We start from the raw sequence: 121,269 nt of genomic DNA, 5'->3' as shown, positions 1-121,269 counted from the left end.
CACACACACACACACACACACACACACACACACACACACACACACACGAACATTTAGATTTCCTCACTTGAGAGAAAACCTGGATGTAGACATTCCTTTGGAGGGGGTTGAGAGTTTGTTTGTTTTGTTTGTTTGTTTGTTTTGGAGACAGGGCTTCTCTGTGTATCCCTGGCTGTCCTGGAACTCACTCTGTAGACCAGGCTGGCCTGGAACTCACAGAGATCCACCAGCCTCTGCCTCCTGGGCAATGGGATTAAAGGTGTGGGCTACCATGTCCCAGCTGACTAGACATTCTTAAGAGGGCCCCTGCTCTGCAGTTGGTGAAGGCTGTTTAATAAGTCCTTGGGGCAGGCTGGCATGTCCCCTCACCGAAGGGGCATGTGGCCAGTGCCGTGAGCCTCCCAGCAGGCACAGGAAGTCACACCTCTCCACTGTTCTCATTCTTTCCAACCTAGCACAGGTTTGCATCTCATTGGACTATGTTTTTGTTTTCGTTTTGTTTTGTTTCTTTTTTCATGAGGACAGCTAGCTATCAACGTGGCCCAACACAAAATTACAAATGTAGTTCAAACATTACGGGTTTTTGTCTTTGCTTTTACTTTTTTTTTTTTTTTTTTTTTCATTTTATAGTGACTTGATCGTACAGCCCTGAAGAATGGACTTTGTAGATGACACATGTCCCAGTGTCAAAAAAGTTGGAAACAACTGTAATCCTAATGTTTCACACGGGTACATACACGATGGCTGGTAGAGTGCGCTCCTTGTGTGCCTGGGTGAGGGGCTTCAGTTGGTGTGTGTTTGTATGTTGGGGGAGGGGTAATATTCTACATGCAGCACCATACAACTGGGCCTGGCGGTTTACACTTGAAATCTTAGCACCTGGAAGAAGTTCAAGTTCAGGGAAGTTCAAGATCAGCCTTAGCTACCCAGAAAGAGAACAAGAGTGGTGCGAACTATAAAGTAGTCCACAGCAGGCTGTGTCGTTGTCGGCCAACCCCATGGGCCCAAAGCCCTCCGGAGACCCCAGATTTCCATGGATGACTTATCTTTTGGGCTTCCTTTCAGCTGAAACCAAAGCCTGGGTGTCCCTCAGCCCCTTCGTTTATGCTCTCTGAGCCCAGAAGCACAGTCACTGTCCAGGGAGCAGCCAGAGGCTGAGGTGGCGCCAGAAGTCCACGCTCACTTCCCATCAAGACCACCTGTTGGGTAACACATCCACTCGAATGGAACAGAGGCCCAGCGGAAAGCGCCGAGGAACCCATTGCCACATTCCTCCCGAGCCACAAACAGTCCTTTCACTGCAGAGAACAAGCTAAGCTGAGCTTGGGAAGTCTCTGCCGTGACCTTTTCGCATTAAAAACTGAGGAGCGGGTTGTCGCAACTCACGCCTCGAGTCCCAGTACTCAGGAGTTTGAGGCAGGCCATGACTCGGAGGTCAGCCTAGCCATCAGATCTTGTCTCTTAAAAAAAAAAAAAAAAAAAAGGAAAAAAAAAAGCCAAAACCAAGGACCCGGTAGGTAAGAGTACCTGCTGACTAACCATAAGGACCTGAGTTCAAATCCACTTTAAAAGCCTGTCTGAGCCTGCCTGCGCTTGTAACCCCAGCACCGTGGGAGGAAGAACCAGAAGGATGCTGGGACTTTGCTGTGATAAACTCTTTCTTGAGAGACCTCATCTCGAGGTAATAAGCACAGAGTGGGAGAGGAGGACACTAGCACCCTCCTCTGGCCCTCCCACATGCACACAGATGTCTGCATCTGTGTGTGTGAAAATACTACACACAGATGCGAGTGCGCACGCCACAAAAAGGGAGGATACAAGTTTTTTTAGGACACACGAAGGAGAATAGCTTGAGAGGAAAGGGACAGGGAGAGGGGGAGCCCCTGGGGGTGCACAGCCCTGCCCTTGGAGGTCAGCCAGGCTTCCCACTGCTTTTCTTCTGCCTCAGGGCACATCAGCCAGAATAGCCTTGTGAGGCCAGACAGCCACATGACAAGGGTCCAAGGAAGGAAGCTTCTTCGGACAGGGCCTCAGACATACAGATTTAGGAAGAGTTCGTTTCAAATCCTGAGACCCAGAGAGCCACACTAACCCGAGAGAATGCAGCCGTGTGACGTTTTTCTAGACTCAGCCCAGGACAGGTTCCTCAGGTTCTGTCTACTGAGCGGCCTCTGTTCTTCTGAAAGGGACTGACCCCACACCTTGCAAGGTGGGTTTGTCTGCAGTTTTGAGCTGGGTGTGTCACTGCTGTCTCTTTGAATCGGGGGTCACCAAGAGAGAGCAACTTCCAAACGCATCGGGGACAAAGTTCAGACCCCCAGAAGTCACATAAATGCCAGATGGCATGACAGCCAGCCTGTAATTCTGCCCAGAAGGCAGAGACGGGGCCTCCTGGGGCAAGTTGATTAGTTAGACTGGCCACACAGACAAGCTCTGGGCCTGATTGAGAGACCCCGCCTCAGAGGATAAGGTGGAAGGATGAGCCCTGACACCAACCTCAAGCCTCGGCAGGCCTCACAAACACAAACGTACAAGTGAAAAGAAAAAGATAGATGGAGCTTGTGGGAATGACACCAGAGCTTCTCAGGGCTTCGCATTGTGCACACATGTGCAGCTGTGTCCACAGATGCTCACGAGAACCTGTATGCACATGTGTGTAAGTATTCCTGTACACATATACACACACACACACACACACAGAACTACTTCACACAGAAAGGGCTGTATTAAACAGGCAGCTTTTCTGGCCTTTTGCCAGCCCCTGTTCCTCATCCCTGCCTCCTGTCCGAGGCAAAGAGCTGCTGGGGCTGTGTGCAAGCCGGGGGCTTTGAGTGTAGGCCAAGATGGTCACGCAGCAGAGTAGAGCCGAGCACTTGTCTTCTAGGCGTGCTCACGAAGGGCAGGGTGGAAAACCCCGGCGGCAAAGGGGCCTACTTCTGGGGAAGCAGGAACTGCCGTAAATAGCCACCTGCTTCGTTAAAGGACCTAAGTACGTTAGCATGGCACGCCCCTCCCTGTCATACAGCAATGACAAGACAGAGAGCAGACCCTGAGCCGGCCAGAGTACACAGCGCAGATTAGAAGCCAAGCTGCCGCCGGGTGGTCCCGAACCCACAGTGGGCACAGCAGAGCATCAGCTGTCCTGCTGAGCCATTCCTACGGGTGTCTGGGAACATCCCATCTCCAGAGGGCAAAGGGCAAGGGGCCCACCCTACACTCTCATCAGCCCGGTCACCGCAGCTTCCTCTTCGGCACTTTCATCACCCCCAGAAAGGAACTGCTGCATGGCCCGCAACAGCCAGGCTTGGCTCGGCCCTGTAGTCAGGGTGAGCGGACAGGGCCAGTCTCAGAGCAGCAGCTCCAGCTGGGCTGACGGTCAGCCTGGCGAGAGCCCGGGGAGGCCCAGAACAAGTTGGCCCCCCTCAGGCGTGTGCCTGTGCGGGTCTGTGCGCGCCTCCCTTCCCTCAGGTGCTTCTCCTGGAGTGTGCAACTACCCAGCACCCGCTGCAGCCAAGGAGGGGAACGCAGAAACTTCCCGCTCTCAAAGTTCTGTAACTGGAAGTGTTGGGGAGATCCTTCCCTACCTCACTCTCAGCTAGACATGGTCTCCATTGTAAGGGCCTTGTGTGCTCATGCCAGAACATGCTGGTTCCAGGAGGCACTAGACAATGGAAACTCATAGCCTTGTCACTCTTACCATCACCATTGCCTTCCCATGAGAGGACACACACACTCATATATATACATATATGTATATTTTTATATCTTTGGTTGTACAAAAATAGGTCACAAAACAGACACTATTCTGTGACTTCCTTACTCATTTATTTCTCTGTCTTGGGCATTCTCCAATGCCACTAAAGGTGATTCCATCTCCCTTTCATGTTCACTCAGTTTTTAACTTCTTTCTAAGGCTGCTGTTTGCGAGAGTGAAATCATCTAAACTACAGCTGTCCCTGGGAAATGGGTTTGGTATGGAACCAGTCACAACAAAGCGGAAACTATCAGACAGATAGAACCTGGAACCCCAGCACACCGGTGACATGAGGTCTTCATAGGCGACTCTGGGCTCGGGTACTGTGTGAGTAAAACAGAGATTAGGGCCAGAGCATGCGTGGTAGTGCTCAGGAGCACTTGCTGAGCAAGCATAAAGGCCTGAGTTCAGTTACCCCAGTGTCCATCTAAAAAGCTGAACATGTGGGGCTGGAGAGATGGCTCAGAGGCTAAGAGCACTGGCTGCTCTTCCAGAGGACCCAGGTTCAATTCCCAGCACTCACACGGCAGCTCACAACTGTCTGTAACTCCAGGGGTTCTGACACCCTCACTCCAGTGCATTTAAAAAAAAAAAAAAGCTGAGGATGGTAGCGTGTACCTGAGTGCTAGGCGGGGTGGACATAGGCAGACCGCTCTGGCCGACAAGCTAGACTAGACGACTCCATGGCAGGCTCAATGAGAGCCCTGTCATTGAACATCAAATAAGGTGGAAGGGTGACTGAGGAAAATAGCTGACGTCAGCCTCTCACACACACGCACCCCGCCCACTTGTGCGCACGCGCACACACACAAATTCCAAATATCCCCTTTTCTCTCCACAAATTTTTTCGTTAGAATTGGTTATGTAGGGATTCGTGTTTTCGGGAGACACAACGAGAGGCTGAGATTTCCTGAGCTTGCCTACTGTTCTCTCTCACGCCGCTCCCTCCTGACACTTAACATTGTCTGATTGTGTGCTTGTGCTTATTTCTGCAGAGAGCGCACCCCGGATACTCTGCTCCTTAGAGCAGGGATGGCAGAGTCCGCCGTTGGTGTAGCCATAGGACCAGTTAGAAAGCCAGCCTGGAGTCTGAGCTTCCTACACTTTCCCCATGTGGTCAAGGCCAGCTGTGTTCGTGGTCTTCCTGACAGGCTTGCTGCTCTGGGTTGGTATTCTAAACCCAGTTCTGGCATTTTTCTATTGAACAAAATCTTGGTCCAAATCTCTTTTCTCCTAGGTATATGTTCCCATTTAAATGCCCACTAGGGTTCTCATTTTCTGGACTGGACAGCTCTGTCTCTTGTCTTTCCCTCAGAGACATGGTGTCCAGGTAGCTTGGGCTTGAATGATCAATATCCGAATAAATGGGATATGAGACAGCGTCTTCTAAATTCACCTTCATGAATTGCAGCCGGGAACACCCTGCACTTTGACCCAGTTTCAAGCTGTGCTTCCTACACCTTTGAGATGATCATGGCCTGGAAGGACTTCTTTGAGGACCCTGGCAGAATTCTAAGTCAGTTGTCTTTTCTGACTCAGTTGGCATCTGTGTTTTCCAGAGGCTTCTTTGACTTTCCTTTCCATGTGTGTAGGGTGTGTGTGTGTGTGTGTGTGTGTGTGTGTGTGTGTGTGTGTGTATAGCTTTGGCTGCCCTGAAACTTACTCTGCAGACCAGGCTGGCCTCACACTCACAGAGATCCGCCTGCCTCTGCCTCCCTGAGTGCTGGTATTAAAGGTGTGCACCCCCCCACCCCCCCAGCTCATGCTGGCCATTTTATGTGAGTTCTGGGACTCGAACTCGGCTCCTCATGACTGTATTGACAAAGCACCTTACAGACTGAGCTGAGGCCTAGGCCCACCTTCCACTTCTTGGCAACAGCTGACCATCCCACGTCCTCTGAGAATTTGTAAGGTGCCTTCACGCGCTTCCCTGTCCACTTCGCAAACATCTGTGCACTCCAGCTGCGTTCTGTCGAGACGGGCAGCTGGAGCAGCAGTAGGCCACAGTGGGTAGAGTCAGGGCATCTCCCCTAAGGGTCGATGTGTTTGCTGGTGTTCAGTCAAAGCAGTCAGAAGGTTAGAGGTTTCTCCCTCGCCCCCCACCTCACCCCCAACCCCCAAGACAGGGTTTCTCTGTGTAGTCTTGGCCGTCCTGGACTTACTTTGTAGACCAGGCTGGCCTCGAACTCACAGAGCTCCACCTTCCTCTGCTGGGATCACAGGCGTGCACCACCTTAACCAGCTGGTCCGTAGTTTCTAAGAGCTGAAGAATCTTCGTAAATGCGCTCCCCACTACCTCGCCTCAAATGATGGTCCTATCTAACACGAAGGACACCAAGAATGTGGGATAGGAATGTAGCTCAGCAGTAGGGCGCCTATAGCATGCACTATAGGCCTCAGGTTCAATTCCTAGTACCACAAGAAAATAAATGGGGCCTGAGTGTACTCTTAGGTGACACTTGAGATCCATAACCCATTTTTCTTTCGGACTGTTGACCCATTTGCGCTACTTTGAAGGACATGTTGCATTTATAAGATGCTAATGTGTCTATCTGGAGCTAGGCTCCCAAGGCTCCTGTACTTGCCAGGCCAAGCCATTTTGTTTCTAGCAAACTCCCTTCAAATTCTTGTTCACCGTTAAAGGTGACTTCCCGGGCAGGACTTTGGGAAAAACCCCAGACCCATATGTACCTGTTGTGGTTTGAATGTAGTTTGTCTGCCTTAAAATCCTTCCGTAGTTTAACACTGCGAGGCGTGGAGCAGCTTCAGAACAAGGCCGCCAGGTCAGGGCTTTGGGAAGTGATCAGCCTTGAATTAAGGGCGGGCCGGTGATGCCTCACGCATTAAGCGGCTTTGACCGCCCTCTTGTGGTCACATTTGAAACTGCCTTGGCAAACCAGCAATATTTAAGCACTCAGGCTTCGAAGGCAGGGCCGGTGCCCTCTAAGCTTATCGGGGACCCACCCGAGAGCCAAGCGTCCAGGAAGCCATTCTCAGGTGCGTTGTCTAACTCTCTGGCCCTTCCACGTCTTAATTTCTGTGCCATCTTAACAAAGACCTTGTAGGCGCCCTGCTTTCTTGCTAGGCCCCCTAAGATTTTTGGCTGCAGCCTTTGGGCTCCACAGCCTGGTGAAAGAGGAAATGGAGAGACCGTTTGGCCGCTGAAGGAGCCTAGCCTCCTCTTCAGAACCGTGGTCTTTATATGGGTTTGTTCAGGTAGCCTCTGAAAAGGAATGGGGGCAGGGCTGGGGTGTAACTCAGTTGGTAGCGTGGTTTACCTGGCATGCACAAGGCCACGCGTTGGATCCCTGGCTCCAGGGTCTCACGTAGCCGACCTTGAACTCACTGTGCAGCCAAGTACGGCCCTGACCTTCTGAACTTCTGATCCTTCTGCCTCCGCCTCCTGAGGGCTTGGATTACAGACCTAAGCCACCGCTCTTGGTTTTATTCAGAGCTAAGAGCTAAGGATCAAACGCAGGGCTTCACACGCGCTAATCGGGCTTACAGGAGTGTGTGGGGTGGGGTTGGGGGAAGCTGACCACGGTGGCATGTGCTTGGAAGACGGAAACAGGAGAATCCTTGGGGATCGCTGGTCAACTGGCCCCGCCCATTTGATGAGTCTCAGGTCACTGGGAGACCCTGTCTTAAAAAAAGAAAAGAAAGTGAACCGCACCTGAGGAATAGCACTGGAAGCTATTGGCTGGCCTCCATGTGTAGAGTCAGGTATGTGCCTGAGCACCTGCACATATGTGTTCACTCACATACACAAAAATAGTAAGTTATAAATGTCCCCTTGCTTGATGCGCAAGCCTTCAGGAATGTCTGTCACCACTGGGACAGTGCCGTAGAGAAAAGGGAAAGCAACAAAGGAAAAATAGCAATATGGAAAAATTATCCAGTGATGCAGTTTATTTGTGAATAATAAATATATAAATTGAGACTACAGTCTAGATCATACAGGCCAGGACGGTCGCCGGTGTGTCTGGGAAGCCAAAGAAAAGACTAGCTTTACAGTAAAACAGAAGCCTGTGATGCCCAGCTTATGGTGATCAAACCCAAGGCTTCATGCATGAGTGGCAGCCATTCTACCAACTGGCCGCACCCTGTCCCCGGCCCTGTCTCTTTTGATTCTTCTGTCTTCCTTGTCTGCTGCTCATGGTAAACCTGGATGACCCTGACGGAACTGCAGTCCCTACACCCAAGAATATAAAGTCGGTACAAATGGGACTTCAGGGGTAAGTTTTAAGAGAGAAAGGAGAGAGAACAGGAAGTTGGGATGGGGTGGGAATGGATCTGGGAGGAGATAGGGAGGGGAAAGTGGGAAATGAATATGATCAAAATACATTGTATTCGTGAATGAACTTCTTACAGGATTAATAAAAATGTTTTCTTTTAAAAAGAAAGCATAGCCGAATTGTATTAGAATATATCAAGTTTTCGGGAGCAAAGTTCTTACTGCCCATGCTGATTCCAATAACCCAGACCAGGGATGTATGTTACTGTCCCAAGATCAGCCTGCCATGGGGTAAAAGTGTTTGGAAATGGTAGGCTCAGCTGAGGTTGACACTAACTGCAACTCACTAGCCTCTTCCATGCTCTGTGTTCCTAATATTGACCTAAGAATAGGTATATCCACAGGCTCCACACTGCAGGGTCCAAGATAGATCCTGGAGACTTACACCGAGGCCAATTCTGATGGAGGGATGGATTCCTGAAGCTTCTCTTTCTAGTGTCTTCCCTCATGTCCTCCTGATAGAAGCGGGTTTTATGGCCACAAGAAAACACTGTGAACTTTAGTTCTTATATAGGCTGTTTTCTCCAAACAAGTTTCACGGTAAGGTAGGTACTCATTGGTACTGCTAAGGAAACCTTGTCACAGGGACACCTCGGGTATGGACTCCTTGCTCTGGAGCACTGAGCTCTGAGTAACTTAGCCCCACCTGGGCCCCGTTCTTCAGTCCAACTCAGAGACCATTCACAGCCCATTATGGAGACTCTGAGTAGCACCTCCCAGCGGTAGAATGGAGCAAATCAGGTCTCTATTCTCTGGCCCCATTAGGAAAGTGTCCTTCCTCTTTCTGAGGATAAGAAGAGCAGGTCAGCTTAGCTCCAAGATGAAGCAGGAAGCTCTGTTCCCTGCAGCTAGGATGTATTGGTCTAAAATAAGGAAAATGGTGGAGACTGGGAATACAGCTGGGTTGGTTGACTGCCTGCCTATGGTTCTAGAAGCCCTTATAGTCAGTTCGATTCCCAACCTCAGTCGGGTGTGAGATGGTACATGAGTATTCCCAACCCTCAGGAGACAGAGGCAGAAAGATCAGAAGTTCAAAGCCATTCTTAGATACATTGGGAATTAGAGGCTAGTAGGTATGCTATTTGAGTTCTTGTAAAAAAAAAAAAAGGGGGGGGGTGTGAAGGTTAGGAGTGGGGAGAAGATAAACAAGCAAAAAGAAACAAAAATAAAAAAGTAAAAATTCCCATAAGGGTGGTTTAGGGTCTGTGATATAATACATTTCAAAGCCAATTATAATCCATTCTCTTCTATAAACTATGTGGCTAATGGACCACTCCTCAGGTGAAGTCTTGGGTCCCCTAAATGGTATATTTTTCCATCATGAGCTGGCTCCAACATACTGTGGTAGTGTATGCTTTTGAACCCAGTTCTCAAGAAGCTGGGGCAAGAGGATTGAGAGTGTGAGGTCAAATCTGGGCCTCCACACAGCAACGCCCTGCCATGGAACAAAACAATGAAGACAAGACAAAATTTGATTTTATTTTTAACAGGTTTTTTTTTTAATTTTCTGCACTAATACTGGTACAGCTGTAAACTCGAGGAATCATCCACACTTGTATACATTTGCAGAACCATTAATAAAGCACCTTCAGTGGTTTCCACAGTTTGAGAATTTACCATGTAAAACATTTTAGAAGAAATCTAGTAAAATGAATAAAAGTTATAAAAGGTGGATATCATGAGGAACATGACAGAGAGGGCATCATAAAAATGATCCCCCTCCCCAAACACCCCAAAACTGAGGCTACTTTATGAGGTTGCACAGAAGATTCATAGGTTCCCTAAACCTTGCGATTTAAATTCCAATTATTTAAGTAAAGGCTCCCTCCCAATTTAGGTTTCTAGCCCAATCTAAGCAGATTGAAGAGGAGGTAGAAAGAGATGGGGTTGGAGGCTGAGTGTGACGAAGCTAGAAGAAAAGGAGGCAGGGGCCTCTGTTCCCTAAGAAAAGCATCAGGCAGGTACTTTTATGTCTTTAAGGATAATCATTCTTCTGAAAAATGTGTCATTTTTTTCCCTCTGAAGTTATTTAAGGCTTTTAGTCTTAGCTCCCTTTAAGCCCCTCCCCCCATTTCCTCCTGAGGTTTCCATTTCCTGTTCTCCATCCATATCCATTACTTCCTGATAGTTCTCACTGAGTCTTGTCTATGCCCTTAGCCTACAATGTGCTGAATTCTAATTCCTGACTTTCAATCCAAAATTTCTAATGCTTAAGTGTCTAGGAAGCAGTTAAAAAAGAGATAGATAAATAGACAGACAGATAAAACAGTAGCTATGCATATGGTCAGGGGATATTTTTGAAACAAACTCTAGACAGAAATATGAAAGGCAGTAGGTCCCTTGAAACTATACCAATGGCCAAATAAGGGTCTGAACCACTGGTAGAAATGCCCAATTAGATCTTCCTCGATTGGGTCTTCAGATGAGGATCTAGTCAAAAAGGGCCACAGAGGAGAAACAAAGGTACAGTTCTAAAGGTGAGGGACTGTGATGGGCCATTACTCTAAGTCCTACCCCAGCCTGGGCCCCAGACGCCTCTCCATGAGAAGACTTGGGAACTAGTGCTAAGAGTGGAGGTGAAGACTCGCATGGCATCATAGACAGGATGCTAATACAGGTACTTTGGCAAAGAGGAAGAATTTGCTGCAGTTCAAGACACATCAAAATAATAATCCCCTATCCTCAAACATCCTGACTCCACATTTTCAAATTCCTCTCCTAGGACATTTCCTTGACCTACCCACTTGATTAACAGTGGCCACTGTTGAAATACCAGAATTTTTTTTTTTAATCTGGGAGGGGCTTCTTTTTTACCATCCACCAAATGTCATGAATTCCTAGATATGGTTGGGCTTTGATCACATGGCAGAGCATGCATTAAAACCAGAGTCTTAGGCGGGTGTAGAGGTATAGAACAGGAGAGTAGGTAGATAGGAGCACAAAGACAGAGGTTCCAGTACCAAGAGAGAAAATATGACTCATTACCTGGCTAAGCTGGACCTGGATGGGTTGTTGGGAAATTGACTAGATCTGAGGCACCTCAGAGTAACAGCTGAGCTTGTAATGCCTCAGGGAAGTAGCCTGCTTAGGTCTGTGGGGGTCTACTTAACATGGAGGAGTCTAAGATTAGGAAACGGTTCTACAGCTCTAGAATGGACACATGCTTTTCACCCTGAATTTTCTTTCTTTTTTGAAAAAGGGTCTCATGTAATCCAGGCTGTTGAACCCTGCTACATAGACAACATTGGCCTTTAACAACTGATCCTCCTGCCTCTACCTCCCAAGGTTACAGGCATACATCACCACCCTTGGCTTTTTACCCAGAACTTTATAATCTTATCTGCAGACTGGGGTTAGTGTGTGTGTGTGTGTGTGTGTGTGTGTGTGTGGGTGGGTGGTTTGTGTCCTGCCCTCATGTAGAGATTTTTCCACTACTGAGCTAAGAGTGACTGTTTTAGAAGATTGAGGTGAAGTTGTGGGGGTTCAAGCTCGGTACACATGGGCCTATTGGTCACTCCACGGCAGGACAACTTTCTGTCTGAATCGAGTCATTTCAAGTAGGGTGTTGCTGTGAAATACTTGGAGAGGGAGCAAGGCATTCTGGTCATCATTTCCTTTCAATGCAGTCAACTCCCAGGGTGTTATCGGGACACCGGCAGGTCCTGCTTCCTGGCGTGGGCAAGCAGAGGTGCGTACAGCCACCATTGTTCACTGAGCAGTAGTTGTGGCCTGGAAAAGATGGGAATCAGCGTCATAGTCTCCTCCTTGACTTGATACCTGCACCAGCCTCCTCATTTTCCTCCTTGTGGGTTCAAGGGACCACGATGAGCTGTTGTTTGTTTATCATAAATAAGATGGGCAGCTGGAAGCAGTGATGCACGCCTGTAATCCCAGCACGTGGGGAGGCAGAGGCGGGTGGATCTCTATAAGTTCGAGGCCAGCCTGTTCTACAAAGTGAGCCCAGAACAGCCAGGGCTACACAATGAAACAGTCTTGGAAAACTATAAATAAATAAGCATTAGACAGGGCGAGAACATGCATTCCTAATTTGGAGGTGCGTGGTTAATCTTGATTGTGAACTTGGTTAAGATTTAGAATTATGACAAAAACACACCTCTGGGTATGTCTGTTAGGAAGTTCTAGAGTAAGTTAACTGAAGTGGGAAAAGTCTACCCTATTTGTGGGCAGTGGCTATTCCAAGGGCTGGTTTGCTGGAGTGAATAAAAAAATGAGGAGGCAGGCTGAGCACCAGCCTCCTGACTGCAGTGCGAACGGGCCACCGCTTTGACTCTGCCCTGAAACTGGGAGCCACGTAAGCTCTTTCTTCGTTAAGTTGCTTTGGTCAGGTGTGTTGTCACAGCAATGAGAAAAGGAACTAGCCCAGGCGGCTGGGCAGAGTCTATTCCACAGACCACAGGGATGACGCTCCAACTCTAGCACGGAGCAGATATTTTCCATGTAACAGAGCCATGGCCTCACACTGGCTGGGAGCAGGCATGAGAGGATGGCTCAGGAGAGAAGCCTTTGGGCGGAGACCCGGTTCCACCCAGATGTGGGAGCCAGGCCACCTGCAGGACCCACCTGCAGCTCTGCTGCTCCAAGCGCATGAAGTTCACTGTTCGCATTTCCTCATGCATGAAAATGGGAGTAACAGCACCGAGCACATGAGGCAACTTCATGTGTATATGCCTGTGTGTGTTTGCGTGCATACAGACCCATGTGTATGTAAGTATGTTCCAGGGCACACACGCATACAGGCAGAAGTCAGGGGACAGCCAAGTTAGCATATCTCTCTTCTTCTGAGACAGAATGCTCTCATTGGCCTGGTTTCCGGTAGGCTGGGCTGGCTAGCTAGAGAGCCCCAGTGAGTCTTTTGTCTCTGCCTCTCCACTGCTGTCACAAGGTCATGTCACCAGGCCCGGCGTGCTTTCATGTGTGTTCTAGGGATTGAGCTCCAGTCCTTACACCTACAAAGCTTACCCTTTAGTTGCTGAACGTCTTTCTAGATCTTCCATGGGGGCGGGCAGATCTAGACAACGTTTCTCTGTCTTGATTGTCCTAGATTTTGTTCTGTAGCACAGACTGGCCTCGAACTCACAGAGACCCACCTGCCGCTGTCTCCCAAAGTGCTAGGATTAAAGGTGTGGGCCTTTAATGCCATCTGGCTGCCATTTTTCTAATAAGTCACTTTTGCTGTTATTAGGCCAAATGGTCGAACATTTGAAAACATTGGTGATTCAACAGTGAACTCTTTTGGTGCCTGAAGACTGTGTGTACCCTTCAAGACTCAGCCGAAGACTCAAGATGCTTCCTGGCCACACGTATGCCATAACTATGCTTCTCATTTATATCTCTGGTTCCTAATTCAATAATGAAGACCCTTGGTGGAAGTGACCACACCTCACCCACTGTGGCTACTAGTAGCATCATGTAGTCTCTGAGGCAGAGGACGCTCCCATCCCAGACACCAGAGAAAGATGGACTGAAAGGATGGGTATCGAGGACGTGCAGACTGGGCTTCCTACAGGGAGGAGCCTGGCCATGTTTTTAGGCCACCCTGATAAGATTAGGGATTACGAGTGTTGACCCACATTCAGCAGCGTGGATGAATTACCTTGGGGACACTGGGACAGGGCAATGGTGATGCCGTATAGCCGGGTCTGCTTATGGGGGTGGAAGGTATCCATCTCTTTGGATATAGCAAGGTCCATGGCGATCACTGAATTCCTGTAAAGCACCAAAGAGCAGAGTGAACATGGTGGCTTGAACTGTTTTCAGTCTGGTTAGGCAGCCTCTCCTGTGGCTTGGAAGAGAAAAGGACATGGTGGTCTTGCTCTCTGCATATCTCTTCATCTCCCTCCCACCCCAGGCTGGGCCAAGGCGGTAGATCATTGGCTTTTTAAAATAAGGACCAAAATAACCTAGCCCCCCACCCCCCACACTTTGCTCTAAATTCCCGGTGACATATAGGTGCTCCTGGCCAGCTGCCTCCTTGTGGTGACTCTCCCTTTGAGGAAGTTCTTTGTCCAGAAGCAGCTGTGGGAATATTGCAGTTTAAACACTGCGCTGATATAGAAGTATGACAAAAGCTTGGAGCCTAGCGTCCATGTGACCCCGGGCAGCTCCTGGAGAAAGAGCAGGCATGCCCAGGAAGACCCAGGATTGGGAATGATAGACGTTACCACTGCTCCCCTCTGAGATTTGCCAGCCCTCTGCCTCTACCCTCTTCCATAGCTCCTGACAGCCAGGAAGAGGGAAGAAGGGGACATCACTGAGGGTCAAAGCTTAGGCCAAGAGGCCACAAGCAAAGACGCCCACAGACAAAGGGAAGGGCAGAGATCTACCCAGAATACACGCATGACAGCGGCCTACATACGTCTTCCAGTCTGTGTAGTACAAATTCTTCCCATAGCTTGTCACAGCGAAAGGGTACTGGAGGCCTTCGAGAACCTTGCGTCTGCCAGGCTGAGCCGGGTTCAGGCATTCTGCCCTATGGGTGCCTGTGTGTGGCAAACACAAGTTGGTCATTGTTCATGCGAGAAATGAGCCCTTTGTGTCAGAAAACAAGAGTCTAAAAGACAAGGGTGAGCGAGTTCAGTGTTGTAGCTGACATGTCTCAGGGAACATGGAGAGCCGGCTCTTCAGTACTGGCATTCCGTCTCTGCCTCCTGTCTTTTTTTCCCTTTCATCAGCCTATGCCCACCTGAGTTCCCGCACCCACACCTGGCTCTGCTGAGGATATGTGAGCCAGGAAGCCTGTGAGGCCTGTGCCAGCCTTCCCAGATCTTTGTCTCAGGGGGTACCCTGCTCTCTTCAGGCTTTTGTTCAAGGCCCTCCCCCTCTCAGTCTCTCCAGACCCTTTTTTCCCAGAGTCGGGGCACTGAAGAACCGTGACTGATCGGCAGCTGTGACGGGCTCCTACTAACACGTGCGTGATGGTCATCACGGGCTTGTGTGAACATGTAAGTGTTCACATCCCACTCTCTGTCCTAATTAGCTGTGGGACAGAGAAGGTACCCAAGCACAGACCTTCACAGGGAGAGATGAGGGATGCTCTTGCTTGGTAAGCATCCTTCCCACATCTCAAGTCCGAGGGACACCTTGCACAGAGGGAGCAGGGGAACAAGAAGGACTCTATGCAGGGTGCTCTATTATCTCTGGAAATATGGCATACTCAGGGCTCTAAACTCAATCCTCGGTAACCTCCCACAAAAATAGGAGTCAGTTATTATTTTTTTATAGAGCCATCTGGCAATTATTTCAGGTTCTGCATGCCAGAAGACAAAATCAAGTATGATACGAGGCTATACGTTATGACAACACTTAAAATGGTAACACTTAACAATGTAAAAATTATTCTGAGCTTATTCGCTACACAGAAACAGGCAGTGGGTGAGATTTGCCAACTCTAGAGCAAGAAGAATAAGGACATGGAGACTTGTGTGCAGATGATGTCAGGCGTCCCATTACCTGCATCTACCCAGCAGAGCTGAGATGAGAATGCATCAAAGGTCAGGCCGTTGGGCAAGCCCAGGTTGTCCTGCGCCAGAATCCTCCGGTTGGTGCCGTCCATGTAAGAAGTCTCAATTTTGGGATTATCTCTGTTCCAATCTGTCCAGTAGAGGTTCCTGGAAGAGGTAGCAGAGGGGAAAGAAAGAGCAAGACCCCGAAAACACTTTAAAAAGGACCAGGTCGGAAGAGATCAGCAGACAAGAAACTAACACAGCTAAGGGAGATCCTGAGCTGCTAAGATGGATCTTAGGGTTAACTCAGCTCTTTGTTTAATTGGCTGATCTGTTACTAACAGCATCTCTTTTCTTTATAGTCTCTTGAGAAAATTTGGGTGGCTGAGGGGATAGCTCAGTAGCTACAGTGAGGACCCGAGTTCAATCCCCAGCATCGTGTTAAAAATAAAACCAAACCAAACAAAAAGCCAAGTGTGGTAACTCAGGGTTGTGATCTCAGTACTGGGAAGAAGGGGGCAGCCTGTCCTACTTGGAGAGACGGAGAGACACCCTTCTCAAAAAGAGGTGGACAACGCCTGAGGAATGACACACAAGGTCTGTTACCAAATACACACACACACACACACACACACACACACACACACACATAAACTTTGGACCTGATGTAAACAAACAGTAATTTCCCGAGGGACAAACTTACATAAAAGGCCATGGCGAAACACTGTGATTTGACTAAAGCAAGATGCAAACACGAGCAGAGAGAGCAGGGGAAATGTCTGCTGTGTGCGAGGTAGCTGAGTGGCCACAGTCCAAGTGATGTTATCGTCTCCAAGGGAATGTTTCAGAGTGTCTCGGAGATGGGGTCTGGGATGTAAGACTGAGAGCTTGCCATAGGGTGAAAAGAGAAATGGGCAGAAGGGGACTCCAGGATGCTCGAGCCACATCTGGTCCAACAAGGAGTGCCAGGGGCGTGGTGAAGAGCACCCAACACATATTCTCACAGCATTCACACCAAGTTGAGTGTTAGTTCACATTCAGCCTACGTAGAAATTACTCACTTTCTGAGCTATCACCCTACAAAGTCTCTTGACAAAAAAACAAAAGCAAAAACGTGAAACTGGAGCATGGCATGAAGTGTGCATTGTGGTGAGTGTGTCAGCACCTCATCAGCTCAGGAGAGCAACGCTGGCATCATGACCTGAGACCATCAGAAAAAGCCAGAGACTAAAAACAAAACAACAACAACAAAAACAAACAAACAAACAAAAACCCCAGATATGTGTAGGCAAACATACCCTCTTATGGGGTCTGTCACGATGCCTCTGGGATTCACCAACCCGGTGTCAAACAGCACTCGGCGCTGCGTGCCATCCATCTTTGCGACCTCTATTCGATCCAAGTGAGAGTCCGTCCAGAAGATAGTTCGGCCAAGATGGTCAAGGGCAATGCCTTCAGGGCTTCCAAGATCTAGAAGAAAACACCAAGTCATAACCGGACCTAGAGTTCTCTGGTTACTCAGTTATCTTAGATGTGGTGGTCAAACCTTGAGAAACCAAATGGGTATGTGAAACTCTTAGTTTTATAAGATCAGCAGTTTTCCAAGTGACAAATTCAAAAATGCTACCCAACCATCCTCATCCATCTATTGGGTATCACACTGGGAACCAGGAGGGTCACTGTGACAAAGATGCAGCCCTGTCCATCAAGAAGCCCACAGGCAACGGTCATTCAAAGTGAGGTCTAGTTTCTGTGGGCAGATGATACAGGATGAGGCTGAGTTTACCAGGGATGGGTTCTGGGGGAGCGGACATCTGTAAAAGGTAGTTCCTGAAGGACCAATGAAAGCTTATCAGATGAGAATCATGCATAAGTGTTTTCAGGTGTAAAGAAGATGACAAGGGGTTCGGAGTGGGTCGCAATTTTACATGGTCAGAGATCGTAAGAGGGAGGGAGTGGCCCGAGGTGAAATGGAGATGGAGGTGAGGAACTCAGAGCTTATCTCACTGATGAGCAGAAGGCACGGAATCTTTTTTGCTTTGTTTTGTTTTTTTTGTTTCCAGATAGGGTTTCTCTGTGAGGCTCTGGCTGTCCTGGACTCGCTTTGTAGACCAAGCTGGCCTCAAACTCACAGAGATCCACCTGCCTCTGCCTCCCAAGCGCTGGGAATAAAGGTATGTGCCACCATACTCAACAAAGGCAGAGAATCTTAGGTGGGGGTGGCACGGTAGATGTTTATTCCTTAGTCATTACAGGATGGGGATGCATTTCAGGAAATAATATTGCTGTCTACACTGTTAGTACTTGAATACAAGTGTAAAGAATAAAAAGAAGGTGTTTGGTGATTACAAATTATACTTTCCACTTGATTGCAAGCAAGACCCAGGTTAGCACTATGAAACTAAAAATATGAAGTTAAAGATATGAAATGACATTGTAGGATTTATTGGCATCGGGAGCTTCTTCCCCCGCCTCAATTAGAGGACTGAAGGTCGTTTGGCTTGGCTGGAGTGTAAGCAGGAAGGAAAGCAAACTGCACTACCCCAGGCATCCAGCAATGGAGAGAATCACCCCCGCACCCGCTCACCTATGTACAAAAGCAAGTTAACCTCTCATCTCGGCCTTTTCTAGAATGGAACACGCTGTGAAGGATAGTAACATTCCTGACAGGGGCAGAGGAGATGGCTCAGTTGGTAAAGGGTTTGCTGTGCAAGCATGAGGACCTAAGTTCAACTCCTACCACCCACATAAAAGCTAGGCATGGCAAAGTCACTTGTAATACTAGCACTGAGCAGGAAAAGACAAGAGGATCTCTGGGGCTTGTTGTCCTCCAGATGAGCCCAATCAATGAGCTCCAGGTAAGAGACTCTGGCTCAAAAAAAGAGAAAAAAAGGAAAAAAGTCAAGAGTGATTATGACAATCCCCTGATACTGATATGTACATGTGTGTGTACACCCCTGACGCAAACAGACACACAGAAGCCTCTGACAGGGGCTCGACCAGAGAACAGGGATTCAGAACCACAGATCAAATGAACAGATGGTTTATTACTATACCCAAAGAAGAGCTGCATGAAGTGTTAAGCTTTCCCATACCATAAGAGGCCCAGGAACAATGAGACTGTCTCCCAGGGGCTCCCTGTGGCTTTTCGACAGAACGAACGAACACACACACACACACACACACACACACACACACACACGCCACGCCCCAGCAGCCACTCAATCTGGGGAAAACTTGGAATGAGCACATCCTGTGGGATCCCCCAAGCAGCTCCCGCCTACTTCAGGGATGGGAGCCGCCCAGAGCATCTTCACAGGCTTCCAGAGGAAGCCTGTCAGGAGTGCATGTCATACCGTCACCTTCTACACAGCCTGGTCCTGATCTCAAACCCAAGAGCCACTTAGCCCTTTCTCCTCTCAACCAAGAAAATATGTCTCTGTGGGCTACACTTTCCAGAGGAATGAGCAAGCAAACACACACACACACACCCCTCCCTGTGTTGAGAAACAATGAGATCACAAGGGAATAGGTTTTTCCTTAAGGCTGTGCGGAATTTGAGTAGGATAGATACCTAGTGAGATCCCTCAGGAGGAAAAGAACACCACATCTCCAATACCTCCCCAGAAATGTTCTAGAACTCAGTCTCGGTCAAGGTCACATTTTTGGTTGATTCTGTGTGTTTTAAAGTTAGTTAATTTTGGCCTTTCTTCCAGCTCTCACTGTGCTTAAAAGTCCTTTGGCTGATTTCTGGCGCCAAAGGCAACAGGAAATAGCAGACAGTGACCTATTCCTCTCTTCCTCCAAGATTTGAAATAAAATCCCAGATAAGAGCAACAACATTTTCAACACAGAAGCAAAAAGGCATTTCCAAGTTCTCTTCACTAAGCCAGAGTGTGAAAGCTAACCAACATCATTGAAATAGCCCATCAGCTCTCAGAAAAGGCCCCACGAGCCAAGTGCAAAGCCAGGGTTGTCTCAGCCTCAGCTTGGTTCCAGATGTGTTATCTCTAAGAAAGGAAACAAGGAAGAGGGGAAATGGCCACGGGGGTAGATCCTTACAGATTATTAACTGTTGGAGGGATGCTAAATCAGAAGTTAAATATTTTACAGAGGAAGTAGAGCTTCATGCAGCTGATGTCAACATGACAATAGCTTCTGAGCAAAAAGAGTCCCAAATCTATTGAGTCATGGCTGAAGCTACTCAAGTTCTTTAACCATTTCACTACTGGGGAACTTTCACAGATCCTAGAGTTTTTGGTAGAATGGTTAAACATACTTGTGTAGAATGGGTTTTTCTTTTTTCTTTTTTTTTTTTTTTTAAACTGAGAACTGCACCCAGGGTCTCACACATGATAGGCAACTGCCATGTTGTAACTTTTTGAGGCAGGGTGTTATTGTCGCCCAGGCTGACCTAGAGCTTGCTCATCCTGTAGCCCGGTCTAACTTTGAACTTGTGATCCTTTTGCTTCAGCCCCTCAAAGTAGCTGAGATGGCAAGCCTAAAACAGTGGGCCTGGCCATTCTTTATTTATTGAATTGAAGGTTTTAAAATGATGTGTATTTTGCTGGGCATGGTGGAGCACACCTTTGATCCCAGCACTCCTGGAGGCAGAGGCAGGTGGATCTCTTCTCTGAGTGGATATCTGTGAGTTCGAGGCCAGCCTGGTCTACAAAGCAAGTCCAGGGCAGCCAAGGTTACACAGAAGAATCCTGTCTCAAAAAAAAAAAAAAAGTGTATTTCTCTATTCAAGCAGGCATCTAGATGAGGTTAATTGTTGACATTAGGCTGTGTCAATGTAACACACATTTTTTGTCACATTTTTTGACACATATCAGCCAAGACAGAATTCTTTGTGAGAGTTGATCCTCCCCCTAGTTGGACTCCAGGGGAGAGCTAAGGAGAGGAAAGGTATGTTGAGGTAGGCAAAAGAAACTACCCTTATCCCAAGATGCCATATTTAGAAATGACAACTCTTTAACACCAACACAGCCTTGGAAATAGACTCTATTTTCAGAGTTGGGTGTGGTGACATATGCTTGTAACCCAGTATTAGGGAGGAAGAGGCAAGAAAGGCAGGATTTCCAGGCTAGTCAAGGCTGTCAAACATTGGCTTAAAATAAATAAACAGGAGCCAAAATAGCTCAGTTGGGAGAATGTTAGAATGAAGACAGAAATAAAGAAATAAACAAATAAATAATATGACATAAGCAAGCTGAGTGGTGGTGCATGCATACAATCCTAACACTTGGGAGGTAGACGCAAGAAGATCATGAGTTCAAGGTCATCCTCATCTATTTAATGAGTCTGAATATAGTCTGGTTTATATGAGATCCTGTCTCAAAAAAAAATCAAATAATAAATAGTTTTCAACTTCTGAGTATCTGTCAATATTCTTGTAGGTTTCTTGACTGTTCCATCCACCCACTGACTTTGACTAAACCCTCATGGAGCACCCTGTGAGAAGCAATTGTAGGCTCAGAAGCTAGAGGAATAAATGGAATGCTGAGTTTGGTCTCATGACACGCAAAGATGGACTATGTAAGCCCCCAGAGAAGGCACAGGCACATGCCTCGTTTCAGTTTTATTATCCCAAGACAAGCGGGTAACCTCAGCCAGGATGTCCCTGATTTAATGACTCAAGTGATGTGTGGGAAATTTCAGAGCGACTGAAAAGGTCAGAGTGTGGAGGCAGAGGACCTGGCCCCTTGCAAACCAGGCAGCTTACTCTCCATCCCTCACCTCCTGCCAAGAGCAATGTGGGCTGCTAGGAGCAGCAACCAAAGGAACGGCATTTGCTTGCCCACCTTGTCGAATGATGGTGGTTGGCTCTCCTCCGTGTAGGCTGGCTCTCCCAATGGAAGGTTCGCTGATGTCTGTCCAGTAAACCACTTTGTCCACGCAGTCAAAGGCCAGTCCGATGATGACTTTTGCCTGGAAGGGATGCCAGTGTTGAGAGCAGATCACCCACTAGCTAGTTTTGCCTTGAATCATCCCATGTTCCTATATATCCTCAGATAGCATTTTAAATAAAGTAAATATGGTTCGTCCATTCACATGTTTATTGCTGAATTGTAGAAACTATAATTCAGGGGGGGAAAAAAACCTCTTTTCTAGATACATGTGTGTTTGTACTTCTACATTTGTGTATATGTATGTTATGTTATGTATGTATGTATTTGTATGTATGAGCATGTCTCCTATGTTTCTAGCTAGGTTTTCACTTTCTCCAATTTTTTAATTAATGTGTATGTGTTTATGTTTGTGTCTGTATGTGTATCACAAATATTCAAGAGCCCGTGGAAGCCGGAAGAATGCGTTGGATCCCCTAGAGCTGGAGTCCCACGTGTTTGTGACCTGACTAACCTGGGTGCTGGAAACCGAATGGCTCCTCCACAAAAGCAGCAAAAGTGCTTTTAACCTCTGAGCCGTCTTCTGGCCCCAAGAACAAACATTTCAAATGTACAAGGCCCCACAATGAGCACTACAAAGCATTAAAGAGTGAAATTAACACTGACAAAGGGGCACTAGAAAAGTATAGATCAGGTTAATGGATTCTGCAGTTTAATATTGCCAAAACATCAGCTCTCCCTAGTGACAGTTTCAGTGACTCTGTGTCTCCTTTGCTAAAGTTAAACCAAGCCGTTTGGTTTTGCTTTCGTTTGATTGTTATTGGGTCTTACGTGTAACAGTGGCTGGCCTCGAACACCCTGGAGACGCGGCTAGCCTGGACCTCACAGAGGTCTGCCTCCTGGGTGCTGGGAGTAAGGGTATGAGGCACTGCGAATGGCGACTATTTCGGTCATTTGTCTGTTTTTAGTAGGACAAAGGAGTTTATTCCTCCCCCTCTCATGCCTGCTGCTCATGTCTGTAATCTCAGAATCTGGGCGGCAGAGGCCAAGAGTTTGAAGCTGACTTTGACTACAGTAACACGTTCAAGTGTAGCCTGACATATAGGAGAAGACTGTCTTAAAAATAAATAAATAAATGAATGAATAAATGATCTCAGCTAGTTCAAACAGCCTAAGAAAGGAACTCACACCTCCCTGACTTTGAGCTCTCCTATAATGGAAACCGAGTAACACTGGCTGGCATAAGGTTAGCTGGAGGGACCAGCACAGGAGACCAAAGCGCCCAGAAACAGCCTCTCACTCACACCTAAAATGGTATTTTGACAAGGTTACTGAGGTGCCAAGCAAAAAAAATATGGTTTGCTTAGCGAATGGTGCTGGATGATCTGAATAAACACATGGGGAATGGCAGAAACAGCCCTCGGGTTGACCTCAGACCATAGGTAAAAATTAAAGGCTGAGTCTATCGCACTCCTTTTAGAAATCTCGAGAGAACATTGCCACAGCGTTCTGAATAAACTCATTGACAGGCCAAGCTTGCAGAATAGACGTTCCCAGATCACAGACCGTCACTTCTCAGTTTGTTACAGTAGGAATACATTATGCATTTAGACTTTCTTTAGATGTAGACTGTTAGCCAGTCATGGTAGTGCACGCCTTTAGTCCCAGCATGAACCTCTGTGAGTTCGAGGCCAGCCTGGCCTATGAAGCAAGTCCAGGACAGCTAGTGCTTTTATACATAGAAATTCAAAAAACAAAACAAAAGATGTAGATTGCTTATTAAATTATTATTTACAAATGAATATCACAAATATAACTACTATATTATATCATATTACATTACACGTAACTATTAAGTATTTTGGTATTATAGGGTGTTGTGCCATATAATATACTATATTTAGCTATTAACTCCTTGATATTATATTTCTTATATTATACTATCTTGGTATTATGCTATATTATAGTTCTTTTATACATAGTTATTAACAATATAAGCATCGACTTATGTTATAATTCAGTGCTTATGTTAATTATCCTGGAATTACATTCTGCTACTGTATTATATGTAACCATTATTTTGGTAGTCAGGCCCCTAGAGCTGGGACCGTCATCCAAAACTCACAGGGATGTGGAGAAAGGCCTTGGCTTCAGTCTTCTTCATGGTGTTTCTCTCCAGGGGTAGGCGTTCAATCTTCCCAGTCTGGGCAAAGAGTAAGTGTGTCCCTGGGGGCAGGGGGATGACGGCTGTAGGTACTACGGGTCCTTGGTGAATAGGGGGAGCCACTGTACTCAGACCTAGAGGGCAAGAAATGGTCAGTGAATGAGGGCTGTGAACACCAGAACCGTGTTCTCATACTCAAACATGTAGGCACATCTATGCATACATGTGTGAACACACAGGTACATACACATGTGCATATATGTGAACATATGAATACATGTGCATGTGTGTTCATGCAACCATCTTCATACCACCCTAGGTCTTGTCACATTTATTGACTTTAAACAGCACAGCCAGCCTCAATACCCATTTTCTGTCTGTAAACTCCAGAGGCAAAATGCCTTCAGCCATCCAAAGGACAGGGCAGAACCCAAGTGTAGTATTACAGGTCCAGGAGGATAAAGAGCTGGCTTCGTTCCCTCTTATACGATGACTTGGTTATTCATGCGCTGGCTAGATGCTGGACTGGTGTGAGAGCCAAAGTAGTGCTGGGAGCAATAGCCAGGGCACCTCCATTCTTTTACAGTGGATGAACGCGTCAATGAAGGCACCTGTACACTCTGTCCATTGCTGTGGGATGGGGCATCCTCTGACCTCGTGAGCAGAAATAGGTCCACCTAGGCTCTCCAGACCAATAGGCTGGCAAGGCGCTCATCCACGGTCTGATGTGGCCTGGCCTGCTTGACTTGCTGTGTGACCTGTTGACCTTGACCCTGGCTGGTCCCCTGATTCCCTCAGCAAAGGAGTTCCGTGGGCAGAGGGAGGGGAGGGTTGGCACAGCCTGTGCCACAGGCTGGCCAGGTACTGTCTTTTTACTGCGCACACTGGACGTGTGCCTGTCTGAGCTTCTCTTTGGCTGTTTAAAGGGAGAGCTGGCCGGATGTGGAGCATCCTTAATATCCCAGCACTTAGGTGAAGGCAAGATCAGGAATTCAAGTTTATCTTTGGCTAACATGGCTACGCTGTCAATTACAGAACAGTTCCCAACATGAGATCCTGCCTCAGGGATAAAAAAAAAAAAAAAAAAAAAAAAAAAAGACTGAAGCATATTAAGGTCCAAGGGCCTGGCTGCACAGGAACATGTATTAAAAAGATAAAAACAGGTCTCTCCAGTAGAGTGAGTAAGGCTTTTGGGAGGGCCGAGGGCCCACAGCATCCCTGTCCAGTCACAAGACCAGCAGTGCCCTCCCTGGGTCTGCCACAGCCCAACGAGGAATGTTCCAGAGCACTTGTATACCCGGAGATAGAAGAGAAGAGCATAGGTCAGATGCAAGAGGGGACAAGAGGTGACAGGCCAGGAGAATACAAACAGGGAGACCAGGCCACACATCCACTAGCACAGGTTGTTCCGGTACACGAGTCTACCTGACATCCGTCCACTTACACGGGGGTCTCATCCCAGGCGGGGTGCGGGTACCCTCCAGCTCCCGACCGTCGCGGTCCACACACCAGCAGTAGCCAGTGCTGTGGTGGCACTGGGTGGGCGCGTAGTGCCCGTCCTCATCACACTGGGGTACGAACGTTCCCAGCAGCACGGGCCGCTGCGCATCCGCCGCCCCGGCCGCTCCCAGGATGTGCTCGCGTTCCAGCTGACACCGCGTCTTCCCCACCTCTGTCGGTGAGAAGCAGAGCAGAGTGTCAGTCAAGCCAGGCGCGGTGTGGCCCAGTGCCACAGGGGTGACCCAGCAGCACTGGCTTTTTATTCATTTTTTCTTTTCAAATTCAAGACATCGTTTTGAGAGCCGGGGATGTAGCTTGCATAGCATGCAACAAGCCCTGGGCTCAGAAGTTCAAGGTCATCTTCAGCCCTGAGTTCATGATTAGCTCGACCTTCTCTCAAAATAAAACAAAACAAAACCCATAAGGACTTCAAGGCCAGCTGGTCTACATAGTAATATCCTGTCTTTAAAAAAAAAAAAATCATTTATACCTGTAGATTTTCTTTTCTATACAGTTCTTTTAATTTTTTTTAAAAGGCAAAACAGACATAAATAAAATAAAATAAAATGCTTTTAAATGAACAATTCAGTGGTGTTCAGCATTCACAGCAATGTTCAGTTAGTTATGGTTTGTTTGTATCTGAACCATTTCATCACCCTTAAAAGGAAACCTCATGCCTGGAGAGCAGATATTGCCATGTTTCCAAAGTTCCCAATCTCCATCCTCTCTGTGGACTTTCTCATTTTGTGTTGTCTCATACAAATGAAACCACAGGATGTGTGTGGCCCCGCATCTGGCTTCCTTCTCTTAGCAGATCTTCCAGGCCCATCCTCACTGTGATGCCCATTAATCCCCCTTCTCTTCAACAGCTGGATGAACACTCCATCGTAGAGAAAAGCCACACGTTGTCCAACCATACTTCCGCTGATGGACAGCCCTGGGCTTTGTTCAGGGGCATTGTAAGTTTATCCAATTTGGTGATGGCAGAGTGAAAGAATTCTTCTTTTACCCTCCCATGCTCCGTGTGATCTACATCGAATCCAAGCCAAAGAGTTTGGAGACCAAAGACCATGAAACACTCGCCAGCCTCTGTGTGCTTTCCCCCTAGTGAAGGCCCATGTCTGCCCCGGAATCTGGTCTCTAACTTGTACATCTCACATTCCAAAGCAGGGAAATGCTGCAAGAAGCTTAGGAAGTCGGGCTATGGGGTAAGCCTGAAATCTCAGCACTTGCGGATGCTGATGCAGGAGGATTAGAAGTTCAAGAACAATCTGTCTCAAACGAAGCAAAACAAAACTTGACGTAGAATAAACAACTCCTAAATATGCAGAGTTGCAGCTGTCTCACATCCTCTGGAGTCTAGCCACCGTGGGGACCAGTAGAGCGCAGTTCACCTCTGGAGCATGAATCGCATAAAGACATTGAGAAGCATTGCCTGGCCCATCCACCCAGACTGGGATGAAGCCCTGATCTCCCCCAGGAGGACTTCTCACAACCCCTCCCCCAATGCTGGGTCCAATGTTTCAGGTGAGCTCCAAGGCCCTCCAGGTGGTGGGTACCCTAAGACCAGAGACTCTGGGGTCCCATGACCTGAAGGAGTTGTTCTCTGTCTCCCAGCAGACTCAGGGCTCTCAAAGGGTAGAGGTTGGCTCTTTTCTCCCTTTACTGAGAACATGCACTGGGCTGCTGATAAATGCAGAATTCAAGAGTGATTTCAAGAGCAGCTTGAGTGGGGTGTTGGAAGTAAAGGCACTTAGGTTGTTTGAGAGTGAACGGGAGGCCCTGAGGAGGAGGCAGCAGCCTGGCTCTAGAATCTTAGTCACAGAGGGTAACTATAGGGTAAAATCTAAAGCCTCTGGGTGAAACCTCTTGTCTCTACCAGACTGGTCTGTAGGCAATGTCTGTGGGGGGATTTTCTTAATTGCTAATTGTTGTGAGAGTATCCAGCTCAATTTGAGGAGTGGCACCATCCCTAGGCATGTGGGTCTGGGCCGTATAAGAAAGCTTGCTTAAGCAAGCCAGGGGGAGCATAAAGTAAGCAATGCTCACTCATGCTCTCTGCTCCAGGTCCTGCTTGGAGTTTCTTGCCCTGGCTTCCTTTGGTGATATACTGTAACCTGTAAACTGAAATAAACCCTTTCCTCCCCACGCTGCTTTTGGTAAGAATTGTTTCATCACAGCACCAGGAAAACAAACCAGAGCACACTAAAAAGAAACAATGTACCCTGTTAACCTCCAACGCAATCAGGTGAGGTCATGGCACTCAGGGCACCAGTAACAACAGCCAGGCTGGTGTCCAAACCTGAGTGGGAAAAAGCAAAGGGAAGCAACAGGCTTTTGGGAACACATGGACTCCAGCTACTGAAGAGGTACATCCTACCAGGCACAGATTGAAACAAGGGGTGGGGAGGGAGTGGTAGGGTAAGGGGGTTGGGTGAGGGGGACTGTCCCTTACTTGAAGTGCAATCCAACAAACTGGAAGCTCTGGTTCTTAGGAATTCTCAGAAGTGAACACTCTGACTAGAAATTGCCTGAGGACACAATCAAAGTTATACAGAATGGGGACACTGGACAAAGAATGCCCAGGTATAAGGGGACAGAATTTTTTTTTTTTTTTTGGTTCTTTGAGACAGGGTTTCTTTGTCCTGGACATGTTCTGTAAACCAGGCTGGCCTCGAACTCACAGAGATCCGCCTGCCTCTGCCTCCCTGAGTCTGGGGTTACCGGCATGCCCCACCACCCCTGGTTGTTAAATACTTTCAAACACTTTCCCCAAAAGAACACAAGAGAGTTCTGGCCCCCAAACCACCCTTCTAGAAGCTGAGGGAAACTAAAGGTCACACAGAATGAGAATCAGAAGACTGTGGAAGTCAAACTCCTCACAAAACCACTTAAGAATAGGACAGACAAATGGACACAGTGCCAACAGGACATTCAGGAGATATTAAGCTGGAGGCAAACCCACAAAAAGGAGATGAGGCAGGACAGACAGAACAACAATGAATCCTAATTAGGGAGAAGTCCAAAACAAGGCAACGGAACTCAGAGGAGAAATGAAAAGAAAACGTCATTTCAGAAATGAAATCTGAGCCAGGCCTGTGGCCCCAGCTACTTGGGAGGATGAGGCAGGAGGATGACAAATTCAAGGCCTGCCTGGGCTATAGAATGAATTCAACATCAGCCTTGGTATGTTAGCCAGACACTGTCTCAAAAACTAAACACAAAGTCAGTCTGGAGACAATAAGATGCCTCAGTAGGTAAAGGCGCTAGCCACCAAGCCTGAGTTTCATCTGAGTTTGAACCCACATGGTGGAAGAAGAGAACCGACTCCCACGAGTTGTCCTCTGATCTCCACTCCAATGATGTGGTGTGCATACACACACAGACACAGACACACACACAATGAATAAAAATGGCTCTTTTATTTGTCTTGTTTTGTTGTAGAGAGAACTAAAGATACAGCCTAGTGGTAGAGTGCTTGCCTAGCACATTGTGAGGGCCCAGTCTCAGTTCCCAACAGAGAAGAAGAAGAGGATGGCAGAGGAAGAGGAGAAAAAGGCAGGCACTGCAGGGGAGAAGCTTTAGGAGGTAGGGCTGGAGACGGTAGGCTACTGAGGGGGACAATAGAATGCTAGTCCCTTCCTTTTCTTGTTTCTTGGCCACCGTGATCTGACTCATTTCCCCCTACCATGAATTTCCCACCATAAAGCTGGGCATCTCCACAGACTCAAAGACAAACAGTATGCCAGGAGCCAGAATTAAACTTCCTTCCTTAAGTTGCCTCTGTCAAGCATGTTATCGCAGAACAACAAAAGCAAGCAACGCATCCGACAACCCAAGGACATGGAAATAGGCCTTCATCACAGTGAATTTTCCAGCCCACGGACCTTGGATTTTCCAACCTTCAGAACTATGATAAAAGAACTTCTGTTGTTTATAAGCCATGTAGTCCATAGTTGTCTGATATAGCCATCTAAGCAGAATATAACACACCTCCACAGCCAATCCCCTCTCTCGTTACAGAGAGGACTTCTGAGTTTCCATGTATGCGTTCCATTTTTCTTACATACACATGAACATTAGTTTTCACACTGGTTTACATCTTATATAAGCAGGATCTCTCACTCATGTACCATATATATGTAACCTTTTATAATTTATTTCAACAATATCCTTTGAGTCCATTTGTTTTGCCTGCTGCCTATTGCTTCATAGCACAATTTAAACAAAAGTCATGCATCTGCTCTTCTTGTTGCTAGATATTCAGATTGTTTTCTGATTATCAATAATACATAAACATTCTTGTGCGTTTCTAGGACATGTCCTCTTGGGTATATAACCAGATGTTGGACTTCTTCTGAGAACAACATTAAATAAACAAACAATCTTAGCAAATAGCTCCTATTAATGTTATCATTGTCCCATCTTCACGTCCCAGACTACAGGTCTAGATCTGTTTCTGTTTAGTAAACAGAGCCTTAAGGACAGGGCAACGAGTCAGACTTAAAAAAAAAAAATCAAAACAAAAACTCAGACATCTGTTTCTCTTTGAACCGGAGGGGTGAAGCCAACCCACAGAAATAATGAATGCTGGTTGTTTTAACAGCAGCTGGAATGCCTCCCTCGGCCTAAGTGGCTGGGACTGCTTCTCTGTGTGTCCTGCCCTTTAAATCTGTGGGCAGAACTATAGACACAACTCAGAAACAGAAGGTGGTCCCTCTTCTCATTTGGCAGCGTGTGTGTGTGTGTGTGTGTGTGTGTGTGTGTGTGTGTGTGTGTGTGTGAGATTGTACACATATGCACACATGTGAAGGAACGCAGTGGAGGTCAAAGGACAACTTGTAAGAGTCAATTCTCTCTTCCCACCATGTGTCTTCTGGGGATCAAACTTGGGTTGCCAGACTTGGGGCAGCAAGCACCTTTACCACCTCATGGCACCCAGCTCTCTTTCTGCTTCTTAGTTGCTGGTGAGGTACTTTTGCTCCAGGTTCTCCACCATGAGGTTCTGCTTCACCCCATCCCAAAGCAACAGCTTCAACAGACAATGGGCTGAAATCATGACCAGAACAAAATTTCCCTTCTTCAGGTTGATTGTCTTAGGTGTTTGAAAACTGACAAACACCAGCCCTGCGTGTTCCCAGCAGGTTCTGTCCCGCCAGCAGCCAACTACCCTCATTTGTTCACCGGCCTTTGTGGGGAGCCTTACAAGTTCTCCATCTCAGTCCAGGCCTGGCTTGGGGATTCCGGGTGCCTACCTGCCAGCAAGGGTCCACTCAAGTGTCAGGTAAGTGGAAACCCCCAAAGCTGCACATTCAGGTCAGGTAACAGGTGTTGTAGAACAGTCTGAGCTTTAGTCATACCTCCCCACAGCTTGGGCCCTTCACCTCATCTCTCCAGTATACTTTCCATCCCCCAACACTCCGGGCTCCTACTGATTTTATGTCGGTGTGACTGGCCCAGTCACCTATGTATGGATGCCCCAGATCTTGGTCACAACATTCTGGGTGGCTCTGGATGGCACTCTTTAGGTTGACATATTAAGTGCATTTTTCTTCCTAGCGTCATTCAGTCACATAAAGACCTGAGCAGAACATGGAAAAACCTGCTCCTCTTCTGAATGAGAGAGAACTCTTGTTCGGACATGGTGGTGCATGACTTTAATCCCGGCACTCTGGAGACAGAGGTAGAAAGACCTCTGTGAGTTCGAGGTCAACCTAGTTTACATAGTGAATTGCATGCTAGCCAAGGCTACATTGTAAGAACAGAGAGAAAGAGATTCTGTCTAATAGCCTTCAAACCAGAGATCATTTGTCTCCTGTGTTTTTGATCAAACCAAACATAAGACTTTTCCGGGTCAGGACTTACTGTGCCATAAGCTTTCCTGCTTCTGTGACCGTCACAGCTGAACTACACAGGTTATAAAGACATTAGTGGGCCACCAGCTGCTAACACCCCATCTTACCCCCTGGCACACATCGGAAGCCATCCCCCTGATAGCCAGGCTTGCACTGGCATGTGAAGGATCCTGGTGTGTTGTAGCAGACAGCATCAGGGTGACATCGGCTGAGCTGGCATTCATCCACGTCTGCAAGACAGCCACGGGCCCAGAGACCATGAGATTGCTTCCAGAATTTGTGGTTGATACAATAATTTAATCCATGCACTCAACCTGCTTTTAATTAGAGACCAGGGACTTTGAACTCACTAAATATTAATTTTTAAGACACTCACACCCCAGCTTCTATCTAGTACATTTACAAATGTGTTTCATGTGGCAATGTTTTCAGGAAACATCGAACTTGCAAAAGGAAAAGTCTGCACTGTTGGATAACGCCTTCCCCCGCCCCGCATTGCAACCAGGAGGTTCTAGAACTCTTAAGTGTTTAGAGAAAATTATATAGTCAACAATGGAGAGACAGTATATGTGAAATCTTTGCTGAACTTATGTTTAGTATAATGTTGCGTAATTGAACAAATCAAGAGCCCTGAGTTACACTGTTACTGTTACAAGTGCCCCGACAGCCAATTATAGGCTAATCCCAATCCTGGAAAACTTCTGTGATGTCATTTCATCTGACTTCAAAATGGGAACTTTGCTTCTTGTGCAGGCAAGCCCACTGCATACAAAGATGGACATTAAGCTCTATGAAAGCAAAGACCATGTTTGCAAAAAAAAAACAAAAACAAGCAATCCCGGTTCCCATCAGTTATCCAAGTTATCCAATGCTGCCTAAAGAAGCAAGCCTTGGGGTCAGGGGAAGCCAAGTAGGTCCCAAATGAGGACAACTCTCCAAGAAAATGTGCAGTTCCAGGTGCTGGCAAGATAGGAAAGGCCACCTTCTCCCTCACGGGAGGGAAAAGAACATCTTTCTTATATACAGGGTGTGCTGGTGATTAGCGTACAGTAAGTACCACCCAGGCCACCCTTTCAGGGTATACAGGGAAACTGAGAGCCACCACATACCTTGGCAGGCTCTGCCATCCCCAGAGAAGCCAGGCAGGCAGGAACAGGTGTAGGAGGAGCCACCCATATAGATGCACTGGGCCCGCTGGGGGATATCACAGTTGTGGAGACCGGTTTCACAGTAGTTGATGGGCCGCTGATCCACGACAGCTTAAAAGCAAGTACATGAACACATGCCTTTGGAAGAAGGTCTCAGAGCAGGCAGGAACCCCTCCAAGCTCTCTGTGCACCAGTGAATTGGCTCAGTGGGGATCTGAGAAGGGGTCTGTGTCCAGGTGCTCCCTGGGTCCAGACCATCCCATCCCCTAGAGTCATTTTCCGTTCCATTGAACCTAGGGTCTCATGCTCCTGAAGTCCGGCCAATGAGCTGCATCTCTAGCCCAGGCTAGCCTAGAATTTATTCTGTCAGGCCAAGCAAGCCTTGAACTGGGATCCCTACACCCCCATCTTAGCCTCTCAATAATGGGCCTGCATCCCCAGGTTTGGCTTGTTTTTGAGCAATGGAAGCCATTATTCAAACAACTTATACAGAATTTGATCTATAGACAAACAGAAGGCTGGGGACCAGGGGAGAAGACAAAATATTGGCCTGCGACTCCCCATGCCCTCCTAGGGAGCTCCTTGAGACACCTCCAGGGCCTCCACAGGCTGTAAAAAATACTCATGTCTAATTACCTCATTTTGAACATGGAGAGCTAAGGCCTGGGAGGTTAAGCATCTTGCTGAGAACTGTTGTCAAGGAGAAGACATCATCACAGCCCCTGTCCAGCTCTACCCTGCTCTCAAGTAAGTGTGGCCTTGGGGAATGGGCAGACCTAGGCCAACCTGCCTCCTCCACATAGGCCCCAGGTTAGATCTCAGTGAGATCTAATTCTTTCATAGTCGACCACCCATACTTGAGCCAACCAGGGATGTCAATGGTGTTGCATTAAAAGCAAACTTTAGAGCCTCCCCCGGCTCAGAACTCATGGGGAAAAGTCAGGCCAAGAAAACTGACGCTCTCTGTGCTAGGACGGAAAAAAAAAAAAAAAAAAAAGTTCTAACACAGCAAGCTAAAAATCTCAGCTCTGTGCAACAAAGAGGTCTGGATTCCCGGACGCACAGATGTTTGGGTCACACTCAAATTATGAGAACTCTCTGTTCCCTCCCGCCCTGCAGACAGCACCTCATTCAGACCTTGGCTCCTCATCCAAGCTCTGAGATGGAGCAAAGGGGACGGACGCATGCACTAGGCACAGTAAACAGCCAGGGAGCACGCAGGGACAGGACAATGACAGTTTCTGATTTGACTCAGGAGGACACAGATGCCTCACTCAGCATGTTGGCATGTTGGCCTGTAGATCTGGGAAGCTCCACAAATCTTTGAGCTTGGGTTCTTGGAACTTGGACTGGGGATATAGACTAGGGAGCATGCTTGCTGAGCACGCGTGAGGCCACGGGCTCCATTGCCAGTACCGAACAAACCGGCCATGGTAGTGCGTGTCAGCAATTCCAGTGTTCTGGAGGGTGCAAGTGGGAAGACACAAAGTTTAAGGTCATTCTTGACGACACAGCCTATGATAGATGAGACCCTGTCTCAAAAAAAAAAAAAAAAAGGAAAATGTCATGGAAATGATATGCCAATGTGAAGCGGGAGGTAGCATTTCAAAAATTTTGTTCTTTGTGACTGGTCCAGTATCTTCCTTATCAGCATCAATCAAGAACATAATTGGCCTAATGAGCTAATAAAGTCAATGTACTTCAGTAAACCTAAAGAGCTCCAGCTTGTGGTGTATTCAACTAAGACTCTAAATGGAATGGTGCCAAGCGGGATTTCCTTTCTGATGTAACTCGGGTAGAATTCAATCTAAGGCGGCTAAGAGCATACAGGTGCTTAAAGACGGCCCTTCACCGTGAACTCCCTGGCTGCTGATGACACGGGGAATGAAGGCTAACTGCTTCGATAGCCAACGAAATGTGTGAAAGCTCATGGCGAGTGAAAGGACGGATCGCTAGCATGTGCTAGCTTATACATTACAAGAACACACTCACTAGTGGCAGCTGTGACTGGCTAAGCAGGTGGAGAGCAGGGCTTCTTATCCCCGGCCCCTCCCTGTCCCCAGAAACTGGTGTCTGCTCCCCCACCAGGATCAAAACCCGGAACTGTGCCTTTCCCACAGCGCAAGCCACCCCAGGAAAACTTGGTGCAGAACTTACCCACGCACACTCCCCTGTCTGAGAAGTGGTAGCCCTCGACGCACTCACACCGGAAGGTTCCTGGGAGGTTGTTGCAGACTGCGTGGTTCCCGCACCGGGAAGGCTGCTCGGCACATTCATCGATATCTGCAGCAAATTGTTGATAAGAGGACAGACTTTTTAACCTCGTGAAACACCATCAAATAGAAAGCATTTTCCTCAGAGAGGAGATCCCTTTGAAGACACATTCTTCTACATGCCCAAGGTGATATAAAATAGAGATCGTTTTTTGTTTTGTTTTGGTTTGGTTTGGTTTTTTTGCCCTTTACATAACTTAGTGACGTATGTGTGCTTCCTCCTGAGTGAGTTACCAAGGGGACGAGTATCCAAACAAACCACTCATACCAGAATGGCAAGAACACATTGGAATGACACAGAGGACTGCTCTTGCAGAGGATAAAGGTTTGGTTCCCAGAGTAAAAGTAAGTAAATCTTTAAAATAAACTACCTTTAAGGCTGGAAAACTTATGGCCAATTGAGAATCTTTTAATGTTACCTAGGATTTAACGGGCTCAAAGGCAAGTTATTATATCATATAAATGGTGGAATGGTGGCCTTTCATGTGACAGAACTACAGCTATCGTGGGTAATGAGGAGCAAAAACGTATGCCTTGGAGCTGAACCAAACTAGGTTCAAATCCTGCCTCCCTTTGTTATTGACTTGTATGGGTAGGTTAACTACTCCACCTCAGTTTCCCAATTAGTAAATAAATATTATAATATTCATTGTGACATTATTTTGAGAGTTGGAGAAATTCTCCAATTCTAAGGGAACACACAGCACACTTAAGATGTGTAACCATGATTATAATCACCACACACCTATTCTATACCCTAGTGCATTCTGGGAACATAGCTCCCAGACATCTGACACACAAGTCTGGCTTCGGCTTGTCTATGAATACCAGTAGTGTAAGACGGGTTGGTTAGATGAGAAACGGTGCTGACTCTTAATCATGCCATCTGTCCAATGACAATCTAAAATTCGGGTCACAAGGCGCTTCCTCTGCTGGCCCCATATTCAGAGGGTCCTGAGATAGGTGTGTACAAAGGGTTTTATAAAGGCTGGGGCTATTCGACCCTCTCCCCTTTCAAGTTTCCTAATGTGAACCTAATGCAAAGCATCCTAGGTCCACCTTTGATCGATAGCTTATCCAACACCCTTCCTTGTTGGTTTAAAAAAAAAAAAAAAGGCTGCTGACTTCCTGGACAACCCAGCGTAAAAGCATTTTGCAACATTAGCCCCGTTTGTACTGTAGTTTGCTCTATACCTTCACACACCCGATGCTATTCAACATTTTAAAAGTGTGTGGAGGTGGGTGATGTACACACGTGTGCCATGGTTTAAGGTTTAGGATCTCTGTTGGGAACAGCTGGAAGGGTAGAGGACGGCTGGGGCTGGGATTGAGGACAGGTGTCACGGGAGCCCGCTTGCCAGCTGCTGCTCCCCCAGCATGGAGCACGGTCTCTCCCACCTACCACCTGTGCTCCCTGCGGCAACCAGGACCCTCACACCAGGTGGCCGGGCCCCTGTGCTGCCCTCAGACCCAGCAGCAGAGCCCCGGAGCAGAACAGCAGTTTTCCATCTGGAAGCCAGGGCCACGTCGTGGAGGGAGCGTGTCCAAGCCCCTTCATTGCTCGCTGGGAACACTGACAGAGAGGGGAGATGTGTTGTTCAAGAGCTGCAGAGGCCGCAGCCGGCCAACAGGGCCTTGGTGCACTGGGGTCGAGGAGGACTGCTCCCAGCCATCAGGTCTGTAAGGATGAGCCAGGCTGGACACCGCTGGTTTGGACAAAACCCTCCCAATGTACCCACTAAGATCCCATGGTCTTTCTTTACAGTTTGCCTATTTTTCCTCATGTGTGCTTTAAATCTCTTCTGTTAACAGAGTCCAGGTCCTTAACCCTTTCTTTCACGGACATGGCAAGGTGGTAACTATAGCAACTGTCTGCCATAGCACTCCATAACATCTGCTTGAAGAGGACGTTTCAAAAATCTGGTCAACTTCCTTTCGGAAAAAGAGAACCGCTTTTTAGCTGAATAGGAAAACCATGGGTTATTCATTTTTATTAAATAAAAGAAAAAATTTTTTTTAAACCTAGTATCTTCATGTAGCTCAGGCTGGCCTCAAACTCACAGTCCTATGGCTTCCACTACTGGGTGCTGGGACCACAGTTTGTTCCACACACTTGGAATTACTTTTTTAAATTGTTGTTGTGTGGTAGGGGTGGTGGTGTGTGTGTGAGTACGTGTGTGTGTGAATAAGGGTGAACACATGCCCCTGCATGCATGTGGAGGTCAGAGGACAGCCCTGGGGAGCCAGATGAGGCAGGGTCTCTCTGTGATTTCTTCTGTCATGTGCTCCGGCTTAGCTTGCCTTCAAGCTCCCTGGTGCTCCCAGTCTCTGCCTGCCGCCCTGCCGTAGGAATGCTGGGAGTGCAGGGGTACACCCCACATCCAGCTTTCAACAGGGGTCCTAAGGCTTGAACTTGGCCTGTCAGACTCAGGCAGTAGGCCACCTCACCAGTCCTAGAGTGATCCTGTGACTTTTCTCCACAGGGACTAGCTGGGTACGTTTTCAGTGACTCTAAGTCTGCAATTTCTTTCTTTCATGAATGCCTTGCCCTTTGAGGAGATGATCGATGTGTGGAATGTTTTCTAGAAACTCAAAATTTTACCCACTGAGATATTAACTGACACTGCTCCTCTGGACTGCAATTTGAGGGATATGTGGGTGCCTTGTGCCATGAACTTCAGGTGAATTCGTGAATTACTGGCTCTGAGATTCCCCCCAAAATCTCTTCCCAGTGGGAAGCTCACTGGGAGACTGTTAGCTAAAACCACTCTTGCTTTGCCTGTTGTTGTATCCCATAATAGTCAGTTCACTCCAGTTCCCCTCTCAGGAACGACCCCAAGTTAAAAACAACACACAAATCCAGATGCTTGATGCCATTTCCTGTCAAAAGCCTCGTGTCCAGATGCATTAACGCCACGTTAACACCGAGGCTTGTTCTGATAACTCAGAACAATAAGAAGCCTGACTCAGGACATGTCCACATTCCAGCAGGCTAATATCCCAGGACAGTGACTGACCAGGGACAAAAGCGAGAGCATGCATGGCCACCGGTCTTCCTGAATAAGGCTTACCAAGGATTTCCAGGGACAGCGGCCTACATAAGAGATGAGAGGGCGGGTGGGCAGGGGGGTTTAGAGGGTAACTCTGTGTCTCCTAAGAGGAGCGCTCTCTGGGAGAAGCTCAGACACCAAGAGCAGCGTGAGGAGGTCACAATAGGCAACGGCAGACACATCTCCTCCACATGTGATGGATAATATTGACGGTGAGCTAGACAGGACCTTAAATCACCTAGGAGACAAGGCTCTGGGCATGTCTGTGAGGGATTGTCTAGATTGAGTTAACTGAGATGGGAAGGCTTATTCTAACTATGCACAGTATAATTCCATGAGCTGCAGTCCCGGACTGAATAAAAAGGAGAAAGGCTGGATGCGAACCTCTCCCCTTCCTGACGCCAGTGTGGCCAGCCGCCTTGAGCTCCTGCTGCCGTGCCGTGTCATGATACATTGCACCTTCAAACTGTAAGCCAAAAATTAAACTTTTCCTTTCATGGGTTACTTTCTCAGGTGTTTTGTCATGGCAACAAGAAGAACAACTATTCTCCATAAATGTAGGTGGCTGATGGCATTATATACACATTGAGAAGGTATGGAGACCTAAAGGAATCCCTCATCTCTGACATGGTCCTCCAACCATCACCTTCACGGCAGGGTTCCACACACATAAAATAGCATAAAATAGCACCATGCTGCTTGGAACTGTCCTGAGCCAGTGGAGCCATTCATAACAGGAAAGGACTGGCCACTGACAGCCACAAGCAAGTCAGTTCTGGGTTCCCTCTCCCATGCTCTATGCTCAGATAGGCGAGTCCCAGGCAGAATAGTACCAGACACACACACAAAGTCATCAGCAAGCCACCCAAACCATCATCTCTGTAAGCACAAACCCCTGCTTGTCAGCGTTTCAGAGCCCCATGAGCAAGCATCCTACATGGAAGGGGTCACTCCAAAGCACCCCAGCCCTACATCAAGACCTACATACCAGAAGTACCTCTTGCTAACAAGATGGGATCCCAGAGCTCATCCAGCACGAGTCCCAAATCCTAAGCATGCTGGGCTAGCCAGGGCTGGTTCCCTAGTCATAGAAGGATGAAGACAGCAGCAGCCTATTTTGCTGGGTGGATTCTTGGGAATTCATTCCCCTCATTTGCCAGGGAAACCTACACCTAACATGTCTTCTTTTTATTTTATTTTATTTTGTTTTGTTTTGTTTTTGTTTTTCAAGACAGGGTTTCTCTTTGTAGCCTGTAGGCTGTCCTGGACTCACTTTGTAGACCAAGCTGGCCTCAAACTCAGAGATCCACCTGCCTCTGCCTCCCTGAGTGCTGGGATTTATAGGCAAGAATTTCTTTTTATTAGTGAGCACTTCAGTGAAAATTTAAGTGGCACTGGTTAAAGTGTCTGACACTCTTACCCTCAGCAATAGATGGTCCTTTGCTATTTTAATAGATTAAAATTCAGTCACCAACAAATATCAGGCTGTCTACACGAAAGTATTTGAAGTTTTGAACTTTAAATAACAAAATAACTGATACCAGAAGGTGGCACTACAGATGCTCCAGTAAAAGATCTAAGTGAGTCACTTGGCTCACTCCAGTGAGCTCACTTTAATGTCCCTGGCTCACATGAATAAACCTCAGCTCCTGTTAAAGAAGAAGCAAATGCTGACGAAGTTGTAGACAAAATTGGGCTTGGGAGCTAAAGAAGACAGCAAAACATTTGCCATGCAGGCATGAGGACCTGAGTGCCATCCCTAGAACCCTCACAAAAAGCAGGGCATTGAGGCGCATGCTTCCGATCCCAGGTTTGGAGAAGCAGAGCCGGGATCCCTGGGGCTTGTAGTGCAATTGGTAAGCTCTGGGCCAATAAGAGACCCTGTTTCAAAAGAAGTAGACAGAGTTCCTAACCAATGACACCTGAGATGCCCTCTCATGTCTGTATGCATGCAGTAAACCCCATATGTGTATGTGTGTGTGTGTGTGTATACAAAAAAATCATGGAGAAAACTGGGACTCCTGTACACTGTAGGTAGAAACGGAGAATGGTGTAGCTGTTGTAGAAAACAGCGTAAAGGGTCCTCCAAAAACTAAGCATAGAATGAGCCACCAGACTTACTTTGTTTATGCAAAAACAAAGCAAAAACTGAAAGCAGGCGCTTCAACAGAAGCCCTGTTCATCACACCCTTGTCTGCAATATTACAAAGGCAGATGCAATGTGTCCACTCACAAGGGGCTGCCAGCGGGTTCTAGAAAGCATCACTGGCGGAACACTCTGAAGGAAGATGCTCCTTTCATCTGAATGGATGGAGAAGCAAAGAACAAACACGCATCACGCGGTACATCATGCAGTGTGGCATTCAACCTCCAAAGGGAAAAAAACAGCCATTCCGACCCATGCCATGACATGGATAAATCTTGAGATTTGCACACATGATCTTGAATCTTGAGCAAAATAAGCTAGTGGCAAAAGGACAAATGCATACTGGTTCTAGAACCAATAGATTCATAGAGATGCAGCATTGAATGGTGAGAGACAGGAGCTGGGGGTGAAGATGTGCAACAGGGTACTGGGAGCTGTGGTCTAACAAACACAGTTTGTCGTACAAGATGATCCAAGCAAAGGATGATTGTGACGATGGCACCACGGCAGCCTGAGTGTGTTGAACAGCACTAAACTGCACATTTAAAAACGGTTTAAAACAAGGAACTTTGTTCTATTGCTGAGAAACTGATGATTGAAGGGCTGACGATTAAAGGTCAGCAACCCCCACCCCCACCCCAATGTTACCAAGGACACAGCAAGCGGGTAGCATACACAATCCAGGCACGGTACGCCTTTCGTGGTACGTTTTGTATGTCGCACATTCATTCTTGTGACATATACCCAGCTTCCTGGTTTACAGAACCTGGAGGCTCCCTCCCAGCCCGACGGACCAGAACCCCACACATCTGACCCCAAAGCACTACCGTAGCAGGTCCGCCCATCTCCTCGGAAGCCGACAGAGCATTCGCAGGTGAACTGTGTCCCGGAGCCAGGGCGACAAGCCGCGTTGCTGTCGCACCCGTGTGTGCCGATGTAGCATGGGTTCTGGAGGGCGTCAGGGGAGCCATCTGTGAAGGCAGAGACAGAGATCAAGAACCCTCCAGAATCCCTCCTGTCACAGGAAGTAAGCCACAGGGCAGCAGAGTAATGGAGACCAGGGCCTTGTGTGCTGCATTGCAGTGGGAACACCGAGCTCCACCCCTCTGACCCCTTCTTTGTTTCACTGACAAACAAGACTAAGTTGTGAAACTATGGCAGAAATGAGAGGTCTACTGGCTGAGACCAGAGTGTGTGTGTGTGTGTGTGTGTGTGTGTGTGTGTGTGTGTGTGTATTTTTCTTTTTTTTAATGAGAAATGGTCCCCATAGGCTCACGTACTTGAATGCTTGGTTACCAATTGGTGATGCTGTTTGAGGAGGTTGTGGAACCTCTGGGAGGTGAGACCTTGCTGGAGGAAGTTAGTTATGGAGGAAAGACTGAGCGTTTACAGCCTGGTCTGGTTCCGGCCCACTCTCTGCTTCAGGACTGCAGCCGAAGAGGTGATCTCTCACTTCCTGTCCAGCCTCCTGCTGCAGTACCTCCCCCACCCTCCTCTGGAGCCCTAAGGTAAAATTAACCCCTTCTTTCGTATGCTGATTGTGCTCCTGGTATCTTATATCACAGAAAAGCAACTAAAACATATTCACAACTAACACATGCCCACTGTAGAATGCTATTGAGCTGTGGAAAGAAAAGGCATCCTTCGATTCTGTCCACATGGGAGAGTCTGGAAATCATCACACTGAGTGAAAAATCAGTCAGGCACAGAAAGACAAGTACCACCCAGTCTTACATGTGAGAACTAAATATGTTGATTTTACAGAAGGATCAAGAAGAATGGCTACCTGAGGCGGGGAAGGATGGAGGAGCTGGGGAGAAGGCCAGAGGACAGCTAGCAGGTCCAAGGGTGCAGTTGGATGGAAGGAGTAAAGTCTAGTGTTTTATGGGCACAGTGCGGGTAGCTAAGGTTGACATCAAATAATTACACGTCAAAATACAGAAGACTGAATGTTCGCAACATTGACAAATGCTACATGTTTGGGATGGACATGGCCCTAACCACTGCTTCCTGGAGATACCGGTCAAATTGGTTAGCTCATGTAACACACTTTGAACAATTATTAATGTCATTCTTGGTTTTTGTTTTTGTTTTTTTTTTGAGACAGGGTTTCTCTGTGTAGCCTTGGCAGTCCTGGCCTCGCTTTGTAAACCAGGCTGGCCTCGAACTCACAGATATCCACCTGCCTCTGTCTCCCTAAGTGCTGGGATTACGAGTGTGCCCAGCTGAAGATTTATTTATTTTACATATATGAGTGCTCTACCTGCATGTACATCTGCATGCCAGAAGAGGGCATCAGATTCCAGTATAGATGGTTGTGAGCCACCGTGTGGTTGCTGGGAATCAAACTCAGGACCTCTGGAAGAGCAGACAGTGAGTGTTCTTAACCACTGAGCCACCTCTCCAGCTTTTAATGTGATTCTTTACTTTAAATAAGTAAAAATGAGGTTTAAAAAAAAAAGTTCTATAGAGCCAGAAGTAGCCTTTGGCTGGTTGGCTCTGTGAGGGAACTTATCAGGGTAGCATTCTGCCCTGATAGCTCATGAATAAATAGCCCAGATACCACCATGAATAGGCCCTTGGTTGAAAGAACAAAGGCGGGTCTGTCTGCCAAGAGCCACTGATGACCCCATGTATTTCTTTTTTCTCTTTCACAGGATGTCTGACCATCATTTCCTTCTATAGACTGAAAGAGACCAAAATCCCTAATCCAAGAAGCAGAAATTTGATGGGCATAACTACTGAGTCATGTACAGGCGCGCGCGCACACACACACACACACACACACACACACACGCACACAGACACACACACAGGCCCCATACTCCTTACCCCTCACAGGCCCAATGGAGTTGCTGAGGGCATAGCGCAAGATCCTCTCCTCCTGGTTGTACAGGACAAACACGCTGTCCACAGAGAGCTGCTGGGTGCTGGGCAGGGCTGGCCTGGAGTTATCATGGACACACTCCTGGAAGGTGATGGTCTGACGCCACTGGTAAACATGGGTGCGGGAGGGTGCGTCGCCATCCCGATCAGGCTCAGTCACCGTGTATTCCCGGGTGGAGGAGGAGGTGATCACTGAGGTGTGAGAGAAAGAGATTCATTGGAGGCAACAGCAGTGGTTCCTGCTCACGACGAAACGAGATGGCAAGCCTGGTTGCGGCATCTTAAATAAGAGAATGTGTGTGTGCTTGGATGATTCCTGCGCCTTCTCCTCTCCTACAGCGTCAATGGTGGCGCTCACATCAGTCCTTGCTCACTCCTATCCTCTAGAGATGAGTGAGATCCGACAGGAGCAGAAGCTCAGGAGGTGTCCCTAGACTCGTTCTTCCCACCCTGTGGCAGGTGAGGTGGGAACCACCAGCCAGGTACTAGCTCCTTTTGCCCCAGCTTCCCTTTCAGAAGGAGTTGAGGGTGAGAATCTGATGAGATCTCATGTGTGGATTACATGGAATCAGGCGGCATTTGAACTGGTTTCCACAGATTTTCTTACTTAGGAATCAGTCAATTAGTGGTCGCTCCCCAACCATCTTAGACTAAATAGTTGTGTGCCATTAAAAGATACAATATGGGATGTCATGGAGCAGCCAATTTTGGAAGCGCTAACCTCAGCCAAGGAGAGGGGCTCTTCATCAAGAAGAGCATCAGTCTAGGCCAGGCAACAAAGCCCTCCACTTCCCTTTTTGTTTTTTGTTGTTGTTGGTTGTCTTTTTTTTTTTTTTTTTTTTTTAAGTATAAAGGACCCTTTTTATTTCTGAGTTCTGCTGCAGCCTGCTCCACATGAGAACCAGGAAAGCCAGAGGATAAATAAAAGATCAGTGTTTGCTGTCTCCCATCCAGCTCCCATGTGCTGGCTGCCAGCGGGCCATCTGGCTGCATGCAGGCAGTCTGGGGACCTCGGCCTTGTCTCCTCCCTTCCACAGGTTCCCAGGCCCCCAGAAAGAAATGAGACTGAGTTGCAGAGGCCTGGCCAAGGGTACCACCTTCCCAGATGATGCCTTAACAGCACCATTATTAAAAGCCAACTCGTGTTTGACTCAGAGTCTGTCTCTAGGCGTTGAGTTTCCAAAATGGGTCAGAAAGTTAGACCTGATAACGCAGGCCTGTCACCCCAGCTTCTTGGGAAGCTGAGGCAGGAGGTTTGCAAGTTCAAGGCTCCCTTGAGCTACAGAATGTGTTCAAGTTCAGTCTAGGCAACTTAGTGAGATACTTGTTAGGGGTCAAACCTGGGACAAAGGGCTGAGGTGCCTATTTAACACATCAAAGGAGATGCTGGCTGTCCCTGCTCCCCTTGTCCCTACCTGTTACAGGGCTCCCCTGGTTGGCACACCTACTCCCTCTATACCTTTGGGCCTTCTGGCTGACGCACCTGGCCCCCTTCTACCCCCTCGCCCTTCCTCTACCGGCTCTCCTCACGTGGCACAGCTCGGTCTGGTCATACTCACTCTGGACTCTCCCACTGACTATAGCCTCCCACTAGGCTCTCCCACACATCTGTAATAAACTTTCTCCTCCACCATCCCTAGGAGTGGTCATGGCCTCACGTTTCCTTTTTATTTCTTTTTTTTATTAAATACTAATTAAAAAAAAAAAAAAACTAAAACTTTATAAAAACAAAAAGAGGGGCCGAGGGTGTAAGCCAGCGGTAGGTCATTTGGCTAGCATGTACAAGACCCGGGTTTCATTTGCACTATTGCAAGAGACAGAAATTTGGCCAAGAGCTTGGGATGTAGCTCAGCATTACGGTGTTTGCCTAAGGAATCAGTTCAGTCCTCAGCGGCATAAACAAACAAACAACCAGAAATTCGGCCAAGATTCGTGATGCAAGGGGCCATTTCATCTCAGCATGAGGAAGGGGAAGCTAGCATAACCTACATTTCTGACACTAGGAGGACCACCCAGTAGGCTGGGACAGATTCCTTAAAAGGACCTTTCAAAGCTGCTTAATGAAACTAGTAAAAATTCACCATCTAACTGGAAGGTTAAATCGTAACAACACACTACAACTGATTTAAATGAAAACGACATGCCAGAGATGACAAACTGGTTCTTCTATGCTGAATATGCAGAAGCCAGATGTCATGGCTCATACCTGTAAACCCAGTACATGGGAGACAGGGGCAAGAAGATGGCTTTCAGTTGGAGAGAAGTTTGGGCTACAGAGCTTTAATAATCATCCTGACTTTTTAAATGGTTCTGACGGGCCATATAAGAAAATACTTTTGTTCTTAGGAAAGAAATATCTAAAGCACTTAAGTGATGATCTATGAGGACATTACTTTTCAACACTCGTGGAGAAAGGGGTGTGTGTGCGTGTGTGTGTGTGTGTTTTACAATATAGGCGGCAAATGTTAGGAACTAGCCAAGCTAAATAAGTGGCACACAGAGTTCTTGCCAGTCTTTTAAACTGCAAACAGATGTCAAAGGAGAATAAGTGTAAAAACTACAAATATATAAATTATACTAAAATCTTAAATCATAGAATATTTTGGATATATGACATAAGTACAGATGGTAGACACCAGAGAAAAGGTTGCAAAATATATTTAAAAGTCTAAAAATTATATATAGGCTGATTCCCTGAGGTTCCTTTTTGTCATTTTGGTTTGTTTGTTTGTTTGTTTGTTTCTAGCCTTAAACTAGTGTGTACCTGAGGATGACAGTGACTTCTGATCTTCCCAATTCCACTTCAAAAATGCTGAGACTTACAGACATATGCCACCTGACCTGGTTTATGCAATGCTGGGGGTCAAACTTAGAGCTTCATACATTCACTGTATGTGGGTAAGCACTCAACCAACCCAACTCAACTACGCCATTTTCTGGCTGTCGGTTTTCGGTCTTTGAGACAGGGTTTCTCCGTATAGCCCTGGCTGTCCTGGAACTCGATCTGTACAGCAGGCTGGCCTTGGACTCACAGTGATCTGCCTGCCTCTGCCTCCCAAGTGCTGGGATTAAAAGCGAGTGCCACTACCGCCCAGCTTCTGGGTGTTGCTTTTGGTTTTTGCTATGTGGTTCAGGTTGGCCTGGAGCTGTAGCAATCCTTCTAAGTCAGCTTTCCAAGGTCGGGAACGACGGATGTGTCCCAACACATCTTATTTTTGAGGGAAAGGGATTAAAGAACCTTCTGCGTCTCCTGTTGCAGATGCTAGGAAGACTGTCCCAGGTACTCATGGTCATCACAGTGGGTGGGAACATGCAGACCGGCAGGCTGCCCCAGGACTCCCCGTTCTGGACTTACCTGAGCTGGAGTAGTGGTACAGCTCCGTGTAGGGCTCAATGTGCACCGAGGAACCATGGGGGATGTGAGGCACTCGGCCCTCCAGCTCTGTGTTGATGGTTAGGTGGCCATGCTCATCGATCCCACTGAACTGCTGCTTCAGGACCAGCTTGCCTGGGTGCCCCACAAAGCTCACCTCAGCTTGGCGGGTGAACTCACCCCCTGAAAAGCAAGACAGGCCTGTCACCCTGCCGTCTGGCCAGTACACCCTCCTCCCGGCCCTAAGTACATGAAGTGAGAGACAGGCAGAGAACTCTTCTGTCCTGGCTTGTCAACTAAGCCAGACTCAGAGCTAAAAGTACTGTGTGGTATTTATTTCTCCCATGTAGAATCTAGTCTTAAATTTACATGTTCAGTATGATATATTTAAGTATATTATATATTTGTAGAACACACTAAAGGAGAGCCTGAGGGGAAGAAAAGATATAAGGGGGAGGGGGAGGAAAATAAGAGAGGGCAATGGGGTACATATGACATGAAACAGGAAATGGTATTGATTGGGGGGGGAGAGTAAGGGTAGAGGGAGAATGAAGATCTAGTGAGTAGGAGGCAGCCCAAAACAATAGGTACAGGTCCTGGAAATGATGATCATCTCTGCGCTGGCTAGTTTCATTCAACTTGACACAAGCTAGAGTCACTGGAGGGGAAGGAGTCTCAGTTGAGAAAATGCCTCAATAAAATCAGGCTACAGGCAGGCCTATAGGGTATTTTCCTAACTAGTAATCGATGTAAGAGGACCCAGTTCATTGTGGGTGGTGCCATCCCTGGGCAGATGGTCCTGGGTTCTATAAGAAAGCAGGCTGAGCAAGCCAGCAGGAATAAGCCAGGGGTGCTACTGCACCAGCTCCTGCCTCTGGGTTTCTGTCCTGTTTCAGTTCCTGTCCTGACCCCCTGTGATGATGAACAGTGAGGTGGAAGTAAAAGCCAAATAAACCCTTTCCTTTTCAACTTGCTTTTGGTAGTGGTGTTTCATCATAGTAGTGAAAACCCTAACTAAGACAGAGTCAGACTCCTCCGCCCTGGGTTCCATGGAGCACCCACAGGGAGCTGACCTTGGCAGATCATGGGAGGAGACACTATGACGTCAAGCAGGGATCCCTTCAACGATCTGCCCACATACCCACAAAAGACTCAGCCTTCCTTACAGGGCATGGCCCCTGAGAGCCTCCAAAGTTTCCTGCTACCCAAGAGGATGGTGTCGATCAGGTTGGACCTAGCAGCTAGAAGGGGCAGTTCTTTTTCCGGAGCAGATATGGAGATATTAAAGGCCAGTTTCAGATGGGTGAGTACATGAACTGATAAGTTGTTCAACCTTAGGGACTTGTCTATGTCTGTGTGCAGGTCTGTGAAGATGGGGGGGAGGGGAGGCGGGTGTCTGTGTGTTCAGGTTTGTGTGCAGGAGCGCAAATGTGCAAGCACACCTTTGACACGGGTATACTGGTATGGGAAAGGGTGTGTACATGTTTGCGGGTGTTAGCGTACACCCGTGTGTAAGGCTGTGTGTGGTGGCCGGAAGTCAGCCTTGGATGTTTTTTTCTCAAAAGTTACCCACCTTGTTTTTTGAAACAGAGTCTCTCACTGGGACCTGGGGCTCCCCAGTTAGGCTGGCTGGCCAGCGAGCCCCAGGGAGCCTGTCTCTGCTTCCCAAGCACACACTGTGGGTTCCAGGCAATGGGCACAGGTCCTGATGCTTGCCAGGCAAGCACTTTAGTGGCTGTGCTATCTCCTCAGCACCAAATGTGGAAACTTCTAAATCCCCATCAAGAAACCATTCCTCCATCAAAGCACACCTCCACGTGGCCTCCCCTAATTAATATGCTGTCCATGGATTTTTTCTTTGCCCTTATTTCTGAGGCAGAACTAGGGGCCTCTGTCCACAGGAGAAATGCTTCCAGGTGTGTGCAGACTCGGGGTTCCAAACCTGCCCTGTGACTGTTTTAAATGGGGAGATCCATTACCAGTGATGCTAAATCCGTTCTTGAACCCATCCTGCTCCACTGCAAACATCCATCCGATGATGCCTCCGATGGGTGCCAGGGGAAGCAGAGAATAGCCGACGGTTTCGGGGATGGTGCTGATGGCTGTGTAAGAGCGCCCGTGGTTCATCACCACGTAGGAGTGTAGGTCAGTGTTCTCAAACACCACAGGGACCTGGCTGCTCCCCACGAAGATCCTTCCCTTCACCTTGCCGTTGACCCGCTGAGGGGAGCCTGGGCCAGAAACAAGGGGAGAGGGTGAAGACGACTTTCCCCTACCTTCCAAAGAGAAGGATATGTCTACTCATCAGGAAAGCAAAGAGGTAACACTGTGTGGGAAATGGCTATTGGGAACATGAAAATACTTATACCTGTGATTGTGTGCCATAAGCCACAGACATTCCAAGGTTCCTGTCTCTGCTGCACGTGGCTGCCACAGATGGACAGAACTCTAGGTACCCACCTGTGCACCAGGAGCCTCAGGGCTGCCAGCAACTCTCATTTCTCCCACGTGACTGATGACAGAGTAAAATCTACCCACAGTTGTATATGACAGACAGTAAGAGTCCCAGCACCACACAAGCGTAAGGACCTGAGTTCAGACCCCAGGGCCCATACAAAAAGCCCAGCGTGGGAATGCACGCTTGTCACCTCAGCTCTAGGATAGAGAGGGAAGCCAGCAGGATCCTTGAGGCTGGCTGGTCAGCCCGGCCAGCTGGTGAGCTCGAGCCTCCATATGTATGTACACACTAACACCATACGTGCATAGTACACACACACACACACACAGGCACATGAATTATACTGCAAAGTAAGAACGAAAACTGAAGGAAAATATAAGTGAAAGGCCACCTTGCAGAGAGTTAAATTCTTGAAGGTTTTTCCCTTTTCCTTTGGCAGATGAGATTGACCCGGGGCTTTGCCACTGAACCCCACCCCCGGTCCACTCTCAGCCACTGGGGAAATTTCTTATTTATTTTTCTAGCTTGTGAATGATCAGGAACATGGCCTCCACCCCCTCCCAGACACGGGGATATGTTCCTGAGTGTCATCTACGTTCTGAGGAAAGCTGCTAAACGAGGTCACCAATCAGCCAGGACATATCTGACATGAAGTAACTTGGACATCATTGTGTCATTACACTGGGGAATGCTATGGCCCTTGCAGGACAAAGGGGGTAAAAAAAAGCACTCTGAGAACATTACAGAAACAAGGAAGGAAGCCAAGTTAAGAAAGCCAAATAAAGTGCTTCCACTAGGCTCTAAGCTAGCTTTATTTCCCTTGTTTTTTGAGTCAGGGCCTCTCACATTCAGTAGCCCTAGCTGGCCTGGAACTTACAGCCACCCCGAGGCCCCACTGTTAGGATTATAAGAATGAGGCACCACGGCTGTATTAAAAAAAGAAAAGAAAAAAAAAATTAAGTAGCAAGAATCCAACAAATATTCACACCATAAAGCAGTTATAAGCATACATAATGTCAAAATGCATGGCCAAACAGCTTGTCATGCCTGAGCTCAATGCCAAAGTCTGCTCAGCATTTTTAGCTCTGATATTTGGGAGAGGGGAGAGCTAGCGCGGTGGCTCTTTAAGAATATGCTTTTGGGCTGAGGGAATGGCTCAGCTGATATAGAGTGTTGCCTGGAAAACACAAGGTCCTGGGTTCAATACCCAGCACAAGGGAGGGAGGGAGAGAAGAAGGAAGAAAGGGTATGTACTTCCATGTGGATTTTGGAAGCTTTTCCTAGGGTGAAAGGTATAAAAGCCAAGCCTAGCACAAATAGTCAAAAGCACTCCACCCCTGGGGTGACAGGATTTGGAAGAAAATAGAAAATACTTCAAAATTAAAAACATTTTTCCAACCTAATGTGACATCTAAACTGTGTGTCGGTTCATTGCTGAAGATAGATGAAAATAAAACAAACCTCACTTTCCTTAATCATGACCCAGAAGGAAACAATTTGTGTGTGTTTAAATGTGGCAAACTAAAACAACTGATTTCAGGACAGCTATGACAAGGAATCCGGAAAACAGAAAACATATCTCCAATTAGATCTTAATTAGTGAGATTTTACTGATCAACTGAAGTCTTCCATTAAGCACACGTGAAAGTGGCCTGTGACAAACGAGTCGATTATAGTAAGATTCTATCTTTTTTTTTTTCATTCTAATTTATAGCCCCAAAGGTCTCTAATGGCTGTAACAAGAACCCTTAGACTTACACAGAAGATTCCTCTGACTATGTAGGCGAAGGGACTAGCCAGTCCTTTGGGGACAGAAGTCAAAGCTGACCTCAGCTATCATGGAATCCGCTTTGGAGCTAGATGTGCATTGGGTTTGACGAGCCAGGACTGAGGACAACACCCTGTGGGCATGCTCTGACTTTAGGGACTTGAGGAAAGGAGGTGGGGGCAATGGAAAAACTGAGCCCACTACATACCCTGATCTAAGCCAGACAGGGAGGGACAGAGATGTGGGCGGGGAGAAGGAGAAAGGAAAAAAGGGAGGGAGGGAGGGAAGAGAAGGAGAGAGGGAGAAAGAGAGAGAGAAAGGAGAGAGATCTACAAGTAATGAATGTCCTCAGAGCTAGAGACTCAAGTCAAATACTGGATAACACGCTGCAGCCCCAGCACTCTACATGTGGAAAATCTCAAGTCGGAGGTCATCCCGGGCTACACAGCAAGATGCTGTCTCAAAAGCAAACGGCTCACTGAGGACTCCAGAGACAAAGCTATTAGTGAAAAAAATAAAATTTAAAAATGCGGGGAGAACAACTGGTCCTGGATGCATCGTCTCAACACTTGGGTCTTTTCTGTTGCAGTCAGGGGACAGCTATGGAGAGAAAGGCTCCTGACGGTTGTCAGCCCAGAAATGAGGAAAACAAGATAACGTGCCGTATCGAAAATCATTGGACATCCTGGAAGGAATGCCCATCAGAGAAGGTAAGAGAGATGATATCGTTAAAAACTACATGTTCAAAAAAACAAAACAAACAAACCCTACATGTTCCAGAGAGCGGGGCGCCAAGTACCAAGACCCAAAGCCACACCTTCTCCTTCTCCCTGAAGCTGAAAATGCTCACCTTCTGCCACGCACTGCCTGCCGTTGCCCGTGTAGTTGGCCACACACCTGCAGCAGAAGCCAGTAGCATAGTCCCTGCACTCCGCATGCACGGAGCACTGGTGTCGATTGTTGGCACACGTCTGCTGGGAGCCTGTGTTGTAGGTGAATACTGTTCGGAGAGAAAGGAAGCAGGCCTGTGAAAGCTTTGCACGTTCCAGCCTGAGAGGCACTTCCGCACGAGCGCCCTGGAGCCAAATGCACTCAAATCTATCTAAGACCTTCAAGGGGCCAGCCTGACCACAGCAGACTAAAGCCCTTGGCATGAGTGTGGCCATTTGGGTAAAGGTAGGGCTTCATAACTCAGACCACTGACAGAAACAAGTCTAAAAGAAGCTGAGAAATCATTAAATATGAATGCTTAAAAACTGTCACAACGCCGTGTATTCTGTGTCAATCAATATGAGGTTCCCTCACCCAGTGACAATCTTAGGTGGTGGTCATCTAATATGGTCAGAAGGAGCAGCTTCATTTGGCTGCTTTTATCCCCACCACATTTTGTGGGTGTTTTTTTTTTTTTTTTTTTTTTTTTTTTTTTGAGAAGTCAGGGTCTCCTGTATCCCAGGTGGCCCTCAAACTAAGGAACTGAAAATGACCTTGAACTCCTGATCCTCCTATCTCTACCTCCTCAGTACAGGGCTGACGGGCATTTGCCACTCTGCCTGGTTGATGGAGTGCTAGGGGCAGAAGTCAGAGCTTTGTGCATGCTAGAAAAACACCCACCACAGAGCTACACCCCAGCCCCAGTCTTTCTTTCCATAAATAATTTCTTGTGTAATAAAATACATATTAAAATGCCATTTAACCTTCTTTACATAATCTGTGTGTGTGTGTGTGTGTGTGTGTGTGTGTGCACTCTTACCCCTTTCCCTCAGGGGTAATTCAGAAGCTCTGATACTCAAAAGCTGATCACTATAGAAATCACACACACACAGAGATAAAGAGGTCATGAATTTGAAAGAGAGCAAGGCAGGGATGAACATGAGAGGGTTTGGAAGGAGAAAAGAAAAGAAAAGAAAAGAAAAGAAAAGAAAAGAAAAGAAAAGAAAAGAAAAGATAGAAAATGATGTAATTAATCCTCAGGTAGTTCTACTGGCTCCAGCTGCCTGGAATTTCCAGTGTGTATAAAGATGACTGAAGAGACTGAAGCCCAGGACACCCGAGTAAACTTGAGAGCTTTCTGATTACGTGAGATCAGCCGGGAATACCCCACTGGTGGGTCCTGCTGTTTGGTATATCTGAGTGAAACTATTTAAACAGCACCAGAATGTTACTGTAGGCCTCAGACAGCTGATGTTTCCAATAAACAGTGAAATAACTGGGAAAGGGGACAAGAAAAAAAAATAGCCATCTGTCACAGATACATTTTAAGTTCAAGTCCAGGCTTCAGCTACTATCACCACCATTTGTTGTTGGGGAGTAAATAAATGTGACAGTTTCATAAACATAAATTTTAGATATTTAGGAATGGTATTTTTTTTTTTTTTTTTTTGAGACGGTTTCTCTGTGTAGCCTTGGCTGTCCTGGGCTCACTTTGTAGACCAGGCTGGCCTTGAACTCAGAGATCCGCTTGCCTCTGCCTCCCAGAGTGCTGAGAACTAAATGTTTCTAAGAAGTCTTAAAATGACCTCTTACGTAGAAAGAGTACAGAGTCCTATGCGATACATTGAAAAGTTCTATCTCTCCCATTTATTTGAGTTTGATAATTTGCTGCTCTTTAAGGACCCAAGCTTGATTCCTGACACCTGAATGGCAGCTCACAACCATCTGTAATTCTAGTTCCCAGGGAATCTTATGACCTCTTCTGGATTCAGGGTACCAGGCATGCAGGTAAAACACACATACACAGCCAGCCTCAGTGGCGCATGCCTGTGATCCCAGCACTAAGGGAGGTAAAGGCAGGTGGAACTCTGTGAGTTTGAGGCAAGCCTGGTTCTACAAAGTGAGTCCAGGACAGTCAGGGTTCCACAAAAAAACCTATCTTGAAAAACCAAAACAACAACAAAAACACATACACAGAAAATAAAAATAAATAAGTCCTTTAAAAAAAAAAAAAAAAAAAGATCCCTCATGAGTGTCCTAGTTTTCTTGTTGCCATGATTTAAAAGATTCTGACAAATCCTGGGCAGTGCTGGCACACACCTTTAGTCGAAGCACTGAGGAAGAGAGGCAGGTGGAGTTCAAGGCCAGCCTCGTCTACAGAGTAAGTTCCAGGACAGCCAAGGCTATACAAGGAAACCCTGTCTCCATCAGGGAAAAAAAATCTGATGAGAAACACCTTAGGAGAGAAGAGGGTTTTTCTGACTTGCAACTCCCATTGCACAAGGCAGGGATGTGAGGTGGCCAGTCATCCCACAGCCACAATCAAGAGCAGAAGGGAATGAATGCACATATGGCTCTGCTCAGCTAGCTTTCTCTCCGCTTATACAACGCAGCGCCCCAAACCGGGGAAGGATGCCGCTCACTCTCAGGCTGGGGCTGCCTACACCCATCAAGGCGATCAAGACAGCCTGCCACAGACATACCCACAGGTGAACCCGAGGCAGACATCCTTCTTGAACACGCTTTCCAGGTGACTGTTCAAAGTAAACAATTAAAACTAACCGTTATAGGTCAGCCTCAAGGAAAACACAAGCACATTTGGAGAATCCCTTATAATATTTAAGGGATGCTCAAGTGAGCTTTCACAAAATGTAGGAAATACTTGACAAATATGGTTGATTAGAATATACCATACTGTGCAGTGCACTCCTCTAATCCCAGCGAGAGAGAGAGAGAGAGAGAGAGAGAGAGAGAGAGAGAGAGAAAGGTCTTTAGAAAGCAACTCTACAAATGACAAGAGGAAAACTAATCAGCTGCTTGAGTTCCAAAACCAAAAAATGTGAAAGAAAAGCTGCACGAAGAGCCAAAAGGAGCTTCTGGAATGTTTTTTCAGGTGGGTGAATACATCTCAGGAGTCACAAATAAGAAACTTGAGTTTTACAATATTATTCTAAAGTCTTTTCCTCCTTCTCTTTTTGGTTTTTGAGATAGGATCTTACCGTATCCCAGGGCTGGACTGGAACTCGCTATGTAGCTGGAAATTTTGGTTCCCCTGCCTCAGCATCTATAGTGTTGGGCTAACAGCACTCAATAAGGACATTCTTTTAGTTTTGGTTTTGTTTGTTTTTGAGACATGGTTTCTCTTTGTAGACCTTGGCTGTCCTGGAACTCACTTTGTAGACCAGGCTGGCCTCCAACTCACAGAGATCCACCTGCCTCTGCGTCCCAAGTATTGGGATAGGGTTAGTGTGTTTTACCACTGTCCAGCCAACAATGACATTTTTAAAGAAAAAAAAAAGTATTAGCCATATTATGGTAGTGTGTGGTTTTAATTCCAGCACTGGGGAGGCAGAGACAGCAGGATTTCCAAGAGTTTGAGGTCAGCCAAGTTTATATTAAGTTCCAGGCCATTCAGAGCTTCGTAAATGAGACCCTGTCTTGAAAAACAAAACAAAAAAAACCCTACAACTCTATCTATCTATCTATCTATCTATCTATCTATCTATCTATCTATCTAACTATCATCTATTTGTATGTGTATGTCAGAGGACAGTTTGGGGGAATCATTCCTCTCTTTCTACTAGATGGGCTCTGGGATATCAAATTTAGGTCATCAGCTCTTTTACCTGCTGAGCCATCTTTTCCTGGCCCTGACTCTCTTTAAACAGGATCCATTTTGAGGAATCTTGAAATGAGGCATATCCCTACTGTGTCTCGAAGCAAAGCTCTAATCCTAAAAGATCATTGGGTCACTTGGAAGCCACTGGGCCTATGCACCAATTGCTCTTCAGAGAGATAATTCAGTCCCTGCTCCCAAGAAAGCCACCTCATGGGTACATGACCCAACCTGCACTAGCTAGCTCCTGTCTAGAAATCCAAGCAGGCAAAAAAAAAAAAAAAAAAAAAAGTTCCAACCTGTAAAACAGTTATGTCTTACCAACTCCTGTTTCTTCTACTTCATCCACATCAATGACCTGGGGGTGCTGCTGGGGGAACCTCTCCGCTGGCAATTGGAAAGATCTGGTCCTCTCAGTGGGGGCTCCATGGGGTCTCTCTGTAGCCTCATAGCCAGGAGAGAGGACCCTGGGCACATTGTGTGGGTCAGAGTTTCCCCCTCTGGGACTTTGGGTGACTACATCCTCCAGGCCCAGACGAGGGGATGCTAGCTCGTAGTCTTCGTCCTCGTAGTCTCCATCGTCATCCAGGTCCAGGTTCACATCTGCAGGCACCACGCCCTTGGCAGTAGCGGGACTCCCAATCTCAAACACCCATACACCCTGGTGCCCAGCATTGCTGCTCCTAGAGGCAAGGAAGGGATCTTGAGAATAGGCCGAAGCCCACAAGCAGCCCCTATTAACCAAGCAAGCTCGGGAAGAGCTCAGGTAACCTGTATCCATTGGAAACCTGTGGCATGGGTCTACTCTCTGCAAGGGTTAGTGCCCAGGATGGCAGCATGTGCCATGTGCATTCATCGAAGAGCTCATGCAGGCAGGGACTATTTAAAGAGACTGAGTCTAAGTAGACACAGCACCATGAAGAGCTTACCCTCGGCTAGCTCTGTGGTGCACACCTGTAATCCCAGCACTCAGGGAGGCAGAGGCAGGTGGATCTCTATGAGTTCGAGGTCAGCCTGGTCTACAAAGTGAGTCCAAGACAGCCAAAGCTACACAGAGAAACCATGTCTCGAGAAGAAGAAGAAAAAAAGCTTACCCTCTAGTACCATCCCGGGACCCTGAGGACTCTAAATGCCACCAGCTCATGCTAGTCACTGTTTATATGCTCTGTCTCATGAGCCAAAGTGACCAGAGATTTATGTCACTTTTGTCTTTTCATTGCATGGAGTAAAATCTATTTGGTTTGTTTGTTTTTGAGATAGTTTCTGTTTGTATCCTTGACTGTCCTAGAACCTACTCTGTAGACCAGACTGGCCTTAATCCGCCTGCTTCTGCCTCCTGAGTGCTGACATCAAAGGCATGCACCACCATGCATGGCTGATATTTGTATGCACACAGAACATACAATTGGTTTTTATCCCTGGCGCCTGACCCTAGGAGCTCCCTTGACCCTTGGAATTTCCAATGTGATAAAAGTGACCTTTCTATGCTAATGAGATGGCTTTTTGTTATCTATTATTCATCTCATTAGCATAGAAAGGTCACTTTTATTATTAAATCATCTCATTAACTGACTAAACCCATTGGCCAAAAGACCAAACTAGGATAGAAAGTTCTGCTCCTTCCCAGCCCTGTTCCATTCCCGTTTCCAGGGAGGATTCGGGCTTCCAACATAGTCCATCACCTATGGTCAGTGAAGTCAACTGCCCCACATGATGCAACTTCAAAATAAACGCCATTTGCTGGGTAGGTGTGTGAAGGGAGGTGCTGGAAGGCGAAACGAAGAGAGGGTAAGAAACCACAGCAACTCACCCCATTCCTTACCCTCCCTTTCTTTCTTCCTTTGCTGTTACTGCAGTGTGTTCTTTGGTGTATAGATGTGGAAGGGGGGAAGGGGCACTGTGTGCAAGTACACAAGCAAACAGAGGCCAGAGGTCAACCTCCAGCGTCATTCTTCAGGTACCATCCACCTTGGGTTTCTTTTTTTTTTGAGACAGGGTACTTCACTGCCCTGGGGTTCACTAAGTAGACAAGGATGGCTGGCAAAATGGCAGGAGTCCATCCACCTCAACCTCCCGGTGCTAGATTTATAAGCAGACACCACCACACCTGGCTTTTTATGTGGGTTCTGGGAATGGCAGCCAGGTCCTGTGCCAACTGAAATGTTTCTCTAGTGCTGTGGGGTTTTTGTTTTTGTTTTAGGATTTGTTTTATTATTTATTTATGTGTGTGTGTGTGTGTGTGTGTGTGTGTGTGTGTGTGTGTGTGCGCATCTATATGTATATGTGCATGAGCATGCAGATTCCCAAAGTGGCCAAAAGGGGTCATCAGATTCCCCAGGAGCTGGGCTTACAGATGGTTGCGAGCTATTGGACTTGGATGCAGATGACTGGACTAGGATCCTCAGGAAGAGCACCAGGCACTCTTAATTGCTGAGCTATCTCGAGCCCTCTGAAGCGGTTCTTTATACTTCCTTGGGGATAGTAACGTTATGGGCTTTTCTGAGCTATGTGAGCTGTTCTATTAAATTACTGAGCCTGAGAGTAGACAGAGCCGGGAAAACTGCCTTACACTGGTGTGGTCAGAAGCCCAGGTACAATCGTAGGACCTGGGCACCGGCAGCTGAGGTGGGGGCACCTTATGGGACGAGGCTGTAGAGCTGTGGAGTCTGCATGGATTCCAGGTAGCTAATTGGTGCCAGACCTGATCTTAACTACAGGACACTCAGCCAAGCATCCAGAGAATCGAGAATTGGTTGGTGGGAGGGGAACCCCACCCACCCATGTTGGTCAGGGGACCTGTGTATGAAAACAGTACTCGTACTCTGAAAGGCAAATGAGATCCAAAACTCCGAGGCAGTAAACACGCTAAATACAACAGAGTGACCCTAACCTCTAATTTTTGACCCAGCATTTTAATTATTCTTATCTGTGATCAGAAGCATTCCTTTCAGAAATTATATAAAGTGGTCATATTATACACTGGGAAGAGCCAGCTGTTAAGCTTTGGAGAAATATTCCAATCTGTTTAAGAACTGCAGTCACTGGGGGCTGGAGAGATGGCTCCGAGGTTAAGAGCGCTCTGTCTACTCTTCCAGGGGTCCTGAGTTCAATTCCCAGCAACCACATGGTGGTTCACAACCACCTATATTGGGATCCGATGACCTCTTCTGGCATGCAAGTGTACATGCAGATAGAGCACTCATTCATAGAAATAAACCTAAAAAAAAAAGTTAGAAAAAAAAAAAAAACCAAAAAAAAAAAGTAAGAAAAAAAAAAAGAAAGAAAGAAAGAAAGACAGTCACTGTAAGAAAGCTAAATTAAGTGCCAGGAATGTAGCTCAATGGTAAAAATGCATGCCTAGTATACACAAGGCTCTACATTCAGTCCTCAGTACTGATAGGATAGGTACACACACTAAATCATAAGTTTTAAAAGGTGAGAGGTACCCAAAACTCTTCAAACGATACTCATTTTCCAGCACTCATGTCTCTGACATTTTAAGTCATGGCCACAGCAGAAATATTTACACCACAAAACAGGGCATGCACTCCGCCTCAGGGCTCCTCCTACTTCGTAAAGTCAGTGGTTCTGCATTTATCAGCAGCAGTTGGCAAAGATGGGAGAACTTTAGTCTAGACCTGAGCAGACAAAATGGGGGCAGGAGGCTAACTGTTGGGAGACATAAGATTTTCATTCTTAAAATGTGCCTGGGAGCCAGGCACAATGTCTCATCACCTGAGAGGTGGGGATGAAGGATCTGGGGTTCAAGGTCATCCTCACCTATGTAGAAAGTTTGGGGACAGCCTGGGCTATATGAGATCCTGTTTCAAAATACCAAAACAAAGCAGAATCAAATAAAACATTGATCTTGGCTTTCCCTCTCTTCTGTCAAATCTACAATAGCATTACAAGGAGGAGGCTTCACTGAGTGTAAAGAACTGATTTAAAAAAAAAAGTGTGTTACATTAGTGTGACGAAAAATAGCTCGTGGCTTAGGTTCCCGGCAGGACACAGGTTTGAATGACCTTCATTTCTGACTTCAGACTCAGGGAATACTGCAGAAACAATTTTGCATGAGGATGAACTCTGAACAGCAAACCGTTGGGGCTGGAGAGATGGCTCAGAAATGAAGAGTCCTAGAAACTCCTCCAGAAGGTCTGGGTTCAATTTCCAGCACCCATGTAGCGGCTGAGAACCATCTGTGACTTCAGTCCCAGGGGATCCAATGCTCTCTTAGTCTCCACGGGCACTGCATACATGCAGTACACAGACATGTGGTACAAAACTCCCACACATATAGGTAAAAATGTAAAAAACAAAAACAAACAAACAAAAAATACCCACGCTGGGCAGTGGTGGCACATGCCTTTAATCCCAGCACTCAGAGGCAAAGGCAGGTGTATCTCTATGAGTTTGAGGCCAGTCTGATCTGGAGTGAGTTCCAGGACAGCTAGGGCTGCACAGAGAAATCCTGTCTCAAAACCAAAAAGGGGGGAGGGGTGGAGCTAGAGGTGGCTCAGAGGTTAAGAACAATGGCTGCCCTTCCAGAGGTCCTGAGTTCAATTCCCAGCAACCACACACACACACACACACACACACACACACACACACACCTACCTCTTCATGCTGAATATAAAGGTTCATCATTTAAATATCTCTATATAAAATTAAAGTTACAGGCACATTCTTAAGTAACGTAATACCTATTACATTTTGTTGGGTAAAGCAATATACAATAATATTACTAGAGGGAATCTAATGAAGAAGAACACATAAGGAATATGCATACTTGGCCAAATTTTCAACTGATTCCCTGTCGTTGGCAAATATGTTATAGGCTCCATCGCTCGTCCATAGAGTTCCCACTAAACCTTGGCTGAAGCCAACCATGGCTGGCACTTGGCTTTCATCCTTCTTTGAGAATGTTGAAAAGAACTGTAGACCGTCTTCAGGATAAAGGAAAATGGCATAGGAGCTGGAATTCGAGGAGGCCAGAACAGCCTGGAAGGTGTTTCTCTGTGAAGAAGAGTTAAAAGTCAGTTAACCTTTGTGCAATGCAAACACACTCTCAGAGCATGCTGTTCACTGGGCTCCGTAGCCAGGACAGTGGAAAGGCAGCTGCGCTTTGCCTCCTTCTTCTGCCACCGAGAATGTACAGTCTACATGGAGAGATGGCTGTATGGACAAAACAAGGCCTAGCCTGAGGACAGATGCTGTAACAGAGAGGCAGGGTGCTACACTTGGGTCAAATGAGAAAATGTCCTGTGCTGGGCAGAGCCTGGGTTGGGGGAGGTCCTTGCTGGTCAGGGCATCCCAGGAAAACCTGAGCATCCAATCAGGAGGAGGTCATCTCAGGGACAAACCACCTGTGTACAAGATATTGTGGGCTAAAAACATACCAGAACAAAGGAAAAGGCGAACTCAAGGCAAACATAAGAGTTAGGTACAACCACTGGAGAGGGAGGGTTCATGGGGTTTTGGTGGGTTAGTCCCAAGAGGCAGGCAAGATCTCAGTATTGCTGGGTCAGGCAAAGCACTGTGGGATATGCAGACCTCCCCACAGACTTCTCCAAAGTGTGTCCTATGGAATGCTATGTGTCCTGTGCGGGACAGTGATAAAAGGAGATATGGCCAAAGTTTGGGGGATCGTTCCATTAAATATTATTAAGGCAGCTTCTTCACTAAAGGACTTCTCTTCACTCAGGAGCAGGTTGCTAGCAGAACTTTGATATCTATCGTTCCCTATTAATCACTTCTCCATATGATTAGAAGCTATCTTCACACTCCTTCTCAATTAAAGAAGGGATATGCAGGGAATACCATTTCCCAGGCATAGGTTTGCCATGGAGCAATCTCCTCAAATACCTGGCCTTCTCGACCCCGGATAGTCACAGAAGCAGGTTTAGACAGCCCTACAGATAAGCATCTGCGGGTTGCTGACCTGCAACAAGCAACTTCCCGGATTTTTCCCCAGACTTCCCGTCTTGAGCAACAGCACAGGCACAATGTCCACTGCAACAAGCACAGACCAGCAGCCCAAAGACTACAGTCGACGTAGCAGACAACTGCGTCTCCATCTGGGGTGCACTCACCTTGCCTTCCTGGGCGGTGCTCTCACTGGGCCCTCCATAGGGGGCCACAGATTCCCAAGTGACAACCACCACGCTAGTGGGCTGGAAAGAGACCTCTGGGAAGCCTCTCTGGACATACTCCGCTGCCATCTGAATGATGAAGGGGGACAAGTCTTCTCGATAATACACATTCCCCAGGCCATCTGTTGTGTCCAAGTCAGCCAGGAAAGGCGCCACCGAGCCGAAGCTGGGCGGGAAGGTTCCAGGGTGGGATTCCCCGGCTGGGGGTTCGCTCGTGGCGATGATGCCGTTTGTGGTGACCTGTAGGGAACAGAGTGTGTTTAGAGGGAATGCAAAGAGGAACACCTCACCGGGGAATGCTGGGGTTTGATTTTAAAAGAATCCCGACAAATTCTCCAGCTGGTGGCACTGTTTTCAGAGGCTGTGGAACCGAGAGCAACTGGGGCCTGCCTGATGGAAGGAGCTCCTAGCTCCCACCTTGAGGACCGGCATCTGCCACGCATTCCCATCACACAGACGGAGCAGCTTCACGATGCTTTACAGTACCTTCCCCACTCCGATGGAATAAAAGCTCACTAGAACCATGAGCCAAAATAAGTCCTTCCTTCTTCCTTTAGTTGCTGCTGTCAGGTACGGCGGTCACAGCAGAAACGAGCGTAACTAACACAGGAAGCATTCGCTTCCCCAAAGCTTGTAGCTGCCCATGGTACACAAACAGAATTGGAGAAGAAGATGAGCCTCTCTGACAAAACCAGTGTTTGTCTTCCGGAAAGGTTGGCGGGGGAATGATGGACAAGGACATGACTGCAGAGAGCCTGCTGTCACAGTATGGGCAGGTGGTCCCTTCTGCGACCTCCTGACCAAAATGATGAATGACAGTGATTCGTTGACTGCCAACATGATACAAATTATTAACTCGGCAAAGGTGGTAAAGCCTTCCACACTCGGACTGTTATACCACTGTGGGTACTGGAGGGGGTTGGATACAGCCCCATCTTAGAGGAGCCCACAGGAAGGGAAAAGATACCACAGATGCTAAATGCATGTGTTAAGAAGTACACCTGCATGGGCAGCCATAGCGCCCTCAAGCACAAGACCGGCTTAGTGTTTAGAAGACCAGCTACACTAGTAAGCGTTCCCCACGATGCACACAGTGCCCGATCCTCGGGAAGACACCAGAAGGCAAGGTGACACTGACGCCCATATTTTTCTGGTGAGAAAATTAGGTCAAGTAATTAAGTTGTACAAAGTCACCATATTCAAGTGACATCACTGGATCTCTGACCCAAAGATCTTGACCCCGAAGATGACCGGAGGTTGGCCATCTCAGGACTGTGGCTACAGCTGTCAGCTGTATCAATATCAGCATCCTGCCTGGCCGCACAAGGCCTTGGGTTCAATTGCCAGCAATGTGTAAACTGCGCGTGGTGGTGTATGTCTGCCATCACAGCACTGGGAAGGTGGGGGCAGGAGGACCCCAAGGTCATTCTCGGCTACATAGTGAGTTCAAGGCCAGCTTAATCATGACATGTACATAATTCTCAGAATCTTTTCTAGTTCTTATGAAGCATTGTTACTCCTATGTTTGAGAGGGCAGGTGGAAGCCAGAGGACAGGTTGCTTTCTACTTTATATATTTGTTTGGACACGGAATCTTTCATTCCCCAGAACTTGGTAAGAAGGTTAAACACAGCGGAGCTCATAGCCTAGGCTGGAAAAACAAACAAACAAACAAAGAAAAAAACAATGATTAGAGCTTTGGAACTTAGCAAAAGTATCCCTTATTTTTAATTAATTAATTAATTAATTTACTTACTAATTTATTTACTTATTTGTTTACTGAAGTGCTGGGAATTGACTTTGGGGCTTCACACTCATGTGCTGAACTACGGAGCCATCCTCCCAGCTTCCTGACCTTGAACTTCCGACCCTCCGGCCTTTATTCCCCAAGTTTTATGATTCCAGGTATACACTACCACTTCCTGTTTACACTGTGTGAGGGAATGGAACCAGGGGCTTTGTGCATGCCAGGCCCACTGACCTACATCCCCAGCCATTAAAAAAAAAAAAAAACATCTCTCTTTATAAACGTCTTGGGCTAGTAACTCCTCAAGTGACATGTTTTCCATCCCTTGGCAACAGTAAGACTCTCCTAGAACACACTGACAGTCAGTCTGCAGAGATGGCAGTCTTCAGGCAGGGCTCAGTCCCCTGCAGCTCAGTTCTCAGCATCATTCCCTCCCCCAGCATCTAACATCCCAGCTTCTCTGACCGGGGAGCGTGGGAAATGGCTCACTTTCTCAAGCAGACGCCAGAAGTTGAGTTGGCGGAGACTGGCTGCTGGTGGAAAGTGGTCCCATGGAGACCACGCATAGACAGCTCCCTTCTACAAGACTATTTCCCAGGGAAATGCAAGAATTATCCAACAACCCTGAAAACACTCCTGGAGCCATGTATTCTTTGCAGTCTGGGCACTGGAATGATTCTATTTTCACGAGGCATGCTTGCCTCAGAAATCAAATTTCACACAAGAACCTTGAAACTGGGTGACTATTTGAGGCCAAGATCACACAATTATTAATGTGGAAAGCCGTTTCTGCAGCCAGCTTGACCTTCAACTCAGGCATCTGTGCGAAGTAAGAAAGCCAAACTCAGGCAGGGATGCCAGGAAGCTAAATAGACGGGTTGCCGATGATTCCGAACTTCAAACTTCTCCCTCTAAACTTTTTTTTGGGGGAACTATGTTAAAGAACAACCAGCTTGGGGAAACAATGTTTCTTCCTGTTAGGCATGAAGCTCTTCACCCAGTGGAAATCCGTGCAGCTGGCTGTGGCTACACTCTTTCACCTGTAGCAACTGGGACACTTGGGAGGTATCTTGGTTTGTTTGGTTTATTTTCTGTTTTGTTTTCTTTTGTTTTTGAGAGTGTCTCATGTGTCAGGGGCTAGCCTTGGTTCTTTTGTCTTTCTCACTCTTCCCGTGCTAACTCCCTTCCAGTAAGTAGTCCCAGCACTCCCTGTGGCTCCCTTGACCTCATCCTGTGAAGTAGCGCCTGCTCAGAGAACCTCCTCTAACATCCAGGGCAGGCTCTTTAAACTTCCTTCCTCCTCTCTGCCTAATGTCTATCTCTGCCTCCTGTCTCCTTAAGGCCTGTTTGCAGGCCCTTACCCTATGCAGTCGTCAACCAGGGGGGTCAGTGACTGTCTATCTTAGTCACCACGGCTGCTCCAAAGCTTACACATTGCCTGATGTCTGTGTCCCTTCCCGTCTTGACTTCCTCCAGGTTATAGGGCAGGGACCAGAAGTAAAAGCAATTTCTGTACATGCAGGATGCTTAGGAAATGCCTGGAGTGAGCCCCTTTGAATCACATAGACCAGTGCATAGCAGTCCTGCAGCCCCTCAGCACACGAGGCAACCCACATGCTGAGTCTCTGTTTACAGGACTCCCAGCACAGGGTATGGCAATCCCAGCAACTGGGAGCTAGAACCTGGAAAATCAGTAGTTCAAGGTCATCCTCTGTTACACAGGCCAGCTTGTGCTATATGAGACCCTGTCTTTAAGAGGAAAAAAAAATCCTAAGAAGGATGTTTATACATGAAATGCAGTTTGACTAGATTCTGATTTAAGCCAGTCAGATGAAAAGAAAGAAGCCACATGTGTGTTGACGCCCTTTAGTTCCAGCTTTCAGGGGAGAGGCAGGTGGTTCTCTTGGAGCTCAAAGCAAGCCTGGTCTATATATAGTTATGAGTTCCAGGACAGCCAAGACTACATACACAGCCAGACCCTGTCTAAGGGGGGAGGGGAGAAAGTGAAGAGGGGGGAGAGAGAGACAAGGAGGGAGACAGAGAGAGACAGAAGGAGAGGAGAGAAATTACAGTGTCTAGATGTGACTGTGATTTTCTTGTTTTGTTCTATTCTTAAGGGTCTTTTTTGAGATACATTCCAAAATATTTATAAGGAAATAAAATGCTTAGGATTTACTTTAAAATAACCCATTTTGGGGTGGGGAAGGGAATGTTACAAACATTTGGGGCTATAAATGAAGCAGCCTGAGTCATAGGTCAGTAACTGTTGAAGCTGATTAACGGGTATGTGGGAGTTCACGCTACTCTAGTGTTTAACATTTGAAACTTTGTAATGATAAGCTTAGTTTCTCCAAAGAGATAACTGCTGCATGACTCTTCCTGGGGACATATGAAGGAAAATTTATTCGTGGGTAGGTGGGAGGGCTCTGCCTGCACTCATGTGCACATAGCCACACAGACACATACTCATAAACATAATTAAAAATAATAAAAATAAATTTGTGAGACAGGACCTCGCTATGTAGCCCCCGATGGTCTAGAACTCACTATGTAGATTAGGCTGGGTGAGAACTCAGAGGTCCACCTACCTCCGTCTCCTGGGTGCTGGGATTAAAGGCATGCACTGCCATACAAGGTTAAAAAAAATAAATCTTCAAAAAAATATAAAATAAAGCAAAAAGATTATTCAGTTCAGATAGGGCAGAAACAGACTGAAGAAATGATTCCTTCTCCAAGGAAATGTTAGCAGGCTCATTGTAGTTATCATAGACTTGAGTATCCCTGGGCTGTTTTGCTTAGTTCTTTGTCTTTGTCTCATGAAGGCAGGGGCCATGACAGCCTCAGAGGAAACTGCTTCACAAGAGCAATAAAGAACAGGATTGGGCTAAAGTTTAGGAATGAGGACAAGTGGTTTCCATCGACAAGCCAGCACTAAAGATCTGTATGAATTGTGCCTGGTCTATTATCTTTGCGTGTGTTTTGTTTTCCCTGCTACTGTGGGGTATAATGGACCCACAAGAGCAAACAAACACAAGGTATATACAGTGTGAAATGACTAGCACCATCAAGCCTCCTAACAACTCTGACAAATTTCTGGGGCAAATGGACCACACAGGGACTCAGAGGCCCATGAAGAAGAGGGGAGGGGCAGCAATAAATCTAAACATACACAGTCAGCTGAGATCTCACAAGCCTGCCAAGAACACACCACGGGCACAGGGCATCCTGTTCTATAAGCAGTGCTGGGAAAACTGGGTATGCCCATATAAAAGAATGAAGTAAGCCCCTTGTTTTATGGCACCCACAAAAACTAACTGGAAAAAACTAAACTAAAAGCTTAAATGTAGGCCTGAAACCGTAAAACTCCCCAAAGAAAACATAAAGAAGAGTTCCTTGACATTAGGCTTGCAATAAATTTTGGGGCCGTGACACCCAAAGCACAAGCAACAAAAACAAAAACCAACAAGGGGTCAGCATCCCTGCACAGCACCCCTTCCCTTCCAGGCCTCCTTTTTAGCCTCCTAGCCACAGGGATCAGGAAAGTCACTTGCCTTGGGCTAATCAGCAGAAGGTTGCGGCAAAAGTAATGCCTAGTAACTAGAGTTAATCAAAAGTCAAATAGCCTTGTCGTACCCCAGCACAGCGCTGGAGTCTAGAAAAAACAAATATTAACAGAAACATTCTGCAGCAGACATCAACTCTCCGTTCACCAAACTGTGCTGCTTTCAAAAATGACACAGGGGTCTGGGAACATAGCTCAGTTCATAGAATGTTTGCCTCGCACTCATCAAGCCCTTTCTTGGCTTTTAACCTCTAGCACTACACGAAACAGGTGTGGTGGTGTTCATATGCAATCCCAACACTTGGGGAAGATCAGAAGTTCAAAGCTGGCCTCAGCTACATAGAGAGTTCTGGACTAACCGGAGCTACATGAGACCCTATCTCAAAAGAACCCAAGACAGGCTGGAGACACGGCCTGGGGTAAAGCGCTTGCCACATAAGCACTTCCATAGGGAGGAGGTGGGGAGCTGGAAGCTCTCTGGACAGCCAGTCTAACACGCACAGGGCAGAACAGGAGACCTATCTCAAACACGCTGGGGACTGAAGTCCCGTACCTGAGGTCCTGTACCTGACTTCACGTGTACTGTGGCACGCATGTGCCACATTTACTCACGTGAACATGCACATGGACACATACACTCAAAGACTTTTAAAAAGCGAACAACAAAACGTCAAATACCCCAGTTTGAGCATGTTTCTGAGAAAGCCCGTCTAATCACAGAACAGTAACTGCTAATGTTGTGTGGTTATTGAAACAGTCACAGAGTTACAGAGGAGTAACAAAATGGGTAGAAGCCTGGCCTGTCTGCTCTTTGCCTGAAGGGATGGAGAACAAGTCAGGAGCTTTAGCTGTTCCTCTTGCATCCCTCTGAATTTCCACAACAGCAGACCCTCTTGGGACAAGACCCTGGCCCCCAAGAGGAGGTGGTGAGGCTCAAGCAAGAGTGAGCATCTTGGTAGGAGCCAGACCAACTCCTTCATAAGGACTCGGACCACCTCACAGAATCAAGGTGAATACCACAATCAACAAGATCACGCCTCTGTGGGGCGGTTACATTACAAAACTCCTGCTCCCTGCTTTCATTTTTCCCCTGTTGAATCTAAAGCACCTAGAAGGTAGACTGAGGACTGATGTACCTCTTTATCAGTCCCTCCTCGCAGTATGGCCACAATGAGTAAACCTCCTTTCTCTACCTTTTAGCATTACTAAACTCTTTCATTCATGGTGAATGGGTGGCTTGGTTTGGGGGGGCACTGCTGGAGCTCTCTTGCCCTGAAAGTTCCAGTGACGCCTTAATTCAAATTAACACAATATTGCCTAAGAAAGATACTTAATGGCTTTGAATTATGGGGTAAAAAAGTAAATCGCTGCAAACCATCCATTTCAGCGGGTCAACAGAAGCAGACACTGCTCGAGATATGCAGATACGATACGGTTACTGAAGGATTTAAAGCCTCAGCCTCAAACACACCAAACTGCTCACCTTTTTACCACCTGCCCTGGGGTAACCCAGGTCAATCACATCACACACACACACACAAGCCCTGCACCAGTAACAGCTGGAACCACTTACATCTAATTGTTTCAGCTCAACTGCAGAGGAGGTGGTCAGAGGCACTTGGAATGGAGGGTGCTTCCTGTTTTAAAAGCACTTCCTGTCTCACTTTTTTATTTTAATCGTCAATGCAAACACACCGACATCAAGAATCACTGAGGGCAGTCTATGTGCAGATGGTCAGGGCACAGAAATCGTGTCAGATTCCACACTAATGCACAGAGGGGAAGTGAGCTGACGCCACCATCTCTCTTGGCTTAAATGCAACTAGTGGCAGTCCCCAGGGCGGCGAACAATCCTGGGGGGAAAACTGCCTCCAGAATAGTGTGGTCAGAGAATGCTTGAGGTAGACACAAAGAAGAAACAGAGTGGCTGGAAAACCACAAGCAGCTGCACAGGGAAGACAATGAAAACTTGAAGAGAGCAAACGCCCTGGGTGGGAGACGGCGGGAACTCAGGCTCAGACAATTTAGGATAAATGATGGCAAGAGAAGAAGCGATGTCTGGAGTATGCGCTGAGTGTGAGGTCCTCGCCTATGGCTGTGCACATGTGTAAAAGTTTAACATAATGGGCATCCCATTACAAGTCGGCTATCCACACGTGTGCAACAGAGAACCGGCAGGCCCTTAACTTAACCATGTTCACGCAGCCACTGGGTGACGCCGCAGCTCACACCTGCAGGAGGCATACCCAGACATCTTTCTGTTTTTATGTGAGCTTGAAGGTGGAGGTCGCATGAGGAGGGTGAAGGGATAGTTTCATGTTTTCAGCTGGAAAAAGATGGAAAACGGGAAGGGCCCATGAAAAGAAAAAAAAACACTTGGAAAAACAAGTCCAGAAAATAACTGAATCTATTTACAGTGGAGGTGGAAATTGATTTCAGAGATAAATCTGGGGCTTCACTGACCATCTGAGCAATACAGGTATTTAGACCCTTCTGCCCGAAAGCACTGATTCCTCATTTGAGCCCACAAGGTAATCAAGAGCAGAATGAAAACGTACCATTATTGGTCTTCCTTTTTGTTTTGTTTTGTTTTTCAAGACAGGGTTTCTCTGTGTAGCCTTGGCTGTCCTGGGCTCATTTTGTAGACAGGGCTGGTCTCAAACTCACAGAGCTCTGCCTGCCTCTGTCCCCCCCACCCCCGGGTGCTGGGATTATAGGCGTGCGCCACCACACTCGGCTCATCTTGGTCTGTCTCCTTCATTTAGGCTTCAAGTCAGCTTCCTGCTTGACTCTGCTATATAACACATCTCATTCCCCTTCAAGGCTCAAAGCACAGAGACAGGTCCTTGTCCTAAACCTGCAGCCACCTTCAGTTCCCAGAGCAGAGCATCTCCATGTTGGTGCCATCCGCTCCCCAGTGAGGACAAGTATCCGTGAGGGTGAGGCTGCACCCTGGAACAGAAGTGAGCATCTCCCTGGGGACATTTTGTCCCCGGAAGTACATCTTTGAGAACACCTTCCTTTGGTTATCTAGAGTTGAGACAATGATCAAGGAGCCCACACCTAGACCAGAATGCTGGGATATGCATACCTCTTGTCCTAACTCCTTCTTATAGAAGCCTAACACTCCAGCCAGGAGCCCAACTTGGGGTCACCAGCTCCCTTTACCTGCTCCTCTTCTCAACACAGCTACTCTGACCAAATCTCCTACTTGCCCCTTGCCACTACTGGTCTCTCTATTTGGTGTATCAAGACAGATGGCAAGGCTTGACTAATTGAAGCTGCCAAATCCCTGGCTTTTCCCCTAAAAACTCCAGCTACTGTGCCTTCCTGTCTCAAGCAGTTATTGCTGTAACAACTCATGAAGCCTTGTGAGGTGGGTAGAGCCTCTTTTCCTTCACCCTTGGCTTGAGAAAAAAAAATAAATAAATAAAGTTCAGCTCTTCACTTGCCGGAGACCAGACGGTAGAAGTGCAGAACCCTTCAGTACTCCAGACTGCAAATGTTTCCCATTAATTCATGAGCCAGAGAAAATGGCTCTGACTTAAATTAGAAATAGAAACAAAGGGATTACCAAATAAAGACAGGGACAGCCCCGGGTTACAGTCGCCATTTGGTTTTGGGTTGTTTTCTTTTTTTTTTTTTTCAGCCTAACCCAGTTTTCGTCTAATGAGAGACTTTAGATCACTTGCTCATCTCTTCTGTGACAAATCTCTACCAAGGATGACCTTCTGACACTCACAAATGGCTGCCAGCCAGGCATGGGAGTGCTCCATGAGGCAGGGCGAGCGCTATGAGTTCCAGGCGAGCATGCGCTACACAGTGGGTGCCACCCAACCTGGGCCACAGAATGCAGCTGAAGAGTCAAGGTCTTTACATCTTAACCATCAAAGAAAAGATGGCTGGACACTGGATAAATAGCTCAGCAGATAATGGCACTGCCTGCTCTTCCAAATGGCTTAAGTTTGGTTCCTAGCCCACATAGCAGCTCACAACCGTTTCAAAGCCCAGTTTTGGGGGCGGGGCAGGGCAGGGGCTGATGCCTTCTTCTTACCTCCACAAGTACCAGGCGCTTATGTGGTGCACATGTATACATGAAGGCAGAACACTCATACACGTGAAATAAAACAAATTAGGTGAGAGAGAGCGGGAAAGAAGACTGTTACCTTTATCCTTCTACCTCTAGAAGACCAGGGAAGAGAGGAAAGGCCCTTTTGAAGCCCTAATCTCTAGGGAGAGCTGTGTGTTTCCTCAGCCCTAGGATGGAGACACCAGGACCTCACCTGAGAGCCTGTTACTATAAGAGGTCCTTAATTCAAGCTTCAACGTCGAGGGGGCAAGAGTTTCATATTTGATGCTTTCTACTTCCTGTCTTTCCTGGAGCCCCACCACAGCAAAAAACAGAGCTGTTTTGTTCTGGTTTGTTTTGTTTTGTTTCATTTTGTTTCATTTTTTTAATGCAAGGTTGCATAAGGCCATTTCCAGCATTTATGTAACATTACCCCCAGCCCCACTCTCCTCCCATCTCCCATCCATTAGTCTTCTTTGTTCCCTAGACAGTTTTGCTTCTCCTTTCATGCTTGCAGTCTCATCACCTGGAAGGTGAAGGCAGCAGAATTAGGATTTCAAGGTTATCATGAACTACATACATACTGAGTTCAAGGACAGCCAGGAGTATAAGATCCTGTCTCAAAAAAAATTCAAATAATTAAATTAATATGGCGGTAAGGATGCTGTCCTAGTTAGGTGATAAATGCCACGACCAAAGCAATTGTGGAGAAAAGAGTTTATTTTATTTGGCTTCCAGGTAGGATCACAGTCTGGGTCAGTCAGGCCCTGAGGAAACTCAGGGCATAAACTCAAGGCAGAAACCAGGAGGCAGCAGCTATGAAAGACTGCTACTTCCTGGCTTCCTCCCCAGGGTTTGCTCAGTTTGCTTCCTTACACAGCTCAGGACCACTTACCTTGGAGTGGCACCACCCATGAAGGACCATCTCACATGAATCATTAATCAAGAAAATGCCTCACAGACATTCCCACAGGCCAGTCTGACAGAGACAATTGCTCAACTGGGGTTTCCTATTCCCAAGTACCTCTAGTTTGTGTCAAAACTAACTAGAAAATTAACCAAACTCAAAAGATTAAATTCCAGGTACATACTATAGTGTGGATAAATTCTGCAAAGAATGTGCTACGCCAGTAAAAGTCATCCACAAAGACTACACAATCCATTTTTCGAAAATGTCCAGAAGGGGTCATCCATGGAGAAATTGGACTGGGATTGGGGAGGAGACATAGGAAGTGACTGCTCAACATAGGATTTGTCCACAAGCTGATAAAAATATTCTAGAACTAGATGGCTATGATGGTTGTATCATTCTCTGAATAGACTAAAAGTCAGTGAATTGTACATTTTTACTTTTGTTTTGTTTTTGAGACAGAGTCTCCTCATATAGCCCAGGCTGACCTCAAACCCTTCCCCCTGGCATCAAGGTAGTGTATCACCGAACCTTCCTTGGCAAAGGGGCCACTCATGTACCATAGATGTCTGTGGAGGTCAAAGGACTTTAGGAGTCAGTTCTCTCCTTCCATCATGTAGTTTAGATCAAACTCAGATTGTCAATCTTGATGGCATGAGGCCTTACCAGCTGAGCCATCTCACTGGCCCAACTCACAGACGTTTTTTTTAAGGGTAGGTCTTTGACAGGTATGTAGCGGCATTTTTGACAGGTGTAATAGAATTACAGACTCCCAGCACTTAGGTGGTAGATACGGGAAGATCAAGAGTTCAGGGCCAGCTGCAGGTACATAGTGAGTTAAATGCCAGCCTAGGCCATCTGATTGATACTCTTATCTCAAAAAGGAGGCAATATGAATTTTTCTGCAAATGAATTCTATCTCAATAAAGCTATAATTAAAAAGAGAGAGAGAGAGAGAGAAGTCAGTCATACTGGCTTAAGCATGTATGGCTGGACACAAGCATTGCCAAAAAATTGAAGCCAGTCTAGGCTACATATTAAAGTGCTTGCTGTGCAAACATGAGGACCCTAGTTCAGATCCTCAGCACCCACATAAGAAGGGAAGCTTAGATGGCTCAGAGGTGAAGAACACTGGCTGTTCTTCCAAAGATCCTGAGTTCAATTCCCAACAACCACATGGTGGTGCATAACCATCTATAGTGAGATCTGGTGCCCTCTTCTGGTGCACAGGCACACATGCAGGCAGAATGGTGTATAAATAATAAACAAATCTAAAAAAAAGGAGGAGGGCGTGGCAGCTTCTGCCTGTCACTTGGTTTCACATAGAAAGGGGCCATCCTGAAGATAGCAGGAGGATCACTGTAGCTTGCTAGCCATCGGCTTAGTCAAAACCTCATTTTTCACTGTGTTAAAGTTCATTAAAAACAACAACAACAAAACCAAACCTTTGAATGTAGTTATCAGTTCTCAAATTATCTTATTATTTTATTTTTTTGTGGAAATGGGGCTTGAATCAAGAGCCTCTTGCACGCTGGGCAAGCACTCCCACTGAACTATCTCCTCAGGGCCCCCAAATCTAAAGGGTAAAAGAGCCCAACCTGAATATTTCAGAGTAGGATCCGATAGCCATTTCCATAACCATTTCCAGGAAATGCCAGAACACAAAGACAAGTTAAACGTTAGGACAAAGACACAGTGGAATGCAGGCCTAGAACATTCTACGGGACAAAAGGCTGGGATTCTTTAGCAAGCGTGTGAACAAAGAAAGAGATAGCATATGTCATGTGAGCTTGTTTTTGAGTCCCTGGATTATTAAGGTTTTAGCCCTAAAGAGCAGCTTTGGAGACATGCAAGATGTTTAAGTTGCTTGAGTCTAACTAGGTGGTAAGGAAGTACCGATTTGGTTAATGTGGTACAATGGTCTGTAGTGCTCTGTAAAGGAGGGGGTTACATTGATTTGCTTTGTTATGGGGTTTTTGTGGTTCTCGTTTGGGTTTTGGGTTTTGTTTTACTCTGAAGCTGACTATCAAAACCTGATTTCTCAAGCTGAGTATGATAGCTCATGCATGTACTTCCCCCCCAGGGCTGCTGAGAATAGCAAACGTATACAGTACTAACAAGGCTGTTTCCACCAGCACAGTCTGGCTCAGCCTTTGACCTTACCTCGCCACACCCTTCACCTTGACCCTGGCAACAGGTCTCTAGCCCTGGAATTCACTTCCCCTCCACTCCACCCTCTGAAGAATAGTTTTTAGAAAACATTTTGTAAGGCACTACTTTTTAGGGGACTTTTCAAACAAACCTAGAATACAAACTCCTCCCCCTCCATCAGCATCCATCCATCAATAGCTCCCACAATTCCTAGCACGCTGTGGTTCTTATTTTCTGCTGTTCCTGCCCTACTGTGTAAAGCAATGGTATTGGCTCAGGACCCAAGACCAAGTCCTCAGCACAGGAGATTTATTTGCCCCAGAGGAACAGAGAGCCGGAAATAAAAGACAAAGGCAGGAGATAGTGGACAAAAGAGAAGGGGAAGGGAGCAAGGGGAAGGGTTATTTATCCTGGAGGAGAAGGAACTACCTCTGGATAGAGAGGAGAAAGACATGACCCATAAAAGGACATTTTATAAAGGTGAAAGGGGAAACCCCCCAGTTGGGAAGAGGTGTTTAATTTTAATTGGATATGTTAATTATGTGACCAAAGGGGGTTTTTGATTGCTGGGCTTCAATACTTTGATAGCTGGACCTCGGTAGCCAGCCTCAGGAGGAGGAAGTGGCCAAATAAGGAAATGGACCTTGCAGGCTAGCATTAGGAATGTAATCTAACAGTTTTAGCAAGGCAGAGGGAATAGGGAGAAGGGAAAAGCCATGTAAACCAGGTCTGAACTCACTAGAGAACATTCAATCTGTCCTTAGTTTTTTTTCCTTTGGTGTTTTTTTAGGGCTGGGGGATTTCTGGTAGTGCTTGTTATTTGTTTGTTTTTTGTTTTGAGATGAGCTCTCATCATGTAACCCAAACTGGCTTTAAACTTGCAGCAATCCTCCTGCCTCTGCCTCCTGAGTGCTGGGATTACAGGTACGCACCGAAGTACAATGCTTTTTTTTTTTTTTTGAGTGTTTTAAATTAAATCCTAGACATTAAAGTATCTGACCTACCAGAGGTTTGAGCAGTTAAATTGTGACGCCCTGCATTTGACCTTGAACACATCAAAGAAATTAAAAGAGAAAAGAGCAGTTTGTGTGAAAGAGGTCTTTGTGTGGCCAGATTGTTCTAATCGGGTTCCAACCAGGATTAACACACTCTGAATTCTCTTTGAACTTTTTTGGGCTCTCTCTGCACCTTTGACTCCTGTGCTATCTAATTTGTTGAAGATAATAATGCCGAAGGCTGGGGAGATGGCTCAGCTGGTAAAGAGCTTGTCATGCAGTCATTTTGGACCTGAGTTCGGATCCCTAGCACCTACCTAAAAGCCTGTGCCAGTAACCCCAGCTCTGGGTGGTGGAGACAGGAGGACTCCTGGAGCTCTTTAGCCAGCCAGTCTGGCCAACTGGTAAGCTCCAGGTTCAGGAGGCTGTCTCAAAAAACAGAGGATAGAGAAGAGATTCCAGAAAACGCTGGATACTGACCTCTGTGTTGGGAAAGGAGCAGGATCACAGGAGGCCATTAAGAGGATGTCCCTAGCCACAGGCAAACGTGACATACTTTAATCACTCCAGGTGAGGGGCCATCACAAGGACCTCCAGGCAGGCAATCTTCCTGCAGACACCCAGGTACACACCAGCACCCGTGAGCCACCCACAGGCAGGTACAGACACACATGCAGCCCTGACAGGCCACACACTGGACTACAGTCAGACACACAGATATGATAGTGAAGACAAAGGCAAAGACACAGCCCTCCGACCTCAACACCATATTTACACAAAGGTGCATTCTTCCGGGGGTAGTCAGATAACAGTTTACATATTTGGGGGTTCCCCAGACATCCGGTGTCAGCCATCTTCTGTTGACTTACGATCCCACCCGCGTCCAGTATTAGCTGTTTTGATCTATGCCAAGTATCCATATCCGTGTCGTGTTGCCTAAACATAAACACAGTATGTTTCTTATACTGTGGCGTGCGCACACGCACGCACACACACACACACACAAACACACACACACACACACACACACACACACACACAATGTTACTGGCTTACTTACACTAAAGTGAAAAGACAAGTAAGAGTCCCGGCAGTCATTCATGTATTGGTTGACTCCACAGTACTCACTAGTTCCATCTCTCCACACAACACCTGAGTGTTGTGTGTTGAGAAGTGACTGTCAAATGGCAGTAAAGCCCTGTCCCCGTGAGGCTCAGACTAACTAGGAAGACAGGGCAGCAAACAACAGAAGGAACAAGATGGCTGTGTTGAGCAGGTGAAAGCGACGCCGTTATGTATTCCTCCCAAAGGAAATGTTTTCGTTCTCAAAACTTACAAGGCTCAGCAAGTTCAGGAAACTTACAAGACAACCCCTCTGTGACGCAGCCTGCAAGTTGTGTACAGAGCTCCAGGGATAAAGCTTTTGTGAGTCATTGCCCATCTTGAGGAGGGCTTCTTAACGGCTGTTTAGTCACCCATGCTTCTGTAAGCAACCCCCAAAACTGGTTGGCCTGCTGAGCTAGACTTGGGTGAAATCATTTCTTTAGTCTGTTATCTTCAGATGTGCTGCATCTGAAGAGTAAACATTGGCTCACATCTTCCCGGCATGCCTCAAGGAGTGGGCCAGGATGTAGCCCTCTTGGAAACGACACATAAGATCTGAGAGCTAGTGGAAGGATGGGGTACCTCTGGGAGATGGCATGTGTGTCACTCCAGACAGAAAAGAAGCACCAAGACCCATATGAGGCCACTGAGGTAGAAGCATTTACCAACACAAGCCCGGTGATCTGAGTTCAATCCCCAGAGCCCACAATGGAAGGAGAGCATGGAACTCCTGAAAGTTGCCCTCTGACCTCCATGCATTCAGTGGTACGTGCATGCACACATTCCCATCACATGCATACAAACAGGAATAACAGTAATAAATAGTTAATAAAAAGTTAAAACTTAAAAAGATCTACATGGAATGGGTCCAGAGAGAGAAAGAAGACAGGAGTGTAGAGTCCACATTGAGAAGGCAGGCTATAGCACGACAGCTAAGACTCAGGCCAGGCCGGTGCAGACACAGTGGGAGTGACGGGAAGTTCATCAACTACAAATGAAAAGCATGGAGAACTGTTGGCCGGGACCCAAGAGGTCTGAGTTATAAGTGCTATAGACTGCAGCCTGCCCTGCATGAGCATCTGCCCTGCCAAGAATATGCCAACCTCCATTCCTGGTTCTCGGCTGGGTCTCACAAGGGGCAATCTCTCTCCATCTGAACCATGCCCCTGCTTCCTACACTTCCCAGAGCCAACCTCCGATATCTTGTATTTGCAGCTATGCTGGGGAGCATTTCTAGAGCTTTCCTCTAGCCTGGGCCCTGCTCCAATATGTTCCCACTGTGAGCCTCTGCCTCAGAGCACTCAGCATGTGGAAACAGCCCCATTATCAGTGTGATCACTGGCTGACTGACACTGTGAGCATGGAAAACTGGTCATTTTCAGTTTGTCACAAGCCTCACATTGTGCCTAGCACATTAAGAAATTAATTAAAGCTGGGTATACACCTTTGATCCCAGCACTTGGGAGGCAGAGGCAGGTGGATCTCTATGAGTTCCAAGCCAGCCTGATTTACATAATGAGTCCAAGACCAGCCATGGCTGCTCAGACAAACCCTGTCGATAACAACAACAACAACAATAATATCTGTGGAATGAATGGATAATGAATCTTAACATTAGACTATTGTAGTACATGTATGTATGCATGCACATACACACATATATGTGCTCAATTGATAGAATGCTTATCTAGCATGCAGGAGATACTGGGTTTAAACCACAGCACTACATCAAGTAAATATGGCAGCGCATGCCTGTAATTCTAGCACTCAAGAGGTAGAGGCAAGAGGATCATGAATTCAATCCTTGATGGACATGTTGGGAATTCATATAGCCAGTGAGGGCTACATGAGACCCTAGTTCAAAATAATAGTAGCACTAATGTCCTGAAAAGGTAAAGGCAACTTTTAAAATAAAGCAACAAGCCGGGCAGTAGTGACACATGCTTTAATCCTAGCACTAGGGAGACAAAGACAGGCAAATCTCTGTGAGTTTGAGGCCAGCCTGGTTAACAGAGTGAGTTCCAGGACAGCCAAGGCTACACAGAGAAACCCTGTCTCCGAAAAGCCAAAAAATGAAAATAAATTAATAAATAAATCAATGAGTTTTTTTATTTTTGGCTTTAGAAGTAGGTAGGGCTTTAGTCTTTACTCCAGGCTATCTTTAGACTCACTATGTATGTAGCCCAGGCTGGCCTGATATCTCCTGGAGTGATGGCATTACAGGCTTGTACCACCATGCCTGGTTTAATGAAAAAAAAAATTATATATATATATGTATGTATCTGATACTTTTAAGAATATCAGAATGATCTGGATTCAATTATAAATTGGTCACTATAATTAGTCGATTACATTTCAGACCCTGCTGGAATTAATACTCTTGGGTTCTGAGACTCCACCACAGTCATTGCTCAACCACTGAGACACTTGGGGAAAATGAGAAGCAGGTGCTTCTTCATCTAGGCATCTCAGTCCCAGGCTAAAGCTGGGTGATCGGGGTTTAAAATAGGCTAAATAGCTGCCTTCCTGCCTGGGCCAGAGCCCCTGTGCTCTGAGCAACCTGAACAGCTTCAGAGAGGAGAGTCTCTGAAGGTCCTGTGAGGTAGTAAGTGAAGCAACAGTACTCATGAACAACAGAAGGTGATGTGTGCTCATGCTTGTGGTGGGGGTGTATGTTGGAGGAAAGTATTTTTTGTGTGTACGTGTTCATGTCTCTGTGTGTGTCGGCACATGGTGTTTCTGTGCACACGAAAGCCAGAGGTCTATGTGAGGTTGTCTTGTTCAGTCACTCTCAATTTTAGTTTTCGAGACAGTCTGTCATTGAATCTAGGGCTTGCTGAGTAGGCTAGAAACACTGACCAGCAAGAGCCAGGAATCCTCTGTCCTCGCTTCCACAGTGCTGAGATGACAGGCTTGCTGCTGTGCCTGCCTTTTTGCCCCTGGGTTCTGGGGAATCAAACCTGGGTCCTCACAGCTACAGGGCAAGCCCTTTGGCTCATAATCTTTTTGTTGCGAAAGATATTCTATTTCCAACCATATGAAACATTTTTCAGCAAAACAGAATGAATATATCAAATCATAACTAATTTACTTATCCATCTTTATGACTCACAGGCAAATAATTTAGTAGTCGCTAAAATGATGTTCTAGAAATTATTTCATTGTCTTACACACCCAATGAGGGTTGGCCGGTCGACAAGATAGCGGGCCTGCAAACTGAGACAACATTCCTATCAAAGGCAGGAAGTGTTTTCATTACTCTGAACAACTCTACAATAGTTAGGAAAGTCTCCCATTCAGGGAGTTTAAGGTTCGGGGGCCATGGCAGCAAAGCTCTGAAACTTCTAATGGTTTAGTACTCTGGATGGGGCTTAGCCCCTGATGGGATCTGGTGAACAGCTGGTTTTATTGGTTGGACTCTACTGATAACCATTCAGGGCCTTTTCCTCTGGGGAAATCACACATCATAAAGCAGGGAGGGACTCTGATGAGGTCCACAGGAAGAACTAGTATCCAACATGGCGCCTGCCTCTTCCGGAAGACATTCCCGGCAATGCTTTCTTCTTGTCCTTAAACTCAACGTCTGGATAGTCATATGACCAGCCCTCAGGCATTATGGCTGTAGGAGCCCTTTAAACACAGTTTTTGAAGATTCCCAAAAACACTTTAATCAACGTTTAATCATATGAAAACGTAAAGCCAAGAGCAAATTAAATACTTACAACATTTTAATAATAAATGTGCTAGATGAGATTCTACTTCACGTGTCTGCAAATCAACCTGATGTCTGACTAAAATGGAAGGCAGCTGCTTCTCCATGGAGAGAGACATGTGGCTACCATGCAGCCCCCAGTGAACTGCCCCGTTCATTCCTGAGCAACTAAAGTATAAAAGCAAGCAGTTAGGTTGGGTAGGATGGCACAGAGGGTAAGGGCCCTTGTCTCACAGCCTGAAAGTCTTGAGTTACCTAAATTCCATCCCAGCAGCCCACAGCAACAGAAGAACCCCGTTCCCAAGGGTTCCCCTCTAACCTCCACACTTGCACCATGACACATGTGTCCATACATCCAATAATAATAAATAATGTTTAATAAAACACAGGCTAGAGAGATGGGCCAGATGGGATCCCCAATCCCAGGGAGAAAATCTATTGCCCTCTTCTGGCCTCTTCCAGCCTCTTCCACACAGACATAATGCAGGCAAACACCCACATATGTAAAATACAAATAAGGGGAAAAAAGGAAAGCAAGTAATATCTTAGTATTGTATAGAATAATCTTGACCTTCTGAATTCCTTATACTCAGGGGTCCCTGGGCCACGTTTGGGGAACCTACCTCCTGGGGCATCGTTAATGACAGCTGTCATTCTCTAGATCCAAAATCAACTTAATTTTGTTTGTTTATTGAGACAGTTTCTTGTGCCTCAGGATATCCTCAAGCTCATGATCCTCCTACCTCTACCTCCTTCACGTTGAGATTACAAACCTGTGCCACCACCCCCAGTTTATTTGTGTATTCATTTTACCCTGTCCCCTTGTAAACCGGAGGCGGGACACAGGACACACACAACTTGGATGAGTCAGTTCCCTCCTCCTTTGTGGGACCTAGGCATAGGGATATGAACTTAGGTTGCTAGGATGGACAAGTAGAATGCCTTTACCCACTGAGTCACCTCGCGGGTTATTTCCTGGCTTTTAAAGACAGTTTTAAACCCCACGGTCCAGGCTGGCCTTGACCTGCCAAGTGCGGGATTTCCGGCAAGTACCGCCATGACCCCTGCACATCTTCACATCTCTGGCGGAATCTGGCAGAGGCTATTGATGCAGCTCAGATCGCTTCTCAGATCCACGCTCTTTGGTAGTTACCAAACCCCATTGCTGGTGCTGCCGCTACGCTTAGTACTCAATGTGGTTTAAAAGCAAACCGGAGGGGCCAGGATGTAGTGCTTGTCTTTCATTCAGGAGGCTCTGGTTTTGATCCCTAACTCCCCAGAGCCTGGGGCGGGGGTGGGGGGGCAGCCTGGGAAGGTGGGAGAAGCCTGAATGCTATATATAGGCTTTGCTATCTTGATGGGTGCTTCATCACCTCGGTTTCCTTGGTAAGGTGGAGCGTTTGACTTTGTGTATTTGAAAGCATGATAAAGTCTACATAAGCTTCTTCAAGCTTCCCACGAGGGCCAGGGCAACCAGCCAGCAAAAGGGTGAGAGTTCTTTGTGGGTGTGACTGAGGACTCATTCTTTCTAGGCAAAGCTGACAAGCTGCACGTGGGTGGTGCCCTACGCTATCTGCCCAGGCCAGGCCGGGAGCACAGCCACTCGGCCGCAGGACAGGCCCCAGACGCCATTTGTGTAGCCCCCCCCCCCCCACTTGTGGAATGCACGCAGGCTTTATATCAAATCCACATGGTGCGCCGGAGCAGCACGAAAGAGCTTGACCAAGCGGACAGCGCACCCAGGCCCTGCAGGCAATGGGGAGGTTGGAGCGAGCCAAGAGGTCACGCGGTCCCACTCCTCATCTGGGGCCTCTGGGTGACACCCTGGGTTACAGGAAATTGGATTCCTGGGGCGCCCTGCGTTCCCAGCCCCGACCTCTGGACTCTGAAACGAGCCCCAACTAAGAGAGCAGAAGCTTTGCCAAGACGTAGCCCGAACCCACGCACACAGATGCAGCCGCTGTCTGCTGAACTCTGGGGCGGGGTAGCACAGTTTCCCTGTGCTTTCCGGCTCGCCGTCGGCAGAGCCCCTAAGGCGCGCACGCAGGGTACTACCCAACTCTGGCCATTGCGCTGCGGGGTCCTGGGACCTGTCCCAGATGGAAGGCTCGGGACAAAGGCGAGAGGCACGGGGAACCGAGAGAAAAAACTCCACCCGAGGTCTCCGGGTCCGTGCAGGGCGCACGCGGAGATGGGTGGATCCGAAAGCTGACGCCACCCCACACTTCGCGTGCTCCGGGAGTGACAGTGACAGAGAGGCGCTCAGACCCGGCGGAGCAGCTAGATCGGCGCCCCCAGCATGCCCTGGCCTTCCTCCCCACCCAGCCCCAACTCACATAGACCGACGTGATGTCCGAGCGATCGTAGAAGCTCAACTCTCCGATCAGTTCCAGGGAGGGGGACACCACGTCGTCGCCGGCCTCCAGCTCTAGGTCCCCCTGCTCGGGGCCGAAGGGGAAGAGCTCCTGGCGACTCAGGCAACCTCCGGACCCCGCCAGCAGCAGCTGCAGGAGCAGCGCCCACGTCCACGCCGGCCGGCTCCGACCGCTCGCGTCCAGCATGTTTCCCAACTGTGGACCCGCAACCCCGGCGGCTCCGCAGCTCAGGCGGAGGGGGCGGGGACGTAACCCGACGCCCCTCGGCAGTCCCTCCTCACCTCCCGCCTCCCGGCGTCCCCACCCCGGGAAATGGGGAGGGGAGTCGAGGGGCTATCGGGAGGGCACGCCCGTCCCATCCTCCAATGGCTACGAGTTTGGAGGGGGGGGGGGGAGAGGGGCAACACCGAGGTCCCCAGCGCAGCCGTGGGCGTTGGTTTCCTGCATTCCCGATCCAACCAAACGGTGGGCTTCCATCCAGAAGGAAGGAATCTGCCACTGGTCTGCAGTTAGGCTAATTCCTGGAGAGCGGGCGACTAGGAAAGGGACGCTCTGGGGCCTGGGACAGAGCCCACCCTGATAGGGAGACTGGGCGGGTGCTGGGATTGAGCAAAGGGCTTTTACTTATCCAATCATTAATTAAGCACTTATTCAGTTCCCGATTCTGAGTTCCTCAGGTTATAGGATCCCACAGGAAACAGGAACCCACTCCTGCCAGACAGTCACAAGCGTGGGACACGATTCAAAGTCAGATTTGCTGGGGCCTCAAGCAGTAAAAACACACTGGGACTGGAGAACTAGGCCAGAGAAAACTTCCATGTGGCATGCTGGGAATCTAAGCAAGTTTCTGGAAGTAACGCAGAGAAAGGTGGCTGTGGGAGGTGGGAGGCAGGAGCGAGTGGGTTCCGGGGACCTGATCGGGCTTTCCCCGCAAAGAATTTGGGAGGGAAGATCCAAGTAAAGGTCGGATAATAAATTCGACAATATGAGCTCCCCTAAGACTCAGAGAACTGGAGACAGTCCTCGATAAGGAGGCATGAGCCTTTTAAGTGAGATTTCAAATCAGCTGTGATAATCTGACCCTTGACTCAGAGGGGTCAACAGGATGCTCCCCGCTTCCTCCCAGCAACTGAAAGTACAGGCCTGGAACCTCCATTCGTTCTTCCGGTATACAGAAAATAGTTGAGCTAGTGGAGAACCAGCAAAATCACGAAGAAAGAGACAAATGGAATACAGCTCCTGAGCATAACGTCACTGGTCTCTGGGGGATGGCCTTCCGTTTAAACTCTCGAGTGGTCAGCAGTAAGAGGTACCGAGGGTTTGGTAGACCCCGGTGTTCTGTGGGCAGTATGGCCTCTTGGGTTCACAATGAGAGGTCCTCCTGCTGGCGTGGCCAACAGCTACCTAGCTCTCCAGTTCTGCTTATGCACAGAGAGAGAGAGCGCACATGCTAGGCAAACACTGTGGCCAGTCTCTTGTTTTGTTTTGAGACATGGTCTTCACTATATAGTCCAAGCTGGCCTTAGTTCATGGCAGCCTACTAGCTTCAGACTCCTGAGTGCTGGGGTTAGAATACCCAGCTGGTGATTAGTTTATTTGCTTAGTTGCAGTGTGGGGACTCGAACCCAGGGCTTTACACGTGGCAAGCCCCCTCAACCACTTGAACTTGAAACTTCTACACTAAGTTATCTGTGCTACTGTATTATCCCTCTCACTAAAGTCTGCTGCAGCTCCCTGATCTCTTCCATACGTCCAGATGTACTTCCTTGCTTCCTGCTAACCCCATGCCAGCTATGTGTTGGCTGCCTCATGTCTGGGATTCCTAGGACTTAGGTTGTTTTAGCCACTGAAAACTTTGTACAGAGGCCTGGGCTCATTTGCACAGAGTGCCCACAGACCCCCTCCAGCACTGAGACCCAGGAGAGGCCAAGAAACTGAGCTCAACCGCTTTCCCCCCCTGCAACCTTTCTTTTTCCTTCAACCCCCATCCCAGGCTTGTTACACATCAGTGCTGTCCTGAAGCCCTAGCAGGGGCCTGGAATGCGCTGATCCCTCTCACAGTTTCTCTCCCTTTTTGGTACTCAGACAGCTGCTGGAACTCCCATTGGCCGGCCCAATTCTTCCTGGTGACTGCAGGAGCGGAGCCTGCCGCCTCCTCCTCCACCCCCCACCCCCCCCACCCCCCATTTACTAGCTGCACAAGCATGGCAAGTTCGCAGTTTCTGTATCCCTATCATTTGACTGGGATATTCACAGGGACAATCAAGGAATTGTTATGAGGGTTAGATAAGGTGACCCCCGAAATTAGACAGAGCACATAATCCAGTTAACTCCAAGCCCGGGTTATTATCTGAGCAAGTTGTTTGTGCGATGCTGATTATCTCAACATCTCCTGAGAAGATTCCGTGTGAGTCAGATACCACGGCCACGAATACATAATCCCTTTTGTGAGAAGCTGGCAATATCCCAGGGAGAAAGGCAAGATAATGGCCCAGTAAATACACAGAGAGGGAGGTGAGATGCTGCTTGAGAGATTGTTTTTCTCTTCTTCTACTTGGTGCTCTCTGGATCCTAGTGCTGGAACAGCCACACAGCCATGAGGCCCACAGTAGATTCTGGAAGCCACATTTGTAGGGGGAACATAGCTTACCCAGTCTCACACAGCTAGTGAAAAGGCAAGGGTTCAAACCTTGCTTTGTCTGACCCCAAAACTGATATGCCATCTTGCCTTTCCACAGAAGGTAAGGTTTCTTCAACCTAAACAGAGCCCTCGGTCTTTACACAGGAGGTGCATTTGGCCTGGTGTTTATAGCTGAGAGCCACACTCTGTTTATGTGTGTTTATGGTCCCTTACTTCATCAGCCTGTACTGTAAACTGGCTGTCACTATTTATAGCCCTGCACTCACTTCACGGTGCCCAGTCCCTGGGAGATGTGATTCTGTTGCTGGGTCTCCCACCAGGACACTGTGGGCTGTGTCCCTGCTCCTTGAGGAATTATGCTTCCAGATATTACTTATAATGTGCATCATAGAAACTTTGCTTCAGCCGGGCATGGTGGCACATGCCTGTAATCCCAGCACTCTGGGGAAGCAGAAGCAGGCAGAGCTCTGTGAGTTCAAGGCCAGCCTAGTCTACAGAGTGAGTCTAGGACAGCCAGGGATACACAGAGAAACCCTGTCTTGAAAACAAACAAACAAACAAACAAACAAAACGCCAAACTGCACTTCAAAAACTGTGCTCTGAACACTTTCCAAATATATATATAAAGGCCAGGTGTAGCAGTACACACCTGTAATTCTAACGTTTGGGAGACAGGAGGCTCAGGAGCTCAAGGTCATCCTCAACTGAACAGTGTTCAGAGCCAGCTTGGGCCAAAACAGCAAAACAGTTTATAATAATGTGTTTCTTTTTCTCTAGTTGTCTTGTGATTTTTTCTCTCTCTCTTTGAAGCAAGGATCTATGTGTCCTAGCCCTAGCACACACTGTGTACACATGAAAAGAGTTAACTGTTTAACTGTTTAAGACCCCAATAGGCCAAATATGATGACACAGACCTTTACTCCAGCACTTGGGGGGGGGGTAAAGGACAGGGCAGGACTTCAAGGTCATTCTTGACAACATAGAAAGGTCTGAAGCCGTCTTAGGCTAGATGAAACCCTGGCTCAACAAACAAAACAAAGGTTCAAGAGGTGGATTACCAGGTTAAAGGGTCCCCCCCCCAAGTATGAACATGGAGAGTTAGGAGCTCCAGAACCCACATGGAGGTCAGCCGGATGAGGTGGCCTGCCTGGAATTCTAGCCTCTGAAGAGTGAGACAGAGGTTCCCCAGAGAAGGCTGTCTAGTAAGACTTGCCAGATCCATGAACTCTGGATTTGATTAAGAGACCCTGCCTTAAAAAAATAGGGTGAAAGAATAATTAAGGATGATTCCTGATATTAATCTTCGGAATTAAGATGTATGTGATGTAAGCATACATACATGTGCCCATATTCACATGCTCCCACACATGTAAAATATTCATACACACACACACACACACACACAAATGGAAACAAGGGGGTAAAGGAAGCTTTAATAATACCATTTTATTTATTCTGAAGCGTGATCTTGTTATATAGCTCTGGCTGACCTATCTGATACTCACGTAGCCCAGGCTAGCCTCAAACTCATAGCAATTATCCCTGCTTTCCAGGGATTTACAGGCATATGTCCCCACTGCAGGTATCAATAATGCTTTTAAGGAGTAATTGGATAACTTCAGTAGCAACAACTGGACCCATAATTTCATAATACAACCATTTTTTAGAATGTGGGCTACAGGAGACAGCTCCATGGTTGAGTGTGCACTTAGCATAAGCAAGGGCCTTAGTTGATCTCCAATGTTGCAAACGTTTCTTTTTAAATTTTTAAGTTAAAAAAAAAATGGGCATGGTGGCCTGTACTTGTGATTCCAGCACTATGGAATGGGGTAGGGTCCTAGAAAGGAAGATCTTGGTTGTTTGTACTTGACAATTTCCAGGCCACTGAGAGACTCTATCTCAAAAAGCAAGATGGAAGCTGGAGAGATAATTCATCAGTTAAGAGTGTCCATTGTTCTTGCAGAGGATCTGAGTTTGATTACCAGCATCCACATCTGGCAGCTGACAATTGTCTGAAACCCTCCAGGAGATATAATTCTGTCCATGTCTAGCTGTTGTTTACAAGATCTCAGTGGACTCAAAGAGTCCTTTAGTTTTACGTAAACTTGATGAAGGCTGGAGTCATCAGAGAGCAGGAAGCCTCAGTTGAGAAAATGCCTTCATAAAATTGGTCTGTGCACACTAAACCTGTTAGAAGAAAAAGTGGAGAAGAGCCTTGACCTCATTGGCACAGGAGACAACTTCCTAAACAGAACACCAACAGCACAGGCTCTAAGACCAACAATCAAAAAATGGGACCTCATGAAACTGAAAAGCTTCTGTAAAGCAAAGGACACTGTCGTCAGAATAAAACAAGAACCTACAGACTGGGAAAGGATCTTCACCAACCCTATATCTGACAGAGGGCTAATATCCAGAATATATACAGAACCCAAGAAGTTAGACACCAACAAACCAAGCAATCCAATTAAAAAATGGGGTACAGAGCTAAACAGAATTCCGAACAGAGGAATATCAAATGGCAGAGAAACGCTTGAAGAAATGCTCAACATCCTTAGTCATCGGAGAAATGCAAACCAAAACAACCCTGAGATTCCATATCACACCCATCAGAATGGCTAAGATAAAAAATTCAAGGGATGATGCATGCTGGAGAGGATGTGGAGAAAGGGGAACCCTCCTCCATTGCTGATGGGAATGTAACCTTGTACAACCACTTTGGAAATCAATCTGTGCTTTCTCAGAAAATTAGGATAGTGCTACCTCAAGATAGCACTAACTATAGCACCAGCTATAGTCCTAAAGAAGCTAAACAACAAGGAGGACCCTAGGGAAGAGGCTGAAACCTCACTCAGAAGGTCAAATAGGATAGACATTAGAAGTAGGAGAAGACAAGGAACAGGACAGGAGCCTTTCACAGGGGGCCTTTCAAAGACTCTACCCATCAGGATACTGAAGGAGATACTGAGACTCATAGCAAAACTTTGGGCAAAGAGCAGGACACCTTATGGAAAAACCTTCTGCAAGGTCTTAGAGGGGGATGGGAGCTCCACAGGGAGACCAACAGAGCCAAGGAACCCAGGGGCCGATACTGCAGAGGCCGATACTCCAACTGAAGACCATGCATGGAGAAGACCTAGACCCACTGCTCAGAGGAAGCCTATGGGCTGCTCAGTCTCCAAGTGGGTTCCCTAGTGAGGGGAGCAGGGGCTGTCTCTGACATGAACTCAGTGGCTGGCTCCCCCTGAGGGTTGCAGCCTTTCAGGGCCACAGAGGAAGACAATGCAGCCAGTCCTGATGGGACCTGATAGGCTAGGGTCAGATGGAGGGAAAGGAGGTCCTCCCCTATCAGTGGGCTGGGGGAGAAGCATGGGGGAGGAAGAGCAAGGGTGAGTGGGGCTGGGGCTGGGAGGATATGAGGGAGGGAGCTGGAGCCAGGATGCAAAGTTACAAACTTGTAACAAACAAACAAATTAGTTAATTCTATAAAGAAACATACATAAATAAATAAAATTGATCTGTGGACTAGCCTCTAGGGCATTTTCTTAACTAATTATTGATGGGGGAGGGTCCAGTACCTAGTGGGTGATGCCACCCCTGGGCAGGGGGTGCTGGGTTCTATAAAGAAAACAGGCTGAGCAAGCCATGGGAGCAAGCCAGTAAGCAGAGACCCTCCAAGGCCTCTGTGGTTCCTGACGTGTTTCAGTTCTTTCCCTAACTGCTTTTGATGATGAAGTGTTAGATAGAGTAAAATAAACTTTTTCCTCTCCTAATTGCTTTTGGTTACAGTGTTTCATCCATCAATAGAAACCCTAAAGAAGACAGTCGGATCACCAAAACTCCTATCACAACATGTAACAACTCACAGAAGTCCCATCATTGGAGTGCTAACCTTCCTCCTCCTCCTCCCCCTCTTCTTTTCTCCTCCTTCTCCTGCTTCTTTGGGGTTTTTTTCCAGAGTTTTTCTGCATTAACAGAGCCTTGGCTGTTCTGCACTCACTTTGTAGACCAGGCTGCCCTGGAAATCAGAGATCCACCTGCCTCTGCTTCCCGAGTGCAGGGGTTAAAAGCATGTGCCACCATGCCCAGACAAGCTTCCACTTATATACTTTAGCACTGCCCCCTCATTCCAAGCCCACAAGCAGCTGGGAGTGGAACAGGAGATGGTGATGGCTGTAGTCCAAGGTGAGAATCTGTAACACTTTTTCCCTCCTTCTAAGAAGTAATATCAACAGTCCTATTACCACCACTATGGGCACAGCTATTAAATATCTATCATTCTATCACTTGCTTATTTTGTTGCCATGACTACAGAGTCAATGTAGTCTTTGGTTCTCCACAGCCATCTCAGCTCTATGATTCTCAGGGATTACACAGTCCTCTGAGACCAGAAGACCTAGTGAGTTCAGAGCTCTATACAAAGGCAGTGTGTGCAGTTAGAAGCCTTCGGCTTTGGTGTGTCAGCCACTTGAGTCCCAGGGCCCCATGCTGAGCTGCTGTCCTCACCCTCGCCGCCCAGAGGACCACAGTGTGTATTGCATCTGCCACATCTGGGTGCATCAAGATCAACATAAGGTGAAAATGGGCCTCCTGCTGTCACTTGCTCAACTTCCAGAGTTCTTTTTCTGAGACCTCACGGGCAAAACCTAGATCCATGGCTTGTGAGGCCAAGCAACCTAAAAGAGTTTCAGGATGAACAGATCTCAGATCTAGAGTTTATTCAAAACAGAAAGGTGCTCAGAGAAAAATGAGGCCCGCTAAGGGTGTGAGCATGGGGCATGAGCGAGGGCTTTGCACAGGGATCTTCCTGCTTGGTTCCCTGGGTGACCCTATAGAGTTTGGAAGCTTTTAGAATTTTGTTGCTCAACAGGTTCCAAAGGGAACCTCCTCCATCTGTTTCTCTTTTCCAAAATTGAGATTAGAGGGTGGCTTCAGGGGTGACTTGTGTGGTGTTCCAATCTGATAAGATAAAGCCAGGAGTCACTAGAGTTATGAAAGGGCTTGGGATTAGGACATGTCCTTTTACTGTAAATTCTGGTTCTAGGGAGATGCCTGGAAAATCGCAGGCTGACGGCTGGGAGAGGAGGAAGGCCCTAAACTAATCCTGCTAACTGTGCTGGAATGCTCCCTTCTCAAGCCAGGCAGCAGGCTCCAGAGTTAGTGCTGGTTCTCTTCTCCTCCTGGCTTCCCTTTCCCCACCCTAGTTCCCTTCAGTTCCTCTTTGTTCTTCTGGCCGCTCTGCCCTGATTCTGTACCCCTCCTCACCCCCACATCCTCTGATGAGAAGTCCCTGCCCTCTGGCCCTTCCATGAGTATGCCTCTGAAAGCCAAATTCTACCTGGGGCCACCTCCCACCTCCTGCCTGAGTTTAGAGGACACACTCATCCAGCTCCTCCATTCACTCAGACCTACTGTGTGCTAGGCATTGCTTCCAGCCTGGATGAAAACCTTTTCTATAAAGCGCCAGCCAGATGCTAACTGTTTAGGCTTTGTGGGCCACAAGACAATTTTTGTTTCATTTTGTTTTGTTTTGTTTTGAGATAGGGTTTTTCTGTGTAACAGCCTTGGCTGCCCTGGACTTGCTTTGTAGACCAGGCTGGCCTCAAACTCGCGGTAAAATTCCTAACCCTTCTAGTAACTTTTCTCACCATTCTAATAACTTTATTCACCAGAGTAGTCCTTTTCCCATTTTAAAAATGTAGGTGACACAGAAATGGATGGGCTCTATCTGGCCTAAGGGCTGTCATTTGTTGCTCCCTGGTCTCAGCAAATAAAAACAGGTGAACATTCAGTCGTGAAATTTCCTCGCTAGCTGAAGGGCACAGCTGTCCGCAAAGTTAAGACGAAAGGGCTGCACGCTGTGACTTTGAGAGGTGGAGCCAGGTGGGAAGTAACCAGGTACTAGGGGCTCTGTCCTGGAAGGAATTAACTAGTTCCTGGAACAGGACTTTCACCCAACTGGATTCCTTACCTAGAGAGCTGGTTGTTGAAATGGAGGCCGCCCCCTTTCTGCACACACCGCTCACCACCCCTCTTTGCACAGATCCTCTGTGGAGACTGGACTGGTTGGTTTTTGTCACCTTGACACAGTTTGAATCATCTGAGAAGGAGGACCCTCAGCTGAGAAACTCTCCCTGTAGCCTCGGCTGGACTGGAACTCATAAAAACCCACTTGCCTGGGATTAACAGTGTGAGCTACCAACTCCTGGCCACAGGAGTTGATTAATGATTGATGCAGGAGAGCCCAGCCCATTGTGGACGTTCCCATGGCAGAACAGGTGGTTCTTGGCTGTATGAGAGAGCAGGCTGAACAAGCCATAATTCCCAGGGGCTTCTGCTTCAGTTCTTGTCTCCAGGGTCCTGCCTTGAGGTCCTGTCCTGAGGCAAGAAAGACACCCTAAATCATAGTATTCTAGAGGAAGTGGACGCCAGTGTGACCTCACCCAGTCATCGTTCCAGATTTTGCCCTACTCATCCCTTAGAACAAACACTGTTGGGGACTTGTCAGATGTGAAAATCCTGTTCCCAAGTTATCTATTTTAATAGTCCCAGGATTTTGGAATCTCTAGGCCTATAAACATTTAGGGGAAGAGGGGGAAGGGCCACCAACAGAAAAAGTTACAACTTTAAAAAAATAAAAAAAGTAGCCTGATGTGGTGTCGCATCCCTTTAATCCTAGTGCTCAGAGGCAGGAGGACCTCTGTGAGTTTGAGGCCAGCCTGGTCTATAAATTGAGCCCAGGACAACCAAGACTATACAGTGAAACCCTGTCTCAATCAATCAATCAGTCAACCAACCAATCAATCAAAAGGTAAATGGAGGTTTTCACTATGTAGACCAAGCTGGCCTCAAACTTGAAATCTTCTTGCCTCTTTGTTTTTCCAAGTGCTGGAATTATAGGCATGCAAATGCCATACTCTGTTACAACTTACTGGTCTCCTCTTCTAAAGATAGTACAGCTAAAGTCCAAAAGAGAAATAACATCAAAATCAGGGTTCTTTTAACTCTATAGGCTCAACCCTCACTTTGTATAAATTACATATGTATGTGTAATAATTACATATGTGACAGTGTAATTTTATAGAGAGATTGTGTAATTACATATAATACACAAGGATAATACCTGTAATTTTTTTTTTTTTAAGTTTTACCAAAGGTGAGTAAAAGCTTTCTCACAGACCACAGCAGCCTGTGCTTGCCAGGAGTCTGCGGTTGCAGAAGCCTGGCTCTGCCTGTTGGCACCAGGCCCTGCTTTGCCCCTTCTCCCTCTCCTCACATTCAGCTCCAGCTATTCTGCACCAGCTGCCCTGTCCCCAGCCGTCTACCCTCCCCTCATGCCTTCCCTTCTCCCTGGATTCCCTTCTCTACTGGGTCTTCATTCCCAGACTGCCTCCTCGAGTCTATAAACTCTGCTGGGGGTTCCCAGGACTGCTTCTTGCTTTGTTCTTATGCCCTTGGGAAGGCAGGCTTGGCCACAAAGCCTTCTACAACAGCAGCCCTATGGGGAACAGAGTCATTTTTCTTAGCTCTGAAGGCTGAGAAGACGCCATCAAAGTGAAGGCAGCTGATGTGAGCCTTCTTTCGTTGTCCTTTCAAGGCAGAAGGGTGTAAATTCACTGCACAAGCTCTGTTGTATAGGTGTTTGATAACTCTTCCTGGAGAGACTCATTCTTACCCAGACAGGGTACAAGCAACAGATTGAAGGAACAGCTCTAGGCACATCCAGGCTGGTGAACCAGTGAGTTTATTGGGCTTGCTCCCCTGAGCATGGATGACCCCTCCTCAGCGTGGATGACAACTTACCCACAAAAAGAACTCCACTTCAGTTAACCTTCCATGTCCTACTCACTCCACCTTCCAAGACTGTGTGCAGCTGGGGCAGACTTAGATACAGCTGGATGGGCTTGGGAACCATTAGAAGCTCAGGTGAGGGGCTGACGATCTCCCCACTTCCTCTTTCTGTGGGAGAACATCAGCAAGTCTGAGACTGAAGACCTCTTGAAGGTAATTAAACCTGCTCTGATGAAGATGCTGACAGCCATTGTGCTCAAGGACAGTAGGAGCTTTGCCTCAAAAGAATTAAAATAAATACATCCAAATGCAAAATAAATATATCCAAATATATATTTTAAAAAAAGGTTGGGGATGTAGCTCAGGAAGCAATAGAGCTCTACAATGCAGTCAGTGTTGGCCAGGAATTCAGTAGCTTAGCCTCAGTTATCCCTGATTCAGGAATGGACCTCCTGCCTCAACCTCTGTGCTGAGATTACAGCTGTGTGCTACCACACCAAGTGCAGAGAGAAAGAGAGAGAGAGAGAGAGAGAGAGAGAGAGAGATCTGCCTGCTTCTTGCCTCTCAAGTGCTGAGATTACAGCTGTGTGCTACCATATCCATCACGCTCAGCTGGCTGGCAGGTCCTGGGCAAGCCTGGCACTCAAGTAACACACAGCTGCAGAGGTGGGCCGGATCAGTATGGGACTAAAAAGGTTTCACCATGTGCTCTAAATAGTGGCCTGGGCACATTTTTTCATTGTTTTGTCTTAAAATATCCCCATTGTAAACCCAGATGCCCTTGAACTCACTTGTTTCTGCGGACCAAGGAGCTATGTAACTGATCACATGTCCTCTCTACCCAGTGGGAAGACCCAAAGCATGCCAGCAGCCATTTGCTCACTTTGGCCCAAATTTGGTTCTGTGCTGTAAACCCTAGTGCTGAAAATGGAGTCAGAGACACAATTGGGATGCATCTTCCAAGAACCAGAACACAAACATTTACACATGCAAGAGAGTTGTGTCCCCCTCTGGGGACAAGAGACTGTCTGACAGATCTTTCTGGGTTTACAATAGAATAGAGATATTTTATGACAAAACAATGAAAAAATGTGCCCAAGCCACTGTTTAGAGCACATGGCAGCAGCCAGCTCCTCAGCCAGTCATGAAACTTCTTTAGTCCGCTACTGGATCAGCTGATCCAGCCCACCTCTGCAGCTGTTTTGTACTTGAGTGCCAGGCTTGCCCGGGACCTGCCAGGAAGGTGAGTGTGATGTTTAAATTGTATTTTAAGCAAATGGTCCTGCCCTCTGCATTACCTTTTCTTTTTTTTCTTTCCTTTGCTCTCCCTTCCCACTCTCCCTTCCTCTCCCCTCCTTTTTCATTTCATTTCCCTTCCTTCCTTCTCTTCCTCCTCCCCCTTGCGTTTTGAACAGCATCTCACTGATTAGCCCAGGCTGGCCTTGAAGTCCTAACTGCTTCTCAAACACCGGAATTACGGGTGTGCAGTGCTGTATCCAGCCTTACATTTATTTTTCACGTGAATATATAAGCTACTCTAGATCTAGTGATGCATACTTGGGATCTCAGAACCAGGGAGGCTGAGGCAGGTGGATTGTTGTGAGTTTAAGACCACTGGGTCTTGAGTGAGACCATATCTCAAAACAAAACAAAGAAAGGCTGGGGTGTGATTTGTTTGGTAGAGTGTTTGGCTAGCACACATGAAGCCCTGGGTGTTGTGGGGTACACCTGTGACCCCAGTAGAAGCAAAGTGGAGGTAGGAACACCAGAAGGCCAAGGTCATTCTCAGCCAGCCCGGGCTACATGGGACCATGTCGCAAACCCACCTCCACCAAACAATAACCAAAGTTGACTACAAAAATATAAATAGGCCTCTCTTCAAATGATGTAAGTGTTGGGCTGTTAAAACCAAAAATAAATGCGCAAACAAACAAAAAACCCACACAACATCCCGAAATATAGATGCAAAAGGGGGAAAATTTTCTGCCCCTTCCCTATAACCCCTACTCCATATGTAATGTGAACTTTGAACTTCACCCATCATTTTTCTGGGGATGTGGTGGTGAGCACACAGGCTCTGGAGGGCACGGGCCCGTGTGCTTGTCCCAGCTCCGCTGTCCTCTCAAGGTGTGACCTTGGGTCTGTTGCGGACCTCCTTGTCTTCCTGCTTAGTCCCCTGTGAAATGGGTGCTATCAAACCTGTTGTTGATATGAGAGGCTAAGAACAGAGCTGGGCACACGGGGAGCGGAGGGTGATTGTTAAAGTTTCAATCTCGGCCGGCGTGACACCTTCCGCGAACCTGCTGCTGCTACCGCATGAGCTGTTTCTCTTTGTAGGCACTCTGGGAAGTTTGTGCCATTGGGGAGGGAGCTGCCTCTCTTCCAGGGTTCTCCTCTCCTTGCAGGAGACCCTCTCCGCTTGGAGGCGTGACGCTGCGGTCCAGCCACAGGAGGGCGACAGAGATCATCGAGAATTACTTTCTTCAGAAGGACATGACCCCTATGTTGCCAGCCCCTAAAAGGAGGTGTTGGTTGGACTCTTATGTGTGGGTCTGGGCTATGCTGTTAATAGATGTTCATAGAATACAAAGCAAAGATGGCGCTGGAGGCAAGCAGACCGTAGAACCATGAGTTTTGTAAAAGAAGGAATCCTGAACTAAGCGCATTAGTTACTTTTCTTATTTAACAGAAGCTGCCCAAGAGACAGAAGATCTAGCCCACTTCCTGGTGTCAGTCCAACTTGGCCAGGAAAGGCCACGTGGAGTTCACGATGGATGGAGCGTGAGGAGGAGGATGCTCTTCACGGTTTGGAGGATCCGGAAGCACAAGTAGGACTGGAAGCAGATCAGTGCTGGAACTCACAGAGTCAGGGCTCTGCCCTCCAGACGGACTCTTCCTACTTTCATTTTGTCGCTGTGATAAATATCCTGACAAAAGAAAGAAAGAAAGAAAGGGTTTATTTTTAGCTCACAGTTCCAGGTTTCAGTCCGTCAGCTAGGGAAAGTCAAAGCAGGAACTTGTTTTGTTCTGTGACAGCGTTTCTCTGTGTAGCCTTCGGTGTCCTGGACTCGCTTTGCAGACCAGGATGGCCTCGTACTCACAGTGATCCACCTATCTCTGCCTCCCAGAGTGCTGGGATTACAGGCATGCAGGAATTTGCAGCAATTAGTCGCATCACAGTCAAAAGCAGAGAGAATGGTTGCATGCGGGATAGCACTCGCCTAGCTTTCTCTGCCCCTATTCAGTTCAGGGCCCATAGCCAGGGGCTGCCGCTGCCGCTGTTCTGGGTGGGTCTTCAGACATCAATCAGTGTGGGTGGGGAACTGAACTCAGCTATACAGGCTTGCCCAGCAAATGTTTTTACCCGCTAAGCCATCTTGCTGTTTCTTTTGCTAGCTTGTCTACAGATAACTTCTTCGCTGTTGTTTGAGTTGTTGTTCGTTGTTGTTGTTTATTTTTATGTGTGTGCATGTTTGGCCTTTACGTCTGTGTATGCACCGTGTTTGTGCAGTGCCCACAGAGGCCTGAGGAGGACATCAGATTCCCTGGAACTGGAGTTACAGGAGGTTGTGAGCTACCATGTGGGTCCTCTGCAAGAACAAGGGTTCTTCACCGCTGAGCATCTCTCTAGCCTTCGTCTGGTTTTTGTTGTTTTGCTTTGAGATAGGGCCTCAGTATGTAGACCGGCCTCCTATTTACCACAGTCCTCCTGCCCCTACCTTCCAAGTACAGATGTGCACACCATTACGCCCGGCTTAGAGCTTCTTCTTAGAAGTGGGTTGCTAAGGGGAAGGGCTTGTTTGTTAAGTCTGAATGCACAGGATGAATAACACCTTGAAAATATAGTGTCAGTGTGCACTCCCTGATATGGCCAGCAATTCTGCCCTCTTCTCTTCAAAGGAGGAGGACTCTTCAGAGAGATAATTGATGCACTCAAAGAAGGGACTACCAACTCCACCAGCCCAGTGACAGCCTGGGTTTATTGCTGTCAGTCCAGAAAAGTAAGAGCAAGAACACAGAACCCGATGCTTGCTGAAACCCAGAGATGATTGTTTTTACTGTCTAACTGTGGATACAACAACATGTGGCAATTCTGTGATTTTTTTTTTCCACTAGCATAGCTTCTAGGGCCTTCTTCCTTCTTCTCTTCCTCTTCATCTCCCTCTTCCTACTGCTCTTTGCCCCTTTCACCTCCCCCTTCTTTCTCTTCCTCTTCTGTCTCCTCCTCTTCTTTCTCTCCCTATTCCTTCATCCCAGCCGCTACCCCCCACCCCGCGCTGAGCACTGAATGCAGGCTTCCTGCAAGCTAAGCACATACTTCCCACTGAGTCTACAAAGCTCTGCCCCTTGCCCCACTTTCTGCCTCTTTTTGGGAGCTTTCCTAAAATCAGCTTTATTGCTGTGCAATTTATATGCAGCAAAATCCACCAACTTCAAGACCGTGAATTCCCAAGTTTTAACAAACCCGTACAGTTGTGTGACCACTACTGTCGTCATGATAGGGAACATTTTAATCCCTCTTGTTCCCAAACAGTCAGCCTTCTCTGCTGCCTTTATGTTAGCAACCAGGGATCTGTTTTCTGTCACTACAGTTTTACTCCTAGAGTTTCAAGTATTTGGAATCTTGCGTGGTTTTTTGGAATCCGGCATTGTTTTTGAGATTCTTCCATGCTATGTAACAATATGTTCCCATAGCTCATTCTACTGTTTAAGTGCTGCATGATATTTTATATTTTGGATGTGCAAATATTTGTTTATCCAGTCACAAGTTGATGGACATTTGGGTTGTTTCCAGATTTTTGCTGTCACAGATAAAGCTGTTATAAATGTCCGTGTACACATTCTCGATGAACATATGCATTTTCTGTTTCTCTTGGGCAAATATCTAGGAGGAGGGCTGCTGAGCTGTGTAAATAGTGTTGACTGAATTTTACAAAGAACTGTCCGACTGTTTTCCAAACTAAGTGCACCATGGTGCTTTTCTATTGGTGATACTTGGATGCTTCTTTCTTTTTTTCTTTTTTCTTTCTTTCTTTTCTTTTCTTTTCTTTTTTTTTTTTTTGTTTGCTTTTTTCAAGGCAGGATTTCTCTGTGTAGCCTTGACTCTCCTGGACTTGCATTGTAGACCAGGCTGGCCTCAAACTCCCAGAAACCAGCCTGCCTCTGCCTGTCAGAGTGCTGGGATTACAGGCTTATGCCACCATGTCTGACTCAATTATGTCTTTTTCATTGTAGCTTTTTCATTGCCGGTGGAGGGATGTTCCTGTTTAGGATTTTTTGTTTGTTTGTTTGTTTATCTGTTTGCTTTTTGGTTTTGGTTTATTGCATTTCATTTGTGTGTGTGTGATACATGCACTGGAGCATATCAGAGAGTGATGTTTATGTATCTTCCTCTATTGCTTTCAACCTTATTCCTATGAGACAGGCTGTCAGTGAAATGGAAGCATATGGATTTGGCCTGGCTAGCTGGCCAGTGATCTGCTGGGATCTGCCTGTGCCTGCTCCCTCACTGGAGTTACAGGTATGTATAGCCGTGCCCAGCTTTTGTTACATGGTCCTGGAGATCCATACTTAGGTCCTATCTAGCCCAGGCCATCCTGAAACCTTCTAAGTAGCCTAGGTAGCCTTGAACTCTCAGTAATCCTGTGCCTCAGTGTCCAGAGTGCTGGGATTAAGGTAGCTTTGATTTGCACTTTCTTGGTTTTTTTTTTTTTTTTTGAAACAGGGTTTCTCTGTGTAGTCTTGGCTGTCCTGGACTTGCTTTGTTGACCAGGCCGGCTAGAGATTCGGTCTGCCTCTGTCTTCCCTGAGTGCTGGGATTACAGGATTACATTGTTGTTTCTTTTGCTAGCATGTTTATAGATAACTTCTTCGCTGTTGTTTGAGTTGTTGTTCATTGTTGTTGAGTTGTTTATTTTTGTACCCAGCTGATTTGCATTCTCTTATTGAAAAGAGGTGCTAAGTTTTTTTTTTTGGGGGGGGTAGAACACTCACTTTATTAACCAACCAGATTTGAAAATATCAGAGGTGACAGCTTAGTTTATCTGTCTAATAAGCGTGTTTATCTGATCTTCCCTATTGTCAGCATCTCTACCTTCCACAAAATGAGTTATCTTTATTGTTATTATTCCACTACATTCAGAAAGGGCCACAAGAAATTATTCACTTCTTTGATGTGTTTTCCAACTATATAGTTTTAATAAATTAGATCCTCTATGCAGAAGATGCCATATTTACCAGGAGATCAAGTAATCAAAACAATGTGTCAAGCAATTAGCTTCTTACTGATTTTGCCATAGCCATGATTGTAAATGAGCACATTTACTGACTTTATGTTGGGGTACCCCTGTGCAATGTTTTTCAGCCCAGAGAGGGAGCCAATGACAGGCCAAAGTACAAATAACACCAAAGTCTACCTTAGTGAACCAATGAGCTTTATTGGGATTATTTTACAGGAATATGGGTGTCACAGTTAGGGTTTTTATGTCTGTGATGAAATGCCATGACCATGGCAACTCTTATAAAGGATGGTATTTATCTGGGGCTTGCTTACATTCAAAGGTTTAGTCTGGTATATTGACAGGAAGCGTGGTAGCATGTAGGTAGTCATGGAGCTGGAGAGGTAGCTGAGAGTTCTATATCTGGATTGACAGGCAGGAGGAAGAGACCAAGACACTGGGTCTGGCTTGAGTATTTGAAACCTCAAAGCCCACCTACAGTGATACACTCCCCCCAACAAGGCTACACCTCCTAAGAGGGCCACTCCTGGTGACCAAGCATTCAAATCTATAAGCCTATGGGGGCCATTTTTATTCAAACTACCACAATGGGTGAGGGATTACTTACAGGAGCAGAAATGACTCAAAGACAGCTGTATCACCAAAGTCCATCCCTGCATGAGTGACAGCTCACAGAAGCTGGGAACCTAGAGCATACAGGCAGCTCAAGAGGTTTAAGAGTGTCCTTTCCTAGTGACTTTGGTCTAAACCTCTTCCAGGCAGCTTGTCTGGTTTCTGTTTCTTCAGGCAGCTGATCTGGTCTCAAGAGTCATCTTTACAGCTTGGTTTATCTGACAGTTTTTGCAGCTTTTATTGTTTACTCTGGCAGGGAGGGAGTCTAGTGAATCTGGTCAGTTTCAGGGACTTCCTGAAGGTATTTTGAGTTGTTTACATTTTTGTTAAAGGAGCTTTCCTGAAGGATAGAATGTTTCAATCTAGAGGAAACTGTTACCTAACAAATGTAACAATACTCAGCATGTTAACCTGTAGAATTTGACAAAGGTTCAATTGAAGATCTGGCGCGGAAAAGCTGTAATACTTTGTGACTTACCACTGATACCTCAGATTCTAATAACAAATGCCAATTTTGGTACATAGAAATTTCCAGATTTTCTTGCCATCTTAGCCATTCCAATCCCAGTGCTGTATATCTGCCTGTAGATTCCTCATGACAGTGCTTTGCTTTTTCATAGATATGCTTCCTCCTGGTTTTTTGAAACATCTTTAAGGCAAACTTTTTCCCAAGATGCTTTTCCTTCAACTCTGCAAAATTCCTTCACCTTCTTTTCCATTTTTTTTTTTGTTTGTTTTTTGTTATTTTTCAAGACAGTGTTTCTCTGTGTGGCTTTGGCTGTCCTGGACTCACTTTGTAGACCAGGCTAGCCTCAAAAAACTCACAGAGCTCCGCCTCCCCCTGCCTCCCTGAGTGCTGGGATTGAAGGCATGTGCCAGCACCCCCAGCTCCTTCACCTTTTCTTAAAGGTTTCTGGCCTAGCAGAAACCTTTTTCTTCTCTGGTACAGCCTCCATGGTTTCAGCAGGAAAAAGAGCTGTCAGGGATCTCTTCATGCGGACTGTCAAGCTGTGCCGCCTCCTGTCCCTTCTCTTTGGCTGTTTCACTGTGCGGTAGGGCAGGTGTGCCTTGACTTAGACTGGCCATAGTGCTTCATCCCCATAAGCCCACCGTAAAATGACAATTTTGTAAACTGAAAATGCATGCACCGCACTAACCAAAACTGAGCTGGCCAGCCTAGTACATCACACACTGGAATGTATCCCCATTTCCTCGAAGTATCAGGGCGATTCTCACCCAGTGTTGCTGGCACAGGAAAAGACAGAAGTTCAGAACATGATATGGTGGTCACAGGATGCTTGTCACTTTCACACAAGTGGAAAGTTAAAATGTCACACCAAGCCCTGAGAGGTTCTGACCATCTATCTGTATTTGTAAGGGAGGGCAGGTTGGAGGGGAAGAAACCAAGTTAAAAGTTCAAGTATTTGGTGGATGGAGGGTGAGGCTCAGGGGTAGAGTACTTGCTTAGCATGCACAAGATCCTGGGTTTGCACCTCAACATTGCAAGAAAAAAAAAGTAAAAAACAAAAACAAAAACCAATAAACAAAAAATTAATTGACCGTTTTTGCAGATAGCAGAGTTGATGCATTCTTTAGTAGAGACATTAGTGTTTACTAGTGCTGTGTGCATGTATGTTCATGTGTATGGGTGCACATGTATGCATGAACCTCTGTTTATACCTTATGAATATATGTTTATACCTTATGAATATATGAATATATGTTTATACCTAGGTGACGTTCAGAGGTCAATCTCAGGTGTGGTTCCTCAATTGAGCGTTCACCATTTTTTGAGGAAGTCTCTCTTATTGGCACATAGGGTTACTGATTAGACCAGGCTAGCTGAGCAGTGAGTTCCCGGGACCTGCCCCTCTCTGCCAGACTAGTGCTCGGAGTGCAAATGCATACACATGTTCTGGAGCTCAGATGCAGATTTCTGTACCTTCAAGGCGAACACTTTACTAACTCAGCTATCTCCCCAGACACTTCATATTTATTTATTTTTGGCATATTGATGCAGGGTCTTAATATGTTGTCTATACTGGCCTTGAATTTGCCAAATGACCCAGGCTTAGATCTTGTCATTCTCCTGCCTCAGCTTCCCCAGTGTTGGGATCACAGAAATGCACCTCCTTCAAGCTCCAAACAGTACTTCATTAAAACTATCTTTTTTATATTTCTTCTTATAAAAGGTGTTCTGTTTTTCTAGTCACCCAAATGATTAAAAAACAAAATTCCAGCAGATGGCGCCAAGGTCCATCTTTTTGCCATCGCCTGTCTCTCCCCGCCCCCCCCCCCCCCCCTCGAACACTTCACCTTTGTTTTCTCAAAGGTGAAGTTTTGTTTTTTTTTTTTTTTTACAGGCTGCAACACCGAAGAAAATTCTGGAAAAAAAATGGTCTTAGGAAAAAAGCCACAAACGTTGCCGTCCTAAGAAACATAACCAGAAGCCCCTGTAGAAGGACTACCCAACCACTGCCTGCATGGTTCCCACAATGAAAAAAGCCCAACACTTTTGGGGCTGGGACCCTGGGTCAGGGCACCTAAGCTGCATTACCAGGCTGTGATTTTGAAGTCTTTGCTGTCCCCACTCCCCTCCCAGCACCCCTGTGCCGTCAGACCCACAACTCTGCCCCAGACTTCCACCAGGACCCAGATGCAGAGGCAGGAAAGGGTGTGGCCAGCGGGAACCGGCTAGGCTTAAAGTGCTTTCCAACTCCAGGGTCAGAGAGCTGGGAAGCGAGGGAACCAGAAACTGGGACGGCTAGACCCATGTCATCCTTTCCCTTAGAGTCCCAGTGTGCAAACTAACTGAAAGCTTGGGTGGGTCCTGGCTTTCGGGGACATTACCGTCTAGGGGAAACCTGTGAGCCCTCCGTCCACACCTCTGCCTTCAGGAACACTGTGTCACTCAGCCTTGAAATAGTCAGTGGAGAAACTGGCAAGCCCTGAGAGCAGGATTCTCTACGTCCTGCCCAGAGCTGAAGAGCAAACACTTACCAGCCCCCTGTGATATCCCTTTTCAGGACATGCCATCCTACCCACCAGGATGGGTAGGACGTGAACAGTTTATGGGGGGGAAAGTCCCGTGTTTGGGTTCAAGGTCCAGCTCTCAGATCATTCTCTGAACTTAACCAGCGGTGGAAGTAGACCACCGAGGTGGGCCTTTGAAGGTGATACTCAGAATCTTGTTCTAGCTGGAAATCTGTCTGTCTGACCTGTTGCCGTGGAATGCTGTCCCCGGCCATAACTTGGCCACTGCGTTTTGTTTTATTTTTTATTTTTTGGAACTCCCATCATGTGTGATTACAAACCAGGCTGGCTCATTAACATTCCCTCCACAGTGGAGGTGAGTGGATGTGCCCTGTGTCTTTGAACCTCCCTGAGGATATAGAGTTAGGTAGTTAATGGTTGCTGGGAGGGACACATTCTTCACGGCAGTAACTCCTTCCTGGAAGTTGCTCACACTGCCGTCAGTAACCTCTCACCCACCCTGCTTTAAGTAACCGTATTTAGACTCTTTGGTTCACCAAGCAAGACTGGAATGGAAGTGCTCCCCTGCTCTGTTGCTGATGTCCTATCGGGGAGAACAGATATTTGTTTGTCTTCAAGGCTAGGTTCAGGAAACATCGGGCAAGACTTGAGCAAGCTCCCACCCTGACTGGCTACTCCAGTCACCTCGCTTTCAGCGCCATGATGGACTGTTCCTTTGAACCCTGAGCCAGAGTAACACGCCTCTTCTCAAAAGGTGCTTGTCACAAAGGAGAAAAACCTAACCAGGACAGCGTCATTTCTGAAACCTGTTGCATGAGGAGGAGGCCTCCTGGATCCAAGTTTAATGTGAAATATAGAAGATGGTTTTGTGATCTATCTATCTATCTATCTATCTATCTATCTATCTATCTATTTTATTATATTAGATTTATTTTATTTATTTTTGAGACAGGATCTCTCTGTGTAGTTCCAGTTGTCCTGAATTCACTATGTAGACCAGGCTGACCTCGAACTCAGAGACATGACATGTTTGTTTTTCTCGACAGAGTTGGTTTGGTGTGTGTGCGTGTGTGTGTGTGTGTGTGTGTGTGTATGGCCCTGGCTGTTCTGGAACCACTCTGTAGACCAGGGTGGCCTCGCACTCACAAAGATTCACCTGCCTCTGCCTACAGAGTGCTGAGATTAAAGGCATGCACCACCACCGCTGGGCTTACAACACGGTTCTTATTTTTCTTATTTGTCCGTTCATTTACTAATGTGTATCAGTGTTTCCCATATACTGTGTAACCCTGTGTTAGCTGGTCAGTCCTGAAGAAGAGACGAGAAGGAGGGCAGCCGCCAGAGCTGAGCAGGCACAGATGTACTCCAGAAACCAAGATCTTGCATAAACCTGCCCCCCTTGCCACTTCCCCTTGTACCTCTCTCCAAGGCTTGGCTTAAATGGGAGTGTCTGAAGTACAATGACCCCAAATGCCCAGAGCGTGTGGAAGATCCTGCTTTGAGAGATCCGCAAATTTTTGTCCTAATTTCAGACCTACTCCCTAGAACTCGCTTGTAGGAACTGTGCTGGGAGTTGGGCCTCTCGTTCTTTGGTACTATATTATGTTTTCAAATCACACAAGAGAGAAAGACAGACTTACCTGGAAAGGAAAAATTGACAGGACATTTCACCTCTCCTATTAAGTTTGGCAAGGATGACTCTATTCTTGCATAAATAAGTCTTCTATTAACCACTGGGGGAAGAAAGAAGAGAGAAAAACACCATGTAGATTCCAAAGTTCTTAAGCAACAAACCCTTTGTAAGGTAAAAGGGCTCCTACAAGGAAAGCTAACACATTTTTCTCATCGGCATTCATTTTTTTCCAATCTACACACACCCAGGAGCCGGATGGGTGGCACATTCCTATAATACTAGCTCGGGTCGAGGTAGATGCAGAAGGACTAGAAGTTCAAAGCCCCCATAAGGAGTTCAAGGCCAGCCTGGAGTTCATGACATTGTCTTAAGAAAACAAAAGACAAAACAAAAAACTCTGATGCTTGCATTGTAACATAAACTGCAACTAAGATTAATCCTTGACTGAAGACCATGGCTCATAAAACCAAGTCAAGAAAAATATCTCTGTGATATTTAGTTAGCTGCCCAAAGGTAACTGGATGTATACATTATATGTATGTATACCAATCTGAAGAAAATGCATTAAGATATTCATGAGTGGTATCTCTATATGATAATGTTGATAACTTTATTATTTTTTTTTTGCTCATGTGTAATTTTGATGTTTAAGCAAAATTTTTCTATGAAATTGATGAATTTGCTATAAAGAAGTAAGATCTGGGTGTGAGAGCATATGCTTGTATTCCCAGCAAACAAAAGGAGATAGAAGTAGAAAAATCAGGAGTTCAAGGTTAGCATCAGCTATGTAGTGAGTCTGAGGCTAGCCTGGGCTACATCAGACCTTGTCTCAAGAGCAGAAAGAAAGAAAGAAAGAAAGAAAGAAAGAAAGAAAGAAAGGAGAGAAGAAAGGAAGGAAAAAAGAGAGGAGAGAGAGTGAATTAGTGAGTGAGCTTTGTTCATTCATTCCATAAACCCTACCTAACTTTGGGTTTACAGGAGACCAAGAGATCATACAGTTTATTGGTGGGGAAACTGAGGCCCAGAGGGATTAAGGAACCTAATGAGTTGGACTCTTCCTCTGAATTAGGCATCATCTTCTCTCTCTTTTCAGAAGTATTTGCTAAGCCTTTGATGAGTGTCCAAACCCACATTCGGAGATTAGGTTCTCATCTTTAATTCTTCTTCTTCTTCTTCTTCTTCTTCTTCTTCTTCTTCTTCTTCTTCTTCTTCTTCTTCTTTTCTTTTCCAAGACAGGGTTTCTATGTGTAGCCTTGGCTGTTCTGGCCTTGCTTTGTAAACCAGTCTGGACTCAACTCACAAAGATCCTCCTGTCTCTGCCGCCCAAGTGCTGGAATTAAAGGTGTGTGCCCACTATGCCTGACTTCTTTCTGACTTTTGCTGTCTTGTTTTTTCAGTGTCAACTGAGAGCCTGATTTCTTTGGCTTTTCTCTTTCAAGAACTTCTGGGGTAGAGGAGCAATCTACTCCAATCACAGACCTCTTTAAGTATATCCTTCCCACCTTTGCCTTCTGCTCTCTACCAGCTAATTCCTCAGCGGTTTCCAAAGGTGACTCACAATTCCTCCTGGCCATCATTCCTGGAATCAGAAAGTTTCTTTTCTTGATTTGGTGTATGCTGAAGTGAGTTTTGTTTTGTTTTGTTTTTTGTTATTGTTTTTTAATGGAGCTCATAGGTACTCTGCCATCAGGGCCTCAGTGTTTATACAACTACAGGATGTAATCCCAACTGTCCTGATGTCCTTTTCTTGCTAAAAAGCTCAGTTTGCTGAGTTTGAATGTGTAGATGAGGGTAGATGCCATGATGAATCACAGGGCGTCAAAGCACCTTCTCTTCTCTACTTCTCTTCTCTGCTTTTCCCTCCCCTCCCTTCTTCTCAACACTTTTCCTTTCTGATGATAATTTTTCTTTATTCTTTGACAAGTTTATATATATAATGCATATTCACTGATACCCTTTTCCCTCTCTTAACCCTCTCCAACCCTCTTTGAACCCATTCTACTTCCTAGTACCACCCACACCCACACTTTCCTGTCTTGTTCTTTATAACCCACTAGATTTAGTCAGGATTGCTTGCCAGTGTGTTCATGTGGAGTTAATTCTTCATCATGGACAACTTACTTACTAGCGGCTACAACACCGAGGAAAATGACTCCCTCTTCCCTCAGCAGTTAGTGACTCTCAAGAGCTCCTCATCTATGGGTGTGATTGCATGTGTCCTTCCTCCATCCACATTGAGATATGGACAGGCTTAATCTTGTGCAGGCCTTGTGCAGGCCACCACAGCTGGAGTGTCATGAACACGGTGGCCATGTCATGTCTGGAAGATTGTGTTTCACAGTGTCTCAACTTCATTCTCTGGCTCCCCCTCTCCCTTTTTTTCTTCTTCTTTCTCTTTCTTTTTTAGTGTTTTCAGATGGAGACACATTTAGCTGAGGCTGAACTAAAACTCCTGATCCTCCTGCATCTACCTCACCAGTGCTGGGATTCCAGGTGTCCTCATTTTTCTCTTTTGTTTCTTGAGACAGTGTCTCATGAAACCCAGGCTGAAATTAAATTTGGTATATAGTTGAGGGTGAGGCTGGTATTGAACTCCTGATCCCCTGGATTTCACATTTCAAGCACTGGGATTGCAGATGTGTGCAACGGCACTTTGAGCAGGTGTTTTGGTTTCAATGAAGTCATTTCTAGGACATGAAGTCGCCCTGTTTGGGGCATAAGCAAAGCCAGATTGGTTCCTTATATGTGGGTTCCTTGAAACACAGACACAGACATACACATACGCATACACACACACGTGCCTTCAGGTATACATGTACCAAGGTACATATATGAAAGTCAGAGGACCACTCAGGTGTTGGTCCTCACCATCTTGATTGGCACAAGATCTCTTTTGTTTGCATAAGCCGGCTAACGGCTAACTGGCTCCCTCTCTTGAGTTCCCAGGATTCCCCTGTTGCCACCTCACATCTCTCCTCAAGAGCACCAGCTCAGACTGTGTCCAGCTTTACATGAGCTCTGAGGACTTGAACCCTTTCCGCTTTTTCATCAAGCATTTTACACCTCACATAGCTCTAACTCCAGTCCTTCACATTTCCGGTGCTTACAAGTATGCACGGCTGTGCTGCATGGAGACCACTTGGACATAGCCCAGGCCCAGGGATATCTGATGCCCTGCCAAGGTCCCTAGGAGAGAGAAGATCAAGTTAGACCTGGGGCTTCCAAGGGGATTTATCTCTGTGGTTGATGATGTCCAGTGGGTAGCAGTGGACACAAGAATGAAAAATCCCCGTGAACTGGCCCATTCGTGAGTGCCATCACCTCACAGATAGCATGGTTAGCTCCACTGTGAAATAGATGAATGCTGGGTTACAGGTGGGCACTGGCAACAGCATGTGGTGCCACGCCTGAGGTTTCCTAACCCCACACCCTCAGCATCTGCCACCTGCCGCACAGGGGTGGGAGGTGATGAGAGACTGAGACTTTGGCATGCTGGGATTACACCAGTTGATGTGAAAACTGGAGAAGGGACATCCAGCTCACTCTGGACCAGGGGTGGCTTTCCCTAACGGGTGACTTCTGAGCCAACTGTGCAGACAAGATTGAGGATGTAGTGGCAGATTGGGAGAGCTGACCCAGGAGATGCTGGGGGCAGTCTTTGGGGGCCTGCCAATAGCACGTTTGTAGCAACATCTGGGGCAGTCACAGTACTGAGAATACTGGGTCTCGGGTGTGTGTGTGTGTGTGTGTGTGTGTGTGTGTGTGTGTGTGTGTGATGGGATTCACAGCAAGGCATTGGTGGGAAGGCATTTCCTCCGCAGCACTTTGCATGGGCTAAAAGCAAGTAATCCTTTTAGAGTTGAAAACACTGTACAAACACCTGGCAAATTTGAATTGCAAATATAACCACATTTAATGACCTTGGAGCTCAGGATCTGGCTTCGGCCTGCATGACCACAAGACTTGGTGCTGACATCAAGGGGGAGGCGCCAGGCTGTGGTGGCATGTACCTTTAGTCCAAACACTGCAAAGGCAGAGGCCGGTGGAGCTCTGTGAGTTCAAGGTCAGCCAGGGCTGCTAGTGAGAGCCTGTCTTTAAAAGGCAGAGGGAGGGCAGGAGGGACAGGAAAGATGGAGGGGAGAGAGGAAAGAGGAAGGGAAAAGAGGAGCAGAGAAAGGAGGGGGAGGGAGGAAAGCAGAGCGATTGAAGAGGAAGGAAGAAGAGTGAAGATAGGGAAGGGGTGGGAGAGGAGGAGGGCGAAGAGAAAAGGAGGGAAGGAGAAAGGAGAGAGCAGGAAAGTGTGTGTGTGTGTGAAATAGAGATAAATGGAAGATGATCTATAGAAGATTGATGGATGGATGGATAGACAGACAGACAGACAGAAATAGAGGGAAGGGACTTTCTTCACTGTTGGCTGGTTCCTCATAATCTACTGGTTATTTAGCCAAGACTGTTAATTCAAGGTGGCAGTGACCTCCAGGGTACCCTACCCTGGAGCCCATAGGGTGGCCCACAAGACGCCATCCCACTGAGCTATGATACAAGGTTATCATCCTACATCTCCTTCATGCCATACTGAAGTCACACATAAAGAAAGAACAAGATTCGCAACCAGGAAACAAGTCAAATGTCAAAGCTAGCCCCAGTGTAACTGGCCAGACACCGTAGTGTAATTTGAACAGTGCTTCTCAGTGGCTCATTGCTAGATGCAGGGCGTTTCAGGCCAGCCTTGCTCTCCATAGATGCATGTCTGTGGGGCTCTGCTAGGTGAGGTTGAAGTCTGCTGTATTGGAGGAACACTCCTAACCTCTCAGGGCCTCCGCTAACCACCTATGGACAGGGAGAACAGAATGGCAAATTACCAGGCATAATGAGGGATTCTTTCATATGCTTGTTTGTTTAATATTCCTTGGGGCTGTTTAATTCCAGCCTCCTACCTTGCTCGCCTTAACTTTTCATTCTCTGACCTCAGAGTACCTCTGGTTCATGTTACTCTTGTGAAAATGGAAGGAGACAGAGACCTCGGCTATGAGATCTTTCAGTGTCCTTAGTTTATCCAGTTTTAGGCTATCATTTTCTGAGCCCCAACATGTAAAAAACCCAGCATGGTGATAATTCTAGACGTGTAGAGACAGGCGGATCCAGGGAGCTTGCAGGCCAGCCAGCCTAGACTAATCGGTGAATTCTCAACTCCCAGCTTGCAACAACCACTCTTTCAGCTCCCACAGGACCTATGATGCTCACAGAGATGGCATTCCTGGTCTAGCACCTGATCCCTTACAGCCTGCTGTTGTAGGGTCAAGGGCCATGAAGACAGCGCCCAGCCCATAGCTACAATGCCCTTGCTAAGTGGTCACCTGGAGCTGTCTTTATCCAAGCAGAACAAAACTAGCTACTGCTGGTTCCAGCCCTCCCCTCTCACCCCATTCCCCTCATGGGGCTGAACAGAGTCCAGCTTCTCGTTGTACATTAAAGGATGGGAGGCCAGTCCCTATGGCATCAGGGACAGTGGGGGAACTACAGCTTGGAAAGTTGCCAGCTATGGTGGCCACAGGAACAAGCATGGTCTTATCCACGCTTAATGGAGCTGGCAGTTACCAATAGGCAGCATTGGTCAATGGCTCAGACCTAGAGAAAGGTTGTGCTAGTCCAGTTCTGCCCTCTGGAAACCGTGTATGGATCAGGGAAAGACCTCTAACCACTCAAGGAGCCAGGAGAGCGAAAGAATAAATTAAGGGGATAAAGAAAACACTGTGGGGCTGGAGAGATGGCTCAGAGGTTAAGGGCACTGGCTGTTCTGCCAAAAGGCCCTGAGTTCAATTCCCAGCAACCACATGGTGGCTCATCAACCATCCTGTGCCCTCTTCTGGCATGTATACATGCAGGCAGAATAATGTATAAATGATAAATAAATAAATCTTAAAAAAAAAGAAAACACTGTGAACGAATTTCATTCTGAGACCTGAAAAACAACTGGTTTTAGTTGGGCAAGGTGGTATAATCCAGCACTTGGAGGTAGGGTGGGAGGATTGGGAGTTCAAGGTGATCTTTGGTTTTGCATATCCAGGTCCTGCCTCAGCCAAACAAAGAACCACAGCAAGCAGCAGTTGGCTTTGAGCTGAGTGCCAAGGTAGGACAATCAGGAGTTCTAGGACAGCCTGAGTTATAAAGGGAGATCCTGGAAGGTTTGTTTGTTTCTTTGTTTGTTTGTTTGCTTGCTCATTCAGTTTTTCTGTACTTATTCCATTCTATGCCTGTTCTTTCCCATCTCTGACTGCCTGGGGCACTCTTAGTTTTCCCATGTCTGTGTCACCAGACTCAAGTGAAGGCCATGGATTGATGAAAAGTGTCTTCCCCAGTTGTCCTGCACCTTTCTTTTCAGACAGGGTCGCTAACGGAAGCTGTAGATCACCAAACTCAGGTCCTCAGGCTTGTACAGCAAGTCCCTTATGGATGGAGACACCTCCCCAGTCCCTACATTGTTTGCCCACTCATGTCACGTCCTGTTGAGCCTCCCTGCCTCTCACTCCACCCTGGGAAGTGACTGCCATGTCACAGTCATTGTGTCCTGGAGTGGCTTTGCCACACAGAAGTCCAAATAAGAGAAACACAGACCCAAACCCACTCATCGGCACTCATGTAGGGATGGCTCAAGGCTCTCAGTCTCGCCACTGAACTGTGGGCATCACACTGTCACTTTCATACTAAGTGGTAGCATCAGGAGGAAAGCTCTTTTCCCTTTCTCGCTTACAGCGCTGTGGTGGGATGGATCCCATAACATAAAAGAGATCAACCAGTGAGAAATGAAGAAGTGCCCTATGGTTAGCCTTCCCAGACCCACGGGAGCCACCCAGAGAACTGAGTAAAGCTCACTGTCTCTATAACCAAGAAGGGGATGGGGGGAGGGTATGGGAACCTTTGGGTTGGGGATGGCTCGGTATGGGGAGTCGCCCAGGAAAAGCATACAAGTAGGGCTAAGATTTGCTAGCCGAATTAAGTGGGAGCCTAGTCTGATAAGATGTCCCCAGTGGCTTAGTAACCCTCCCCTACCAATAGATGTTCTCACTGATGGGACTGTCTCCAGACCCAGACGTTCCTTACAAAAGGGTGACTTCCTCTGTCTGCCGGCTCACCCTATAGCTGAAGTTTGCTATCAAGTTTGCTTCCTTATTCCACAAGTTGTATCTGGGGTGATGTAATCTGCTCTACCTGGAATTCTGTGCTGTGGGCACAACGCTACAGGCACACACACCCAGGGTCCATCATTTTTGGGGTTGCTGGGGTCCACTGGAGTGGAGAGCTGGGATACTCCAGGCTTGCAGCAAACCGGAGACAGCTCTTGTCTGTTACCTCCATGCACTTCTTGCTCCTCCCTTGAGGACACCTCTGCTTCCAGAACTCACTGCTCTGATTCATCACATCTATTCCACTCAGGCACAGGGGCCCAGCAAGCTGCCTCTTGTTCCCTCCTGCTGGACCCTGAGAGTTAATGTCCCAGCAGCCAAGCCACAACGAAGTGGCTTCCTGTATTAAAGGTCACCACTGAAGCCACAGGGCGGTTTTATATTCTTTTTGTCCTGGTTCCTGAGACAGAGCCTCATGTAGTCCAGGCTGGCCTCAAACGTACTATGCCGCAGAGGCTGTCCTTGAACTTTTGATCCTCCTGCTGCCTCCTCCTGGGTGCTGAGATCACAGGCCTTCATTGTCACACCTAGCTTGGCATTTTGTTCTTACTGTGGGCAGAGGGTGATGGAACTGCTCACACATCCCTTGGCTCCCCAGATTGCCTCCTAACTCCTGGGCCTCCATTTCTCCTGGAGAAAAGCCCTACTGCTTTCCAGGTGCCCTTCTTCCCTGGTCTGGTAACTTCTTTCACTGAATTCCTTATGGACGAAATCACATGCCATTCTTTTTTGAATGGGATCCCTCATCGTGATCCCATCTTGAGAGCACAACCAGCAAGCCATTTCCCGGGGATGGGAGCACGGCATGCTTGAGAGTCCTTGAAAGCTTGTTTGGAGGTTCTAGCACGGAGCACAGCTACTCATACACCCTTGGCTAGTGACTCGGTCCTCCTCTGTGGTGGAGGTCACTCTCTGAGTGTGCCGCTCTGGAATAGACTCATTCGGAGTAGTTCGGGAGGAAAGGGACACCCTCCTAGCCAGCCTGGAAATCGACGGGGTGTCACGTGCTACAGCCAGACGGCCATTATATCTTACGTTCTTGTTATAGTCTGGAAGGGTCTGTCCACCTGAGGGGACTACCCTGACTGGGGACTGTGTTGGTCAAATTCTACGCTTGGAGTCCTGGGATGCGGGGCGTTCCTCTCACAGGGCCCCAGGCTTGCCTTGTTTGCCTCCTCTCCCTCCCAACTCCTGCAGTGAAGAATGCCTGGCGCTCCCTGGCCCTGTGGGCTGGGAGGTCACTCTCCTTCAAAAGTACAAAGCTGTCACTGTGCACTGCCCCAGAGGAAAATGCAAATGGTGTCCTGGGTGTGGCCGACTGGGGCCCCCGAGCTGGCCTGCACTTGTTTTTCCCTTGAGGTGGCCTTGTTTTTCCTGTCAGAGGGTTGAAATAAGAGAGCCATTTACAACTGTAATATGTGAGTCTGTGAGCACTGCCACACGTTGGGTTAGAGTATCATCAGTGGTGACTGTCACCACCGCCCAAGGTAGCCGGATATGCCCTGAAAGCTTAAGGATCAGAATTGTAGGCAAAGTAAAAAGTAAAGCCCACTGAATCCCCACACTTAACTTAGCATGGTGGTGTGTATCTGTGATCCCAGCACTTCAGAGGCTGAGGCAGGAGATTGCCCTGAGTCTAAGGCCAGCCTGGGCTACTTTCAGAGCAGCACATGGGAATCCTTTTGCCTCCACCTCCAGAATACTGGCATTATAGGCATGAACTACCTTGCCTGGCTTTAAAATAGAAACATCCATCCATCCATCCGCCCATCCTTCCATCATCCATTCACATCCCTCCCCTCTCTGTTCCTTCCTTCCTTCCCCCAGTCTTCTTCCCTTTCTTCATCTCTTTCTCATGCTGGACATGGAATGAAATAGTGACCTTTAAAAACATTAAAATGCTGCCTTCACACAAGTGTGTTACTGTACAGGGACTGGAGACACGGCTCAGTAGTTAAGAGCACGTGCTGCTCTTGTAGAGGATTCAGATTCAGTTCCCAGCACCCACATGGTGGCTCATGACCAGTTGTAACTCCAGTCTTAGAGGATCCAATGCCCTCTTCTGTCTCCCATAGGCAGTAGGCACACATAGTAGATACATATGTAAAAGTAACTTTTATTCGCCTGATATAATTGTTGTCTCTGAACCTACTGCCTCTACCTGCTAACCTAGGCCTAGTCCTGGAAGCTTCTAGCCTCCATATAATCTAGTCTAGACCTAGAATGTTTTCAGCCTCGGAGGAGACTTAATGCTGAATAAGCTCACCCTTTCAGAGTTCTTTCTGAACTCTGGCTGGCTGGTTCAACTCAGCTGTTCTGACTCAAACTGCTCTCCAAACTGACTGATTCAATCTGGTTTCTCTCTGCTTCTGACTGAATTGGTCTGCTTGGCCTCACACTAACTTTGGCAATATGTTCTAATCTTCTGGGTCCTTCTCATTCTCTGGCTTATTCTGTCTTCACCTGTGTCTAGCTTGCTCTCTCTTCAACCTGTCTCAGTAAAACTCCTGGTAAAACTGTCTCCTCTTTTTCTCTCTCTGTGCTGCTCTCTGGCTTCAACTGCCTCTGCTGACCTGCACTGAACTCAGAAAGAAACCCCAACCTGGCTGCTTCCTTCTACCAGCTGACTTTACCTTTTTGTTTGGGATTTAAAGCTGTGTACTAAGGGTGTGTCTCTAGTCCAGCCAGAGGGATTAAATGGTGTGTGCTTAAGGCTTGTCTGTATTCCAGCCACAGTAGTTTTGTTGCTGGATTAAAATCCCTCTACATATATACATGCATGCCAAGCACTCATATACATAAAATATAATATAAATAAACAACAACAACAACAACAACAAAGAATGCTACCTTGTAAAATACTTCTTGTTACTTAATTGGCCTCTTGGATTCCAGGATCCCTGATAATTTTGAAGTTTATCACTCAAATTTACAGGTTGCCACCTTTACTAAAAACCTCACCATAAGTCAGTGCCAGCTTTTATCCTGATGGGCTAAGAAGGAAAAAAAAAACATCAAACGCCTACTGATCCACTTGTGAGCTCCGCCCCTTATGTGTGCTGACAGTGGAAAGGAGGTGTCATCTGTGTTCCTCCACTTAGGGCTTGAAGAAGCAGAACACATCACGAGCTGGAGCAAGCCACAAGTCCCTGTGAGTAGCAGCTAGTGTCCTGGGTCACATGACACAATTTTGTTTCTTTCTTTTCTTTTTCTATTTTTATTTACTTATTTCTGAGACAGGGTTCCTCTGTGTCCTGGACTCGATTGAGGCCAGGCTGGCCTCAAATTCATAGTGATCTGCTTGCCTCTGCCTCCCTGAATGCTGGGATTACAGGCATGCACCACCGCACCTGTCTTATGATACAGTTTTCAATGGTTGAATTTATTTATTTATTTATTTGTTTGTTTGCTTTTGAGACAGGGTCTCACTGTGTTGCCCAGGCTCTAGCCTAGAACTTTACACTGTGTAGCCTTGGCTAGCCTAGAACTTGTTATATAGACCAGACTAGCCTCAAACTCACAGAGATCCACTTGCCTCTGTCTCTGAGTTCTGGAGACAGTTCCTGTGCCACCATGTCTACAAGGGATGAATATTTTAAATATATGCAAATAATTCGGTAGCTGTCATAACTGTCTATTGTTTCTGTCTATCAGGTCACATCCATGAGCACAACTCAGTGATGTGTCATGATGAGACCGCTGGCTCTTAGGCCAAGGGCCTGCCTTCCTCAGCTGACTGCTGTTTCTTCTACACAGTTGTATTAATATTCTATATGGTACAGGGTATCATTGGCTACAGGGCGCCTCACCATAATGTGTGTCTACATCCACAATCAGCAAAACCACATAGCACAGTGTCCTTCCACATCTTCCCAGGCAGGGTGGGCTTTGTGCAGGTTTATTTATTTAAATGAGCCCCTTAGCACCTTGGGTGTTCTGCGCTCTGAGTTCGAGCATAGGCAGATGTTTGTCGTTGGACAAGGAACATAGATAGAGAACGGTCTAGGATCCTTGTACTCTTGTTTTGTTTTGTTGTTTTTTGAGTCAGGTTTTCTCTGTGCAGCCTTGGCTGTCCTGGACTCACTTTGTAGACCAGGCTGGTCTTGAACTCACAGAGATCTGTGTCTGCCTCTGCCTCCCTGAGTGTTGGGATTACAGGCATGCACCATCATACTTGGCTGGACCTTGCACTCTTATCCTGGGGCAGCTGCTCACTGGGGATTCCTATGGGTGCTCAGACAAGGTGAGTTGGAAGAGTTCCCTGGATATTATAATTTGAATGTAAAATGTCCCCCCACTGACTCACATGTTGAAACACTTGGCCCCAGCTGGTGACACTGTTTGAGGATGTTGTGAGCCTTTTGGGAGGTGGAGCCTTGCTAGAGGAAGTTGGTTGCTATGGGGAGGGAGGCTTTGAGGGTTCACTCTGCCTCCAGTCAAGTCTCTTCTCTCTTGAGGGATGTAAGCGGCCATCTTACATCAAGCCTTACATCTTACTTGAAGCCTTCCTACTTTTGCACCTTGCCTGCTAACCAGGATCCAAAATAAATCTTTCTTTGTGTTGTTTTTTGTCACTAGAAGGTTAACTACTGCAGCATGGTGGCACACGCCTTTAATCCCAGCACTCAGGAGGCAGAGGCATACGGATCAATGTGAGTTCAAGGCCAGTCTGGACCACATAGGGAACCAGAGCTGCACAGGGGGACCCTGTCCAAAAAAAAAAAAAAAAAGTAAATGATGAGCTGTCAGTGCCTGGTTGGTTTGCCCCCAACCAAGGAAGGTAAACAAACAAGAATCCATTTCTTTAGCCTATCTTCCTCTTAGTCCTTAACTATTTAAGAAGTCCCAAGGATAAAGTAATAAAAATAATAAAAAATACTATGCCAACAGTATATCCATTTCTTACAGAATTATTTTGGGGGATGTGGGGTAGAAAGGGCAGGAGACAGGGTTTCATGTCTGGCCTCAAACCTAACCATGTAGCCGAGGATGACCTTGAACTCAGTCTCCTCCTTTCTCTACTTCCCAAGTGCCAGGATTCCAGGGCACCATTCCTCAGTGCTGGAGTTGTAGGCATGCGCAGCCTTGCCTGGCTTTTTAGGTAGGTGTTGTGGATTTGAACTCAGGTCCTCACACTTGCAGAGCAAACGAACGTTCTTGCCCACTGAACCATCCCCCCAGCTCTCAGTTTCTCACTGCTGAGTGCACACATGAATGAATCGAGCAAGACCTACACAATATGGTAATTGTGGTAATTGTTTTAGTTGGGGTTTCATTGCTGTGAAGAGACACCATGACCAAGGCAACTCTTACAAAGGAAAACATTTACTTGGGGCTGGCTTACAATTTCAGAGGTTTAGTCCACTCTCATCATGGCGGGAAGCACGCATGTGTGCAGTCAGACATGGTGCTGGAAGAGCCGAGGGTTCTACATCTCGGCAGCAGAATGGGACTAGATTCCACACCGGGCAGAGTTTGAGCATAGGAGACCTCAAAGCCCACCCTCACAGTGACACACTTCCTCCAAAAGGCCACACCTCCTAATAGTGACATTCCCTGTGGGCCAAGCATTCAAACGAATGAGTCTATTGGCGTGGGTCATACATATTCAAACCACCATAGTAAGTTATTCTTTACCATCTGGCCTCCCCAGTTAGGGGATCACATTTGTGAAGCAGAACATCCCACTACATTTAGGAACCGCAGATGCATCCTTGTCCTGTTCCCAGTTGGTCTTGTCACTGAGATGTGGGCATGTGGTCTGTTGATTGGCTGAATTGAAAGCATCTGACTCAAAGATGAGGAGCTGCACAGTCTGTTCTAGAGAAGGAGTCTCCCCATCATCTGTGACACCCTCTTTTTGGGGCTGGGCCAAACAGGTGCTTCTTGCTTCCGTTGGTCTCTAGATGGAATAGGTACGATCCTGAGAGACGCAGCTGGAAGTCAGACTGTTTCTCTGTGAGGCCTTGACTTCTTTACACAGAAAGCTTTATGTACTCGGAACTTCTGCCTTGAATGTGAATATAATGGGAGTGGCTACAGTCACCACCGTAAAGGGACAGTTCTCGTGACTAAAGCCTATCTGCTCGGGATGGTAAAGAAGAAAGCCGGAAAGACCCAGGGTTCCCGGCACGCTTTGGACAACTGAAGCGATGGCTGGAAAGTGACTGATGAGTAGCTGCTGTTAGCCAGAATTTTCTGCCTGCCTTCCTTTCTAGTTGTTTGGGAAGTCCCGAGGGACAAACTATCCGCCTGTGGTAGTCACAGCAGTGATGTCACTAAAAACTAGTTCTGCCACAATGCTTAATTTGTTCCTGTTCCCTTACGTTCTTTTTCTGCTTTAACCAACCAAATTTTATTCCTGGTTGCCTCCTCCCTCCCAATTCAGGGAAATTAAAAAGAACAGCTTCTAAGAGTACTGACAACAATTTATCTTCAGAAGATGTGAGAATGTGAGATTGATTTTCTGCTCTAGTTGGGTCTGAGGACAATGAAAATTCAGGTAGCATAGTATAGCTCATGACCTTTGCTTGTAGTCATGGTCATGACTATACAGTCAATAAGGATCCCACTGAAGTGAAGAGTTCAAGAAATGAGGTTCCTGCCAAACAGCACAAATGGCACAAAGAGTTCCCATGAAGAACTTGGGAGAAGTGGTTGATCCGAATGACTGAGCAACTTGAAAAACATATAAAAAGCCTTGAATTTTAGGACTTGTAACGTACATTATCCTTGCATAAAGAATGATCTGAGTTTTGGGCCTGGAGAGATAGCTCAGTGGTTAAGAGCACTTGATACTCTTGCAAAGGACCCAGATCCAGTTCTCAGTACCCACAGAGTGGTTCACAGCCATCCATAACTCCAGTTCCAGAGGATCAAACACCCTCTTCTGACTCCTGCAGGTACCAGGCACGCATGTGGTGCACAGACATAACATGCGTGCAAAACATTCAACACATAAACGAAAATAAATTAATTCAAGACGAATGTCTGCATGCTATGGCTTCGATGGGAAATGACCCTCACAGGCTCGTGTATTTGAACACTTGGTTCCCACCTGTTGGCATGGTTTTTGGAAGGCCATGGGAACTTTATACTATGAGGTCTAATGAGGAATAGAGTGTTACTGTGGTCTGACCTTGACCATCACATTCCCTTCTGGTGCTGGCCTTTCTGCTTCCTGACCCATCAACATGTGAAAAGCAGCAGCCACAGGGTCCTGCTGTTTGGGTCGAGCTGCCCTGTCATGCCTTTCTTGTCTTGATGAGCAGTGTTCCCTGAAGCTGGAAGCATGGATGAGTCTTCCTCCTTTGAGTTGCTTCAATCGGGAATTGCGGTTTCAATGACAAGAAAAGTGAGGAGGGCACTGTGGGTTTCTGACTTACACCTGTTAGGTGTACAGCCTCCTCCTTCTCCTTTCTCCCCAGTGATACAGCCGGAAGGACGGCAGAGAATGGGGGTTGAAAAGTTGGGATGGGGCAAAAGAACCTGAGAACTCAGAGCGCACAGAGCTCGGCCTGTCGGGAGTGGCATGGCCCCCTGCTCTGTTTTGACATGGCAAGCATGGCTACTTGCCCTTCTCCCCTGTCCTCTCTGCCTTGCTGAAAGGCAAGCTAGCCCCCAAGGTCTGTTCTCTTATTTGGCCACTTCCTTCTCCTGAAGCTGACTACCAAGATCCAGCTATCAAAGTCTTGAAGTCTAGCAACCAAGAACCCCCTTTGGCTCACCTAACTAACATGCCAAATTACAATTAAACACCTCATCCTAACTTGGGGTTTTCCTTTTTACATTTATAAACTGCCATTTTCCTATGGGCCACAGGGCCACGTCTACCTCCTCTCTACCCAGAGGCAGTCCTTTGTCCCTCAGGGCAAATACTCCTTACCCTTCTCCTTTTCTCTCCTCTCCTTTGTTTCCTTCCCCTTCTCCCTCCTCCTCTATCTCCTGTCTTTCTCTCTTATTCCCATCTTCTGTTCCTCTGAGGCAAATAGATCTCCTTTGTACTGAGAACTTGGTCTTGGGTATCTTGAGCCAACTTCAAATTCCTACAAAACCCAAACTTTCAAGGTCAGAGGGAAGCCATCTTTGTGCTCTCGACACTTGGCTCCAGCTCTCAGATCAGAATTTGAACCCTACAGAAGTGGTATAGACCCTTCCACTCCTTCGCTTAACTGTTTAGCTGGTATAGGGGCTAAAGGGGTCTTAGAGAGTGAAAATATGATCAGAAGCCCATTGTAATGTTTGCTTCAAGATACCCACATGGCTTCTTTCTTTCTTTTTTAGAGACAGGGTTTCTCTGTATAGCCTTGGCTATCCTGGACTCTCTATTGTAGACTAGGTGGCCTCATACTCACAGAGATCCACCTGCCTCTGCCTCCCAGAGTGCTGGGATTAAAGGTGTTTTCTTTTTTCATTCTTGTTAAGTGAAGATCTGCAAAAGCTGCCTTGCTGTATGTGATAAGCAAATGTAAAAATAAAACTGGGAGGGGATTGAGGAGCTAGCATATGATTGCTGACTATACACACATGAGGACTGGGTTCAAACAAGCCACATGTGCTGGTTAGCTTTTTGTCTCCTTGATAAGTTAGCATCATCTGTAAGAGGGAACCTCAGTTGAGAAAATGCCTCCATCACATTGGCCTCTAGCTAGCCTGTTGGGCATTTTCTTGATTAATGATTAACGTTCAAGGATCCATTCCACAGTGGGCAGGTGGTTCTGGCTTGTATAAAGAGAGCAGGCTGGGAAAGCCATAAAGAGCAAACCACAAAACAATGTCCCTCCACGGGCTTTGCTTCGGTTTCTGCTGCCAGGTTCCCACCTTGAGCTCCTGTCATAGATTCCCTTGATGATGGTCTGTAAGCTGCAGGGGGAAATAAATCCTCTCCTCCTCAAGGTGGTCTTGTTTTGTTTTTTTGTTTTTTTTTTTTTATCACAGCAACAGAAAGCAAACCAGACCATCACATAGTCTTGGTGCTGAGGAGGAGGGGGAGGATATAAGCTAGGGTTTTCTGGCTGACAACCAGAAAGTGAGAGACCCTGTCTCAAGGAAATGAGGCCTAACGATGTAGTACCTGGCTTCTTCCTCCGGCCTCTGAATCGGGTGTGTGTACCTGCCCGAAGGCGTATGTACTCAGCTTGCACCCACACACTTACCCGAAGCAAATAAAACTGGGTTCTTCATGTGATTTTTCCCTCCCAGGGCTGTCTTTACTTCTTAGCAGCGTCTCCAACCAACCTTTGGTCTTTCAAAAGTAACCCAAACCAGGGGAAATCCCCGGAGGAGGTGATGAATGATACTTTTGAGCTTAGGTTGGCTTTCCTTGTGCACCAGCACCTACCCTATCTTCCCTACACTTTCTGAATGCCTTGTCCATCATCATCTTTGTGATGGTTAGGTTTTTGTTGTTGTTGTTTTGTTTTGTTTTTAATCAACTCGACACAGGATAGGGTCATCTGGAAAGAGGGAACCTCAATTGAGAAAATGCCCCTATCAGACTGGCATGTAGGGAAGTCTGTGGGCTTTTTTTTTTTTTTAATTAATGATAGATTCGGAAGCGTGTCTTAGTCAATATCCTATTTCTGTGAAGAGCCACGATGACCATGGCAACTCTATAAAGGAAAACATTTAATTGGGGTTTGCTTACAGGTTCAGAGGCTTAGTGTCGAGAAGCATGGAGACATGCAGGAAGACATGGTGTTGGAGAAGTAGCTTGAGAATTACTCATCTGGATCTGCTGGCAGCAGGAAGAGAGAAAAGCCCTTGGGCCTGGCTTGGGCCCTTGGAACCTCAAACGCCCCCACAGTGACACATACATCTTCCTACAGCGCCACATCTATCCAACAAAGTCAACTGTCCTAATTCTTTCAAGTAGTGCCACTCCCTATTAGCCTACGGGAGCCATTTTCATTCAGACCACCACAGAGGGTGAGCCCACTCTGGGCGATTTGATGGCTATTATTGGTTGTCAGCTTGACTACATCTGGAATGAGCAAATGAGGTGTCCAGAAATGAGGGCACACCTATGAGAGATCTTTTTGCTCGGTTTGAATCCACTTCTAGTCTGGACCTCTGAGGTAGGAAGACAAACATTTTTGGTTTGGATCTTGAAGCAGGATCTTGACGATCTTAAATCTGGGCCATACCTTCTGCTGGAAGTTTGTATAAAAACATAGAGGAAGGACACTTTTGTTCTTTGCCTGCTTGTCCTTGCCTTGGTAGCATATTCATTTCTTCACTGGCTTTGGGTCCCACCTTGTGGAATTACAGCATATACTGAAGACCAGCCAAAACATTCAGCCTCTGGAACTGAGTAACTCCTAAATTCTTGAGCTTTCTATTCACAGCCAGCCAATGTTGAATTAGCCTGATTGCAGCCTGTAGGTCATTCCAATAAATTACCCTCTCTCTCTGCCCCCCCCCATATATACAAATACAAATATCAATTATCACTGAAGATAGTCACTCACAGACAGTGACACAGACCATTCCCATCTGAGAGTTCCCTCCTCTGAGGTAACCCTAGGTTGTATCAAGTTGACAGCAGAAACTAACACAGGAGTCAAAAGGGATTCTTCTACTTGGAGTATTCTGGCACAGTTCCCTGGAAATAGATGCTGGTTCTTTCAGATTCCTCATGACAGTGGGTTGAAGAAACACAAGCTATGCTGACACTGACGGCTCTGCTGTGGTGCTGTGATGACTGTGGTGGCTGTAATGATGGTGATGGCTGTGATGACTGTGGCGGCTGTTATGGATACAATGGCTAGAATGGCTGTGATGACTATAATGGTTATGATGATTGTGATGGCTGTGATGACTGTGATCATGGTGATGGTTATGATAGCTATGATGACTGTGATGGCTGTG

General features: G+C 46.9%; 1 protein-coding gene across 2 annotated transcripts; it reads right to left on the bottom strand.

Moving 5' to 3' along the window:
* Positions 1-9,529: 9,529 nt before the first annotated feature.
* On the bottom strand, positions 9,530-81,528 carry Nid1 (nidogen 1). 2 transcript variants are annotated; one of them, XM_055603939.1, is made up of 20 exons: positions 81,268-81,528; positions 60,623-60,922; positions 59,320-59,546; positions 54,852-55,213; positions 50,835-50,984; positions 47,738-47,989; positions 45,741-45,941; positions 42,332-42,577; positions 40,327-40,470; positions 34,188-34,313; positions 31,992-32,141; positions 30,990-31,112; positions 24,972-25,199; positions 23,489-23,661; positions 21,319-21,445; positions 16,810-16,981; positions 15,519-15,676; positions 14,425-14,548; positions 13,663-13,775; positions 9,530-11,777 (listed from the first exon to the last, which is right to left on the bottom strand). In XM_055603939.1, exons 1-20 carry the CDS (start codon positions 81,490-81,492, stop codon positions 11,656-11,658), a joined length of 3,723 nt encoding a protein of 1,240 aa, XP_055459914.1. In that variant the 5' UTR covers positions 81,493-81,528; the 3' UTR covers positions 9,530-11,655. The 2 variants fall into 2 exon arrangements, with proteins under 2 accessions (XP_055459914.1, XP_055459913.1); XM_055603938.1 differs by having other exon boundaries at positions 42,332-42,582; positions 45,746-45,941.
* Between the last annotated feature and the right edge of the window lie 39,741 nt (positions 81,529-121,269).

The sequence above is a fragment of the Psammomys obesus genome, unplaced genomic scaffold (assembly GCF_907164565.1).
Source record: "Psammomys obesus unplaced genomic scaffold, mPsaObe1.curated_primary_1811, whole genome shotgun sequence".
In the NCBI taxonomy this organism is placed as follows: Eukaryota; Metazoa; Chordata; class Mammalia; order Rodentia; family Muridae; genus Psammomys; species Psammomys obesus.
The sequence above is the reverse complement of the archived record's forward strand: the minus strand, read 5'-3'. Positions and strand labels throughout refer to the sequence as shown.

Coding starts and splice junctions, on each gene's coding strand:
- Nid1 (XM_055603939.1), bottom strand. CDS start 81,492: ATGCTGGACGCGAGCGGTCGGAGCCGGCCGGCGTGGACGTGGGCGCTG. Junction 55,214..59,319: donor TCAGTTGAAAATTTGGCCAA/GTATGCATATTC, acceptor CCTTGCCTCTAG/GAGCAGCAATGCTGGGCACC. Junction 14,549..15,518: donor GCTCTGCTGGGTAGATGCAG/GTAATGGGACGC, acceptor TGCCACACACAG/GCACCCATAGGGCAGAATGC.